The following is a 113,668-nucleotide window of genomic DNA, read 5'->3' on the forward strand; positions in this document are numbered from 1 at the left end:
AGAATCACTTTGAGATGTACAGCATCCCAGTAAGCCTGTACAGCGATCCCCCGCATTCGCAGCCACAACCCTTCTGGTGACACTCTGTACCCCCAGCAGACACTTTCCAACTCACAACCAACAAAGGAGCTTGGGCTGTGCTTTGGCTAAGGTGACTATGGTTTAAAACTCACCCTTCTTTCCCTGAGGTGAGCTGGACTTGCCAGGACACTCTGCTCGGAGTGGGTGTTGGGTGACTGTGGGATGTGGCCCCATGCAGTGGGCCTTGGCTAGTACCTATCCAATATTCTGCCCATAGTCAAACCATGGTTCCCCTTTTGGGGCTCAGAAAATAGGGCCATTTATGTATTAGGTAAAAGACAGACAATTCAAAGTGCCCCAGCATTTGGGGGGTGTTGGGAGGAATCAGGCTGGCACATGGGGTGACACAATGAAGAAGGGTGTGACAAGGACGGGGAGGATGCGTAGGGGGCTTTGTGGGTTGGCTGAGAAGCCACTTTCACCTGGAGGAGTGAGGCTGGCATCTGCAGGTAGTTGCAGGTGAAGGGGGATTGCTTTATGGTGCAAGGGAGTCAGGGGCCCTCTGGAGTATGTGTATTGGTACATTCCTGAGGCATTGAGGGCACTAAGGTCCCATCCCTTCCCCCTGGAATATTCCCTTTACTGCTCATGTAGAGAGACCACCTGAGCTTCCAGGCAGTTTGCCCTGAACTTCTCCCTGGTCCATTACCTTTACTCCTCCTCCTCCTCAGGTTCTAGCACAGGCCAGGCCAGCCCAGGGGGCTAGGAGCTTGCAGGAAATTCATGTGGACCAACCAACCTGGGCAGGGCAGTGGGTTTCTTGCTAGGAGAGGGGACAGCTGGAACCCTGCCTGAGTCCCACCAGATGAGCAGAATTGCTGGGACTCTGTACTCTCTACCGCAAAGTTCCAGGGGTAGAGTCAGCGGAACTGGGAGTCCTCACCTACAAGACAGCCCCCAGGCCGGTTCCAACCCCTCCCCATGTCACACCTTCTCTCACTTCCCCAACATTCTTGCCATGAGTTGTGACTAAGAAACATATATCTTCTGCCCTGTATGTGCCAAATACACACTCAACCCTGAGGACAACTTCAGGCAAGAGAAGGTAGTGAAATCAACTGGAAATGGAAGGATCAGCCTCCAAATAGAAACAGAAAGACAGAGAGTCTGAGGCCCTTGCTAAGATCTCCCCACCCCACCTGTCCTCACCATCCTCCCACTTTCATCACCCAAAATACACACACCTTTCCCATCCGAATCAACATGAGGCATCTTTAAGATAATTCACACCTTCTTGTCCTTTGGGAGTGGGCACCAGAGGAAGGGGACTGCAGACTTCAATGCCATCATTACTGGGTCTGGGCATCAGCATCAGCCCAGTCAATCAGGGGAGAGGGAGGTGGGGGGGCAGGATTGAGCTCCCTCCCAGGCAGCTCCTGCACCCACAGCTTAACAGCGCTGCCCTGCCTCAGCCTCAGAAGTGATAATAACTCTCCACTCAGGCTTAGTTTCCTTCTCCATAAGAAGCCTATTCACATCCATTTACATCTCTGATTCCAAACATTGGTCCCCTTTTGTTTTGCACTTGGGGAATCAGAGACCAAAAGATAACTTGACTTTTTCAAGATCATTCAGCCAGTCGGCAGAGGAGCAGAGACCACAGCCCGGCCCCTAATCCGAGGCCTGATCTGCATCCTATTGTCAGGCCTCAGATATCTATCTGGGCATGACCAGGCTTCTGAGAGACCTCAGACACCCTTTGCTTTTCAGGGAGGGGCAGAAGTCATTTGGCTAGTTAGGGCACAGTGACTTCTGCTGCCCCTCCCTACAAAGGGTGACTGGACACAAGGCCCAGAGCTGAACAGAAGAAACACTGGGGCCAGGCAGAGCTGTGCCGGGCTGATCTCAGACCTCCCTCCATCCTTGGCCCCAAATCTCCCTTCAGGGTGCCCTTTGGCAGCCCCTTTCTAACCTTTAGGGTCATAAAGCATTTCCATGTTCCATAAAGGAGCTGGTGGCTCCTCTGCCCAGGCTGCTGTGCTACGTTCGACACCAAGTGACCCCAGCCACCGTGACTGTGGTTTTCATGGAGGAAACTCCTCTCTTTCACTCTATCTCCTCCTTTGTTCATTTCTTTTAGTTTTCTAGTCTTTTTCCTTTTCTGCTATGTCTATAGCAATTATTCCTTTCCCTACTGTTTGAGAGACATTTGTGTCTCCAGGGCTATAAATGAGGGAAAGAGCAAGGGAATGTTTGGGGAGAGCTTGGAGTCCCTGACCGTGCTCAGGAAATGCCAGGAAGCATCTCTCCTTCCTCTCTCCAGCTCCCTCTCCCTATCACCCTCTCCCCTTCACCCTCCCCACTCCTCCCTCTCCCCTTCCTCCTCTCCCCATGGCCCTCATCCCATGGCCCTCTCCTTGGCTTCTTACTCTTCTCGTTATTGTCTACAGCTCCTGTGACTCTTTGGGGGCCACTGGGACACGGATGCTGGAGGTCATTGCCTCCTGGGTGGCAGACACCTGTCCCCGCGAGTCCCCACTCTCATAGGCACACACCACCATCGCCAACCCTATCCCCACATCTCCATGCCCTCCACATAGAAGGAGGGGGCCTGGTTCTCCTTCCTGGAAGAAGCTGGAGAAGGCAGGCAGGGCAGACCAGTCTCTCCTTCCTCTGACCTCCCCCTTTCTCCTACCCTTGAGAAGCAGCAGGGGCTAAGGCCCACGGTGGAGGGGCTCAGGCCTCCTGGAAGGCAGCAAGAGGGGCTTTGGGTGGGGAGAAAGGGGGAGGTGGGGGACCCAGCTCCCTGGCATCTGTGCCTGGTGGCAGCCGGCCAGGCTGTGGAGGGAAGCGCTGCCTGCGGCTCTCCCAGGGAAATGTGATTTCCCCCTGAGTGAAGCGGACTGTGCAGTGTGGAAATTGGCTCTTTTCTGAGCGAGCTGCGGCTGTTGCTGCGGAGTCGGGGCGGGCCGGCTGGCCTCTGGAGTGAGCCGGGAGCAGCCATGTGCTGAGAACTCATTAGGGATAAATCAAACTAGTAACAGCATGAAGCCAACACCCCCCCACCGCGCCTCCCTCCTCCACCCCTCCGAGACCCCCCCCTTCCCCTCCTCCTCCATGGTCTTCTTCCCTTCAGACTCTACTCTGCCTTCTCCACGGCCAGGGCACCTCCCCCAGGCAAGCCACCCTCCCACCAGTTTCAGGAACCCGAGCTCCTGCCCTGCACGTAACCATGCGGGTGCAGGCTTACCCGCCTACTGCCCAAAAGCCCAGAGCCGCCCCAGTGAGAGACAAGTTCATTTATAAATACTGTCTTTTTGTCTGTTTTATGTTTGTTTGCTTTTTATGGTGGAGATGGGGGCCCTGGTAGCAAGCTTCACTGTCAACCACAGGCCTTGCTGGGAGCACAGATTGGGAACTCACAGTCCAGGCCCTCGCATCCTCCCACCAAGGTCACATCGTTCCCCTGTCCTCACCTCCTAACGGGACGCAGTGGGGAGAACCCCAGCTGTGGGTAACATTGGTAACCTCACGTATATCCATCCCCCTGGGGAGACGGGAGCACCCAGAAGACTTAACTGCAGCAGGAAAGAAATTGTCCTTAAAACAGATGATCTTGGTCAGAATGGAAACTCATTTCCCCACCAAAGGAAAACAAGGAAGAGAAAGAGACAAGGAGGAAGAAAGAAGGGAGGGACAAGGCCTGGTGCAAGGAGCACTTGTGGTCATGAAGACAAAGAAAGTGTTTACCTGCAAAGTGTAGCCATTTCTTCCCTAGAAACTGAGGAAGGGGGAAAGGGTCTGCTCTGTCTATTATTCTAGGGGCTGAACTAGTTGTTGTTATTGAAGTTTGTTAGTGGCTGGGCACGGTGGCTCACGCCTCTAATCCCAGCATTGTGGGAGGCCAAGGTGGGCAGATCACCTAAGGTCAAGTGTTCAAGGCCAGCCTAGCCAACATGGCGAAACCCCTCCTCTACTAAAAATACAAAAAGTAACCGGGCATGGTGGTGCACGCCTGTAATCCCAGCTACTCGGGGGACTGAGGCAGGAGAATGGCTTGAACTCAGGAGGCAGAGGTTGCAGTGAGCCGAGCTCATGCCATTGCATTCCAGCCTGGGCAACAGAGCAAGACCCTGTCTCAAAAAAAATAAAAAATAAAAAAAATAAGGTTTGCTAGTTATCATATAATGATAACATGGACCCTGGTCATTGCCTTTGCTTTCCCCCTGGGAGAGATTGGCTGAGAGGTGTTGCTAAAAAAGCCCCCTGGAATGTAGAGTTGTGACCGGATTTCTGTCCCTTCCCTGATGGTGACCCCAGGAGACTGCTCACTTACCTCAACTGTCAAATGCTTGGCTTGGGCCAGAAAAATGTCCAGCTTAACACAGTGACGCAGTAGTGACCCAGGTCAGTGAAAAGCATTGAGGGCCTCATTTGACTGGTTTAGGTATGAAGCCCTCTTTCTCCCAAATTTCCCCAGTAATTTTCCATCAGGCAAACACCGTATTTCCATATTTGGAATCTGCCCTGTGTTTAGGGTGGGGATGGGGCAGCTTCTAGTGCCCCACCCACCCCAATGGGAGCTTGGGTCCTGACTCAGCTTGCCGAGCTAAAGCCAGGCTTCCAAAAAATTCCAGGATGGGGCAGAAACCAGAGGAGAGCCCGCTAGCCACAGTTAGTATAGGCTGGGGCATGAGGATTCTGCTGTAGCCCTCACATTAGTTGATTCATTCATTCATTCATTCAGAAGCCTTTCATGAACCACCTGCTAGGAACATTTCCCTTTGGTAGGCACCAGGAGAAAATAAGATGAGCCCAAAAAGACTCCCAACTCCTATGGGAAAAAAAAACAGCTTAGAAATGAGACTTGTACAGGACTATAGAGCAAAGTGGGAAAGTGGAGATCAGAAGACAGTCGCATATAAAATACAAAATACTGTTGAGTTTCAGACAATATTTGCAAAGTCCCTCATGGTCATCCCAGGCCTCTATCTGGCATCACTGTCTTCTCCAAGAAGCAGCCATGAGGAACACCAACTGTAAACTCTAACCCTCAAGCCCAAAGTCCTACCTGTCTTCCTGGAAATGTCTGCTCCCCTGGCCTCCTGTGCTTCTGTGACTGGGAAGAGTAAGGAGGTGCTAGGTGAGGAAAAAACAAAATATCATCAGCATCCTTTCCCAAACACCCTCTCACCCCGTTCCAACCACCTTCTTCCAGTCTTGCCCCAAACCTAGCTAACCGGACTGCACGCTTAGGACCAAGGCCTGGGCCTCTCTCCGAAGTACTTCTTTGTTCTTACACCTGGGTGGGGAAGGGGGCAGTGGGTGCCCAGGGCCTGAAGACAGACCACAAGCTGCCCCTCCCTGCACATCTGGCTGGCCATTTCCTTCCCATCTTGATAGCCCTCTGCACGCAAGGTGGGCCAGCCCAGCTCCCCAATCACAGATCAGAGGACTAGAAAAGGGAGAGAAGGGTCCAGGGTGGAGAGAGTGGGAAATGACAAGCAGAGGAAAGGGGAAGGGCAAGGACATCACCTGGCTGTGAGTTCTAGGACGGCTGGGGGAGGTGACAGTGATCCAGGCTTTAGGGACAGGCCTCATCTCTATGATCTCCATGATCTATGCACATTTGCTCAGAGCTCTACTTGGAAGATGGAGGGAGGCGACTTAAGAGGCTGAAACCCAGTGATGGGGGGATGCAGTACCCAAATGTCCCAAGGAAGGGAGGGAAAGTAGAAGAGAGGGAGTCAGAGAAGCGGGGAGCAGGTGCCTCCTCCCAACAGCCAGCCTCAGGAAGGGGATGGGGGTGGGCCCAGACCCAGGCCAAGGCTCAGGGCCCATCTGAGCATGTCGCCTGCTAAGGAGGAGCGAAGGCGGGGGAGGGGAGGGCGGGGAGGTGAATAAATAATAGGAAATAAAACTTCATGAAGCAGAAAATAAAAGGCAGATTATACAGATGTGGCAATTTGAAGGATCATTGCCTCTGTCCTCTTTTTAACTGCTGCATCTGGAGTTTCGAAGCGGCTTATCCTCTCCCTCCCTCTGCCAGGTCCCCGCCTGGCTGGAGGCCCCCACTGGGCCAAGGCACGTGTGGGGACAGCATCTCAAACGCCTCAAATGCCAGTGGCATTTCCTAGCATCACATGTGGCTGCCCACCCTGGGACGGGCTTACAGGTTGGTGGAGACAGTGGGTGAAAGGGTGGGCTGGGTGTTTGGGGTGAACCTCTGGGCAGGTGTGGGTGTGGCTGGGCTTGCGAGGGAGCATGAGCTTGGGTGAGGACCAGGTAGATTGTGGGGAGTGAGCCTGTATGGTCAGGAGTGGGGTAAGGATTTGTCAGGCATGAGGAAGGGGACCCTTGGCAAATAGGGTCTGACTGACTATCAGTGGGAGAATGAGGCCTAAGTCTCTGCAGCTTCCTTCTGCTCTTCATCAAAATTCATTTGTTAAGCCTTAATTTGATACTGTGCCAGGTGCTATATAAACAGACATGGTCCCTGCCCTTAAGGAATTTCCAGCCTAAGACACACACACACTGACATTTTGTTTATTTTATTTTAAATATTAATATATTCCTCACCTTGTTCTGGGGAGGATTTGAGACAGCTCATATGATATGCATGCCATAAATTAGTAAAATACAATAAAAAATAAAGCATCAGACCACAGAAAGTATGTCATGGGTGGTATAGCGGGCCCTAGGTGGCTGCAAAGTTGATCTGGAATTGGCCTTCAGTCCCTTAGTGGTCACGTACATGGCTCTCGTTCACAAGAGGGCAATGTACCAGCTCTTGGGAGAAGCAGCATTTTTCTAGTACTTGGCTCTAAGGAAAATTACCCACCTCGGCCCGGATAAAAGACTAGCATGGATAATGTCCTCAAAAACACTGCAGCAAATTCACGCTCAACTTTCCTGAGCTGTCTCCTGCAGGAGAGCCAAGGTGGGCACCCGAAGTCCCTGCTCAGTGGGAGCGCTGAAACCCACACTCTCTTGAGCAAAGAAATACCGTATGTTTCAATCCTTTTCTTCAGCACTGGGATTTCTTTCAGGTGGGTTTTCGTCCACAGATTAGTCCATGGCCATGACTAGAGGCTCAGAGGAAATACGAATAACTGAAGTTATGATTTCTAGTTGGGTCCGACTCAGAGTCAGGGCAGTGAATGTGTACATGGAGTCGGGGGAAGGCCAGGAGAGGCGGGCAAGACAGTCAGCAACCCTGCACAGGGAAAGCATCTCTTCTCTGTCTGTGTACCTCTTCCTGAACCTGTGTCACACCACAGAGGAGGACAAAGAAATCAGAAAACCAGAGGCTTCTACCCTGATCGTGAGACAAAGGTCCAACCATCCAGCTCAAATCTCTGTACGTACCCTGGTGTGTGATCTTTCAAAGCAGCGGATGAGCTCAAGCCATGACAGAATCACTCACAGAAACGGGGAAGTCAGGAGAGTTTGCAAGACACGACACCAAGTGTGGTCATGCAGGTAATAAGTAACACCCGTACCGTATGGTCATTTGTAATTTCCAGGAAGATGTATTGAGGAGTCATGTATTGTGGACAGTTAGAATCCCAGGTCTGAAATTCAGAACAGAGTTGAGAGTTGAAGGCTCAGATTTAGAGACTTCTTCCAGAAACTGTCTTGAAAGCTCAGTAGTCAGCCAGGTAAGATCTTTGAGGCTACAGAGTTTAGGGGTGGGAAGAGCAAGAGGGAGTAGCAGGAATGACAGAAAAAGAATATGCAAGAAAGTACAAAAAGAACCAGGAGATAGTTTTGGGATGTGCATTCTTTCAACTCTAGATATCGGGCCCTGGGGGAGCAGTGGAAATCAACTCCCATGGGGAGTTTATGTTGCTCTGGAAGCAGAGAGGCAAAAAAGAGATGAAGAGGAGGGGAGAGGAGAGTTACAGAGTTTGATGTGATAGAAGCTGAAGGAGGAAGATTTAGGGAAGGCCTCCTGGAGGAAAGGGCATCTGCATATTAGTTGGTTTTCTCCCCATCATCCGTTCCTCCTAGCCTGTCCTTCTAGTACTCAGAATTTCTCTGCAGCTAATCCCTATGCTCTGAGTGGTACTGGCTTCACTCTCATCCTTTCCAGACTTGGGCTCTGATCACCTTAAACCCCTGCCCCTAGCAACTGTCTCAGATATGGGCACATGGCTCAAGGCAAGCTACTCCAGGAGACTGTATTCCTGGATTGGAGTTGAAGCTTCCAGGAAATAGAGAGTCGTTTTCTGCTAGATATGCACCAAGAAAGGGGATCTTGGGAGCTCCTGGGGCCATCTTGGAAGCATGAGGGTTGCTCCTACTCATAGGTCTGGAAGATGGAGCTCCAGAAGAACAGGAGAGAAAAGGGGCCTTTGATCAGAGTGGAGCCCTAAATGAAGCCTCACCTTACCAGGACACAGATGATTCAATTATTGGAACCATTCAAAGTCCTTTTCTGCTAAAGCTCATGAGCTAAGGTTTGTTACTTGTGGGCCAAGGCATCAGAGACCCAGCATCTATACAGGATGGCATGCTTAAGGGCAGAGCCTAAACCAGAGCCCAGAGGAGGAGAGGAGTGGACGTGGGGTAAGTCTGGTGAGGCTGTGAATTAATAGCTAACCTCATAGGCGTTCCTTCTGTGCTGGGCATTGTTCTGAGATGTTTACGTGCATAATTTCACTTAATCTTCATGAGGACCTTACGACATAAGTAGTGTTATTATCCCCATTTTATAGAGAAACAAACAGAACATAAGAGGCTAACTGGCCATGGTCAGATGACTAGAAAAGCCACAGCTGGACTCAATTCCCAGCAGTCCCACTCAAGGGCCTGGCCACTGGGGCAAGATCAGGCTGAGCTTTGGTGCAGGGTCTGGTAGATGATCATGTGGCTACCAAGGCCAAAGGTCACTGAGAGGTGAGTGGGGAAGAAGGCTGAGAAGGCATTGGAGTTGATGACTGAAGCCATCAATGCCCCTAGGAGGTGGCATTTCAGGCAGAGGCGGGATAGACGCCGATTTGTAAGGTGTGAATTAGAGCCAGGTATGAATGGGAACCTGGTGAGGGCTGGGAACAGCTGTCAAAGCCCACATATCCCGTGAGTTTATCACAGGAAGCAGGGAAGCCAGGCTCAGCTACTGAAAGCAAGGGTGTCTAACACCAGCTTTGAATTTTGCTCACGATGGTGTTTGCAAGGCATGAGAGAATAGGCCCAAAGATCCCCAATGGACCCATGAAGGAGAGAGGTCTGCGGCAGGCAGGAGAAAGGGGCCACTGTGCTGGCTGTGGGGAATGGTTGGGCACAGGCTGGGGAGAGCGCCTCTTCTCTGGAGAAGGGACGATGAAGGGAACAGGTAAAGGTGCAAGCCACGGTTAGCTGGTGGGGGGCATGGGCATCAGAAAAGCTCAAGGTCAGCAGTGTTGGCAGAGGAGCCAGTGGGGAGGACAGAAGCCATTCAGGAAAGCCTGAGGACCTGTGAGCCTGCCTGTGGGGACAGGGAGGAAAGAGGACCTGCTATTTCCGGGTTTTCACAAGGTTCAAGGATATTGTCTTTTTCTTTTTTTTCATATTTATTTTGAAATAATTTCAGATTTACATATAAGTTACACAAATCATGTGCATTTGCAGGCCATATTCTTACCCTACCCATTGGCTTTACTTATTCAAGGTATTTCATCTTCTTTTTTTGTTTGTTTTTTTGTTTTTTTGAGACAGAGTCTTGCTCTGTTGCCCAGGTTGGAGTGCAATGGCGTGACTTCAGCTCACTGCAAACTCCACCTCCTGGGTTCAAGCCATTCTCTTGCCTCAGTCTCCCAAGTAGCTGGGATTATAGGCATACACCACTATGCCCCGCTAATTTTTGTATTTTAGTAGAGACAGGTTTTCTCCATGTTGGCCAGGCTGGTCTCGAACTCCTGACCTCAAGTGATCTGCCTGCCTCAGCCTCCCAAAGTGCCGGCCAGATAAAAGCTCACCTTCTTATAACAAAATCCCTAGGCTGTCCCCCAAGCCCTGAGCCTATCACTCTTCTCTTTAAAAATTGCACTGCACTGGCCTGGCTTGGTGACTCACGCCTGTAATCCCAGCACTTTGGGAGGCCGAGGCGGGTGGATGACTTGAGGTCAGGAGTTCAAGACCAGCCTGACCAACATGGTGAAACCCCATCTCTACTAAAAAGTACAAAATTAGCTGGGCATGGTGGCATAAGTGCTTGTAATCCCAGCTACTTAGAAGGCTGGGGCAGCAAAATCCTTGAACCCAGGAGGCAGAGGTTGCAGTGAGCAGAGATCGCACCATCGCGCTCCAGCCTGGGTGACAGAGAGAGACTCTATATCAGAAAAAAAAAATAGCACTACACATTTACAAAAAGCCACTCTCCTTGGCTGCATTGGAGGCCCTGAATGATCTGGGCTCAGGCCACCCTGATTGATGGCCCTGTTTCCCTCAGCCTCCCTCATCCCGACCGTCCAGTCCCGCTCCTTCCAACTCCAACACATTCCATATGTCTTCATCTCCAGAAGACTCAGAGCCTCCTAAGGAAAAAGGTAGGCCTTAGTGATCTTTTTATCTTCCCTGGTACCTGGCAAGCAACAAACAAATGTCATCAGCAGAAAGCCAGGCTCAGCAGAGATCATGAGAGCCCAGGAAGAGTTCTATCAGGAGTGTCATCCTGGGTCACAGCAGGCCCAGGCCCCTGGAAGCTGAGCTCCCTATATGGGAAAGAAAGAACTAAAGCCAAATGTCCACTGCCCTTCCAGAGCCTGAGCTCCTCACCAAGAACTTCTGTCTATCCCTTCTGCAAAGAGAAGGACCGACCCACTACACAGGTGGGAGAGGAGCGTGGGGTGGGGACAAGGTGAGACATAGGCCTATGGTGGTTTGATCTGTTTCATACCGAGGATGGAGAATGGGGCCCTCTCAGCTTTCACCTTCCTGGACTACCTGAAGCAACCCTGTGGAGAGCTGTAGGCTGTCCCCACGGACTGTGGAGATGTCTTTCTTTCTCTCCATCCCCAGGAAGATGTCAGAGCCCCAACCTTCTCCATGGGAGAGGCATCCCTAGATGGTGGGAGTCCTGGCCTGGGCCACTGTGGGTTTTGCAAAGCTGAAGGCCCTGGTTGTGCGATGGCACAGTGGCACACAAAATAACTTCTGGCTTTCAAGGAGCACAGCTCAGCTCCACAGCAGGCCACCTGCGCAGCCAGAAGCTAGAAAGATGCAAGGCTGCCTCCAAGTGGTCACACGTCATAACTGCAGCCCACAAACCAGACCCTCCAGGCAGAGGTTCCTGGGCAGCATTGACTATGAGAGGCCCGGCAGCCACTGTCATCTGGCTCTGAAGACTCCCTGTGCTCAGGTGAAAGAGAGCCACCAGTTCTACATGAGCAAAGGAGCAGCAAAGTGTCACACACACATGCATTCAAACTTTCACCTTTTATCATGGTTTTAGAAATAAGGATGCAAAGGCCAGGCATAGTGGCTCATGCCTGTAATCCCAACACCTTGGGAGGCCAAAGTGGGCAGACCACCTGAGGTCAGGAGTTCTAGACCAGCCTGGCCAACATGGCAAAAGCCTGTCTCTATTAAAAATGTAAAAATTAGGCCAGGCATGGTGGCTCATGCCTGTAATCCCAGCACTTTGGGAGGCTGAGGTGGGCAGATCACGTGGTCCAGAGTTCAAGACCAGCCTGACCAACATGGTGAAACCCCATCTCTACTAAAAATACAAAAATTACCCAGCAATGGTGGCACATGCCTGTAGTTCCAGCTACTCAGGAGGCTGAGGCAGAAGAATCACTTGAACCCGGGAGACAGAGTCTGCAGTAAGCCAAGATCCCACCACTGCATTCCAGCCTGTACAGCAGAGCAAGACTCTGTCTCAAAAAAGAAAAAAAATACAAAAGTTAGCCGAGCATGTTGGCACATGCCTATAATCCCAGCTACTTGGTAGAACCCAGGAGGTGGAAGCTGTAGTGAGCCGAGATAGCACCATTGCACTTCAGCCTGGGTGACAAGAGTGAAACTTCATCTCAAAAACAAAAAACAAACAGAAAAAGAAAGAATGTTCAGTGAGGTCAAATAACCTATTCAAGGCCATTTAGTTTGTAAGCATCAGTCTTGGACCAAAAGTCATGTCCACCTGATGCTGGGATTCCACCTCAATCAAATGAGACAGTTGAACTCTACTGCAGTAACTGCTACTACACATTAGAGTCACCCAAGGAGCTTTAAACATATTATTTCTCTTTAACATATTTATCTATCTCCCTGACTCAGGCTGGCTGAATCAGCATCCCTGGCTGTGGGGTAGGAATGTGTCTTTTCAGCACACTTCCCCAGCAAGATAAAGTGCATCTGTAAACTGAGAGCTGGAAACCGGTGGACACGATTGTCAACTCGTGGAGTCAGGGACATTTTTAATTTATGTGTAAATCCCCTAGTACTGGCCCGTAGAAAGTGTCCCATATTATTTGCGAAATGAATGAATGAATAAATGGGCAGGTAGGTGAATGAATGATTCTGAGGTCTCCTACAGCTTTGATGGCCTATGACCATGTGACTCCTGCATATGCATGAACACACAGATACAGACACTACACACATGCACAGACACACAGACACACTCGGGGCAAAGAGGGATGAAGCTTGCCACACTGTGGGTGGTCCCAGCTGCCTGACCTCCCTTCCTTGCACACTGACACACCTCCGTCTTTGTTGACCTGTATTTATTGTGCACCCATTGGGTGCATGGCCCAGCCCCAGACACGTCCTCCAAGGGCCAGCCTTAACTGTGGAGGTCCAGGCCCCAGAGCTGGTTACAAGCATGGGAAGGGAGGAGGGTGGCCCAGCAGGAAGGCTGGGGAGGCAGTGCGTCAGCCGCAGGCAGCAGCGGGTAGCAGAGGCCCCCTCTTGGCGGACAGCCTACTTGCACACTTGGCTGAACAGAGACAATGGTGGCTGCTCCCTCTGGCCTAGCCTCCTTCCTACAGGCAGAGCCCAAGTCCATGAATCTCCGGAACCTTCCTCAGAGAACAGGCCAAGCTGGGAGGCAGCCAGAGGGCAGGACAAGGGGATTTCCCAGGGGACAGCAGCAGAGCCCCTCTGAGCTGCCAGAGATGAGGAGGGGGTCCAGGCACCCCACAGGAAAGAAACTTTAAGGCATGTGTAGGAAGGAGCACAGAAGAATCTCTAGTGCCTGGCCTAGGCCTTACCTGGTCTCCAGCCTCTGTCCCATCCCTCACAACTCTCCTAAGCTATGGCCCCTGCCAGGCAGACCCCAAGGGAAACTGTCACCACCCTTTCCAGTGGTCTGAACCTAGAGAACCTCCTTCTCTGCTCTGTTGGAACAAAGGCTCCTTGTTTCCAGGGTTCTCTGGAGAGCTCTGGAGGCCCCACCCCTCCCAGCCCTCACTCATGCCATCAGCTTGCTCTGTTGATTAGCTGTTGGGTGTGTGAGACTCTTTCATCTGCCTCGAAGGAAAGGAAGACATAGGAAAAAGGAGACACAAGGAGACAAAGACATGGGGCCTCACGGCCACCTGGTGACCTTGAAGCCTGCCGAGGTCCCTGCCCAGAAGGGCATCCCCTCAATGGGCAGGACCTTAGTGACCCTGCTCCCTGGGTCGCAGGAGGCAAGTTAGGAATCTCTCAAGAGTCCCTGATTCACTTTCCTGAGGCCTCCCCAGGAAGGTCACCTAATTCCCAGAGCAAGACCATCCTCAGGGCTGTGGCTCCCCTGGCTGGGCTGCCCAGAAGCCTCTGCTGCCCCAAGCTCTCCCCCAGAAGCCAGGGCCACACCATATATGCACTGGTTCTCAAACTAGTGCTGAGGACCCAGCAGGTCTAGGAAATGAGGCCACTCTGGATTCTGGGGCCTGGAAGGTGATGTGGGATGAACTCTGGGAGTAAAGTCAAGTCCTCAACCTGCCTTTCCCTTGGGAGTAGTCAGGGACTGGGGCTGCAGAGGGACTGCCATAGGGTTGGGAGGAGCACAGCACTCTTAGGGAAGCTTCAGTGAGCATGGGAATGAGGGCCACAGGGAAACGAGGTTTGTCCTTCAGCAGGGAAAGGAGGTGCCTCATCCATCATGGTGAACTTATTGAAATAAGTCTCCTCCAGGGAGGTTTATCCCAGGTCTACCCTGGAGCAGGGGCCAGTGTCTCTGAGGTGGCGCTGTCTTCACAGCTGATTGCGGTTCCGCTTGGGGATGATCTTCCGGTAGGTTCTGCGCTCTGAGATGTTGCGCTTCACCTTGGCGGTGGTGGGAGCCTCATCCTGGTGCAGGGACGGGCTCGAGTGGGACTTCTTCAGGCTGAACTTGGGCTCCCGAGTGCCTCCAGCTTCCCTCCCCAGCTGCTCCTCCCACAGGTCCAGGGCATCGGAGGGGCAGTGCAGACGGGCCACCAGCAGCTGCACATAGGTCTCATAGCGGGTTTTCTGCAACACACAAGCCCCACCACCTTAGCACCATCCTGGCTCTAGGTCAGGAGGAAGCTAGAATCATGAGGGACAGCTCACAGGAATATGAAGCTATGGCGATCCAGACCTCTGCAGAAAGGGGGCTGGCCAACAGTGTGTGTTAGTATAATGCTTGGGGAAGCTGACTTTGCAGACCACACCTCTGGATAGTATTATAATGACACATATCAGCCCAGCCCTGTTCTAATAATAGCCAACCCCTTGGAGTGCTGTAACTAACATCTCTATGCCACTTTACATCTTTGAGGCACTGAGAGATGTCTCACCCATGAGATCTTGGCAGCCCTACACACAAACAGCTCACATCTGTACAGCCCTAATTGGGTTTGAATAGCATTATAACAACTGGCATCTGTGGAGCATGATGCTAACTACCCTCATCTGCTTAACACAGTACTCCTAAGGCCCCCGTAGCTAGCATCCTTGGGATATGGTTTGCAGTTTACAAAGTGCTTCCCCACCCTCCATCCCATTGGATCCTCATGCCAGCCCTGGGAGAGGGCACAAATCATTGTGGAAGGGAGGGTTGGTGGCTTGCTAAAGGTAGAGGTTGGGTCCTCACAGCCACACCCTGAGGCCTCTGAGAAGTGGGGAGTTCACAGCCATAGAGACAACCAACAAGCCAAGGGACAGGCTGGGACCTTGCAAGATAGGCAGAGGGCTGCATGAGGGCACAGCGGGGATAGGCAGGAGTCAATGTTGATTCCCACTTCCTGGTCTCTGCCTCTGGGTGGCCTCTGATTCCCTCTATTTTCACATTGCATTCACCTACCCTTTCTGCCCAGTGGGCCCTCACCCTAAGCAGGCACCTGGGACCTCTGAAGCAGGCACCCAGTGTTAAGAGTCCCAGATGCACTGACATGACACCAAAGCAGAATTGGGGAGTGTGGGTGGATAGGTGAGGGTTGGGGGAAACAAAGGGATAAAACATTTCAACATGGGCTGTAGAGCCAATAAAAGTCATTACTGAGGCTGGCCAACATGGCTCATGCCTGTAATCCCAGCACTTTGGGAGGCCGAGGCAGGTGGATCATGAGGTCAGGAGTTCAAGACCAGCATTGCCAAGATGGTGATCTACTAAAAATACAAAAATTAGCCAGGCATGGTGGCAGGCGCCTGTAATCCCAGCTACTTGGGAGGCCAAGGCATGATAATCACTTGAACCCTGGAGGCAGAGGTTGCAGTGAGTCAAGATTGCGCCACTGCACTCTAGCCTGGGTGACAGAGCAGATCTCCATTTAAAAAAAAAAAGTCATTACTGGCCGGGGCAGTGGTTCACACCTGTATATAATCCCAGCACTTTGGGAGGCTGAGGCAGGCAGACCACTCAAGGCCAGGAGTTCAAGAGTAGCCTGGCCAACATGGTAAAACCCTGTCTCTACTAAAAATACAAAAATTGGCAGGTGTGGTGGCTCACACCTGTAATCCCAGCTACTTGAAAGTCCAAGGCAGGAGAATCACTTGAACCTGGGAGACGGAAGTTGCAGTAAGCTGAGATCAAGCCACTGCATTCCAGGCTGGGCAACAGAGTGAGACTTTGTCTCAGGCAAAAAAAAAAAAAAAAAAAGTTCTTAGTTAAGACCATAAATGAGACATTCGGAGCAGCATGTAAATTTACTAGTTTTGGACAAGTAGTTTAATTTCTCTGTGCCTCAGTTCTCTCATCTGTAAAATGGGGAGAACAGTACCTACCCAGAGTTGTTAGATAGATAATTAAATGAGATAATCCATTCAAGGAAGACAAGCTCCCTAAATACTACCTATTAATATTTGGTGGGTATTAGAAGGAACAATTTCAGCTAAAATATAGTTTTTCCTTCAACTTAGGAAAAGCCAAATATACTCTTTAGAGAAAGAAAACTCTAAAATAACGTCTGCTATGAGTGTTAAGCAACTACTATGTGCCCCCCAGACAAGAGGTCAAGGGGCCTAAGCGCACAGGGACACACACTCTCTGCGCACGCCCGTGCAAGCGGGTGCCCACATGGAAACTCATGCCCGTTTGCAGACAGTGCACACGGGCCCCGCCCTTACACAGGCGCCTCTCCCGCCCCCGCGCGGTCAGGTCAGTGACGCCTGCAGGGACCGAGGCAACCACGAGAGGGCGGAGAGGGTCCTGCGCAGCGGCCTTGAGGTGGGCTCGGCCCCTCACCTCGTACTCCAGGTACTCCTTCCGCAGGCGGTACTCCTCCAGCTCGCGGCTGCGGCCCCGCCGCTCCGGTAAGTTCCTCTGCAGATCCAGCAGGTCGTCCGAAGCAGCGTCCAGGCAGTTCTCATGGGATCGATGCTGCTCCTCCTGCGAGCGGCAGGCGGTGAGGGACGCTGTCCCGGGTGTCCCCTCTACAGCTTTCCGGGCCCGGGCGTGCCGTCCTCCTGGTCACCTTAGTTCCCAAGCCAGGTGCGCAGCCCGCCTCCGGCCTCCCCCAGCTAGTCCTGGGGCTCCAGGTGCACACTCCCAATTAGACCGCACCCACCCCTTCCCGGGGGCCGTACCAGGGAGCTCTGGGCGGGGCCCACTGGCAGGATGGGCCGCACGAATCTGCGCTGTGAGCCCACGGCGGCGGGGAAGGGCGGTGCGGAGTGCGTGGCCGCAGCCAGGTTGATACGCGCGATCCAGGAGCTCATCTCCTTGGCAGTGCTGGGGCAAAGGAGATAGTTGATGCCCGGGACACAGAGTTGGTCCTGTTACCGTCCTCCCGCTCCTCCTGTGGGTGCACAGCTGGCCAGCTGCCCAGGACTCAGCCTCCCACAGGCAGAGTCTTGCCACTAGCAGGGTACTTGACCCCTGACCACCGCATTTCTTATCAATAAAGGAAAATCTGGAGGCCGGACACGGTGGCTATGCCTTGGCAGGTGGATAACCTGAGGTCAGGAGATCGAGACCAGCCTGGCCAACATGGTGAAACCCCGTCTCTACTAACAATACACAAATTAGCATGGTGGCATGCGCCTGTAATCAAATGAGAATCACTTGAACCCAGGAGGCAGGGTTGCTGTGAGCCAAGATCACGCCACTGCACTCCAGTCAGGGTGACAGAGAAAGACTCCATCTCAAATAAATAAATAAATAATAAAAATAAAGAGGAAAATCTGGGAAGGCAATAGATTTTATAACAAATGCCAAATATAGTCAATTGTTAGCAACTTCCTGGAATCCTCTGTTCTGAACTGGGAGGCTTGATCCCACTGGCAAGGAAAAGGCATATTGCGCTGGCAAAGTTGGCCAAGGATGGGGAGGAAGCAGACAATGCCCGGGCTTCATCCCTGCTCCCCAGCTCCTCTCCCTGCTGCCACATTCTAAGGATTTCTGATCAGTATGGCCATTCCCACCCGGGCCTCCAGGGGCCCACAGGCCTCAGGTGTCTTCAGGGTCAGGGGAGAGAAGAACTAGGGCAGGGCGAGGCCTTGCCATGGTCTCCCACCCCAGGGACTTACGGTGCCTGGAAGAGGTAGAGGCGCCAGTCAGCAGTGCGCAGCTGGAAGACGTGCGGCTTTTTGGTATAGTGGGTGGCAGGGGTGGCCAGCGAGTGGTGCACCCCCACGGGCTCGTCCACCATCTGCCCCATCAAGCTCTCCCCCTCCAGGCAGTGGTCTTCTCCCTGCCACCAGGCACAGGGGCTCAGAGAAGAGGTTATCATCAGCTGCCCACCCTCCCGACAGTTCTGGGCCTCTCTCAGTCTCTGATTCTGACAGGGGTGTTGGCTCCCTTCCTACCTTCAGGAAGTAGAGAACCATCCCCCGCAGTAAGGTGTGGAACATCTTCCAGCCACGCTTGCCCCATGGCGCTATTCCAGGAACAGAACACAAATGTACATGGGGGTACCCGCATCCAGACACACTCACATATGCACAAGTGTGCATCTGCCCCCCTGCCCTTCACACCAACTCCAGTCTCTCACCAGGATGCACACAAATGCAGAACATACCTACACAAGAAAACACAACCGCCAGTCGCGGTGGCTCTTGCCTGTAATCCCAGCACTTTGGGAGGCTGAGGCAGGTGGATCATGAGGTCAGGAGATCGAGATCATCCTGGCCAACATGGTGAAACCCGTCTCTACTAAGATACAAAGAAATAGCCATGCATGGTGGTGCATGCCTGTACTCCAAGCTACTTGGGAGACTGAGGCAGAGGAATCACTAGAACCGGGAGGGGGAGGTTGCATGAACTGGGATCTCACCACTGCACTCCAGCCTAGTGAAAGAGCAAGACTTCTTCTCAAAAAAAAAAAAAAAAATATCGTAAACAAACATATAGACTCTCTCCACACACGGGCAATCCCGCCTGGAAACAAAACCATAGAACCACTCACATCCAAATGGGGATGTTCATACAGACCATCCTCTCTCCAACTCCAAACACACAGCCACTACCCCAAGTGCAAACACCCAGGCACAAACACAGCTCCACACAGACAGCTTTCTTGTCCCTACAGGATGATCTTGAACTTGCATACCCATCTAGAGGGGCTTGGGGGCTCAGGGCCCAGCCTTGGGGTGTCTTTCCCTGTTAACCCATTCTGAGCACCATCTGTCCCCTTTTCCCCCTACCTCCCCCAACCCTGGTCTTGTGTGGTGAGATCCATTCTAAGCTTAGGCAAAAGGCAGCCCTGGAGCCCCAGCGGCTTCTCACAGCCAATGCTATTTCCCTTCCTGGTCTGCCCACCCTATTCAATCTGTGCTTGCACATTAGTCTGCTGAGATCACCACTCTGTTCATGTTGCTTCCCTAATCAAAAGCCTTCAGCTGCCTGGGGAATGAGGCCCAAACACAGCCCTGGCAATTCTGCCCCAAGTGTACCTCCCTTCCACATACCCCATGTTCTGAGCAAACTCGGCTTGTGTTTTCTCTGTGGGGGATGCTCTCTGCCCAGCTTCCAAATCCAGACCCTCTTCTCCAAAGTTCAGTACAGATACTATCATTTCCCAGAAGGCTTACCTCTCCCTGTCCCCACATCCCACCTCCAAAACAAAACCAAAAACCTTTCTCTCCTCACTTGATTCAGCCCCTAGACACTTAGCTCTTGCTACATTTTTTTCCCAGACATTGACATACTTGTCTAGTCTCTTACCTTACCACTCAGGGGCCAGGAATAACTAGGCCTGTTTTGTCTGGATTCCCCTACCTACCATCTAGTGCCTCATGCAGCAGCCAGCACATAGTCACTGTTCAGCACACACTGAGGAAGGAAGATGGGCTGGCTGCCTGTCCTGGACGAGGGCCATCTCTCTGCACACCTGTGCATGCATCGGCACAAGTCCTTGAGAAGGGCCACTCCTAGCACACCACCCTGTTTGTGGGCAGCAGACACTCACTCTTCTTGCCATCTGCATCGTGATGCATCTTCCGAGCCAGGATGCCCTGTTTGTAGGTGGGCACTGTGGGATCCTGAGCCAGCTGAAGGAAGGGGTTGGTCATCTTGCCAGTAGGCAGGGACAGCCGGGCCTTCTCAGGTTTGGCTGCATCTTCTTCATCCCTGGACATCAGAGAATTGGGCTGGGAGGGCTGACTGTGGAAAGACCACTGGGAGGTATCTGTTGCCTCCCAGAGCCTCAACAAGCTCTCTTTTGCTGGGTAGCCACACCCCAGGAACCCCCAGAAGGAGTTCTCCTTCAGAGCTAACCAATTCCTGGGAACTCTGCCATACCCCACGCCCCACTACTTCTGGCCCTCCAGTATTACTTGGGCTTCTCTATGCTCTCTGCCCAGAGCCCTGCCTCTGGCTTTGCCCCGCTCAGAGGGGAGCACTATCTGAGATTCCCCTAACTCTTGGGTGGGTGACAGAGGGAGAACAGCCCAAAGATAAGGGAGAGGGGTGAGGAGGAGAGGGGAAAGGGGCTCTCACTCACACAGCCCACTCGAGCTTCTCGCTGCGGATAGACCAGTAGAGGGCCTGGAACAGAAGCACACAGGTGGGCAGGGGAGCCTCAGAGCCATGGAGCCTAAACTCTCTGTCTGGCAGAGGTAGGATAGGGACATGTGTACAGCCTGCCTCCTCCACCCCCAATATACCTTCTTCTTTGAATAGGCAAGCATCAGTCCATCCATCCATCCATCCATCCATCTGTCCATCACCCACGCATCCATCCATCACCCACGCATCCATCCATCACCCACGCATCCATCCATCCATCCATCTCTCCATCCATCTGTGCAACAAGTTCTTCTGGAGCATTTCCCAGTGACGGGCACCCTCAGACACCTATGTTGGGTGCTAGAAACATAAAGATGACCAAGGAAGACAAGTCTCTGTCCTGCCCATGCTTTGAGAGGGTTTAACTAGTTCTCTTGGAGGACAAATGAATTACCTACATGCTGTCCTGCTGGGAGGGATCTGATGGAGAAGAAACTGGCTGACCAATCCCCACAATAAATGTGCAGTAAATGAATGAATGAGTGAATGATGCACTAAAAGTTTGAAATAATAACAAATAGTGTTAACGTAGATGTATCTCACTTGCTTTGATAGCCCTTGCAGTGCCTAGCAAGATGTCTGGCACATAGTAGGTGTTCAGTAAATGTTCACAAAATATAGTCATGTACCATATAACAGCATCACAATGGTTCAGTCAAGGATGAATCGCATATATGATGGTGGTCCCATAAGACAGTGGAAGAGCTGTCCTATACAGGTATATCATTTTTAATCTTTTGTATCATATTTTTATTGTACCTTTTCTACGTTCAGATACACAAATACAGCACTGTGTTAGAACTGCCTGCAGTATTAAATACAGCAGCATGCCATACAGGTTTGTAGCCTGGGAGCAATAGGCTATCCCATATAGCCTTGGTGTGCAGTGGGCTATCCATCTAGATTTGTGTAAGTTCACTCTATAATGTTCACACAGTAGTGAAATTGCCCAGCAACGCATTTCTCAGAACATACCTTCATCATTAAGTGATACATGACTGTGATGAAACAGCACATCATTTTAATTGCTTATGACACACATGCTGTGTGCCAAGCACCATGCTGAGCACTTGATGGATTTTATTTCATCTTGATAATGGCATTATAAAGTGGTTAATGCCCTCAGGAGGAACTTGAGTTGGCCAAGAGGGGTAAATTGCCCAAGACTAGAATTCAAACCCAGGAACACAAGGCTCCCAAGTCTAAGCTCCAGAATTTCACCATGTGAATGAAGCTTTGCCCTTCTCAGACTATGACGGGGTAAGAATGACTTGATAACTTAAGAAAATATTATAGGGGTCCCAGTCCCAGAGAGTCTGATTCAGTAGGTCCAGCAGATTTGCATGGCTAACAGATTCCAAGATGCTGCTGATGCTGCCAGCCAGGGACCACTCTTTTACTAGCCCTGCAATAAATAAGCCTTGTCCTCTTGAGGATATTTTGGCAAAGCCAGTCCCAAGCTCAGTGTCTCCCTTGGAACAGAGAATCGAGGCTCCAGGTCCAGGTCCTAAATGGGGCTCCCCAGGTCCTGAGCCCATAAGAAGACCCCATGGTGCATACCTTCAGCAGCTGCTTGGGGAAGTTCCCACCATCCCTCAGGCCATTCAGGTTGGTTATGAATTCCTGGCAGCTCATGCTCTTCCCAATGTTCTGTGGCCATGGAGAGAAGTGGGATGATGACTCGAGCACACATCCCATCCCAATAGAATAACCCCCAAGCCACCCACCATGGAACCCTTTCCAGCTCCCCAGGCCCACGTCCCTTAGGGGTGTTCCCTGCCCAGTCTCAGACCTCTGGTCTCCTCCTCCCCGCACCCCAAGCCACAGCCCCAGCCTCAGTTCCCACAGGGACTCTCTACTGTCTTACCTGTCCGTGCAGGTCCGTGTTAAGGAGCATGATTGCACATGTCAAGGTGTGTACAGAATCTGCCCCAGAGATAGGTGAGTGGAGAGAAAGCTCACTGGAACCAGGGCTCCTGTTTCCTCTGCCCACACTGGGTGGGGTAACCTCAGAACCCCGGGAATGCTTCCATTATCCATAGCCCCCAACACACTCCCACCAGTTCACTGCCACCTACTAAACTCCCAAGCAGACATGGGCACCCCAAATCTCCCTGCCCTGCTGTCAGGGCCAGCCCCTCCCTACCTACTGAGGGGAAGATCCCCGGATTGCAGTGGTGGAAGCGTCTGGAGAACTGGTAGAGGATTCGCTCCCGTTCCTGAGTCTCCCCACTGAGCACCAAGGCCTGGAGGAAGCCCCTGCCAAGGAAGGCCAGGGTCAAGGAAAGAGCCCAGAAGCTTGGGGCCAATCAGATCCCAGCCTCAGGCCAGCACCACTGCCCCATGCCATCCTCCACAGCCTCCCCAGAGAGGGCCCAAAGGCATTACCGGAGGGCTCGGTCCAGGCTCTGGCCTCCAAACTGGAAGAAGGACAGGTACTCCTCAGCCACAGCCCTGCTAAAGTCATTGCTGCAGAAGGAAAAGGGGGATGGAGTCTGCACCAGGGGCCTGGGCTGGGGCCGCAGATGCACACGGGCCTCCAGGACCTGCACACATTATGGGGCCTGATGCTGTGGGGGGCGAGCAAGGGAAGGGCGCAGGCACGCCGGGCCTTGGGTCCCAACAGGACAAGGGGGCAGCCAGGGTTGGTATGCCTTGGTACCCTATTCATCGTAGACAGGGAGAGACCTGTGGAGTCTGGTTGGCAAGGCAGTGAGGCCCAAGGACCAAGGGTGTGAAGAAGAGGTGACATGGTGTGACCATGACTGGCAGGAAGTAGCAGGGACAGTGAGGGTATGGGGGGAAAGTTAGGAGGGAAGATGGGGAGGGAACAGGGCAGGGACGAGAAGGGGAGGGTGGCCAGTGGAGGGAGCCCTTCAGCAGCTCCTCCCTGGCTGCCTCAGCCTCCAGCTTTCCACAGGCTCAAAGCCCCTTACTTCTTCTGCAGGTAGGCAGCCACTTCAGACTTCCGGAAGCCCTCCAGGCGATAGAGGCGGGAGGCCAAGTTCCAGGCTACCTCCTTGTTCCTGATGCCATTAGACAGCCTGTCTCCAGCTGGTGGCCTCTGGCCTTCTTCTGGGTACCATGCTTGGGGCATAGGGCTCACAGGAAGCCTAGAAGAGATCATAGGTGTCATCAGACTCTCACTTGAGGTAGACATGCAGGGGCTCTGGGTAAAGTGTTCTTGCAGGTCAAAACTCAGGGCCTTGAATGGTGGGGCCTGGAGGAGCTGGACCCAGGCCCTCACCCAAGGAAGAGACAGAGTCACAGCCAGACTGACTTAGCCTGGCCTGGGACCAGGAGAGGCCCAAGAGGAAGCTATTCACACGTTTCCAGGTCTGGGGCCCTGCACTTCCTCAGGCATGTTCCAAGCTTATCTCACCTCAGGTGGGGCAGCTGTATCCCTGTAAGGCCCCCAGGGTTGTTTTTTCCAATGCAGCCATCTGGGATCGTCTCCCTCACCCGCGGTCTTGCTATATACCTCCTTGTCCCTTCCCCACCTCCCAACTCTGGCTCTAGCCTCCACTCCTAGATCTGGAGCCAAGAAAGCTGTAAGAATGGGCTGAGAACAGGAAGCTAGGTGGGCCCTAGTAATGGCAGCAGCTGGGGGAGTCCTGGAGGTGGTCCCCACCTAGCAGCCTGGATGACAACAAGACTGGGTGGTGACCTGTGATCCAGCGTGAACAGGCCCAGGCGCCCCCAGCAGACTCAGAACCTCTGAGTCCAGCACTAAGACTCTCAGATGTCCCTCAGTCCAATCGTTACCTGACTCTTCTGTTTCCCCCATAATAGTCAATCAGATGTGGGATATTCTAGTGATTTAAACATTCATTATCCAAGTGACCACAGTTAGGAAGTTGAACCGGTAAGCAGAAGACATCATAATATAAAAACATTCAAGGGGGCTGGGCGCAGTAGTCACACCTGTAATCCCAGCACTTTGGGAGACCAGGAGTTTGAAACCAGCCTGGCCATCATGGCTAAACCCCATATCTACTAAAAATAAAAAAATTAGGCCAGGCATGGTGGCTCACGCCTATAATCCCAGCACTTTGGGAGGCCGAGGCGGGTGGATCATGAGGTCAAGAGATTGAGACCATCCTGGTCTACATGGTGAAACCCTGTCTCTACTGAAAATACAAAATAATTAGCTGGGCATGGTGGTGCGCACCTGTAGTCCCAGCTACTCGAGAGGCTGAGGCAGGAGAATTGCTTGAACCCAGGAGGCAAAGGTTGCAATGAGCCAAGATCACGCCATTGCACTCCAGCCTGGGTAACAAGAGCGAAACTCCATCTAAAAAAATAAAAATAAAATAAACAAAATAAATAAAAAAAAATTAGCCAGGCGTGGTGGCACATGCCTGTAGTCCCAGCTACTTGGGAGGCTAAAACAGAAGAATCGCCAGAACCCGGGAGGCAAAAATTATAGTGAGCTGAGATCGCACCACTGCACTCCAGCCCAGGTGACAGAGCAAGATGTCGTCTCAAAGAAAAAAAAAAAAAGAAAGGAAAATCCCTGATAAACAGACACATAACATTAGGCTTCGCTTAAGCACCCTCTCCACCTAACACAATTGGGTCAGGGTTAACTGGAGGGTGAACCCTATTCCCAGCTCAAGGTCCTTGGGTGATGGTGACAGAATGTCAATCAGTGCCAGAAACCAAAGAACCATCTTCCTTATGCATCTGGAAACTAGGCTGCCCTGTGGAGAAGTTCAGAGGCTTGGTAGCCAGAGTAGTTTCAGCCTCTGAAAACAGAGGGTTCTTCATGCCAAAAATTAAAGTTCACCCAACCCAAAATAGAAGTAAGTAAATCTAACTAAAATGAGAACATATTTTCATAGTAAATAATGAAAAGGTTTAATTGGGGCTTTATCTCGGTAAATTACACTAGACATTATACAAATAAGTTTATTTTAATCTTATATTAAACACAATGCCTAAAATCTAATTTTCCCTGCACAGTTTTCTGGCCGGATAAGACATCTTCCATTCCTGCTTTGATTTTCACAGTAAGATCTTAAAGGCCATTAAAAACAATAGCAGGCTGGGTGCAATGGTTCATGCCTATAATCCCAGCACTTTGGAAGGCTGAGGTGGGAGGACTGCTTGAGCTCAGGAGTTGAAGACCAGCCTTGTGGCCTGGCTGGACAACATAGTGAGACCCCATCTCTAGAAAAAATAAAAATAAGTAAAAATTAGCTGGGTATAGTGGTGCATGCCTGTGGTCCCAGCTACTTGGGAGGCTGAAGTGGGAAAATGATTTGAGCTGGGAGGTTGAGGCTTCAGTGATTCATGATTGTACCTCACACTCCAGCCTGGGCAATAGTGTGAGACCCTGTCTCAAATAATAATAATAATAATAACAACAGCTATTTTGAAATATAATGCACATACCATCCAATTCACTCACCTAAAGTATACAACTTACAGCCAACTGATCTTCAACAAAGCAAACAAAAACATAAAGTGGGGAAAGGACATATTTTTCAACAAATGGTGCTGGGATAATTGGCTAGCCACAGGAAGGAGCATGAAACTGGATCCTCATCTCTCACCTTAAACCAAAATCAACTCAAGATATATTAAGAACTTAAATCTAAGACTTGAAACTAGAAGATAATATTGGGAAAACCCTTTTAGGCATTGGCTTAGGTAAGGATTTCATGACCAAGAACCCAAAAGCAAATGCAATAAAAATGAAGATAAATTGCAAGGACATAATTAAACTGAAGAGCTTTTACATGGCAAAAGGAACAGTCAGCAGAGCAAACAGAAAACCCACAAAGTGAGAGAAAATCTTCACAATCTATACATCTGACAAAGAACTAATATCCAGAATCTACAATGAACCCAAACTAATTAACAAGAAAAAAACAAACAATCCCATCAAAAAGTGGGCTAAGGACATGAATAGACCATTCTTAAAAGAAGATATACAAATGGTCAATGAATATATGAAGAAATGCTCCACACCACTAATGATCAGGAAACTGCAAATCAAAACCACAGTGCTGGCCGGACGCGGTGGCTCATGCCTATAATACCAGCACTTTGGGAGGCCGAGGAGGGTGGATCACGAGGTCAAGAGATCGAGACCATCCTGGTCAACAAGGTGAAACCCCGTATCTACTAAAAATACAAAAATTAGCTGGGCATGGTGGCACTCGCCTGTAGTCCCAGTTACTCGGGAGGCTGAGGCAGGAGAATTGCTTGAACCCAGGAGGCGGAGGTTGCGGTGAGCCGAGATCGCACCATTGCACTCCAGTCTGGGTAACAAGAGCGAAACTCCGTCTCAAAAAAAAAAAAAAAAACCACAGTGCAATACCACCTTACTCCTGTTGGAATGTTTATAATTAAAAAATCAAAAAATAGATGTTGGCATGGATGAGGTCAACAGGGAACACTTCTACACTGCTGGTGGGAATGTAAACTAGTAAAGCCACTATGGAAAACAGTGTAGAGATTTCTTAAAGAGCTAAAAGTAGAACTACTATTTGATCCAGCGATCCCATTACTGGGTATCTACCCAGAGGAAAACAAGTCATTATAAGAAAAAGATACTTGTGCACATGTTTATAGTAGCACAATTCACAACTGCAAAAATGTGGAACCACCCCATATGCCCATTGATCAACCAGTGGATAAAGAAACTGTGGTATATATATACAATTGAATACTACTCAGCCATAAAAAGGAATGAATTAATGGCATTCACAGCAACCTGGATGAGATTGGAGACTACAATTCTAAGTGAAGTCACTCAGGAATGGAAACCCAGACATTATATATTCTCATTCATAAAGGGGAGCTAAGTTATAAGGATGCAAAGACATAAGAATGACACAATGGACTTTGGGGACTCAGGGGAAAGGATGGGAAGGGGGTAAGGGATAAAAAGACTACAAATAGGGTGCAATGTATACTGCTCAGGTGATGGGTGCACCAAAACCTCACAAACTATCATTGAAGAACTTATTCATGTAACCAAACACTACCTGTTCCCCAATAAGCTATGGAAATAAAAATTATAAAAAAGAAAGAAAAGAAAATTCAAGTTAATAAAATAAAATAATAAAGTGGGGTCTGGCGCAGCGGCTCACGCCTGTAATCCCAGCACTTTGAGAGGCCGAGGCAGGTGGATCACCTGAGGTCAGGAGTTCGAGACCAGCCTGACCAACACGGTGAAAGAAAAACTCTCCAAGCATGGTGGCATGTGCTTGTAATCCCAGCTACTCCAGAGGCTGAGGCAGGAGAATCGTTTGAAGCTGGGAGGGGGAGGTTGCAGTGAGCCAAGATCGTGCCATTGCACTCCAGCCTGGGTGACAAGAACCAAACTCCATTTCAAAAAAAAACAAAACAAAAAATAAAATGTACAATTTATGATAATTTATATTTGCTTACTTTTTTTTTCAAAGTACTCCCTCATCTAAGTATTATTTCAGTAACAATGCTAATTGACTAGGTCATTTTTAAAAGCATATTTTAGGGCTTTGTCAGTTGATTATTCAAGTAATTCTCTTTAGATGTGCAATTAGTTCATTATTTTTATTTCCTTCTCTTCCATTGTTCACTGGACAAACTCTTTTGGTTCCTGATTTGTCAGTGGCTTTCCATGTGATTTGTGAAGTTTTTCAGCATCACTTCAACAGAGCTTATGAAATCACATGTTTTTTGACAAGATTTGTAATTAAACTTTTCTGTTAGTTTCTGTTGTGTTTCTCCTGCACTGTGGAGTGTGTATGAGCCTCAAAAGGCAGTGAGAAATCACCAGCAATGCCCTTGACCCATCTGTTAGGTGGAGAGGGTGCTTAAGTGAAGCCAAATGTTATACATCTGTTTATTACGGAACATTTTCATATTATGATTGACTCCTGCTTACCAGGTAAACTTCCTAACTGTGGTGACTTGGATAATGAATGTTTAAATCACTAGAATATCCCACACCTGACTGTAACATAGTCGGGGAAACAGAAGAGTCAGGTAACGATTGGACTGAGGGACATCTGAGAGTCTTAGTGCTGAACTCAGAGGTTCTGAGTCCACTGGGGGCTCCTGGGCCTGTTCACGCTGGATCACAGGTCACCACCCAGTCTTCTTGTCATCCAGGCTGCTAGGTGGGGGAAGGGAGAGGCTGAGGACCACCTCCAGGACTCCCCCAGCTGCTGCCATTACTAGGGCCCACCTAGCTTCCTGTTCTCAGCCCATTCTTACAGCTTTCTTGGCTCCAGATCTAGGAGTGGAGGCTAGAGCCAGAGCTGGGAGGTGGGAAAGGGACAAGGAGGTATAGCAGGACCGCAGGACAGGAAAGGGCGACAATCCCACTTGCCTTGCATTGGTAAAAACAACCCTGGGGGCCACAGAGGGATGCGCCTGCTGCCTGAGGTGAGATAAGCTTGGAACGTGCCTGTGGTTTACCTGAGGAAGCGCAGGGCCCCAGGTCTGGAAACGTTGCATGAATAGCTTCTTCTCGGGCTTCTCCTGGTCCCAGGCCAGGCTGAGTCAGTCTGGCTGCGACTCTGTCTCTTCCCTAGGTGAGGGCCTGGGTCTAGGTCCTCCAGGCCCCACCGTTCAAGGCCCTGAGCTCCGAGCACCCTTGCCACAACTGACCTGCATGGACTGCACCCTTAAGTCCATGACGTGAATCACTGCTGGTTCCTGCTAGTCCCATTAATATGACTCACATTCAGCCAACCAGAGAACAAAACCTCTCTTTCAGTATAGAGATCCCAGGGGCTGATAGTCTTAAGGCTGCATTCTGGGACACGTAGACATCTAGGTTGGTTTCTCAGTTTGCCTATTCCTACTTCTGGTCACAGTTCTGGGGTTACACAATCCTATGTCGGGCCCCAAGATCCATTCCCTTGGTCTCCATCAAACCTCCACTTGATGAGATCCGGGCCACTGCCCCAGGCCTAGGTTCTTTGGTGAATGCCTCCCAGATACATCCTCAAATTCAAAGCAGTCTGTAATCCCCACATCCCAAGCTCTGACCTTGCACTTCCCTAGCCTGCCAAGCGTGGCTCCCGTTTTTATGGGCAGGCACATGCCCCTGCTCAGTTTCCCTGGACATCTCCTCCCCTTCCTCCTCTCCTGGTCTCCAGCTATGGATGCTTCTTTTAAAAGCCCTGCCCCAGCACACTCAGATCTCGCCTCCACGTGCATGACTATCTGCTCTTTCGTTTCTGATGCTTCTGAATCTTATAGTCTTTCTCAAAACTCTTTCCTGGTGCCCACTCATATAATCATTGCTGAATAAATATGGGTATGTTTAATTCCAAGGTGCATTTCTCACACTCCATCCAGACTAGGATATTCTTTTTTTTTTTTTTTTTTTTTGAGACAGAGTCTTACTTTGTCGCCAGGCGCCAGGCTGGAGTACAGTGATGCGATCTCAGCTCACTGCAACCTCCACCTCCCGGGTTCAAGCAATTCTCCTGCCTCAGCCTCCCAGGTAGCTGGGACTACAGGCATGTGCCACTACAACCAGCTAATTTTTTTTTTTTGTATTTTTAGTAGAGACGGGGGTTTCACCATGTTGGCCAGGATGGTCTTGATCTCTTGACCTCGTGATCCACCCGCCTCGGCCTCTCAAAGTGCTGGGATTACAGGCTTGAGCCACCGTGCCCGGCCCCAGGATATTCTTAAATGCATCCATAATTAGGAGCACAAGAGCCTGTCAGTCCAAGACTTACTGTTCTGCAGAAGTCAGGTGAATGTCAGGCTGGACGTTTTCAGTCTCTGCAAGCTGGACTGTTTCTTCACTCTTTACTTCCTCGCCTGGGTTTGGGGCCTCCCTTGCCTCCTCTTTCTTCAAAGAACTTGGCTCTTCCCCATCCGTCTCCAAGAGTGAAGAGTGTGAAGCGTCTAGTGTCCACTTGGGCAAAATCCCTGGGCTGTGGTGCTGAAGCTGCGGACTGCCCTCCTGGGATGATGCAGGGCTGGGCCTGGGGCCAGGGCCTCTGCTCTCAGATTCTGGGCTGCTAGGCTCTGGAGAAGAAGCTGGGCTCCTTGAAGGGCTGGGGGCCAAGGCGCAGGGACCAGATTCCTGGAAGTGCCCAGCCTCCCCGTCACCTGAGGAAGAGCAGGAAGTGAGGCGGGCACAGGGCAGGAGGCAGGAGAACAGCTTGGGCACCACCTCCAGAGGCTCCCTCCCTGGGGCTCCTCCCCTGGAGCCTGGCAGCATGCCCTGTCCCTCCCTCAGGCAGTGACCTCTCCCAGTTGCAGAGGCAACAGACAGCCGGCTCCTGCAACTCCAGCCTCCAGGCAACTAAGGGCTCAGGACCTTTGCTAAACCACAAAGACACAGGGGTAAAAAATAGGTCTTTTGTAGATTTCCTTCATTTACTCTATAAAGAGGCAGGATTTAACCCCAAGTCTGTTTGGCTTAAACATAATACAATGGGACCCATTAATGACAACCATGGATCCAAGAATGATCTTTGTCCCCACTCCAAATTCTAAATCCTCCCAGGACCCAATTTCCCAAACCCCCTTATTAGGGCTTACCTCTGTCCTGGGAGTTAAGAGGCACCTGGGGCCAAAAAGGACCTGCTCTCTGCCAGCCCTCAGGGCTGGGCAGGGCCTGTTGAGAGAGGCAAAGGTGTTCCCATGAGCCCTGGAGATACAGAGAAGCAAATGAGGGGAGAGGCCAGGCAGGGAGAGGGGGAAAAGAGGAGAGGGGAAGGATGCCAAGAGTAGACAGAAGCCCCTCCTTCTTCCTCCCACCCAGGCTGGAGCCTCAGTTCAGGAGAGTCCTGGATGTGAGAAGCCCCACATCCTAGGATTGTTGGTGCTAGGCCCTAGAAATAAATGGGTTCATGTTCCTCCTCCAAAGATGAAGAAAGTGAGGCCCAGAAAGGGGAAGTGACTTGCCCAAGGTTGCACAGGACATGCAGCAGGGCCAAGATCAGATCCGATGCATCCTGATTCCCAGGTCAATGCTTCGTCCACACACGGTGCTGCAGATGGAGCAGGGCCAAGCTGATCTCCCTGAGAAGTCGAGAGAGAGAGAGGAGAGGAGAGATGACCAGAGGAAAATTGCTCCCAGGGCCTTTCTCAAATCCCATGAGGCCTTCTCCCTTCAGTCTGCCCAGATGGCCCTGCCTCAGGTGGTGCCAGCCCAAGGAGGGGCTGTGTTTTAGGGAGGGTGAGAGCCCTAGATACTGGGTTGGGTGGGCTCTGCTTTCCCAGACAGGAGCCAGTGTGCAATTTATAGCACGCCTAGGCTTTCCTCTGAGAAATTAGTGCTTAGAGCAAGGAAGTCCATATCCAGGCGTGGTGGCTCATGCCTGTAATCCCAGCACTCTGGCAGGCCAAGGTGGGTGGTTCACCTGAGGTCAGGAATTTGAGACCAGCCTAGCCAATATGGTGAAATCCCACCTCTACTAAAAATACAAAAATTACCTGGGTGTGGTGGCACGCCTATAATCCTAGCTACTTGGGAACCTGAGGCAGGAGAATAGCTTGAACCCAGGAGGCAGAGGGTGAGCTGAGATTGCACCACTGCGCTCCAGCCTGGGCAACTTAGCAAGACTTCATCTCAAAAATAAAAAAAAAAGGACGTCCTGAGAACATGCACCTCCACAGGCACAGCCCTAACTGTGGTGGAGGGGACTCCCATCAGTGCCCAGGAGCTCCTCTGTTCTTGGGGCTCGGGTGACAGAGCTGCTCTGGGTAACAGCTCTTCATTGTTCTTAGGGAATTGAGAGATTAGAAAATTACAGCCACGCTCTGCCATCTTGAGTCTCCTTATCTCTTAAGGCGAGGCCTCCCTGGGAAAACTGTGCTCCCTATTGTCTTACAGAGCTTGTCCCCATCCTTAGTTGATATTAAGACTCTCTGCCATTGTCATATCGGCCTGATCTATTGACATTGGATGGGGGAAGAATGAAAGATGATGAGCTAAAAGTAACAACATGCTGAAATCTGTCAAGAAGAGAGAGGACAGGACTTTTGAAATAGGCACCACTCTGTTAGGGGCAGAGGTCACCCTTGCAGGCCGAGCTCTGCCCTGTTACAGTTGGGAGTGTCTTGGAGGTGGGAGGGGAAGAATCTGAGATGACCTGGAACATGCTGCAATTGGAGGAGCTGTTTGTTCTCCAAACGTATCTAGACATAGCCCCTTGGAGCTGGTGAGATGGAGACATTTGTGGACTTAATTACCAGCTGACATCATGGCATTGATAAAATGTCCTATCTCATTCTGAAGCCCATACTGGTTATGATTTTCTGCTCTATTACCTTGCTACATACTGATGCAGGTTATTCCAAAAGCTCTTAGCATCAGAAAAGATGTCCTGGGCCTGGTGACCCCGAGGCAGACCCTCCCTTCTGTGTTCCCAGCACAGCCCTAGTTTGTTCCCAAGACTGGGCTTACCTCACTCTCCCCCTGAGCAGGAGGTGCTGCAGGAGCCCCCTCAGCAGCAGCCACTGAGGCCCAGCAGATGGAGTGTGGTTTATAGATGGGCACAGGGAACGGAGGGGTACAATGCCCACTGGTAACAGCGCTGTCCTCCAAATCCGGCTCACTTCCCATCTCCCACAGCACCGTGTCTCCTGGGACAGGAGGCTCCAGGGTGGCTGGACTCTCAGGTCCTGTCCTTACACCTGCATGGCAGTCTGAAGCCCCCCAGGAAAAGCGCTCTCCAGAAGTGCTGTTCTCTGAGCAAGGACTCTCCAGGAAGAGGGGGTTGCTGAAGAACATGCTGTCCTCCTCAGCTCCCCACTGTGGGGAAGAGTCTGGGATTCCCTCTCTCAGCCATGCCTGGCCTTCCCCTTCAGGCTCACTGCTGTCTTCCCCGGAGTCCTCCTCTTCAGGTGGGCTGGAGTGCAAGCCCATGTCCCCGGGGAGGTCCACAGCGGATGAGGGTAGACAGCATCTCAGCCCTGCCTTGAGCCCTTCAGTCTTTTCCAGCTCCTCCTCCAGGTCTAGGACACACATCTGGGCCTGTAGGATGCCTGCCCAGAACACCACCTGCGTGGACGTGCTCCGGTTCTGCTGTGGGCTCCCCAGTAGATGGCTGTTCCCAGGTAAGCCTGGTGAGCCTGGTGATGCTGTGTTCTGCCTGTGCTCCCCCTGGGCAGAGCAGCTCCCCAGGTGCGTGAGCTCCACATCGGAGCCCCAGGGAGGAGCATCTTGTCTGGTAGATTCAGGAGGCTCAGTGGCCCAGGTTTGCTCCCCGCAAGGCTCTGGCAGGTCCTGATGGCCACACGTTTCCCTTGGGCACTCTCCTGGGTGGGGCTGGAGGTTGTCTCCCAGGTAAAGGTCGAGAATTTCCATGGGCTGGGGGTGGTCAGAGAGTCCGTAGTCACCCATTATCCACAGAGCAAACGCTACGCAGGAGTCCCCAGGAGTATCTGCTTTCACAGTCTCACTGTGTGGACTAGGGGGAGCACTGGCCGCTGGGGTAACTGGGAATCCATGTCTACCCTGGAAATGTCCAGAGCAAGAGCAGGTTAGGGAAGGGCGGTCAGCCTTTGGAGGCATGTACCTAGTGTGTTAGATGTGTTTGGAGTCTCTGCCCCATCTATGCCCACTGCTAAGGGACACTGCCCTCCACTCCCCTTCTGGGAGTAAGGGGTGTACCACATACTCCATCTGCCCCCACAATCTCTAAACTTGCACCAGGGCAGCATCTGCCCCAAAGACACCCATCTGTTGGCTGAAGGTAGCCCATGTGGCTTAGCTGAGAATAACCAACTGGCCAAATCAAATCCTTCTCTTGGTATTTGTATTGGAGAGCGTGGAGACCGAGGTGGTTGGCAGCAGGAACAGAAGGCAGAAATGCCTCTAGGTATCAAGGAAGCAGCTGCAAGCCACAAAGGACATGTAAACCAAAGCATGTGGGAGCCACACAGACACAGACTGAGGTGAGGAGCATGAAACAGACTCACGGGAGAAGCAGGCACCCATGACAGTGAGGCCACAGCCTGCCTTATTTCCACTTTCCAAGATTCCTATCCTTGGGCCTACCCTGTTCACGAAGCTGGCTCACAGGATGCTTGGTCCTTGTAAGCTGTTGACAGCTTGGAATTTGGCCCAGGTGGAAGCAGTAAGGGGCTCTCTGCTCAACTCAGCCTAAGCCCTCATAAGGGAGGATGCTTCAGATTCTGCAAATCTGCCCAGAGCTGCCCTGTGCACAGGCCGCACTAACACTCTGGGTGGGCCCTTATCAGATGAGCCCAGGAAGCTCACAGGGTGTTTTCTAGAAGCGTGCGTCTCTATCCCCTGCATGCAGCTCACAGCTTACAAGGCTCTCAGAGCAGCCCCGCTTCCTCAGTGTAGCTGGCTTGTTTAGATCCAGAGCACACTGTGAAGCTTGTAACTGGTTTGTCTCATGGTTCTGGCTCTCCACAAAGTGGAAGTGCAGGGTCAACTACATAGGCCCTTATGGCATGTTGTAAGCACTCCCCTGGCTTCAGCTGTGTTTTTGTTTGTTTGTTTGTTTGTTTGTTTTCCTGAGACAGAGTCTTGCTCTGTCACCCAGGCTGGAGTGCAGCAGCAAGATCTAGGCTTACTACAACCTCTGCCTCCTGGGTTCAAGCAGTTCTCCTGCCTCAGCTTCCTGAGTAGCTGGGATTACAGGCGTCCACCACCACGCCTGGCTAATTTTTTTTTTTTTTTTTTTTTTTTTTTTGTATTTTTAGTAGAGACAGGTTTCACCATGTTGACCAGGCTGGTCTTGAACTCCTGTTCTGAAGTGATCTGCCTGCCTCGGCCTCCCAAAGTGGTGGGATTACAGCCGTGAGCCACTGCACCTGGCAGCTGTCTTTTCTTATTTTCCCTTTGCCTTACTTTCTTTACTCACAGATTTCTTTTTATTTCTCTTTTTTTCATTTTTTTTTTTTTAAGATGGGGTTTCACCATGATGGCCAGGCTGGTCATGAACTCCTGACCTCAGGTGATCCACCCACCTCGGCCTCCCAAAGTGCTAGGATTACAGGCGTGAGCCACCGTGCCCGGCCACTCACAGATTTCTATCTTGAATTCTGTGTGTGTGCTTGTGAGCTGTATTAGAATATTTTGGGGAGCAAGACTATGAACACACATTCTCTCAACTTATAACCATGTGTGACTTCCAGATACCCAAGAACAACAGCCCCTTCCACATGCAGTAAACACCAAACCTGTCCCCCCGACCACTGCCCCAACCTCGCACCTGAAAGATTAGCAGGCCCCTGTGTGTTCCTGTTTCACAATGAGGAAGCCTTAGCCTGAGTCTGGCATAATGACTCACAGCTGGTGACGGTGGTCAGACTCTGACCCCAGACCACCCACATTCCAGTCTGTGGCTCTCTCTGCCATGTCCCAGCTCCAGCACAGAGGGAGTGAGCCCAGACGGCCTCGTCCAGGGCTCCAGACCTCACACTGAGGTCCTGCACAGGCAGGCTGTCGGACAGGAGCTTGACTGGCATGCAGGACCCCAACCAGCACACATAACAAACCCATGGGGATCGACTCCTCCCTGCCCAGCGCTAGAAGACATGGGCTGACTCAATAACCACATGGACCGCAGCTCAAACCCTTGTCCTGCCACACACAGTTGAATGGATAAGCCTGGAAAGTTCCTTAGCGTCTGGGAACCCCACTGCAGAAGGAAGCTGGGGCTAACGGAGGTGATTCGCCCGGCCTTCAGCCCAGGCTTGGCCCACTATTAGACACTCAGTAAGTGATAACCTTCAACGCTCTCTCACCAAGGTCAGGGGGTCCAGCTGTTATTCAAGGTCACCTAGAAAACATCGCTTTGCCCCATGCCTCCTTTCTGGAGGGCACCTGAGAGAAGGAAGGATGACCAGTATGCATTTCAGTTTCTTAACTCACCTTGAAAGTATCCTTTTTCTAAAAATCCCTCCAAAAGAGAATCTCTTTCTGAGTTTTTACCCCTCCCTCTGACCCAACCCCTGCATTCCTGTTTTAGATAACAAGAATCTAGACTTGCTGGACAATGGTCTCAGGATTCTGATGTTTCAGCCCACCCAGAATGGTCCCTGACTGGCCTTCAGGGCACTTCCACCTGTTAGTTATGGCAGCCTCCCCAACAAGCTGACTTCCCAAAAGGAGGGGCACTTTCTTGTGTTTAATCTTGTACTTGGTGCTCTGAATCAAATATACTGGATTTGGTCTTGTCAGAGGCGTTTGAACCAGAGTGACTCCATCTTGAATAGGGGCCTGGTAGAATAAGACTGAGACCTCCTGGGCTGCATTCCCAGGAGGCTGGGCATGCTACGTCACAGGATGACATAAGAGGTCAGCACAAGATACAGGTATCCATTTTTCTTTTTTTTTTTTGACACAGTCACTGTCTCCCAGACTAGAGTGCAATGGCATGATCTCAGTTCACTGCAACCTCTATCTCTCGGGTTCAAGCGATTCTCCTGCCTCAGCCTCCCGAGTAGCTGGGATTACAGGCGCATGCCACCACACATGGCTAACTTTTTTTTGTATTTTTAGTAGAGACGAGGTTTCACCACGTTGGCCAGGGTGGTCTCAAACTCCTGACCTCAGGTGATCTGCCCGCCTCAGCCTCCCAAAGTGCTAGGATTATAGATGTGAGCCACCGCACCCAGCAAGGTACAGGTATCCTTAATCCAGCAGCCCAAGCTCTGGAGTAGCCATTCTTTTATTCCTTTACTTTCCTGATAAACTTGCCCCCATTTTATGGATTCACCTTGAATTCTTTCTTGCACAAGATCCAAGAACCCTCTCTTGGGTCTGGATCAGGACCCCTTTCTGATAACAGTCTCGCCTTTCATTCTTCTCCTATGGATCCAGTCTTCACTCATCATTCTAGGTTCTGTCTCTCCACCCCACACCACTACCTCCAGGTGACAGCCGGAGGGTTTCTATGGTTTACTCCTTAAGTCCCTACCACTATCTGTTCCCCATGCAGCTGCCCGTTGTCCACTCTCAGTGCTCTCTGGGCAAGAGGCCTGAGACGGTTCTACTTCCAAGGCAAAAGGCATGAGGAGCCTCAGGATCTATTGTCTATACTAGGAAAAAACCCTGGACCCCAAATCTCCCTCCCCAGGCCTGCCTGGTGGAGAGCACCTGAGTGTGAGCAAAAACATGACTCATCCCACCACATCCCACGGCAGCCTCCTCAAGAAACCAGACCATGGGGTATAGGAAATGACTAGGAAGACATACTTATTTAGAGATAGAGGGGAAAGCTGGAGAGAAGCACCTGGTTTACACATACCAGAACATGAGACATCCCTAGCTCTATTCAACTGCCTCTCTTCCCAGACCCCAAAGCTCCCCTCCAGGTCTCTGCTAGGGCCTGGTTTTTGGGCCCAGATAGCTCTCCTGCCATGCACAACCCTGATCCCTTCTCCTGTTCTCATTCACCCAACCCCACACGTTGAACCTGAATGAGCGCCAGCCTCATGGCCCTGTGGGCATCAGAGCATTTTGCCAGGATAACGCCAACTCACCTTCTCTCACCATTAGTCAACTCACTTGGTAGGAGAAGTTCCAATGCCAATATGGGAATGGGAGTGGGAATGTGGGGCCGGGCCTGCTGGAAAGGGCATCCTGAATTTTTCATAAGATAAGAGGGAAGCCTGCTTGTCTCTCTTTGCATATATGCACTTGCAAATAGATACATATATGTACATAAAGAAGCTGATGCTAGATATAAATGAGGATTGGACTTGCCTTTCCAGAAGAAACCCAATGTTCCTTGCAGAGTTTTTTCAGAGGAAAAAATAAATAAATACCAGAGGCTGCAGCAGCTTTCCAGAGAGCAAAGAGAAGAGAGCTGATCTCTGGGGCGTGCAGCACCTGAGGAGCCTGGGAGGGATGGGGTGTAAGGAACTGGGCAGTGGAGGGGAGCCCAAGGCAATGGAGACAGGATGGGTGGAGACAGATCAGGTATTCAATGGGGACAAGGCATGTGGTTTTACTGGCTTTGACTTTTTTTTATTTTTTTTGAGACAGCATCTCACTCTGTCACCCAGACTGGAGTGTAGTGGCGCGATCTCAGCTCACTATAACCTCTCTCTCCTGGGTTCAAGTGATTCTCCTGTCTCAGCCTCCAGAGTAGCTGGGATTACAGGCACTCGCCACCATGCCCAGCTAAGTTTTGTATTTTTAGTAAAGACGGGGTTTCACCATATTGGTCAGGCTGGTCTCAAACTTGTGATCTCAGGTGATCCACCCGCCTTGGCCTCCCAAAGTGCTCGGATTGCAGGTGTGAGCCACTGTGCCCCATGGCTATGACTTTTTAAACCAGTTAAATTCAATTTGACTGCACTCCACCCCTCACTTTTACTTTCTGAGCGCAGGTATCCCAGTGTGTAGTTCCCAATGTGTTTACCCATGTGGTTCTACTTTGCCCAGAAGGTGAGCACCAAGACGCCAGGTTCTTTGTGTTTCCTGTTTGTCACTGTGTCTCAGTATGGAGACGTTGAATGGCTCAGTCACTTTATTGACTGATTTGTTAAACCACTCCCACCCGCAAAGCTCTGGGAAGCATACTTTAGTTCGAGTGGATTAGAAACTTAAAGATGCTGGGCGCGGTGGCTCACGCCTATAATCCCAGCTCTTTGGGAGGCCCAGGAGGGTGGATCATGAGGTCAGGAGATCGAGACCATCCTGGTTAACAAGATGAAACCCCGTCTCTACTAAAAATACAAAAATTAGTTGGGCATGGTGGCGCACGCCTGTAGTCCCAGCTACTCGGGAGGCTGAGGCAGGAGAATTGCTTGAACCCAGGAGGTGGAGGTTGCAGTGAGCTGAGACTGTGCCATTGCACTACAGCCTGGGTAACAAGAGCGAAACTCCGTCTCAAAAAACAAAAAACTTAAAGATTAGCATTGACTTGAGAGGTTCAGGCCTGCCTGTGACTTGAGCTGGGGTGTGAACCCAGCTTACAGCCCTCTTAAGCATCACTCTGTCTTCCTGCCCAGTGATCGATTTCCTTGGACATTCCTGAATTCACTCGTGAATTCAGAAGAGTCACTTGAACTCCAGTGCAAGGGCTGAGAGTTGGCGATGTGGAACGTTTATGAAAATAAGAGAGGGGATGGCTAGATGAACGGATAGATGGATGGAGAGATACACTGATGGGATGGATCCTCAGAACTCTCCCTCCACAACAACCAGGCCAGAGGACTGGGGAGACCGAGGCTTGGAGAAGGAGAATTAGCATCATTATAATATGAAGACTTCTTCCTGGGGGCCAGTCTGCCCGTGACCAATCACCTCTTCTTACCATCACCAGGAAGATAGGTCCCTAAAGATCAGCAGCCAAAAATGTCCCTAGGGGTCTTGGCTCCCAGGCAGCAGTCTGAACAGAAAGGAGGACCCATCCAATCATCTTGTTGGTGCTTTCCACTTGTGGAAGGGGCACTGTGTAATTGTATATTTAAAAGATGTCTTCCTTTCTTTAAAATCGTTCTTGCCTGAATATAAAGGTGGGATGACCTAAAAGGTGTGGTCACTTCCTAAGGCCATGAAGGCAGTCCTACTGGTACCCAGGTGAGGTCGGTCTGACTTAGGAAGGATGGAGGATGGAGCTAGCCTTTGATCCCCAAGGTAGAGTGGCATCCCTTAGGCAGAGGCAGGCCAGGAACTGGGGAGCAGGTCTTTTTTTTTTTTCTTTTTTAGGTGGAGTTTCGCTCTTGTTGCCCAGGCTGGAGTGCAACGGCACGATCTCGGCTCAATCTCCGCCTCCCAGGTTTAAGCAATTCTGCCTCGGCCTCCTGAGTAGCTGGGATTACAGGCATGTGCCACCACGCCCAGCTAATTTTGTATTTTTAGTAGAGACAGGGTTCCTCCATGTTGGTCAAGCTAGTCTTAGACTCCTGCTTTGGCCTCCCAAACTGCTAGGATTACAGGCGTGAGCCACCGCACCTGGCTAGAGCCCAGGTCTTACACATCTAAAATATTCTTGGTTTACTTGTGTTTTTCCATCCCTGGTGTTTAGTAAAATCTCTTTTGAAATCTGCTGTCTGTATCATCCCAACCAGCACAAAAGCAGGAGGAAAGGAATCCACTGCAAAAGAATTGCCATGTGCCCCGTCAGGTGAGTTCTGTTACCTCTACATTAAAGTGGCCCTTCGTTTCTTCTGAGCACCGAGGTGGCTCTGACAGTATAAGGACAGTTCAGAGAGTAGGGGACAGGGAGGGAGCGGAGGTGGGGAAGGGAGAGCACCACTCCACTCTGCCACCCCCCAGGCACTCTTCTTGAGCACAACTGACTACAATCCAGGGCATCTTCATCAAGGTAGGGAGGGGGTGTATGTTTCTCATGGAGAATCCTGCAGGGAAGCCTTGTGTCCCTCTTGTGGGAGGTGAAGGACACAGAAAGGGTGGCTGAGGGACTAAAAGATAGAACCTGCCTCACTCCCTGGCTTCAAGGCAATTTCTTTTTGACCCTAGAGGGCAGGAAGGAGCCCACCTGACACCTGCTGCCCAGATTGTACTTTCTAACTGAGTTCGTGTTTCGCCCTCAGCCTGCCATTGCAGCCTTGTGCTCTGGCTGAAGAACTGGGAGATTGGGCACAGAGGCTGGGGTGTGAGCCTGCCCTGAGTAGGAAGGTGACGGCTCTCAGTGTCTACCCCCACTCTGAGGGGAAGACTAGAGCTGAGGAAAAAAGAAAAAAAGAAAAAAGGAAGGTGATAGCCTTGGGTGCCCTGACCGCGCTCCTTGGCCCACTTCAGGGTCATAGTGACAAACACGGAGCCTCACAGACCAGACTCCCATCCTAACTCTACAGCTGAGAAGCCATGTGGCTCTGGGTGAAAAACTCCACCTGCTTCCTTATCTGTAAAATAAGGAACTAAGACCCAGTAAAAGCTACGCTTCACAGGTTTGTTGTAAAGTTGGAATGGGTCTGAGTGCTGGGCCTGGCCCTTGGTGGGTGCTCAGGAAATACCGTGTCCTGCTCAGTTTAACTTTGTTGTTTTGCTGTCCATTTAGAGAAGCCAAAATTAACAAAAACAAACAAATAGCCCTCCCGGGCAGGCTCCACTCTCAACCTCCTCGAGGAGTCAGCCCTGAGCCTTCATCCAGAGGGTGCCTATTTCTGTTTCCCTTTTTGAGCTTCCAGACTCAGCAAGCAAACCCTCCCTCCTTTTACCCTGGAAATGTTTTCCTTCCTATGGAAAAATTGTGATGGCTTCTGGCCTTTCCAGGGACTTAGGAGGTGACCAGTCCTGTCCCTGTGCAGCCCAGGAGGCTGCCAAATTACAGATGTATCGCAGGCAGGAACCATGAGTGGCGCTTTCTGGCCTGAAGCTGCAGGACAGATGCTTCTGTCTGAACCTGGGGCCTGAAGCACCGTGAGAGAAATGACTCGAGAAGGCCCCACATCCTGCCCTCACAGAAAGAGCCATCATGCAAATTAGCATGCGTGAACATACACACACACACACACACACACACACAGAGAGAGAGAGAGAGAGAGAGAGAGGGAGAGAGAGAAGCCAGTGCTACTGAAAGCCTGTGGTGAGGCCAGCTGGGGCTCAGGAAGGGAGCAGAGGATGGGGGTCTGAGATGGGCAGAGAGTATCCAGGGGAGAATGCATGGGGATAGAGGTAGAGACACCCCGGACAGACACTGCCTGGAGAGGACAAAGACCCCCAGAGGGCTAGGGCCAGACTGGGCCTCTCCTCCCTGGGTCGTCTCACCCCACATCCCTCACCCCTTCCTTGGGTCTCTCCTCCTTCCTCAACAAAGAGCTCAGCAGCCCGGGTTCTGACCCTCATGCTAGGTGGTTCCTTGTCCATAGGTGGACAGGGCTGTGTGATGCTCTGGAGTCCCATGAAGCTGGGAGACAGGCCCTCTTGGGGCCCACTTTTTAAAGCTGGGCCAAGGTCTGACGAACAGAGGGGTATTTATTACTAGCTGATGACAGGCCACCCTTCTCTGCATTCTAGCAAAGGATTAACTTCAACTGTGGGACTCTAGGCCCTGGAATAAGGGGAATGGCATTGAGGTGGGTGGGAACTTTGTTCCATGCAGCTCCCTTTACTATGACAATAAGGACTACAGTGGGTCTTAGAGTGTCCCAAACAGGCGCACTTTGAAAGTGCAGTGGTTCCTGTTGCCCACCAGGACAACAGGCCTAAGCCAGAGCTAAACCAGCAAGGAGGGTCCCCTTATGTCTCTTCGAGCCTCTCCGGGATGGTCCCGGAAGGCAAGATGAAGCTGGGAGTCCCCTGATGGCCAAGCTGACTCTGAGCTTCCACGGCAGCCACACCCAGAGCTGCCCCCTCCCCACACCCAGGCCTTCCAGACTCCCTCCCTCCAGAGTCTAGGGTCAGGGATCACTTGGAGCCTTTGGCCACAAAAGCCCCCACTGGGTACTCAGCCAGAGCAGTTACTGGGGACCCAGCGACACACACAAGAGGTTTAGCAAGGAGCTTCCTTCTCCCTTCACTATTCCAGACCTCCAGGGGCTCTGCGCGGAGCCAGGGCAGGGAAACAATGGGTTAGTGGGGCCAGGGCAGGGAATCAGAGAAGGATCAGATGAGAAGGGGTAGGCTGAGGGAGGAGGGGGACAGGATGGAGAGAAGGGAGGGGAAGGAGGGGCCTAGCCTCCTCCAGGCTCGTGGCAGGTGCACCCGGCACTGCAGGAGCCCTCAACTCCCCCTGCCTGCCTGCCCTGGCCCCTGCCACAAGGACCCATAAGTGAGTCTCCGCATTCCCTTCTCCCGCAGGTCCCTCCAGCCCCACCCTAGGCAGACCCACTTAGCTCACCTCCAAAGGACCCAAGAAAGGATGACTTGGCCTGAGCTCCCACGAGCACTTCCTGGCTGCACAGTCGGCCTGCCCAGTGAGTGTGGCTGTGGCAGCTGGAGCTTCCGACTTCCGCTCCTCCTCACCACAACACACACCCCCTCCTGCTCCCCGCCGCCTCCCTGGGGTTCCTGAGCTGCTTGGTACTTCACACTTCCTGCCCACAAGACAAGAGACTCTCCTCCTAGGCCCAGTGCCTCCAGCTCCCTTCCCCATGCCCCTGCTCCCTGGAGGCCCCCACCCTGCACACCAGCCTAGAAAGAACCTGCCATGTTGGAACAGGCCTCTCCCTGCCATGCAAAGGCCTGGGAGAGAGAAAGGGGAAGGGGCCGAGGCCTGGTCAGTAAGCAGGCCCCACCTCCTTCCTCCCCGTGGTTCTGCCCCAGGTTCTCAGCCTTGCCCTGGGTCTAGGTCCCCTGCAGGGCACACAGTGGGAGACAGAAGGGCCCTAAATCAGGCAAATTGTGGTTTCTAACAAACGACATTTCAACTTTTGTATGGCTATGTCTCATGTCACTGGTAGTTATGCAAGTAATACAGTTGCCTTTTTTGTTACAAAGTGTCCCCCAATGGCACCTCAACCCCTTCTCACACCTACTTTATGAAGCATTAATAAACCCATCATACAGATCTGGACCCGGAAGCAAGCTCAGAGACGCGAAGCCACTGCCCAGGGTTGCACAGCTGGAAAGTCACTAAGCGGAAGTTAGAATACAGAGCCTCTGACTATATGAACCAACTGACCTCCATTCCCCTCTGCTGAATTCCCAGCACGTGTCCTCTGGACATAGGCTGCAGTGTCCTCAAGTGTGAGTGAGGCTGGTGGGGAGCTCACTCACCATACCATTCTCCTCCCTCCACACAGTCTACTTCCTCAGCTTCAGTGACCACTGTCTTCTCTGCTGAGGCTCCACCACCCCCACCCTCCCTGAACTCTCATCTTCACGATTCCAGCTGCCCAGGAGACTCCCTTATTTGCATGTCCGCACAGCAGTATGGACCAGCCACCCCAACCCAGAGTTGAGAGGGTCAAGCTCTAGCTCTCCTCCAGCTGCACCCCTCCCCGCAGGATGCAGAGTCCACAGGAACATACCAAGATGCTTTTCCACCACACTCTGGGTTCCCAGATCCTGAGATTCTCTGCTTCCAGGGCCCACGTGGCCCCCTCCCATCGTGGGCACACTGCACCGCTGCCCTGTGCAGCCCGAAACTGGGTGGGGTGCTGGCAAGATTCCTGATAGTGGAGACGGGAGTGGAGAGAGAGCCTGCAGGCAGGTCACCCACCCATGTGCATGTGTGATACAGAGCAGGGTGAGGAAGAGAAGGGGAGCTGGAGCTGCATCATGGGCCAAAGGCTGGGGCGGGCTGTGCTGCGGCAGCAACATTCAGAGGCAGAGAATCCTCCTTCAGACTTGATCATCCAGGCGCTGATCAAAGTGGGAGGTAGGATAATTAGACGCTTTTTTTTTTTGAGACGGAGTCTTGTTGTCACCCAGGCTGGAGTGCAATGGTGAGATCTTGGCTCACTGCCACCTCCGCCTCCCGGGTTCAAGCCATTCTCCTGCCTCAACTTTCGAGTAGCTGGGATTACAGGCATGCATGCGCCACCATGTGCGGCTAATTTTGTATTTTTAGTAGAGACGGGGTTTCTCTATGTTGGTCAGGCTGGTCTCCAACTCCCAACCTCACGTGATCTGCCTGCCTCGTCCTCCCAAAGTGCTGGAATTACAGGCGTGAGCCGCCACGCCTGGCAGGACACATTTTATATGACAGTTTGTGAGCTTCAGTGTTAACTTTCACATACTTGGACTTATCAGATGGGGTCCCCCACTCTCCACTTCCTGGGGCTGGCAAATGTTGGGAGCACACTTATCTCACCAGCACCTCAAACTCAATGTTTATAAGGCAAACCTGGTTCCTTCCTCCTCCAAGCTGGTCTTCCTCCTATATTTCGGCTTTCACAACTCTCTCTCCACCAAGTTGGGTAAGTCAGAAACCTGAAGTCCCCCAGACCTAAATGCAAACCCTCCACTTCGGCCCCCAGCCTCTAGGGGTGCCTCCAGAACATGGCCATGGCTCAAAGCCAGCACCTGCTCTGCGCAGGCTCTATGCTGCAAGCTGCTGACCTATCAGGAATAAAACACTTCACCGCTGCGGAAGCTGAGGCAACTCCATCTTGAAAGCTAACCTGCCACATTGACTTAACTGATTGACCCCAGTTTCAGGGCAGGGCCTCTACGATTTCCAGTTTATCTATTGTTCCCTGTGTAAGAGCGGGTACTTACTGTAAGCCTATAAGTGCTACCCTTAGGTCAAACAACTTGATGGCATCACACTTCAGTTGTCTCACAAATCCCATCTGAACCACCCCTACCCTATGGTATATGAGCCCTGGGTTTGGGTGCTAATGCCAGGATCCACCATCTCATCTCGTCACCGCCTGAGACACCTACATAGCTTCTGTTGGAAGTCCCCTAGCTTTGTCCTCCTCTTTCTTCAACTTCTCAGTTGCCTCAGACTTTGGGACAGCTTTGCATAGGCCTGCCTACTGCGGAACAACTCCTCAGGGAGCTTCCAGTCTAGTGACAGAGAAAGAAAATAAACAAACGGACTCATGAATCAAACGTTATCATAAATTGTGAGGAATGCCTGGGAAGAAGCAGAGAGAAACAAGCGAGGGTGAGTGCAAGGCTATGAGAATTCAGGGAGGCCTCTGAAGTTGCACCATGTCCTGGTGAGGAGGGTCCAGCATGGAAGGGCATTTTCGGCTTCTAATTCCTTCCCTGAGGCAGGAAAGGTCTCCACCTGTCCAGGGAATAGAAAGCAGGCCAATGTGATGCAGCACCAGACCCAGGCGCCCAGGAGGAGTGGGAAAAGATGGGGCCAGAGGGACAGGGCCAGATCCCACAGGCGCCCCAGTGGCAAGACAGGGTGCATTTTTTTTTTTTTTTTTTTTTTTGAGACAGTCTCGCTCTGTCAGCCAGGCTGGAGTGAAGTGGCATGATCTCAGCTCACCGCAACCTCGGCCTCCTGGGTTCAAGCAATTCTGCTGCCTCTGCCTCCTGAGGAGCTGGGATTATAGGCTCCCACCAACATATCCAGCTAATTGTATTTTTAGTAGAGACAAGGTTTCACCACGTTGGCCAGGCTGGTCTCAAACTCCTAACCTCAAGTGATCTTCTCACCTTGGCCTCCCAAAGTGCTGGGATTACCGGCAGGAGCCACCACACCCAGCCCAGGGTGCACTTTCGTTTGTTTGTTTTTGAGATGGAATCTTGCTCTGTCACCCAGACTGGAGTGCAATGGTGAGATCTCGGCTCACTGCAACCTCCGCCTCCTGGGTTTGGTTTAAGCCATTCTCCTGCCTCAGGATCCATAGTAGCTGGGATTACTGAGTATGCCACCACACTCGGCTAGTTTTTGTATTTTTAGTAGAGACTGGTCTCTACTCCTCCAGGCTGGTCTGTAACACCTGACCTCAGGTGATCCTCCCACCCTGGCCTCCCAAAGTGCTGGGATTACAGGAGTGAGCCACCACGCCCAACCCCTAGGGTGCATTTTTAAAGCAGAGAAATGACAGGTTAAGGAGTATTTGTGTATTTTAAGATCACCCATCTGCTATATGGAGAACAGATGGATCTGTCTGCTGTATGGAGAAGAGATGGTAGAGGCTACGTAAGTTCAAGGAGACCAGTCAGGAGGCTCTGTGAGAGTCCAGGCAATGGGGGACAGTGGCTTGGCTGGGGCAGTTATGGCACAGAAGGGAGACACAGGACTGGGAATGCATATGGGGAGATGAGTGTAGAAGCTGCCGCTTCATTATATGCGAGGGGTCAACATGGGAGGGGAAGTCAAAGGCAACTTCCAGATTTTTGGCTCAAGCAGCCGGGTGGGTAGTGATAATGGCATTTGCTGAAATAGGGAAGAAGTGGGAGATAAGGTTTAGGGGAGAAGCTCAGAGTTTAATTTTTAATATTGGATTTTAACTACCTGTAAGATATTTCAAGTAGACAACTGAAAAACGCACCCAGAACCCATCTGAGCTGGGAGAGGGGAGGTGGCGCCACCCAGGATGGGAGAGGACAAGTCTGCAAAGAGGCAGAAAAGGGACTGTCGTGAAGGCGAGAGAAACAAAGGGAGAGCCATGCTGTCACAGAAGACAAGAGGGGGTTACTTCAGACGGAGGAAGTGGTTGGCTTGCTTGATTGCTGCTGAAAAGTCGAGGAAGATAAGAAGCGAAAGTGATCTATATTGAACATGGCCAGAGGTTATGGACAGGTGGGGTTGGCAGCAAATGCTGAGGCAGAAGCCAGGAGACCAAGAGGTGAGGTGTCAACCTCCTCAAGTTGGAGCTCTGCCCCCCGAGTCCAGGCTTCTGGGTGATCCATGGCTTCCTGAGGCTGAAAGGGGAGGCACCAATGATCTTCCCCTTCCCCAAGTCCAGGCCCTGCCCCTCAGCTGAGTTATGAGTTCCTATCATTCCCTTGACCGTGAACTTCTCCAGGGCAAGGACTGGCTCATGTGCTTTACAGCAGAGTGCCTGACTCACAATTGCTCCACAGCCATTTGGTGAATGACTAAAGGCTGCTCAGCCTCTCTTCAAGACCATACTAAGGGGTATGGGACCTGCCTCTCCCTGCTCCTTCTATGCAGTGGGTCTTGCATATGTATGGTGTGTGTGTGTTGGGAGTTCCCTCCCCAGCCTGTCCTCCTCCCTACAGCACAGAGGACACACAACACAGCAGACACACAGCACAGCCAGGCAGCTCTCCTGCCTCCCTCGAGGTAAGCTACTTCCTGTTTGCCTGCACAAGAAGCTGCTCAGCACAAGCAACTTCTCCCAAACTGAGCACAGACTAGGGAGTAGAGCCCACTTTCCAGGAGAGGGGCCCTGGAGATTTCAGCACACAGTCAGCCCCTCCCGGGAGGCAGAAGGGAGAGAGGAGAGAGGCCACCAGTGAAGGAAATGGCACCTAACATAAAGCCCAGGACCCTTTCCTGAGGACCACAATGTGCTGACACTTAACAGACCCTCTCTATACATCATCTCTAGTCCCTAGGGGTCTGGGGTCAGGGTGAGGGGCATTATTATCCCCAGGCCACAGAACAGATGAGGAGACAGAGGGTCAGCCATCACTCGGGCATGCACAGGCAGGAAATGGTAAGGCTAGGATTGGACCTGGGCCTGTAGAACCCTCCAAATGTACTTTCTGCTGGACTCTGTTACCACTGCATGCTGTGGAAATGAAAACCCAGGTGGGGAGCAAGCCTTCTTCCCAACGAGCAGAGCTAGACGGGGTAAGCCTGACTCACATCTCCCAACTGGAAGTTCATGAAAACCCTTGTGCTAACGGAGTTGAAATATTGGCCTGGGCAGGGTAAGAGAGGAAGACTGAAGCATCCAGATTAGTCTCCATAAAAGTCCTATACTTTATTTTTATTTATTTATTTATTTATTTTCAGACGGAGTCTCACTCTGTCTCCCAGGCTAGAGTGCAGTGGCATGATCTCAGCTGCCTGCAACCTCTGCCTCCTGGGCTCAAGCAATTCTCTTGCCTCAGCCTCCTAAGTAGCTGGGATTACAGATTCGTACCACCATGCCCGGCTAATTTTTGTATTTTCAGTAGAGACAAGGCTTCACCATGTTGGTCAGGCTGGTCTCAAACTCCTGAACTCAAGGACCTGCCTTGGCCTCCCATAGTGCTGGGATTATAGGCATAAGCCACCATGCCCAGCCAAAAGTTCTAAACTTTAGAGAAGGCTGAGAGTGTGGTGGCCACGCTCCTTTCTCCAGAAAAGGCCCTGTTCCATCCCAGCTTTCTGACCTCCACATGCCTCAGTCATGGAGAAGGGCAGACAGGACACCTGCCTCCCCATCCATTCCTCTGCCCGGTTAGATGTTTACAGTCCCACTAGCCAGCTCAGCTGTGGTTTCCCAGGATGAGAGCAGGGAGGTAGGGCTGGGCCAGGGCCTCCTGTGACCTTAGAGTGGGAGGGAGAACTCTCCTAGAGTCAGGGAAAAGAGGAAAGGGAGAGCAGCCCAGCCCAGCGCTGACAGCACCAGCCTCTGACCACGTGTGTGTGCCGGTGCTGCCCTGGGCATTCATTCTGGAGAAGGGCAGGGAGTGATTACAAAAGTGAATGACAAGTCTCCAACTCTGCACTTGCTCACCCAATCCCGTATGGGTGCAGTGACCTTGAGAGGCTGTCCTTACCCTGCCTGTGGCCAGTCAAACGGAGCACACCCAGTGTCTGTGGACAGATGGCCAGGGACGGGGCTACCCGAGTCACAGCTCCCTGATTCTCCTCTGCCCCAGCACAAAAGCTTGACCCAGACTTTCAAGGTCCTTATCCTGGGCTCTCTCCCAGTTTTGTGTTTTTTAGATAAGCCCTTTCCCTGCAACCAGCCACTTGTTGTGGGTCTGTCCTTCTCACACGAGCAGTGAGTTGGGGCTGTAGTTATTCATCCTCCATCCCCCAGCCCCCTTGGCACCAGAAGGCACCCACAAAACATCTGCTGAAACACATGTGTGTGCAGTTATGATGGCAAAAATGCTTACGACTTTAATATCCACAATAAGGAATGAGATAAATGAATAGATTACTGGGTAGCCATATAGCTATATGGTGAACCATATACTCTTTAAAGAGTATCTAATGAAATGGAAATACACTCACAGAATTTTGTTAAATAACAAAACTATTTATAATTTCACTATGGTCCCTTTTTTCTTTTTTTTTTTTTTTTTGAGACAAAGTCTTGCTCTGTCGCCCAGGCTGAAGTGCAGTGGCATGATCTCAACTCTCTGCAACCTCCAATTCCTTGGTTCAAGCGATTCTCCTGCCTCAGCCTACTGAGTAGCTGGGATTATAGGGACATGCCACCATGCCTGGCTAATTTTTGTATTTTCAGTAGAGACATGGTTTCACCATGTTAGTCAGGCTGGTTTCCAACTACTGACCTCGTGATCCACCAGCCTCGGCCTCCCAAAGTGCTGGGATTACAGGCAGAAGCCACCATACCCAGCCAGAAACTTCAGTTTTACTTATGTGACTAAAAGCAGCAACTTATGGAAAAATAAGGCTGCCTCAGGACAGATCTACTACCAGAAAGGAGGAGAGGAATAAAACCCATCCCAAATTCCTTCTCCAGGGGAGTTTTAAGGCCCTAAAGGAGACAGAAAGACCACTCCTACCTTGATTAATAAACATTATCACAAACTTTATCTCTCATTTGTTTTCCTAAAAACCCATCTTTCTTAAAGAAACTCATTTTTTCTCCCCATAGAAGCCTGTTTCTGCTCTCTCTCTTTCCCCTACTGAGTTAGGTATATGGCCTTGATCTTTAACCATCTAACAAGCCAGATACTCCCTTTATTGACCTCCTTGTGTATTTCTTCTGTTAATCTAGCTTTTATCAATTTAATTTGCAGGTCCTAGTCCCTAAACCTAAGAAGGAAGAGGAAAAGGGTTCTTTCCTCCCCTACCTAGGGTTAGGATAAACCTAACCTACCCCAAGATTACCTTCTCCATGAACCCACAAATCTGAGGCTGTGTTTGCCTATGTGGATATGTGGTACACGTACTGAACATTAATAGTTAAACATCGCTGGGCACAGTGGCTCATGCCTGTAATCCTAGCACTTTGGGAGGCCGAGGTGGGTGGATCACCTGAGGTCAGGAGTTCAAGACCAGCCTGGCCATCATGGTGAAACCCCATCTTTAAAAAAAAAAAAAAGGAAAAAGTTTTTATTTTTTTATTAAAAATTTATAAATTAAAAAAAATAGTTAAACATCTATTTGAAACTGCATTAGAATAAGATATAGTGCAGCAAAATGTGATTTTATAGATAAGATTGCTTAGGAACACACCAAAATAGAAAACATCTACTTTATGTTGTTTTTTAAGTATGTGTATTCAAAGAAAAATATTAAATATCATTTAATAATATAAATATGAATAAATATTAAAACTCTCATCTCAAAAATTATAGTAGGGATATGTAAATGAGCGGACACCTCGTGCAGCTGGATCTGCCCTGTGCAGCATTTTCTCCTTTGGAGAAAGAACTGAAAGTCTTCCTAATGCTCATTAGTCCTGAGCGACTAATCACTGAATAGAAATTCAGGTGGGTATGATTCGCAGAAAAGCAAAGCTCTGGCATTAAACCTAGAACAAGTATGCTTTGACGAAGTGAAGGAGGAAGATAAACTCAGAGCAGGACATTTCCTGGGCCTCGTAAAGGGTCACATATTCCCCTGGGAAGGCCCACACTTAACCCTGCCTATAGCAACAAAGCCGTGCGTCCCAGTGCCCTCTGCAGCAGTAGGGGCTGACCCACATTCTGTCCATTGTCATCTTCAGAGGAAAAAACGGACCACTGATTTGGCAGCTCCTAGCAGGAAGAGCGCTGGGGCCTCAGAGCTCATGGCCCTGGAGAAGAGCTGGTACACCTAAGTTTCCCGGGGCCATTTCCCTCCTCTCTAACTCAGTACATGTATGCATCCCCCAAGGCCGCACTGGGAGCTCCAGAAAGGCAGAGACTACTCGTTGGGCCTTGTCGTATACACCCAGCTCCCATCCCTTCCCTGCCCAGGCTCCACAGCAGCACAGAGTCCAAACCAAGAGGATAATTTCCTTAGGTTGTCTAGCCAGGAAAGTGCAGAGTTCGAAAGTGCACTTCGTATTCTCGCCTGGCTCATGCTGTCCGTCTACTCCTCCCTGTAAACCTGCCCCAGGCTCTGTTCTGGCTGGGCATCTCTCACCCTCACGTTCTTCTAGGAGGACCTCACCCAGTCCCGCATGTTAACCTCCCACCTACTCACTAAAGGTTCACAATTCCCTCTCTAGCCCAGCCTCTTAATTACCAACAGGAATCTTCTAGCTGGATGTACAGCAGAGCATCAGACTTCGCAGCCTTCTCACAGTTCCAATGTGAAAAAAAAAAATTAGCCGGATGTGCTCACTTGTACCTAGGAGGTGGGGGATGCTTACGGGCATGTGAGAAGGGTGCTTATGGGGGATGCAGTAAGCCAAGATCATTGACAGAGTGAGACTCTGTCTCAAAAACATAGTGCTGATTTTAAAAAGTAAGAAAAATATGATTTATAGCACAAAGCTATTGGGTATTTTTTTTTGTGTGTGTGTGTGTGTGTGTGTGTGTGTGTGTGTGTTTGAGATGGAGTCTCACTCTGTTGCCCAGGCTGGAGTGCAGTGGCGCGATCTGGGCTCACTGTAACCTCTGCCTCCCAGGTTCAAGCGATTCTCCTGCCTCAACCTCCTAAGTAGCTGGGATTACAGGGGCCTGCCACCATGCCCAACTAAGTTTTGTATTTTTTTTTTTTTTTTTTTTTTGAGACGGAGTTTTGCTCTTGTTACCCAGGCTGGAGTGCAATGTCGTGATCTTGGCTCACCGCAACCTCCGCCTCCTGGGTTCAAGCAATTCTCCTGCCTCAGCCTCCCGAGTAGCTGGGACTACAGGCGCGCGCCACCATGCCCAGCTAATTTTTGTACTTTTAGTAGAGACGGGGTTTCACCTTGTTGACCAGGATGGTCTCGATCTCTTGACCTCGTGATCCACCTGCCTGGGCCTCCCAAAGTGCTGGGATTATAGGCGTGAGCCATCGCGCCTGGCCAGTTTTGTATTTTTAGTAGAGACTAGGTTTCACCATATTGGCCAGGTTGGTCTCAAACTCCTGACCTTGTGATCTTCCTGCCTTGGCCTCCCAGAGTCCTAGAATTACAGGTGTGAGCCACCACGCCTGGCCTAAGCGATTGTTTTTAAGTCGGGGTCTCACTCTGTTGCTGAGGCTCTAGTACAGTGATGCTATCATAACTCACTGCAGGCTCAAACTCCTGGGCTCAAGTGATCCTCCTGCCTCAGCCTTGCAAGTAGCTAGGACTATAGGAGTGCACCACCACACCTGGCTCATATTTTTTTATTATTTGCCCTTTTTTTTTGTAGAGAAGAGTCTTGCTATGTTGCCCATGCTGGTCTTGAACTCCTGGTCTCAGTCAGTCCTCCCACCTTAGCCTCCCAAAAGTCTGGAGTTACAGGCATAAGCCACTGTGCCCAGCCCCATAGAGCAATTTATGTAAGGTTAAAATGCATGCATATATCAGTCAACATCATATACCTTTCTTTTTTTCTATATACCGTTCTAAAATACATCCAGATCTAAGGATAAACCTGTCATAAATATGTCAGAGTAGCTGCTGCTCATGAGGGTAGGGTGAGGGGGTAGGTGTGAGGCGAAACCACTGGGACTAGCAATGAGGGATGAAGAGGAAATGATAATTCAATAACAACAACAAAAATCCAATTGAAAACATAGGCCAAGTATATGAACAGCCCTCAGAAATACAAATGGCTTGTAAGTCATGTAACACCACTCACTAGAAAGAAACACCTATTAAAACTATAGCATGATAGCATTTTTTTTTTAATCTGTCAAATTGGCAAGAACAAAAAGTTGATGATACATCAAGTTGGTGGAGCCGAGGGGAAAGCAGCACTCGCCTATGTACAAAGACATGCGTGCCTTCGGAAAGCAGGCTGGCAGCGTTCCGCAAGATCTAAAATATATACGTAACTTTTAAACCACGTTTATGAATTCCTCCTGCTGAAACAGTCACAGAACTGAGAGATTATATAGGTACAGTATGCTTAATGTGTTATCATCTATCACAGCAGACAAACAGAAATGGGGGAAATAACTTATAACCCTCCAGTGTACTGGCTAGATAAATATGGTAACCCATTCAATGAGATACTGTATCATACATGTACTTAAAAAGGATGAAGGCGGGGTGCGGTGGCTCACACCTGCAATCCAAGCACTTTGGGAGGCTGGCCAAGGTGGGAGGATTGCTTGAGGCCAGCAGTTTGAGACCAGCTTGGGCAACATAGTGACACTCCCATCTCTACAAAAAATACAAAATTTAGCCTGGCGTGGTGGCACCTGCCTGTGGTCCCAGCTAATGGCAGGGACGGACAGGTCAGGGCACTGAGGCTGGAGGATCACTTGAGCCCAGGAGGTGGGGCTGTATATGTCTTGAAGTAGAATGATTGTTAAGTATATTGAGTTTTTTAAAAAAGTGCATACCTAAGTATTATTTCCTACTATTTATATTTTAAAAAAGACAAGGAAGGTATACATATATATATATGCTTGTTTACAAATAGAATGTATCTCTCTGAAAGTATTCTCAAGAAATTGCCTCCCATGAGAATTGGAGATCACAGGACAGGAGAGGGAAAGAGATTTTTCACCGTGTACCTTAAGGGTTGCTTGCATTACTTTTTTTTTTTTTTTGAGACAGAGTTTCACTCTTGTTGCCCAGGCTGGAGTGCAGTGGCGCGATCTCAACTCACTGCAACCTCTGCCTCCTGAGTTCAAGCGATTATCCTGCCTCAGCCTCCCGAGTAGCCGGGATTACAGGCGTGCACCACCTCGCCCGGCTAATTTTTTTTTTTTTTTTAAGTAGAAATGGGGTTTCACCATGTTGGCCAGGCTGATCTCAAACTCTTGACGTTGAGTGATCTGCTGACCTTGGCCTCCCAAAGTGCTGCGATTTCTGGCGTGAGCTACCGCGCCCGGCTGGCCATGACTATTTTATAAAGGAACCAATTTCATTTGCCAACTAGAAGCTTCTCCAAAAGTTAGGACAGTCAGAAGTCCATTTTGGTGCACAGAATCTCTTCAAAATTTGGGCCCAAGTTTGGCTCTCTGACATTGTTACAGCATTGCCTGAGCGCACTTGGCTCAAAAATGGCACCACCTGATGGCAAATTCTGATTTTTCTCTTACTACCCATGTAACCTTGGACAACTTTCTTTCTTTTTTTTTCTATTTTTATCCTTTATTCTTTTTTTTTTTTCACTGAAGACTTTGCAATCATTGGACAACTTTCTTACTCTCTCTGGGCCTCAGTTTTCTCATCTGTGAAGATGGATCATAACTGTATAAACTGCATAGACTGGCTGCGAGAATTATTTGTGTTACTGCACACAAAGTACCCAAAGGAGGGCCTGGCCTTTCATGTGTGTTCAATAAATGCTACTGATTATGGTCTCTGGCTGCTTTTTTTTTTTTTTTTTTTTAAGAAAAACCTGCTAATGAGATCATCTAATAGTTTTAAGGATGAAAAAAAAAATAGATTATTGGCATTTTCCCAGAAGGCAAGTTTTTTCTCATCTTCCATTCTGTGGGCATTTATTTTTAATGACAAAAGCCACAATTGCTTTTGCACCAACCTAATACTAAATTTGAAATCCTCAGGGTCTGCTGCCTACTATAATTCTCATTGTGTGAGCCCATCATGTGTTTGTTTTATTATTATTATTATTATTATTATTATTATTATTATTGTTCTTTGAGGCAGGGTCTCACTCTGCCACCCACGCTGGAGTGCAGTGGCACAATCTCTGCTCATCACAACTTCTGCCTCCTGGGTTCAAGCGATTCTCATGCCTCAGCCTCCCTAGTAGCTGATATTATAGGGAAGCACCACTACTCCCAGCTAGTTTTTATATTTTTAGCAGAGATGGGGTTTCACCATGTTGGCCAGGCTGCGCACAATGTTTTGAAGGATGCAGGGTGTGAGTAAGAAAAGCAAATGATACCTCTCGGACCAAAAGACATGCTCTCCATCTCTGTGATCACCTCTTGTCCTGCTTGGCGTAAACCACCAGGCCTGTCCACAAGTTCCTGCCACAGCAGTGAGGGGCACCATCTGCTTTCCTGGATCCCTCTGGTCAAGGCTGAGCCCTACCCCGGTCCTTTAAGGCGAGTCTCTGAGATGCCTACTCCCCACCCCAGAGCCACACTGGCCTCCTTCCTGTTCATCCAGCATGCCCAATATTTTCATGCCACACTCTGGCTTCAGGGCCTTTGTACTTGCTGTTCCCTCTGCCTAGAATGTTCTTCCTCCAGGTAGTCACATGGCCATGTCTCACCTTCATTCAGGTCTCTGCTTAAATTTCATCTTAGCACAGGCTGTCCTAACCACTTTATTGAACACAAGCCCCAATCAACTTCTAACCCCTTAAGCTGCTTTGCTTTTCTTCAGAGCCTTCATCTGACATGACATTAAAATTGTTATGTTGTTTATTGTCTGTTTCTCCTACAAGAAATAAGCTTTGTGAGAGGAAGGGTTGTCTTATTCAGTGGTGTATCCTTCAAACCTGGAATAGTGCCTGGAACATACAGGCCCTCAATAAATGTTTGCTGAATAAATATACAAATGAGTGAGTGAATCAATAGAGCATGTTTTCTGAGAATCTTAATCACTGTCTTAGATTTAAGCCTCCCAATAAGAAACACACTCTTAGAGAGGGGCTACTCACCACTAGTCCATTTCTCACTGATCTCTTATAGGCAGCCTATAATTCTCTGTTGATAGGAACAGAGGGCAGCTCATCCTGTCTCCCTAGATTTTGAGGACCTGAACATGGGACCATTTCCCCACCTAATTTAGAAAGTCTACTTGCTACATTTTCTAGCTAAGGACCAGTTTCTCTTATACATTCACTGTCATGCCCCACATCTGTCTTTTGGGGGATTTTTCAGTTTTGTGTTTTCAGCATTTATTGCTCTCTGAAATAATGTCATTCAACTGCTTACTCGCTTATTTTCTCTCTCCAACTTGTGTGCAAATGAGAGCAGTTGTATTCCCAGTGCCTACATGCCTGATTTGTAGTTGGCACTCAGTAAATACCTGCTAGATGAATGAATGAATGAATGACTCTTTTTCATATGCTTCATACACAGGAAATATCACGTCTGGAAGAAAATAATGAATCATTTGGTGCTGTGCACTGTCTAAACCTGATCTTGATGTGTTGCTTATGTAGAGAGGCTCATGGACATCCAATTCGTTGCTAATTACATTCTATCAGCTCTGGGCCTTGGGAGGGGGCCAAGCCTGAGGCTCAAGGGCAGCTGGGCTGACCTTGCTCAGTCTTCACTTTGACACTGGCCCCCTGACCTAGACATGCAGACCATGCACAGAGGTCTGGTGAGTGCATTGACCAGAACAGCAAGTCCATCCTGCAGCATGGAAAAATCCAGCAAAGAACTCACATTCTTAGCTCCACCATCCTACAGAAAAGATAAGCTAGGCAATTCTAGGACCAAAAGGAAATCTTAGAAGGATATGAGTTTGTCAGCTGAGCAGACACGGTTTACCTTCCCAGAAATCTCTAATACTTTCTTGCTAGACACACCTAGGAGAAGGGCCAACACCCAAGGGGACAGGGAAGAGATGCCTCATCCTCAAGCCCAGTGCCCTCTTGGGGGGAAGCTCCCACCAAGCAGGGGACAACCTGGTCTGGTCATGAGCACCAGAAACCACTGAGCCACAGGGCGATGAGAGATTAGAAGCAAAGCCCTCAGTGTCGCCTGGTTCTGACACTTGGATGACTTTAAGGGCTCCTCCTGCTCGCCAGCGGGGCTTGGAGCCCAGATCCAGCAGCGCAGCTGGAGTAGCCCGCAGCGGGAGAGCACAGGCTGATTCTCTCAGTGATGAGAGCGTCCCCTAGCTGTCCCAGTCTCTGCCACTTGGTTAGGCTGGATTCTCAGGGTCCTCTGCTCGCTCTCAACCCTCTTTCCGGCTCCAGAGACCCTTACCCTCCTCAGCGACAGCCGCTCCGCAGGTGCTCACCGGCTTGGCGAGACCGGTGCGTGGCACACAGTCACTGTTGAGGGCGGCGACGGCGGGAGGTGCCCACGCCCGGCCCAGGCCTCCCCACGATCCCTTACCCATTTCCCGCCTGGCTCCTGCTCCGGCCTCCCGCGGGCCCGAGCCCCCCATGGCCCCGCGCCGAGGGGCCGGCGGTGGGCAGCGAGAGCTGCGGGGCCTCGGCTGCGCGGGGGGCTGGGCCAGTCCAGCTCCGGGCGCTCACAGCAGGGACTCGGTTTCCGGGACTGCAGGCGGGAGGGCGGGTGGCGGCGCAGGGCGGGGAGGGGCGGGCTGAGGCCGGGCCCGGGCTGGGGGGCGAAGCTGTCTGACTGGTCTGACCGCGGCGACGCCGGGCTGGGCCGCCAGGCAGACCGGGTACCTCCAGCACGCCCCGCACGGCTCTGCCTGACCTGTGCGCTAGTGAGCTACGGCCACTCCAAAGCCCTCTGGTTATTTTTCCAGTACCTAAACCGGAAACTGAGGCCTGCCCAGATACGTGTACGCCTTGATAGGGTTTATCTGGAAGCCTTACAAATCCTTTATTCATTTACTATTCATTGGGCACAAGAAAAAGTTTTATTATTTCATCTCCGAATTTCAGTTGTCTGTAACTGTTGACTTACAGTGAACATTCACTAGTTGGTTTAGAGATTGGTGGCACAGAAGCAAATAGCTACGATTTTACACTTAATCTGTTTTAGAGAACTTATGCTTAGAATAGGTTGTCATTGGCGAGAAGCTATTATTTTTCAATATCACCCTTGATGACACTAACTGGTTTCTATTTCTGTAACTATGTAAGGAACCATACAATGAAATTTTGAATTAAATGATTCCATATTTCCTATATATTGTGAACAAAAGTTCTCTAAAAGGAATCTTCCAATGAGCAGTTTGTAAACTGGAGAGACACAACCTTTATTGTAAAACGAAGGTGCCCTTCCAAAGAACAAAGGGAAGGCTCGAGTTTTACAGCAAATGGTCCCGCACAGGTTTCCAATCACGTCCATTTATGCAAATGAAGGCTTGAAATTTGCTTAGTTCTGACTGCTTGACAAGGCTGACTTCTGATTGATCATACATCTGAGCCCCGACTCGTTGATACAGCTGAGCTCTGAATGGCCAAGGCAGGTGAGCTCTGATTGGTTGGTTCAGGTGAGCTCTGAAAGTCCCAAAGACAAAAAGTTGCTGTTTTCCAGAGAGCTCAGAGTAGTGGCCTCTAGTCAGTAAATGACCACTTGGCTCTCTTTTAAATTTAGGCCAATTGGTCCAGTTATTTGACATGTAAAAACGGAAAAATAAAATAAAATAAAACAGATGTAGGCCCAGTTAACCACTCAGGATCCATCTTGAAGAACTGGCTCTTTAAGGTTCACGTTTGTTCACAATATCTAGTGAACATTTTAGCTCCCCTAGGAATTGGGAACCTAGAGAGGTCCATTTCTTGATTTGATGCTGCTAAAATGAAGCTGACCAGGCTCTCTACAAGCAGCAACAACCATGACAACACCTAATATTTATTGAGTGCTAGGCAATAGGCTGTCTTACAACATTCATCCTCACGGCAACCCTACTAGCTAGGAAGTTTTTCACATCATGAGAAAACTGAGGCACGGAGAGCTAAGTAACCTGATCAAGGACACACAGACAGTCAGTCTGGATCCAAAGACCAAGCTCTAAATCAGCACTCCCCAAACTTTTTGGCATCAGGGAGGGACTGGTTTCGTGGAAGACAATTTTTCCATAGATGATGGAGATGGGAGTGGGTGGCATTTCAAGATGATTCAAGCACATTACATTTATTGTGTGCATTTTATTTCTGGAATTGTTACATTGTAATATATAATGAAATGATTATATAACTCACCATAATGTAGAGTTAGTGGAAGCACTGAGCTTGTTTTCCTGAAACTATATAGTCCCATCTGGGGGTGGTAGGAGACAGTGACACATCATCAAGCACTAGATTCACATAAGGATCACACAACCTAGATCCCTCACATGCACAGTACACATTAGTGTTTGCACTCCTATGAGAACCTAATGCTGCAGCTGATCTGACAGGGGGTGGAGCTCAGGTGGAATGCAGGCAATGGGAAGCACCTAGAAATCAGATGAAGCTTTGTTCAAACCACCCCCACTCCCCACAACTGTGCATCCAGTTCCTAACAAGTCACAGACAGGGGACTGGGGACCCTTGCTCTAAATCAATGTGCAACACTGCTTAGACTTCTTCGTTTTTTTGTTTTTTTTTTTTTTGAGACGAAAGTTTGCTCGTTACCCAGACTGGATTGCAATGGAATGGTCTTGGCTCACTGCAACCTCTGCTTCCAAGTTCAAATGATTGTCCCGCCTCAGCCTCCTGAGTAGCTGGCATTACAGGCATGCGCCAACATGCCCAGACGCCCAGTTAATTTTGTATTTTTAGTAGAGACGGAGTTTCTCCATGTTGGTCAGGCTGGTCTCAAACTCCCGACCTCAGGTGATCCGCCTGCGTCTGCCTCCCAAAGTGCTGGGATTACAAGCATGAGCCACTGCGCCCGGCCCCTGCTTAGTCTTTTTAGATATGCCTCTGATGCTAGGCTTAATAATCCTATAATTTATTAATTCATTTGTTCACTCTACAAATATTCACTTCAATATTTACCTACTGTACATATGCTAGGTGCTGGTTAGGCAGTACAGGATAAAACAATGAAACGAACACTCCAAAAGCTTGCGCTAGCAGGGAATATAAGCAGTAGTGTGAAGTACACTGGTAAATTGTAAACTTGGGAGGCAAGAGGGTAACTCAGTGGGATGTCTTTGAGGAGGAAAATCCTGAAAAGGAAGGAGCCACAAAGAACAGAAGCCCAACAACTGCATGCAAACTCCTTAAAATCCTTGGCAGGTTCCTGAATGAACAATGGGTGGAGCAAGAATCTAAATAACCCAGAGGAAAACAGTAACGAGCAGAGATCTCAGCGGTTAGTTGCCTGTCTCTGGGAAAGTTCTACCACCTGAGAGGAACTTGGTTCTATTGGGCTTCCCATTGAAACCCTAGAATGATCACCCCTTAGCAGGAATGACTGCACCCTAGCATTAAGGTATATACCTTAGAATGAGGGACAAAACCAAAAGAAATTCATCCAAACAAAGTGCAAAGTCTCCACAAAACTGATGTGTGTTTTTGATAATTTAACTTACTGTTAGAACAAAACTTGACACTCTTCAAAGGAAAATACAAATAAGAGCATCTATAATATATCAGTCACAGTGTTCATCATATGACAAAAAATATTATTAGACATTCAAAAAAGCAGAAAAATGTGAGCATAGTCAAGAGAAAAAAATCAATTGAAATAGACCCACAGATGACCAAGATATTGGGATCAAAAGATAAGGAATTAAAAACAAAAACTATGATAAATATTGTTTAAAAAACTTACAGGGAAAAATAGTTATGATGGGTAAAGAAATCAGGAATTTCAGGAGAAGTACAATAAACATTTTTTAAATAAAGCACCAAATGGAATATAAATAAATCCACATCAATGAAAATGTTATCTGTATCTTTATTACCCCAGAATGAAGAGACATCCCAACTTTTGCCCTCCAAGGGGAAGCCTAGGCAGGTGTGCCAACAGCTCCTATGTAAGTTCAGGGCCTCCTAATATTAGGGTTCCTTTTTTATAATGTACTTCACCATGTGTTCAGGTAATATATGGAGCTCATCACAACTTCCTGTAGAAAGTGGGCCTCAAGGAGCCTGTGTATTATTTTGTTAGTGCTGTGAGGAATAAATGTCTTCAACCATCTTCTATTAGAATCTATAAAATTGTGATGGAGTATCTAGTTAGATTGCAAGCAGAATAAAAACTCAGACCCTTTCAAGTTACTGACTTAACAGAGATAAAGATAAAACTCTTAAAAGCAACCAAATAAACAAAAACGTTCATTGCATACAGGAATGATGAATAATTTCTCATCAGAAACCATGTAGGCCAGAGGACAAAGTGTTGTTTTGTTTGTTTGTTTGTTTGATTGATATGAAGTCTTGTTCTTTTGCCCAGGCTGGAGTGCAGTGGTGCAGTCTCCACTCACTGCAATCCCTGCCTCCCAGGTTCAAGAGCTTCCCCTGCCTCAGCCTCCCAAGTAGCTGTGATTACAGATGCATACCACCACGCCTGACTAATTTCATTTTTTTAATAGAGATAGGGTTTCACCATGTTGGCAGGCTGCTCTCGAACTCCTGGCCTAAAGTTTATTCAAAGGGATCATAACAAGAATTTCCCAAATCTAGAGAAATAAATCAATATTCAAGTACAACAAGGCTATAGAACAAGCAGAGTCAATCCAAAAAAGACTACCTGAAGGCATTTAATAATCAAACTCTCAAAGGTCAAGGAAAGAATCCTAATGGCGGTAAAAGAAGAGAAACAAGTTACCATACAATGGAGCTCCGATACATCTAGCAGCAGACTTCAGCAGAAACTTTACAGGCCAGGAGAGAGTGGCATGACATATTTAAAGTGCTGAGGGGAAAAAAAACCTTTTAACATGGAATAGTATATCCAGCAAAAATATCTTTCAAACATGAAGGAGAAATAAAGACTTTTTCAGACAAACAAAGTATGAGAGACTTCATCAACACAAGAGTCATCCTACAAGAAATGCTGAAGGGAGTTCTTCAATCTGAAGAAAAGGACATTCATGAGCAATAAGAAATCATCTGAAGGTACAAAATTCAGATAATTACTGGTAATAGTAAGTACACAAAAAAAGTTATAACACTGTAATCAGGTGTGTAAAGTATACATAACCTAGGTAGAAAGATGAAAAGAACTATCCAAAAATAACTACACCAACTTTGAGACAAGATCTCACTCTGTCACCCAGGCTAGGGTGCAGTAGGGCAATCATGGCTCACTGCAGCCTCAGCCTCCCTGGCTCAGGTGATCCTCCCACCTCAGCTTCCTGAGTAACTGGGACCACAGGTGTGTGCCACCATGCCTGGCTAATTTTTGTATTTCCTGTAGAGATGGGGTTTCATCGTGTTACCCAGGCTGGTCAAAAACTCCTGGAACCAAGTGATCTGCGGTCCTTATCCCTGCAAAATGCTGGGATTACAGGCATGAGCCACGGTGCCTGATCTGTAACTTTTCAAGACATAAACAGTACAACAACATATAAATAGAAACACCAAAACGTTAAAAAGTGAGGGGATAAAGTTATAGTGTAGATTTTTTATTAATTTTCTTTTTTCTTGTTTGTTCACCCAATCAGTGTTAAGTTGTCATCAGTTTAAAATAATGAGTTATTGCAGTGAGCCAAGATTGTGCCACTGCACTCCAGCCTGGCTGATAGAGTGAGACTCTGTCTTAGTAAATAAATAAATAAATAAAGACTTGTACAGTATTATTTGCAAGCCTCATGGTAACCTCAAATCAAAAAACCTACAAACGATACATGAAAAATAAAAAGCAAGAAACTAAAACATACACCAGAGAAAATCACCTTCAGTAAAAGGAAGACAGAAATGAAGGAAATAAGGAAGAGACTACCACTAAACAACCATAAAACAAATAACAAAATGGTAGGAGTAAGTCCTTCCTTACCAAAAATAACATTGACTGTAAATAGACTAATTTCTTCAATCAAAAGACATAGATTGGCTGAATGGATTAAAAAAAAAATAAGACCCAATGATCTGTTCCCTATAAGAAACACATTTCAACCTAAAAAGACAAACACAAACTGAAAATAAAGAGGTGATTTTTTTTTGTCTCCATGCCAATGGAAACAAAGAGGAAACAGTTGTAGCTCTACTTACATAAGATAAAATAGATCTCAAGACGAAAGCTATAAGAAGAGACAAAAAAAGGTCATTATACAAGGATAAAAGGTCTACTTTAATAAAAGGATATGACAAGATTAAATATATATTTCCCCAATACTGGAGCACCCAGATATATAAAGCAAATATTAGAGGTAAAGAGGAAGATAGACCCCAGTACAATACAAGCTGGAAACTTCAACACCCCACTTTCAGCATTGGACAGATCATTCAGACAGAAAATCAACAAAGAAACATCAGACTTAATCTGCACTATAGACCAAATGGACCTAATAGATATTTACAGAACATTTCATCCAATAGCTGCAGAATACACATTCTTTTCCTCAGCACATGAATCATTCTCAAGGATGGACCATGTTAGACCACAAAATAAGTCTTAAAACATTTTTAAAAATTAAAATAATATCAAGTATTTTCTCTGACCACAATGGAATAAACTAGGGATCAATAACAAGAGAAACTTTGGAAACTATACAAGCACATGTAAAGATATTCTATGTTCATGGACTGGAAGAATCAATATTGTTAAACTGTTCATAGACTGAAAGAATCAGTATTGTTAAAATGTCCATACTACCCAAAGCCACCTTCAGATTCAATACAATCCCTATCAAAATACCAATGACATTCTTCACAGAAACAAAAAAAGTAATCCTAAAATTTGTATGGAATCACAAAAGACCCAGAATAGCCAAAGCTATCCTATGCAAAAAAGAGGAGGAATCACATTACCTGACTTCAAATTATACTACAGTGCTACAGTAACCAAAGCAGCATGGTACTTGCATAAAAACAGACACATAGACCAATGGGACAGTGCAGAAAACTTACATACACCTATAGTGAACTCATTTTTGACAAAGATGCCAAAAACATATATTGGAGAAAGGACAGTCTCGTCAATAACAGTGCTGGGAAAACTGGGTATCCTTATGCAGAAGAATGAAACTACACCCCATCTCTCACCATATACAAAAATGAAATCAAAGTGGATTAAAGACAAACCTAAGACCTCAAACTATGAAACTACAAGAAAACATTGGGGGAACTCTTCAAGACATTGGACCAGGCAAAGATGTCTTGAGAAACACCCCACAAGCATAGGCAACCAAAGTGAAATGGACAAATAGGATCACATTAGGTTAAAAAGCTTCTGCACAGCAAAGGAAAAAATCCACAAAGTGAAGAGACAATCCAGACAATCCACAGAATGGAAGAAAATATTTATACTCTATCCATCTGACAAGGGATTAATAGCCAGAATACATAAGGGACTTAAACAACTTTACAGGAAAAACTATAATAATTCAATTAAAAATGGGCAAAAGACCTGAACAGACATTTCTCAAAAGACAACATACAAATGGAAAACAGATATATGAAAAGGTGCTCAATATCACCAGATAAATGCAAATCCAAACTACAATAAGCCATCATCTCACCCCAGTTAAAATGACTTTTATCCAAAAGACAAATAATTGTTATTATTTGTAATAACAAATGCTGGTGACAATGTAGAGAAAAGGGAATCCTTGTATACAATTGGTGGGGATGTAAATTAGTACAGCCTCTATGGAGAACATTTGGAGGTTCCTCAAAAAAACTAAAAGTAGAGCTACATATGATCCAGCAATCCCACTGCTGGGTACATACCCAAAAGAAAGGAAATCAGTATAATGAAAAGATATCTGCACTCCCATGTTTATTGTAGCACTCTTCACAATCACCGAGATTTGGAACCAACTTAAGTGTCAATCACCAGATGATTGGATAAAGAAAATGAGGTATATATACCCAATGGAGTACTATTCAGTCAAAAAAAGAATGAGATCCTGCCATTTGCATTAATATGGATGAAACTGGAGGTCATTATGTTAAGTGAAATAATTCAGGCATAGAAAGACAAACTTTGCATGTTTTCATTTACTTGTGGGAGCTAAAAATGAAAACAATTGAACTCACAAAGATGGTAGAATGATGGTTACCAGAGGCTGCAAAACGTAGTGAGGGAGTGAGGAAAAGTGGAGATGGTTAATGGATGCAAAAAATAGTTAGAAGAATAAATAAGACCAAGTATTTGATAACACAACAGGTGACTATAGTCAATAATAATTTAATTGTACATTTTTAAATAAAAGAGTATAATTGGATTATTGTAACACAAAGAATAAATGCTTGAGGGGATGGATATCCCATTTACCCTGATATGATTATTATGTATTGCATGCCCAAATTAAAATATCTCATGTACCCCATAAATACTCACAAAAATTGAAAATAATTTTTAAAAAACTATAAATCAATAAGAAAATGACAAACTCCTCAAAATAATGGCCAAAAGAGTTAAACAGACACTTTGCAATTAAAAAAAAATCACAAATGACCAATAAACACATGAAAAGCTGTTCAATATTTTTAGTACAAATTCAAACCTCAAAGAGATACTACCTCATCTCCAGAAGAATGACTAAAATTTAAAACACTGACAATACCACCAAATATTGATGAGTTGACAAGGACCTGGAGCCACTGGTATTCCTTTTTTTTTGAGACCAAGTCTCACTCTGTAGCCCAGGCTGAAGTGCAATGGAGTGATCTCAGCTCACTGCAACCTCCTCCTCCTGAGTTTCTGCAAATGTCCTGCTTCAGCCTTCCAAATAGCTGGAACTACAGGCACCCACCACCATGTCCAGCTAATTCTTGTATTTAGTAGAGAGGGTTTTTCCATGTTGGCCAGGCTGGTCTTGAACTCTGGACATCAGGTGATCTGCTCGCCTTGGCCTCCCACAGTGCTGGAATTACAGGTGTGTGCCACTGTGCCTGGCCACCACTGGTACCCGTTTTTTGTTTGTTTGCTTGTTTGTTTGTTTGTTTTTTGAGGTGGAGTCTCACTCTGTCACCTAGGCTGGAGTGCAGTGGCGCAATCTCGGCTCACTGCAGCCTCCGCCTCCCAAGTTCAAGCCATTCTCCTGGCCCTACCTTCCAAGTACCTGGGACTACAGGCGCCCATCATCATGCCCAGCTAATTTTTGTATTTTTAGTAGAGACAGGATTTCACCATTTTGGCCAGTCTGGTCTCAAACTCCTGACCATGTGATCCACCCACCTCAGCCTCTGAAGTGCTGGGATTACAGGCGTGAGCCACCACGCCTGGCCTGCCACTGGTACTCTTATACCTTGCTGATGGGAGTGTAAAACCATGCAACAACTTTGGAAAACAAATTAGCAATTTCTTGTAAATTGACCTACCTTTTGACCTAGACCTTTCACTCATAGGCATTTACTCAAATCAAGAGAGTTGAAAACAAATGTCCACAAAAAGAATGGCATAAAAGAAGAGCTGCTTTATCCGTCATAGACAAAAACTGGAAACATCACAGAAGTCCATGGATAATATGTTATGATTTATTCATAAGTTGGAATAGTATTCAACAATAGAAAGGAACAATCTGTTGATTTCTCACAACATGGTTTAATTTCAAAAACATTATGTTGAGAGGAAGAAGTCAAGTAAAAGAATATATACTGTATGATTCCATTTATATGAAGTTCAAAACAGGACACAACCAACCTACGGGATAAAAGTCAGTCTGGTTTTTGGAATTTTCAGCGTTTTTGTAAAATAAAAAATTAAAAAAGAACAGTGGATACCTCTTGAGTGGAAGGAATTGATTAGAAAGGGACATAAATGAATTTTCAGGAGTTATGGAAATGTTTTAGATTTTCATTGGGTTGGTGGTTAAATGAATGCATATACATGTCAAAATTCACGCAACTGAGTATTTAAAATCTGTACACGGGGAATGTCAGGGTGTAGTGAGGGGTTTACGGGTGAGCTAAGTCAGGACCAGGACATTCAGATGACCCATGGACTGGAGACATCTGGTGATACTTGGGTTATAACTTTATTCAAGCAGTTTTATGAGCTTTACCCAGAGCACTTTTGCATGTTATTTAATAGTGACAATAACCCTGAGAAGTATTATGATCTTGGTTTTCTTTCTTTTTTGTTTGTTTTAGAGACAGGGTCTCGCTCTGTCACCCAGGCTGGAGTGCAGTGGCATAATCATGGCTCACGGCAGCCAGGCCTCCAGGGTTCAAGTGATCCTCCTGCCTCAGCCTCCCACACCTGGCTAATTTTGTAAAATTTTCTTGTAGAGATGGGAGGTTTTGCTCCATTGACCAGGCTGATTTTGAACTCCTGGCATAAATCAATCCTTCTGCCTCAGCCTCCCAAACTGCTGGGATTGTAGGCATGAGCCACTGCACCCAGCCTTGATTTTCTAAATGAATGAAATGAGCTTCACAAAGCTTCAGGAGCTTGTTCATAATCACCTGACTATTAAATGATGTAGCTGGACCTCATCCCTGAGAATTATGATTTCAAACTGGAGACTCTTGTCCCTTTCCACTTTCAAATGGCCTGTCTGAACATCAGCTCTGTCTGGAGCTGGCCTCCTTCCCCTCTGCTCCCTGCAGCGCAGTCTTCCTAATTGAGTTTCTCAGAAGGGGTGTGGGGGAGGCATACTTTCAGCAGGAGGTTTGCCCTGGTCTGAAAGGGGTACATGTTCTGTTGAAGAGTTTGATATTAAAGGTAACTGTAATTTTAGATTCCTGCCTTTCCGAAGTGGATGGGCTCTGTGTTTAGCAGAGAACTTTGGTCTGTGTTTGGAGAGGCAAAGGTAAGTCCTGGATGCACTTGGAGGGGCAGGAGGTCAGGATAAGTGAGATCCTCCACAGAAGACAGCAGCAGAACTGCGGGCTTAGGCCAGGCGCGGTGGCTCTGTAATCCTAGCACTTTGGGAGGCTGAGGCAGGCGGATCACCTGAGGTCAGGAGTTCAAGACCAGCCTGATCAACATGGAGAAACCTCGTCTCTACTAAAAAAACAAAAATTAGCCGGGTATGTTGGCACATGCCTGTAATCCAGCTACTGGGGAGGCTGAGGCAGGAGAATCTCTTCAACCTGGAAGGCAGAGGTTGCACACCATTGCACTCCAGCGTGGACAGCAAGAGTGAAACTCCATCTCAAAAAAAAAAAAAAAAAAATCAGAACTGCAGGCACATCCTGCCCTATGGGGTGGTGAGGCTGGGGAGTGTTGACAGTGCCATCTCATGGCTCTGCTATGAGCCTTTATTCACTATTTCGAACGTTATTCATTCTTCCCAGTTAATTCCACCCCACCTGCCTCTATGAGGTTTTGTGGCTCTCACAGTGAGAAGGAGCATGGGGACTTGCAGGCTTTCTTCACACAGCATGGGTGAACATAGAGACACCAGTTTGTACCCTGGAGTCCTGTTATTCTACCTCAAGGGAAGGAATTATTATTTTCCCAATTTACCCCACAATACACACAAAAAAGACACAACTGGGAATATAAATTAACTATGTAAAACTGCTAATGACACGTGTATATTTGAGTTGGTTTCCATTCACGGCTGAGCACTGTAGGGAGTGCTCTGTGGGTGGTCTCCTGCACCTGGAGATGAACGATAGTAGGGGCTCGATGAAGAAGATTGTTGAATTAATAAGCAGGAACTAGTGTGGATGGAAGTGTCCTTATCTTAATGGAGCTTAAACGGTAGTAGGAAAAAATCTTAAATAAGCACACAAACACATAACATGGTAGCAAGTAATCATTCTTAGGAAGAAAAAGAAAGCAAAGTACAGAAGCAGTAAGCAAAGGAGGTCCAGGTGGCTTTCAGGAGTCACATGCTCTTTTAGATAAGGTGGTCAAAAAAGACCCCTCTGATAAGGTACCATGGGTGCAGAGGCCTCAATGCAGAAGAAGAAACAGCCAGGTGGATCTCTAGGGTAGAGAATTCTAAGACAGAAGAATAAATGGGAAGTGCATATTAAACTAATCTACTTCATAAAGAACTAAAAGGAGAGCTACCATTAGATCCAGCAATCCCACTACTGGGAAAATAAGTCATACGAAAAAGATACTTGCACACACATGTTTATAGCAGCACAATTCACAATTGCAAAATTGTAGAACCAACCCAAATGCCATCAGTCAATGAGTGGATAAAGAAACTGTGACATATATATATCATTATATGTATACACACACATAAAGAAAGAATATAGATACATATATGATGGAATACTACTCAGCCATAAAAAGGAATTAATTAACAGCGTTCGCAGTGACCTGAATGAGATTGGAGACTATTATTCTAAGTGAAGTAACTCAGGAATGGAAAACCAAGCATCACATGTTCTCACTGACATGTGGGAACTAAGCTATGAGGACGCAAAGGCATAAGAATGTTACAGTGGACTTTGGGGACCTGGGGAGAAGGGTGGGAGAGGGGCAAGGGATAAAAGACCACAAATAGGGTGCAGTGTATCTGATTGGGTGATGGGTGCACCAGGATCTCACAAATCTCCACTAAATAACTTACTTATGTAACCAAATACCACCTCCAAAATCTATGGAAAAATAAATAAATAAATAAAATAAATAAATGAATATACTTCAGAATATGTTGGCAATGAGTTTTCACCTGTTTCAGATAAGGGCCCAGGTGCTCTAGGGAGTGCAAACAGCAAAACACTGAGTCTTTACCTTAAGATGCTGAGGGGATGGTTAAAACATGCACATCTGGAAAGACCCCATAGGTGCCATGCAGGTCAGGGGTCTGGGCCACAGGTCCTCATGGAGTTTAGAAGAGAGGGTTATTGAGGGCCGATATGGACAGTCCTCAACGTCTTCATGGAACAAATTGTCCAAGAGCCTCACTTTGAGGAGATTTTTGTAGGAACTAGGAGGCGCAGATGAGGAGAGAGAGCACTTAGAAGTGGAGCATGGGGGCCAGGCAGGGTGGGGCAAACCTGTAATCCCAGCACTTTGGGAGGCCAAGGTGGGCAGGTCATGAGATCAGGAGTTCAAGACCAGCCTGGCCAACATAGCGAAACCCCATCTCTACTAAAAATACAAAAAATTAGCCAGGCATGGTGGTGAACACCCGTAATCCCTGCTACTTTGGAGGCTGAGGCAGGAGAATCACTTGAACCTGGGAGGTGGAGGTTGCAGTGAGTAGAGATCATGCCACTACACTCCAGCCTGGGTGACAGTGCAAGACTTCATCTCAAAAAAAAAAGAAGTGTCGCATGGGGTGGCGAAAGGACAAACTTCAGAATGTCCAAGGCCTGTTTATAACTTAGGACAGACTAGAATCCTTACCATTGCTGAACAGACAGTCCAGCAAGATCTAGCCCCAGGCTAACTCTCTCTAGCTCCCTTTGCTCCAACCACAGGCCTGCATTCAAAGAAAACTAAACTTCCACGACTTATAAGATATACTGCCAAGGAGGGTAGGAGAAGGTGTCAGTGTGACTCCCTTGTGGCCTAAGGAGGATGTATCTTGACTCTACACACAGACATACTGATCTCTTGGCAGGAAGCCCCTTGGAGTGGAGGTGGAGCACTCAGGTGGGGCAGCTTGAGGTCATTGGTCACTAAGATCTTTCCTCTGCTCTGACGCCAAGCGAGTCAAGTTTTCTGAGTCATCGGACTGTGTCAACTGTCCTGGGGAAGAATGCAGGCATAGCGGGCCCCCAAACAGATTCATTCCCCACTGTAGTGAGTGCCTGGGTATTTTATCTATCTCTTTTGAGAGTTCTGTCCACTACCCACCAACACAAAAAAGTACACATTTATCTTGTAGGCACACTGTTGAGTTTCCTGTGCTGAGTTCTAGCATGTGAGTGTGTGTTCCCAAGGGCAAGGAGGGAAGTGTTAATTCCACATACCAGTCAATCATACAGGTAAAAGGTGCTCAGCAAACAACAGGATGACAGGAAGTAGACTTTAAAGCAGGCACAGAAGACTTAGAATTTCTCAGGTCCCACCCCTTTGGAGATTAGACATTGGCAATAGGGAACATTTATTGGATACTTGTCAGGGGTCAGGCCCCACCTCGGCTTGATTGATAGGTGAATGAAAATAAACTTTTCCTTAGAGTGAAACTCCTAGAGAGTCTTGAAAAACTAGAGCTTCACTAATTTGAGAGCATGAACCAAACTGATTATTTGCCTTGTCAAGGTTCTTTCCAGGCCAAGTGTGGTGGCTCACATGATAATCCTAGCACTTTGGGAGGCTGAGGCAGACTGATCGCTTGAGTCCAGGAGTTCGACACCAGCCTGTGCAAAATGGTGAAACCCCGATTCTATTTTAAAAATATATATATATTCTTTCCAGAGCAGTGAGGTGTGTATAAAATGCTGACCCCTGGTGGACATTTCCTGAACTACTCTTCTACCTCCACGTGAAGGCGACTCAAGAGGCGAGATATCAAAGCTAATCTTCCCTCTTTTTAAGCTTGCTCAGATTTAAGGCTAAGAACCCAATAGATTAGTTTCATTAGCTCCAGAAACTTTTATGAGAGAACTGGGCTTAATATCAAGCATGTTGAGATTTACTGTTGTGGCTTAGGGATTTCATAGTTATGTGAAGAGAAAGCGCAAAATTATTTGGTTTCCCCAAGATTTGCAAGAATTTTACCCCAGTTTGACACTCCCCTCTTGTAGCCCAATTTGTGTCCCCCTAAAAGTGAAGCTTGAAATGTATTTTGGCCAGGCGCGGTGGCTTATGCCTGTAATCCCTGCACTTTGGGAGTCTGAGGTGGGTGGATCACCTGAGGTCAGGAATTCGAGACCAGCCTGGCCAACATGGCGAAACCCATCTCTACTAAAAATACAAAAAATTAGCTGAGCGTGGTGGTGGGCACCTGTAATCCCAGCTACTTGGGAGGCTGAGGTAGGAGAATTGCTCGAACCTGGGAGGCAGAGGTTGCAGTAAGCCAAGATCACACCATTGCACTCTAGCCTGGGCAACAGAGAGAGACTCTGTCTCAAAAACAAAAAAAAAAAAAGGAAGGAAAGAAAGAGAAGGAAGGAAGGAAGGAAGGGAGGGAGGGAGGGAGGGAGGGAGGAAAGAAAGGGAGAGAGAAAGAAAAAGGAAGGAAGGAAAGAAAAAGAAAGAAAGAAAGAAAGAAAGAAAGAAAGAAAGAAAGAAAGAAAGAAAGAAAGAAAGAAAGAAAGAAAGAGAAAGAAAGAAAGAAAGGTGTTTTAGCCAGCCTGTAATTGAGAAAATAGAAATCTGCTACCTTCAACCCAAATTAACGTATAGTCAAAATGTACGGCTGATGCAGTAACGAGCCTTTCTCTGAAATTAAAGACTGTCTCCGTCCTTTGTATTGACAGACACTGCCAAGGTCAGGCAGGAGAGCTGGGAGGACTTGACCTCAGGGTCCCTGATTCAGTAGCCATGTGGTCCAGAGGGCCTCAGCTAATGTCTTTGTCCCACCCCCAGATCAAATCAATCAGAATCTCTGGATGGAGGAGGTCGAGCATTTTTTTTTAAAAAAAAAAGCTCCTAAAATCAGCCTAATGAGGACACATATCTAGTTCAATTCCATCCTTTTATAAAACTTGAGACCTTAGGGAGGGGAGGTCCCTTGACATACAGCTTCCCAGCAACTTTATAGGAAAACTGACTCAACTATGGAAGACTTGAATTCAGCCTTGAATTTTCAAATAGTTGTCCTTGAATCTGTAGTGTTGTAGTTGGTCAGGCCCAGAAGTGACAGAAGAAGCCATATTCCTCTTAAGAATTGCTTGTCTTCCCTCTCTGTGCTTTTCTCTCCCATCTCAGCCCCTCCACCTCCTGGTCACCTGTGCACCGCCTCCTAATTGAACAAAAGCCTCGCTTAAACATGAACCCAGGACTGGCTTTCCTAATCCACGGCCCCTGCCTTGTGCTGTATAAATGAGTAAAGATGGCCTCTGTGTGCTGGCCCCTTGATTCTTAATTTCTTCACTGCAGGCTGAGACTAGACCTGAAATATCCCACCAAGCCAAACTCAAATGTTTGCACATCCATTTGTTTTAAACATAGCCCAAACAAGCCTATTTTAAGCCATTTAGAACCTTCCTGCTCTGCATACTCCATGAAGCTGTACCCAATATCTGCTGGCCAAGGATAAGCCTCAAGCAGAAGGGCCCCAAGCCACTGCAGCCCACAGGAGCTCTCTGATCCACAGATTCCCTGCCGTGCTGCTGGGTAACTTCTGGCCATGTAAGCCACCTTTCCAATTCTCTTCTTTCCTGGGAGTCCTCTTGCCCTCCTTCCCTTCTGGGTAAGGACCTCATCTCCACACTGTAGCCTCCTTGACGGACTCCTGTTGTGAAGGAACTTCTCCAGTGCAAACCTGTTAAATCATCACCCAGAAAGCCTGTGTGTGCCACCGCCACCTCGTGGTCATATCTTTTTCCTTAACTCCCAAATCTCTGGAAAATCCTTCACTCTGGGCCCTTCCCCTCTTCTAGGCTTCCTTCAAAAAATTCCGAGTCCCTAATCTTCTCAAATTTGCTGGCCAGTCTAATAAATTAATCTCTATTGATATATCAGTGGTTAAGTCATTTGTTTACCAAATATTCACTGAGCACCCAGTATATTGCAAGCACTGGCCTTGGCACTTGAGATGCACTATAGAACAAAGCAGACAAAAACACCTGCACAGGCTGAGCTGACATTCTAGCAGCATCATGATGGTTTAAAGTTTTTCTTCTAAGGAATATTTTACAGAATACTTAAAACGAAAGTTTAAAAATGTGGTTTTACTATTTGTTTGAGATAGGGTGTCGCCCTGTCACCCAGGCTGGGGTGCAGTGGCACGATCTTGGCTCACCACAACTGTCACCTCCCAGGTCTGAGTGATTTGTATGCCTCAGCCTCTTGAGTAGCAACAATTACAGGTGTGTACCACCACGCCCAGCTAATTTTTTTGTATTTTCAGTAGAGACAGGGTTTTGCCATGTTGGTCAGGCTGGTCTTGAACTCCTGGCCTCAAGTACTCTGCCCACCTCAGCCTCCCAGAGCTCTGGGATTACAGGTATGAGCCCCCATGGCCGGCTAGGAAGTGTTAAGAAGGGAGTGTTTGGTGTCATCAATGGGCTAGTGGGATGGAGAGTAAGGACATGGGCTAGGTTTACAGTTAGGAGAACCCCTTTAAGCTAGTGCATATGCCGAAGGTTATGCACTGTGTGACTGATGCATTTTGACACAGTGCTTCTCAAATTTAACGTGCCTGGGAGATCTGGTTAAGATGATGACCCTAAATCAGTAAGTCAAGCCTGAGATCTGAGAATTTGCACTTTAACTCTAGAAGCATGCTGATGCTGCTGATGCATGAACCACACTTGGACAAACAAGGCTCTAAAGCAGATCCCTTTGAGCACTGACTCTTTTAGGACTAATGATAATAATATATGCTACTCACCACAGAAAACTATTGCAAAGATTAAGTAACTTTGCAATAACTCAACATTCTCTATTATTTGCATTTTGTGATGAGAAAACTAAAGCTCCCAGGTGTTGACTAGCTTGTTTATGAGCACACATTGCAAACAGGAAAGTCAGAGTGTGACTGCAGAGTCCCAGAGTTCACCCATGTGACTGTTTTGCTGCCTTGCCTGTTTCTAACCTGTAGCTTGCTGCTTGACCTAGTTTGCATAAAGAGTCTTAGTCTCTGGTTTTACCTTCTGTAACATGAAGGGAGGCTGCATATAGAGCCTCACAAATGTTAGCTGCTATTGTTTTCATTAAGCCTTGATGAATTTTCTGCCTTGAACCTCCTCCTTTTACCAGGATTAAAAATATACCAACCACACACGCCCTTTTATCATTCACACAGCACTTCACATATGTCATTACATTCCATCCCTGTATTTATTGTCCATGTGAGGCAAGTGTGGCTATACTCTTTTTTTTTTTTTTTTTTTTTTTTGAGACGGAGTCTTGCTCTGTCACCCAGGCTGGAGTGCAGTGGCGCCATCTCAGCTCACTGCAACCTCCGCCTCCTGGGTTCAAGTGATTCTCCAGCCTCAGCCTCCCGAGTAGCTGGGACTACAGGTGCAGGCCACCATGCCCAGCTAATTTTTGTATTTTTAGTAGAGACAGGATTTTGCAATATTGGCCAGGCTGGTCTCAAACTCCTAACCTCAGGTGATCTACCTAACTCAGCCTCCCAAAGTACTGAGATTACAGGTGTGAGCCACCATGCCCAGCTGGCTACTCCCATTTTATACACAAGGAAGAGAAAGCTCAGAGATGTTGCATGACCTCATCAGCTGATCTGGAGAAGACCTTAAACATTTTCTCCAATTCGTTTCCTTTTAGCCTGCTTAGCTTAGTTTGCTTTTAGCAATGAAGTCTCCTTTTCAGCCAAAGTCCCATAGGAAGTCCAGGTTGCAAAGCAGAGAAAAGCAGAGGGCTCTGTTGGGAACAGGGCTCAAGGGATGAATCCTGGTCCATCTAGCCTCTGTAGGGCTTCCCATTTCCAGAGCCCTCAGAGAGAAGGGTCCAAGGAGCTCTGTTTGGAAAGTCCGCATCCAAGTCAACACTCCCCTTGGACAAGTGAGGAACAGCCCCCAAAAAATGAGGTGACTTAGCCAAAATCAGACAGTAGGTACATGGTCCCGCTTAGGCCTGCCTCTTGGACTCCAGAGACCAAGCCCAGAATCCAAAATAAATAACGTGGGCAGGAAAAAGGACCACAATTCTCACTTGCCTGACTGTTCACTGAGGTATGTTTGATAAGTGGTCACTCACGGTCTTGCACTCCCACCTATGGGGCCAAATTCAATACTCCACTCACTAATCTCATAATCTTCCAGATGCTCCTTTCCTTACACCCTGATTGAGGGGGGGAGGGCAAGTCTTTTTATTTCCTAGATATTGTGAAATAAATATACATACAAAAAACTGCCTAACTACATCTATGCCAAGAAATAGAATGTTGTCTGGACCCTAAAAGCCTCCAGGTGCTCCTGCCTGCCACTCTGTCTCCAAGGGGCCAAGCTTCACCAGACCTTCAGAGAGAGCATGACCTTACTTCTCTCTGCATCGCCTGTTTCCACATCCCTCCACACGACAGCTCCACATTGCCTGTTTTGAACCTTATAGAAATGGAATCATACTCTATGCATGCTTTTGTGATTCTCATACCCACATTATGTTTGTAAGATTCATCTGTTTTGTGAGGTGCAGCTGGCTGTAATTCATTCATTTTTTTCTGCAAGGAGCATTGTGTTGTGTGCAGATATGTGATGTACAAATTCATTCTTCTGTGATGGGTGCTTGGGTTGTTTCCAGTAGAGGCTATTGTGAACAATGCTGCTCCACATCTTTTTTGCAGGGAGATTTGCTCTCATGTTATCCAGGGAGAGTGAGAGTAAAGGAAGGAAAGAGCTCTCAGAGAAGAGGCAGCCAGGCCCCCGCCTCTGGGGTGAGAAAGACAGGTTGGTCTTTCAATTTCCCCAGCACTCTACACCCCAAGCCTGTCAAGGCCAAGGACATAGTCAACAATATAGGCATTTCCAAGGTTTTATTGTAAAACAGAGCTGAAGTCACAGGGAGTAGGAAAGTTTGCACCTAACGTATACAGCACTCATTCGCATATACAGCACTAATTCGCTGAGTACCTGCCAAGAGCGAGGCTAGGTACTCGGCCCTGAAGGGAACTGAGACACATACGAGTCATGCTCCCTGCTCTGCAGAGCTCCCACCCTAGTGAGGAAGACAGGCAGAGCCACGGCCATCTTTCATACAAGTCTCCGCGTGCCAGAAGCTCTACAATGTCAAGGAGCAATGCATTCTTTCCAGCAGAGGAAGGAACTCCTCGGAGCCGCATTTGCTCAGAGCCTTTGGAGTTGATAGGAGGTAAAGTACTGCGGGCAGCCGTAAAAAATCTGGAGTGGAGACGGAGCTCGGAGCCTGGGCAGCAGTGCCTGGACAGAGGAGTCCAGATTCTGGAAGTGTTTTAAAAGGCAAAAAAATACACATATATATGGGACCAACATGGTACCGTAACTTATAATTTTTACAAGTTTGGACATTACAAAAAGATGAATAAAAGGGAAAAGCTACCATCTACTTTTACCATCATTTCACATATGCAGGAACATTTTAAGCTCTCAGCCTCTCCCAGAAAGAACATCGTCTCCAAATGAAGGGCTCTCCTTCACGTGGACTAAAAAAAATCATGAAATCCTTAATTTTCATTTTCCACAAACCCTTAAAAAACCTTCCTCATGGACTGGCATTTGTTTGTAAAATAGGGTGTTGGAGCCATTTGATGGGGGGTCAGCAAGTGGCCTGATTGATCTGGGGCATGGGTATGTAGAGTGAGGGAGGAGGAGGCTGTGGGGAGAGGAGAGCAGAGGGAGTCCAGGCTGGGCGTGTGGTTGGGGTTTGATCCTGGACGCAGAGGTGACATGAAAGGGCTTTGTGCAGGGGCTGCTGTGCTCTGATTCACACTTTGGAAAGACTATTCTGGAAGCAGCATGGAGGCTGGTCAGTTGAAGAGGCTGGAGGCAGAGTCCTGTGACTGAACTCTGGTGCCTCCTTCTCAGGGTCCACCCTGCAATGGCCGCTCCTCAGTGCCCCCTCAGCCGGGAACCCTGGGGCAGGGGGACTGGCAGTTCCTGCAGTCCTTGCCATGCTAGGATGGGAACAGGCAGGTCTGGGCAGTACTATTCATCCTCCTGGAAGTAGAATTTGGTGACCATGATGCCCTTGTCAGGCGTATTGGTAAGGCTGACGGGCTGGTCGGCATCCATCGCCGTGCAGAGGAACCAGCCCCGGCAGGCAGCAGACTCGAAACTGGTGGTAGGGCCGCTGTCTGAGCGGATGAAGGTGAAACGCTCATCCTGCTTTTTGTTCTTGCTTAGGTCAGTGATGTCAACTGCCTAGAAATCAAAAGATGGGCAGGTGAGACCTAGGAAGTCCTGTGCTGCCTCCCTCTCCACCCACACCATGACATGGCCCTCTGCACAGCCCAGAGTTAGTACTGGGGAAAGGCTGTACCCTAAAAGCCCCCAGGTGCTCCTGCCTGCCACTTTGTGGGACCCTGAGGCCTAGGTTTCTCAGGACAGCAAAGACACAAAGAGGCTGTCCCACTGTCGCACTTTGACTTGGGAAATCTAGCCACTCCGGCCTCGGAGCAGTAAGTCTGGTAAATATACGGCACCGTCAGCAGAAGCCAAGGCCTGGAGAGTTGGTGTTCTGCCAGGGTTTGAGCCTCTGAGGCGATGGGATGGTGGTGCGTAACCTGCAATGTCCTAGCCATCCCCGCTCCTCACAGAACAGGCAGTCACCCTCCACAATAGTGTTCCTGTCTACTGGCGAGGAATGTGACAGTGCCACAGTATGGCCACTCATGTTGAGGTTAAAGTTGCATCCAGCGAGCCCCTGAGACAAAGCCATCTTTTCCCAGGGCTTGATGTTATGTTGTATTTAAACCCATTAACATAACATGAGATCAAGGAGCACAGGGCCCTGGGTGGGGCACCAACTAATCAATGTGATTGGAAGAGAAAGGTCCTGAGGATGGGCTTTGCTAGAAGAGGGCAGGTCCAAGTGGGTTAGGGGCCCTTGAGCAAGGGAGTAGCACAGAGATTCAGGTCCTGTGGTAGACCGTTACAGTGGTGGCTCCCAGTGACCGTGCCACCTGGTGTTCACATGCTTATGTAGTCCCTCTCACAAGAGGCTAGACTTAGCCACATGACTGGCTTTGGCCAATAGGATGATGCAAGCAGAAGTTTAACAAGCGCCTGCACATTGAGGCTTGTCTTTTTGGAATAATCCCTTTTGGAAGTCAGCCGCCATGCTATAAGGAAGCCCAAGTTGACTCTTGAACACTGAGAGATCACATGGAAAGAGATCCTGGAGAAGGAGATACCGTTTTCAATGTCCATTGCAAGCCAAGCTCTCTGCTGAATGCAGCTGCCAAAGTGACCCCAGCATGTTCCACCACACAGAACAGAATCACCCAGCTAATCCTGGTCAACCCATAGAATCATAAGAACAAACTGGTTGTTTTAAGCCATTGTATTTTGGGATGATTTGATATCCAAAACAGGTTTTTACCTCCAGCTGGAGTCTGGTCTCATCACCAGTCTTGACACAGGACAGGCACATCTTCCCTCCATGGATTCCCAAGAACAGAGCATGAGGCTCAATGGGTACCACATCTATCTTTTCTGAGGAAGAACAGAGGGAGGGTCAGGTTAATAGAAGAGGAGGCAGCAACAGTGAAGAGACCCTGGGTGTTTTTCTGTCTCCCCTGTTCCCCCAAAACTAAAATCCCAAGGTTAGAAGGGTAGAGAGCCCTCATCTTCCTGGTCTGCATCTAAACAGAAGATTAAACCAAGCACACTATCCAGTTACTTCTAGAGGCCTGAGTCTCCTAGATTTTGTTCCATGTCATTTCCATCCTTCCCTCACTTTCCCCAGGATACCTGTGCTCCAGGTCAATAGGTGTGCTGCCAAGGGGCAGGGTAAATGGCACAAGGCCATGAGTGGGGCTCCACAAGAGCCTGGGGGTCTCTGAACCTCTTCTTTCCCTAAGAGGCCTCCATGCTCTCATGTAGCATTAAAAATCTCAGCTTTGCCGGGCACGGTTGCTCACGTCTGTAATCCCAGCACTTTGGGAGCCCGAGGCGGGTGGATCACGAGGTCAAGAGATCGAGACCATCCTGGTCAACATGGTGAAACCCCGTCTCTACTAAAAATACAAAAAAATTAGCTGGGCATGGTGGCGCGTGCCTGTAATCCCAGCTACTCAGGAGGCTGAGGCAGGAGAATTGCCTGAACCCAGGAGGCGGAGGTTGCAGTGAGCCGAGATCGTGCCATTGCACTCTAGCCTGGGTAACAAGAGCGAAATTCCATCTCAAAAAAAAAAAAAAAAAAAAAAAACTCAGCCTCCCCATGCTTCAGTGTGTTCATTAGGAGAACTACCAAGACAGGTACCACTTTCAGAGTGAGGCAGGGGAGGCAGAACAAGGGAAGAGGGAAGGTGGGCAGTGGAGGTAATGCCATCCTACAACACCAAACAGGAGTGAAAACATCCTAGAAGGCTGGAGCTAAAAAAATCGCACATCCTGTTGTCCCACTGGCATCATTCCACTAAAGGGAAAACTGAGGAACAGAGTGGGTGAAGCTTCTCAAAGTTCATCCAGCTTGTTTAAAGCATGAACCAGAATATGGCAGAGTATGGTATCCAGGAATAGGAGACATAGTCCAGCCTTATACGTGGTGGATTAATTTGGGATTGGGTTAGTGTTTGAACAACATAGGAACATGGAAGCTTTCATAGGCACCGGAGGAAGGGAAGGGTCAACCTTGCCTTCTGGTATTTGCCCTTCCCAGCTGTGGCCCTAGGACCACTGTGCCTATATGCATTGACCCCTGACCTAGACTCTACCTCTCCACGTCCTCTTCAGGCTGCCCTCATGTATGCCCATTAGTGGCCAGGCCCTCCTAGCTTCAAACTTGAGTACAAAGACCCAGCAAGGATTAGGACGTTGCACCTAGGGTCTGTGGAGGCAGGCCGTACTGCTGCAGACCGAGGGGCAAGGCGACCCGATGACCACACACATTGGCTTTCCTGGCAACCACTCACCTTCTAAATAGACATTCGGTCCTTGCAAGTATCCAGCAACTAGTTGGTTGTTCCTCAGGTAGAAGGTCTTCTGGTTAATATCCCAGATTCTGAAAAGGCACAGGACTCCACTGCAGTGCACAGCCGCCATGTGCCCAGTCTTGAACTTAGCACCTTCCTGTGTCCCCCAGAACTTGCCAAATTTGCATCTAACTCTTCCAGGGGTATGGTATTTTAGTATACCCATGGCATGCACAGATGAGAAGACTAAGGCTGGCATTGGTTAAGAGGCAGACCCAACCCTCTCAGCTGGTGAGCAGTGAGAACGTATTCGACTCCCCTCCTCACTTGCTTCCCATCTTCGATTCCCAGGGCAGGCACTTCCGTTTCAACAAAGCATGCTGTAGAGCAGCAACTTCCAAAAGAACTTTCTGGGATGCAAAATGTTCTATAGCTGCACTGCCCAATAGGGTGGCGACTAGCCACGTGTGGCTATTGAGCTCTTGATATGGATAGTGTGAACAAGGGTCTGGATTTTAAATTTTCTTCTATTTTCACTCATTTAAGTGTAAATTTAAATAGCCACCTGAGACTAGTGGCTACCACAGCACCTAGTTAGAAGTTTCCAGAGACAGAGCACCTTGCAGCTAACTCGCTCTGAGTCTTAGAGCAGGAGAGTCTGTCCCTAGAGCCTTTCCTCCATTAGGTGGTAAACTGCTCGGGGTCCTGCAGGGGCAGCTGCCCTTGGGAACAAGCCGGCTTCCTCTCTAGCTCAGTCGGTGACCTGTTTCTGGGTCCCAATCCTTTCTTCTTGGTAAAGGGCCTCTCTGGTTGAGAGCAGGGCTCAAACCTGTGAGATACAGTAAACAGAGCCCCAGCCAGCATGACCTGGGACCTGCGCCTCATCTCCTCACCTGTGAAGTGTGGCTAACTGCACCCACATCATCAAGTGGCTCTGAGGAGCCCGTGTGCTGGTTGAGAGGTGGCTGCGCAAACCAAAGTGCTTTGCATATGTGAGCATTGGCCTGTTTATGATTATCCTAATTTCTAGATTTAGCCTCAGTCTGGAAGGATTAAACACTGCCTCCTGGGGCCTCCAAGGGGATCTCCTGGAGTTTCTAGCTGATCAGAGCTGGCAGAGGCAACCCGGGGAAGCAGACAGTACCCATGTGTGGAAGGGAGAGGACTGTCACTCATACACCCGTAGAGCCCAACCTGCAGCCTCAGCCCAGACAAACATAAAAATCAAAAGGGGAGAAAAAGTCACCCCAACATGATTTCACTGCTGGAATGTCACATGGCAGAGGACACGCATAGCAGCCCTGTCGTTTCTATCAGCATCACCTCTTTTCAATAGTGATGATCTCACAAAGCCCCAATTCCATTTTCAAATCACAGTGGTTTTTAGGCTCTTTACAATGCGCAGAATACTGTAATGCTATTATCTGTGCATCTAATTTTCACGACAACCCTGTAAGGCACACAGGGAGTCATTGTGAATCTCATGTCACAGATGGAGAAACCAAGGCCCCCAGAGAGTGGGACCTTCCAACATGTCAGTGCAGACAGGCATTGCTCACATCAGTCTGAGCCTTTGGGCTGTGCCCTGCCCCTGATGCCCCTCTCTGCTTCTCTGGCAGCACATTCAGCCAGGCCTAAATCCCAGCCTCACTCCTTGGCATGCATTTATTACTAATTGAGTTGCTGAGTCTCTGGGAAAGTAAGCCAGCCCTCCGGTCTGGGATATTTTGAAATACAAGTCCTGAAGCCCATGCATGCAACAGCCTTTTTCTTGAATAACTGACATCCTCTCCAGCCCAAATTCTGTTCTCAGGCCCTACAGGGCCTGGCAGCCCAAGACAGCTGTGATGTGTTTCCAGTCTCGAGCTGATCCACCCTCACTTCCTCCTCCTCCGGGTAGCCTTACCTGAAGGCTTGCATCTTGCAGGGTCTTTTCCCACAGGGGCGGCTGACTGTTTCTGAATGGAACAGGAAGAGGAGGAGAGAGATTAGGTGACTGCGGAGGCCCCTGCAGATTTCCATTCTGTGACAGCAGCAAGGCAGTGGACTGCCATTGTGGGCCCGGAGTTGCGGTTTATAAAGAAATAGTCACTCACCCAAGCTAGGCGACTGCCACCCTGTCGCACTCTGAGAAGCGGAAATACCCTCCTCAAATTTCCAAAAAGAGAAACCCTGCTGTTGTCACTTTCAACCCCGCTAAGTGTCGCAATGGAGTGTTGTAACTGATTCCCTCCCCTTTTTCCCCTGTGCAATTTCCCCAAAATTGAGATTTCTATTTCCCCTTCATTGAGCTCCTGGGAAGAAGAGCACAGTGAAAACCAGACCCCCTACTGTGCCTGACAGGTACCCAGAGTCTGTTTGTTGACTTTTTAAAAAACAGATTTGCGCAGAAAGGTCCCTTTTTCATAATAAAGTGGTAGGGATCCCCACACATGGGGCAGTCTTTTGCTACTTTGTGTTCTTTGAAGGGTGGACAGCCTTGGACCTTGGACCATAGATTGGCAAACATTAAAGGATGAGATAGTAAATATTTTGGGTTTTGTGGGTCACAATCACTCAGCTCAGCTTCCTGTTTCACAAAAAGACATTGGCAATGCATAAATCAATAAGCCTAGCTGTGTTCCAATACAACTTTATTTGCAAAAGCAGGGGATGGACCAAATTTGGCCTGAGTCTGCTGACCCCTGCTGTAAAGTGAGTCCTTCCCGAGAGGTGCTTTGAAACAAACTCTTTTCCCATTATCTTACATCTTTAAAGTTATGGTCGGGACGATGGCATAACCTCAGCACTTGGACAGGAATGGGTCTAAATTCAACTTCTGCCACTTGCCATGTGCCACCCATGTGACCTCGAACAAGTGATTTCATTAGTTGGGGCTCTCTCTCTTTGCTCTCAGAATGAGGGTGATCGTATCTTCTTCACAGATGGAAGGAAGGAAGGAATAGAGGGAGGGAGAGAGAGAGGAAATAGGTATAGGGAGGAAGAGGAGCACTTCTTGTCCATAGTGGGCTCTGATACACATTAACTTCCTTCCTTACGATTTTTTTTTTTTTTTGAGACGGAGTTCTGCTCTATCACCCAGGCTGGAGTGCAGTGGTGTGATCTTGGCTTACTGCAACCTCCGCCTCCCAGGTTCAAGCAATTCTCCTGCCTCAGCCTCCCGAGTAGCTGGGACTACAGGCACATGCCACCACGCCCGGCTAATCTTTTGTATTTTTACAAGAGACAGGGTTTCACCATATTGGCCAGGCTGGTCTTGAACTCTCCTGACCTCATGATCCATCCTCCTTGGCCTCCCAAAGTTCTGGGATTACAGGCGTGAGCCACCGTGACCAGCTCCTTCCTTACCATATTCTAGACAGTTAGGAAAAAGGTAAGCATGCTCCCATTTTACGTGCAGGAAAAGGTTGAAGAGAGTTTCTGCATGATCTACAGGATCAACAGTGCCAGTGCAGAAACACAGGTTGTAGTGTTTTAGAGCTAGACGGGAACTTGGCAATCATCCCGTCCAAACCTGGCATTGTTTTCAAGAAGACTCAGAAATATTTAGACAAAAAAGTGATCTGTCCAAGGTCACACAGCTTGCTGATGGCAAAGGTATGCAGAGAAATTCAGGCCTTCTAACCTCTAGCCCTCGCACTTGATTATTAACAAATGCTTCAGAAATGTTAAACCCTGATATTCAACACACTCTGGAAGTGGCAAATAAGTAGACAGGTTCATATATATCACCTCCTGCAGCTAGTCCTCACAAAAACAAACGAACGAACCAATGAAATGCTTCCTTGGCCTGAAAGGAAGACACTATTTCTCTAACATGTTTCAGAAAGGATAGGTGAGCTAAGCGCGGTGGCTTATGCTGGTAATCCCAGCACTTTGGGAGGCCACAGTGGGTGGATCATCTGAGGTCAGGAGTTCAAGACCAGCCTGGCCAACATGGTGAAACCCTGTCTCTACTAAAAATATAAAAATTAGCCAGGTATGATAGTGTGCACCTGTACTCCCAGCTACTTGGGAGCTACTTGGGAGACTGAGGCAGGAGACTCACTTGAAACCAGGAGGTGGAGGTTACAGTGAGCCAAGATCATGCCACTGCACTCCAGTCTGGGTGACAGAGTAAGACTCCGTCTCCAAAAAAAGAAAAAAAAGTATGAGTTACTCACTCAAGGTCACAGCTTGGGAGGACGGTACAGGAACACAGACAAAATGTCAAAATATTTACTGCTACAGCAGTTGATTTTGATGAGTCTGACTTTATTTTCAACCAACAAATCAGAATCTCTCTTTCAACCAAGAAATCTTTCAATCAACTAATCAGAATCAGACAGCTTGTGTCCAAAGTGTTAATCCTTCAAAGGAGGAAAGCTATGAATGAATTTCCCAAAAGTTTAAAGAGTTTATCCTTCAGAGGAAATAGAACATTTCTGCAAAAAAGTGTGTCACCTCCCTGGATGATGGGTTTGACAGGCAAAATGGCATGTTTGTATTCCTGTACTGTCCTCACAAGCTGTGTGACCTTGGGTGAGTCACCCATCCTTTTTGAAACACATTCAAGAAATACTGTCTTCCTTTGAGAGCCAAGGAAGCATTTCATTGGTTCGTTCGTTTGTTTTTGTGAGGACTAGCTGAAGCAGGTGATGCATATGAACCTGTCTACTTATTGCCACTTCCAGAGTGTGTTGAATATCAGGGTTTAACATTTCTGAAGCATTTGTTAATAATCGAGTGTACCACTTTATCATCACACCCTCTGAAAGAGAAGACAGCTAGCACCCAGCTCGCGTAGGTTCTCTCCTATTTGTCTTTCTTCAGCCCTCCTGAAGTGGAAAACCATATTTCTGTCAAAAGTGCCCTTACAGATTGCAGAAGAGAAGGGTGAAGAGTTCCATCCTGGCCGCTGCCCTCAGTCGAGGTTTCAAGTAAAAAGTCCCACCCACACCTTGGTTCCTGGGTAAATGTTTCTCTGACCCCAGTCTGAATTCGGAGACAGAGTATTCTCCTGGAGAAAAGCTGCTCTGGGATCCTGGAACCTCCCTGCTCTGTGTCATTTCCCCACTGTGTCCTGAGAAGTGTCCCAGCATGTCCTTTCTCGATATGTAGGCGGTGAGGGTCGGGGTGGTCCCTGGTGCAGGAGTTATGGAGTCTAGGTCTGAATCCTCCTGTGTCATTTCCAAGCTGGGCCACCCCCAACAATGTGCAGAGCGTGTCTTGGTCTCAGTTTCATTATCTGATAGAGCTAATAATAGAAGCCACATCAGCGGCTGCTATAAGGATTGAATGAAATGCTGCACGTGATGAATCATGCCCCGATCTGGCACTCGGGAATACTCACACAGTGGCTTTTGCGTATGCTTCTTTACGCAGGTAAAGTGGGAGAGATCAGGCACAATGCCCCAGTCCGTTGCCCCTGCCCTGCACTCCCAGACTTCCTGCTCTGTATCCTGACTCACCCTCCTTTCCCAGTCCAGTCTCAAGCCTGCTCTGACTCCAAAGGAGGGGGCTGTTAATCACTGTGGCTTAGGGAGAGGAAGAAAGGGAACAGGGGAAGCTCTCTCTTTCTCTCTCCTCACGCTTCTGGCCACAAGTCCACTCTTGGTTCCGTCTTATCTCACCCAAACAGTTGGCGTCCTTATGATTTCTGCCCACAGGAAATTTCTGACTAAGCTTATTCTCAGTTCTGGGTCCTCAGCCCCGCATTGCCCCAATTCTGCTTCCTGGATGAAGCTTTAAGACCACAGCACATAAAGGACTCTGTTTTCCTGATCAGCACCCACAGCTTTCCTGGGAGCTCCTGGTCATCACAATCACATCTAGTGCCTTCTACGTGCTGAGCACTGTGCTACCAGACACTACTGTGTGAGGTAGTGTCTAACAGGAGTGTCTAAGCCCCATGTAAAGGGGTTTTGGTGAAGTAGAGAGATAGAGAAACCAGGCTGCCCATGTCTTAGGAAGGACACTGCTCTGCTATAAGGAGACATATCTTGTGTTGATGCCTATAAAGGTTTAGCACAGCCGTCCACATGGGAAGTGTTCAATAGATGTTGGCTATTTCTCAATGTTGGTTAATTGCATCTTTCAGTTCTAGGATTTCAATTTGGTTCCTTTTTTGTATAGTTTTTAGTTCTCTGCCAAAAATTCCAATCTTGTGTTTTAAATTTTTAAGCATATTTCCATAGCTCTTTTAAAGGCTGCCCCTGATTCAAATCCATGATTTGAATCCCTGCTGGCTCTCCTTCTATTGCCTATTTCTCCCTAATACATGGGCCATCTTGCATGTGCCTGATTCTGTTTTATGGACTGCTAAATACTATATATTAAACACTGTAGAAGTCATTCAAAGCCCTGGGTGATTGTTATCTGTATCCTGAAATGGTTCACTTTTGCTCCCGCTGGACAGGTAGGCCAGGAGCCTTTCAACAGCAGGTAACCTCTACCCTACCAGGACTTGAGATCATTCAGAGGCGGGTTTCGGTACCTGCGAAGGCTGACCCAGATCTCCAAACTGACTGGGGATTATCAGGGACCCTCACTGTATGTAGGATATAAGGTACAAATTTTATCTCCCCCACCAAATTCCATGAATGCTGAAAAGCTCAGCTGCCGTTTCTGAAACCAATAAATGCCCCCTGGAGTAAAGGGTCCCAGTGCTGGGCTCCATCTCACTGGGTTTAGGCAGTTCCTCACAGCTTTGGCCATTCTCTGATGCCTCCAAAGGGATCTTTTGGAAATATGTTTTGTCTAGCTTTTCTAGTTAATCACAGCAGGAGAGTTGGTTGTAAATAACCTAGGTCAGAGGTATCTGACATAATCTACTTTTTGAAAGTCTTATTGGCCAGGCGAGATGGCTCACACCTTTAATCCTAGCACTTGGGGAGGCTGAGGTAGGCGGATCACCTGAGGTAAGGAGTTCGAGACCAGCCTGGCCAAAGTGATGAAACCTCATCTCTACTAAAAATACAAAAATTAGTCAGGCATGGTGGCGCGCCCCTATAATCTCAGCTACTCGGGAGGCTGAGGCAGGAGGATCACTTGAACCCAGGTGACAGACGTTGCAGTGAGCTGAGAGTGTACCATTGCACTCCAGCTTGGATGAAAGAGCGAAACTCTGTCTCAAAAAAAAAGTCTTATTATTCAGGATGGCTGGAGTTTGAGTGCCATTTAGAGGTAGGGGTAGGAAAAATTATTTGAAAAGTTGGGTGAGATCCAGAGAAGGAATGGCCTTTAATGCCACCCCAGTGAGCTGGAAACTTATTTTTTAAAAGATTGAAGAAGAGGGTAATGTTGTCAGCCGTGTTTTATTAAGATCGTGTTGGAGACAGTGGAAAGATGGAGTAAACTTGGATGGGGTCATTGAGCCTGAAGGCGGGGCAGTGGTGTGCTGGTAAATGTTTAACAATTGGATCTACAAACAAAGTTTCCATTTGCCAATTTCCATGACTTAATACCCTCACCATCGATAATTTCAAGCTATTGACATGATATCACCGAACGGGGAGTTGGGGAGACATATACACAACTGGATCCTCCTGGCTGCAGCACCCTATATAGGCAGGGAGATTCAGTCCTTCTAAGGGGAAATTGCCTCCACATTTCTCAGCTCCAACCTCCCTCCTTCTCAGCCTAAATGGTTCCCCCCACAAGTTCCATCCCCCTTGCAGAAAACAATCCTTACTGACAAATCCAGTTTGTCGGGAAGCTTTAACAAATCTCAATACAAACATTTTCATCTGGGCCTTCTGGAGCTGCATTTGTGTCACCCAAGCTCTATTTGTAAAATGTTGGCATCCAGCTTTGGGTGGACAGATGTGCACCCTGCCTTGTAAGAGCTTCATCTCATATTTAATGGCTTCAGCCAACATTTGAATCCTGAGTGTCACAGCACACACCATACAATATGGGCAATATTGCTGTCCAAACTTTGTAAACTTTTGCTAAGATAAGCTACAAAGACTCCAGTTGCTCTTTCCGAGTCATGGGTAAATATTTTCATACAAAGAAGAGAAAGAAGCTCAAGAAATACAAACCCCCAGGGTATAATCTGATGTCTTCTTTTTGTCAGTCCCCACTGACCCAGCCCTGTCAAGTAGCTGAGTTAATTTTAACCAAATCCGGCAACTTATTAGAAGCTCCCTATGGCAGCAGGTCTAGTTTGGAGATATCTGTCCCCCTGAGCACCTCTACCCACCAAGCTGCAGTCCCCAGGCTTGCTGCTATCAGTGACCACCTCTGCTCTCCTGGTTGATGAAGGGCATCAGGATATGCTGTATAATCCAACTGTTATCCACACGAAGCTACTCTTCTCTCAGATCTAGGTGGTTAACTTACTGTGAATCCTTTCTGAGGTTCAGAGCCTTCCAAGACGATTTTTGCCCCAGCAGTTTATGGGTTAGCTATGGATCTGCACTGAAACTCATTACTTATGCAGTTATCTTGTGTTTTCAGAGTTACATGTTTTCTCTTGCCTTCTTGGTCTCGATGATTAATTTTATAATCCCCCTGCAGGTGGGAGGAAAGGGAGAAGAACAGATGCCTTGGGGAAGGGGACAACTGCGCTGCTCACCTGTTGTGTTGTAGGCTGTGTGTTACACTTTCACACAGATCCCCTTGTGTCCACATAACAGCTGTGCAAAGTGGACAGACATATTGACACCCACTTTCAAAATAGGTATAAATTCATAGTCACTTTATAGAAGAACTCAAGTTTCAGGCTACTCTGTCTATGGAGTGGTCACTCTCTTTTTTTTTTTTTTTTTTTTTTTGAGACAGAGTCTCACTCCGTCACCAGGTGCCAGGCTGGAGTGCAATGGTGTGAACTCAGCTCACTGCAACCTCTGCCTCCCAGGTTCAAGCAATTCTCCTGCCTCAGCCTCCAGAGTAGCTGGGACTACAGGTGTGCACCACCACGCCCAGCTAATTTTTTTGTATTTTCAGTAGAGACGGGGTTTCACCATGTTGGCCAGGATGGTCTTGATCTCTTGACCTCATGATCCACCCACCGCAACCTCCCAAAGTGCTGGGATTACAGGCATGAGCCACTGCACCTGGCCTGGTCACTCTCTTATTCCTTTATTTTCTCAATAAACTTACTTTCACTTTGCAAAAAAAAAAAAGAAGAAGAAGAAGAAGAACTCAAGGCTCAGAAAGATTAACTCACTTGCCCCAGATCCTGGCCAGGCCCAGTTTTGTTATTTCTTGCCACACTGCAATCCTGCTAAAGAGGCCACTGACTTTTTTTCTGTATGCTTCACTGCATGGTTAACAGAAGCAAGAATTATATTTGTTCCTGTGGTGTTTCTTTTAGGCTGAACTCACATCTCATAGAGTAACTATTTAGTTCATAATTGCTTGAAAATTGGGGAAGGATTTTTGGTAATAAGGAAAGAAATGATTTTAAACCCTCACATAGGTTACAGGGCAAGCTCTTTACCTGGTTATCGACTACAGTGACCAATTACCTTGATTTGTCCAGGATTTTCTTGACTTTATTACTGAAAGTTCTACACCTTGGCAAACCCCTCAGTCTCTGAAAAACTGAGATAATTGGAATATTCTAAACTATGAACCCTTAAAGGGCACTGGCACCTCTGGTGGCTGCTGCTTTAAATTGCAGGCACAGTTAATTATAATTGCACCCTGCCCGTGTAGTCTGTTTTCATTTATTTATTTATTTATTTATTTATTGAGATGGAGTTTCACTCTTGCTGCCCAAGCTAGAGTGCAGTGGCACAAACTCATCTCACCACAACCTCCACCTCCAGTTCAAGCAATTCTCCTGCCTCAGCCTCCTGAGTAGCTGAGATCACAGGTGTGCACCACCACACCCAGCTAATTTTGCATTTTTAGTAGAGATGGGGTTTCTCAATGTTGATCAGGCTGGTCTCGAACTCCCAACCTCATGTGATCTGCCCGCCTTGACCTCCCAAAGTGATAGAATTACATGCGTGAGCCACCGCACCCAGCCTGTAGTCTGTTTTTATTGGCAGAGATGTGATCCATTTTATTAGACAACAGATACATACATACATACATACATACATACATAGAGCAATCACACAGGGGTATTCAAAAACCTTAGTGAGCCTGCCACTCAGGAAAATAGACCATAGCAGATATAATAGTAATCAATCATTTTCATTCTGATCAAGTTAATTTTTAATTAAACCATTCATCTTTAATTTCCTTCAACTACATGATCAAGATATTGTTCATATCTAGTAGCCTAAAATTGCTTTCAAACTTGGATCCTAAAAAGGATTTACCCTTTTAATCAGCACTGTCTTCACCTTCCCCTTCTCCTCCACCTCCTTCTTCATACGAGTCAGCTGTAAGCTAAGTGGTGGGACCCCATTGTGTAGAGAGAAAGCAGAGGTCAAGAGAAATGAATGGCTAGTTCAAGGTAACACAAAGTGTATGCTCATGGTTCCATCTCTATCCTTTACCCTCTGTTCTCACCCTTCCAGGTTCTAGTCAGTGTATACATCCCCCTAACTTTTCTCTTCTTGGTACCCTGTTCTGTGCTTGGCAAACATTCATACCTCCCATACTCCTAGCCTTAGATGGAGAACATGGCTCCTCTGTCCAGGGAACATGGTGTCTTCACTAAGCTCACTTGTACTTGTTTCCCAAATTCAATCTAATTCAAGTTCACACACACTTATTTAGCACCTATTGTATGTCAGTTCAAAATGTTTTGGGATGAATCTTTTTTTTTTAGAGAACAGGGTCTTGCTATATTGCACAGGCAGGTCTCAAACTCCTGGGCTCAAGCTATCCTCCCACTTCTGCCTCCCTAAGAGCTGGGATTACAGGCTTGAGCCACAGCACCCGGCCGGAATGAACGATATTTAAGCATAGGGATTTATTTCTTCACAATATATCACTATCTGGTTCTAAGAGTGGTTCCAGCATCCCACTTTATACATTTGAAAAACATGTAAGACCATGGGCTAACATTGTAGCACAACCCACCATGGACCATTGTACCCACTGGGGGACAGGGGAGGATCTGCTGCCCCCGGAATAACTGCTTGTGGTTGACAAAGCAGTTCCTCACTCCATGATTTCATTCAGTCTCTGTGCCTCCATATCATAGTGTAGTGGTTTGAAGACAGACTGTCTGCAGTCAACCCACCTCCTCTTCTTATACTAGCTGTCCGGCCTTGGGGAAATTACCTAATCTCTCTATATCCATTTCCTCTTCTGAAAATGTGAGCAATAATAGTCCTTCCTCACAGGGTTATTGAGAGTGTTCCATGGGATAAACCATGTAAAGAGTTCAGCGTGACGCCTAGCTTGTAGTAAGCACAATGGAATGTCTGTGAAGACACATTAAGAGCTAACATTTCCATTGTGCTTACTACAAGCTAAGAGTTTTCCAGCTTCCTTTAGACCTCCTCTTAACACCCAGAAAGGAGAATAAGGAGAGTAAGATCCAGAAGGAAAATGGTCGGCTCATTAGGGAAATTTTTTTTTTTTTTTTTGAGACAGAGTCTCACTTTGTTGCCCAGACTGGAGTGTAGTGGCATGATCTTGGTTCACTGCAACCTCCACCTCCCAGATTCCAGCAAATCTCCTGTCTCAGTCACCCAAGTAGCTGGGATTACAGGTGTACACCACCACGTGTAGCCAATTTTTATATTTTTAATAGAGACAAGGTTTCACCATGTTGGCCAGGCTGGTCTTGAACTCCTGACCTCAAGTGATCCACTCACCTCAGCCTCCCAAAGTGTTGGGATTACAGGCGTGAGCCACCATGGCTGGCCTCAGGGGCCAATTTTAAATTAGAAACTTAAAATTAGAGTCTACAGACCAATGATCCTGAGAATTTATTTCTTTGCCCCACACAAATCCTAACCAGAGGTTGCAAACTGGAAGCTTATAAATTAAATATTTTATCTGCTTGTTTTATTGTTTTATTTAGTCAGAATACTATACATAATGAAATCAGAATATCTGACTCTTCTGGAAAAGTGAGAAGTTCTGGCCACCTGGGCCTGCATTCTCTGGTGACAACCATCTGGTGGAACTGACGAGTGCCAAGCCCTTAATTCTCCACATTCCCCACCCTTCCCTATCAATCAACCCTCAGACGTTGTGGCTCACTGCCATATTCTATTAGTATTTCTCATTGAGCTCATGCTGTTCTTTCTCTAATTCAACAGAGCTGTTTCACCAATGTCCCTATTCTATCAACAGTGGAAAATGACTCACAGACTCCGAGGACTCCATGACTTTTGTCACAGCAGTTAGACCTCTCTGTTCACTTCTGTTTACCTGCTGGCCCAGCAGGCACTAGGATTGCAGCCCCTGTCTCAGGCATGATTCCCATGGATGCCTCCCTGTGCCCTGGTGCCCCAGACAGGCCTGGAGCTCCATACACCTAACATTTTCCTGGACGTTTGCTCATCAGAGCCTGAAAGCATTTGGTAGACACCAGTGGTAGACATTTTCCTCTCTCATTTCTCAGTTGGAAACATAAGAGTGGAAGGAGCTTACCTAAAGCCATGGGGAGGGCCTGATAGGACACGAGGTCTTCCGAGGTCTTCCAGACTCTGGCTCTAGACAGAGCTGCTGCTCATAAAGTAGCATCCAGGCAGCACCTGGGCCACAGCCCCTCCCAGGGTGGAGCTGCTCCTCCTTCCAGAGCACCTCAGGAGGAACCCAGCCTCCCCTCCCACACCCTCACAAAGGGCTGGCCAGCCCGAGGAGATGGGCTGGCTGATGGCTGACCTGATGCCAAGCAGGCCCAGTTTCCAGAAGGGTGACTCAGGCTAGCAGAAACCAAACTGGTTCTTATCTGCGCAAGATGAGAGGTCACATGTAGAGAACTGAGCTGGGTCTTCGTGCTTACCCCAACCCTGACTACTGCCAGCTCATGCTTGTGTACACACATTCATTCAAAATGTATGTATTGGCTTAATCCTGTGTGCTAAGCACTCTTTCAGGCATTGGGAACAAGCCAGACAAGGTCCCCAGTGCTCTAACAGAGGAAAACAGACAAGAAACAAGTTACCAAATAAAATAACCTCAAGGGTGTATGTGCTATACGGATAATCAAAACAATATATGCTTTTGAGGGACCTAGAAGTGGGTGGCTATTTTAGGGAAAGTGGCCAGGGAAGCCCTCTCTGAGAGGGTGACATTGGAATGTCAAGGCAGGGGAAGTTTATTCCAGGTGGAGGGAACAGCAAGGGCAAACGTCCTTGGGTGGAGACCCTTGTGGTTTGTTTAAGCACCATGTGGAAGCCATAGCTTAGGGAATAACAGGGTCCATTCCTGCTTCCAGTTACCCACATGCCCTATACCTGGCCTCTGCCGTGACATTGTCCACAAGGCCAGATACTCTCTCCCTGCTTTCTCTAGAAGCACCTGATGTTCTGAACACTCCTCCTCCTTTTTGCCATTGAGAACTACCCTGCTGTAGCTTCATGTCTCTGTATTCTTCAATCAAGGAGCAGACAACTCACAAATGCTTAAAGCCATCCAGGTTGACGGGGAGCAGTGGCAAGAGACCTCTGGGCAGGTTGAAGACCTGGATCTAGTCCCAGGTCTGCAGCCAACCAGTTATGTGCGTCTGAGCACACCACTTCTGCCCTCCAGGCCTCATTTTGACAGCTGCAAAATGGACCTGACACTCCCTGTCCTGTCTTAAACTTGGGGCTCACCAGAAGGGTGAAAAATACGCGGACTATAAAATGCTCTATAAATCACATGCATTTACACAGGGCCTTGCTGCAGGTAATGCCTTCATACACAGAAGAAAGACAGAGGAAGGAGCAGGCCAGTCTACTGGCCGCCACCAATCCCGCCACCTTCACACTGCCCCTCCTGACAGGGAAGAAGACTCTCACTTGGAGAAGTGCTCATAACTCATGAACTTCTCAGCAGGGATCTGGTGAGGTCCTTCAATTTCCTTTAACCCTGCAGAGACCTGGACTTATTCCCAGGGTCTCTTCATTCAACTCACAGGGCCTGAATGGGACTGGGAGGTCCAGGGAGCTGGTGACAGGAAAGCCCCCCCACCCACCCCGCCTGGGTGCTCCTGACCACAGGGACTTCCCATGGGGCCTTCACTTCCTGCTCTCTTCCGCCTTGGCTCACCAAGATGTAATGCCAAGGTCGCTAAGGCTTGGCTGGAAATTTTCGAAGCAACTTTTGTAGAGAAATGCCTGCTAGCTAAAGAATCAGAAACTAGATTTGTAAACCTGGAAACTTTGTCAACATCAACTTTGTAAACCTAGAAAGTTGGGCATTGGGGCAGACTGGGAACCTGCCAGGATAGTCTGTTGTGTCATCATGGTGTTATACTTTTCTGTTACGACAACAGGAGGAGGACACAGTAAGGTGGGCTCTGGTGGCCAGAGGTTCAAATCCCAGCCTCATGAACTATAGCTGTGGGATCCTGGGTCACATCTATAAAATGAGGGTAAGACTCTTGCCCACTTCACAAGGTGGTTGTTCACAACAACTGTAAAGTGCTTGGTATGTGGTGAGAATTATTTAAGTATTAGCCATTGCTATCAGAGGAAATAGGTTGGATTTCTTCCCTGGGGAGCTAGGGGCCTGGCTACTGCAGGGTGAGTCACAATAGAAAAAACTAGGCTTCCAGTCAGGGCCAGGGATTACAAGCTGATCAGCACGTAAGACTGGGGGCTCCCTTGTGGTCCCAACACTGGGCACATCCAGGGTAAAGGGACAGTTTAAGGGCTTCTATAGCCCCCCAGTGCCTAGCCCACTCCAGAATGCTTCTTTGCAGGCCTGCCTACCTCTCCTCTAAGGCTATGAAGCTCTGAGGGATCAGGGCCTTAGCCTAGGGTACTCAGTGCATCTGAGAAGCCTGGAGCCCAACATCCCAGATATGGAGAACACTGGGAGAGCTGGCATTTGGGAACCTTAGAATTCTGAGTGACTGGGGACCCTTGATCATGGTGAGGGGGCTTCTGAAGAACCCTGAGGACCCACATCCCCAGTGATGGTGACTGGCCACTTGCTCTAGCACTAGCCAGCCAGCCTGAGGCATAGGGAAGGAAGAGGGTAGGGGGAGGGTAGAAAAAAGGGAGGCTTCAGGAATGGAGGAGCAAGATACTGAGGTTTAATGTTATTAGAACCCCTCTCTTGGATTAAGACAGTCCAAGGAGAAGCCCTCCGGCAGGAGAAACCCCAAGGCTCCCAAAGGAAGTCCTACTATGGGAATATAAATCTAGACCACAAACCAGGCTCAGCAGCAGGGGGGCCCTGGGTGCTGTGGGAAGACTGAGAGTTTGGGTGAATCCCTTCATTGCAGCCAGGGGAGAGGTGCATCCTGCATCCTGCATCCTGCTAGCTTATACACATGAAGTCAGAGCAACGGATTTGAGGTGTGAAAAGACATGGAATAAGCTTTACAATTCTGATGACTGTAAACACTTGAGTTGTTTGCCAGGGTTGTAAATAAATCCTTAGGTTTCTGTAGAGTTCATAAGAATCTGCTCAGTCTGGCTCTAGGGTCAGCTTGTGAAACAACCCCCCTTGTTCTCTGAACTCCAGCCACACCATCCTTTTGGTTCCTAAAATTCACTTCTTTCTCTCACCTCAGGACCCTGACACAGGCTCATCCTCTGCATGGAACACCCTCCCTCCCCTGCTCCATTGACTAGTTACCTATCCTCACCCTTAAGACCTCAGCTTAGACTCTGCATTTATGTGATCCTTTGTGTAATATCTGTCTCCCAGGGCAGATCACAGCAAGCACCATGTCTATTTTGTCTACTATTATATCTCCAGCACATAGCCCAGGATTTGGCCCATAGAGAAATAAATAGGAAACTACCACTCATATTCTCATTCTCTCTGTCTCTCTCTCTCTCTCTGACACTCTCTCTCTCTCTTACACACACACACACAGACTCATATGTCACCATAGATAAATGAGACTCCTGATCATAACTTTGTAAGAGTCACACATTGAATCTTGCAAGTTCACATCAATTGTGGTCAAGATACGTAGACTCTTCTTAACCTGTAATCCACTCTTCTGGGAATTACCTTCATCACCACCACCACAACTCACAGAGCCAGTTGAGTATACATGTACCTGACCTTGTCCCCAGGCCATGACTCACTGGACTTACGGTGGACAGCTGCTTCAAACTAATCCAGTACAAGGAATAAGAAACTGGAACTGGAGCTCACAGGGGCCAGGCAGCGGGTAACTGCTCTCCAACTGAGGACTCCTAAATGCATAAGCCTCAGGGTGGTCGCCTTCCGCAGGTACACAGAGAAGCAGAGAAGACCATTCGGCAGAGAGAGAAGAGCAAAGCAAACAGATAGAGACAGGAATGATAACATAGTGTCCTTGGGTAGAGAGACAATTACTACTGCCTTAACTTCTCATAACTTTCCTGTTCCCAGTTACTGCCTCTCAGAAGGTCTGGCTGCACTTCCTGTCATGAATCACGAACTCCCCATTACAGCCAAAGCCAGCTCAAGCACGTCTGCCTCCTGCAACCAAAGCCTTACTTAAATAATTCCGCAAGAGCCAACAAGCAACCCATAAGGGAACTGAGGAGTCAATAAAAATGAAAACAGACGGAATGAATCCAGTAAGGAACACATTGAAAAATGCTTGGCTATATCAGCATAGTGCATCCACAGCCACAAAGCTCACGGTCGTGAGTCCATTGGTTCAGTAATGCATGTGCAAGGTTTTGTCTGCCCAGCACCTGGCCTCATGTTGCTGAGCAGCACCTTCTTTTCTCACTCCAACCATTTTTAAACCACTTTATTGAGGTACAATTGACATATAAAAAGCTGAATGTGTTTAATGTTTACATCGCAATTACTTTGGGGATAAGTATACTCCCACGAAACCATCACCACCATCAAGGCCATAAACATATCCATCACCTTCCAGAATGTCCTCCTGCCCCTTCATTATTACCATTGTTATTATTGGTAAGAGCACGTAACATAAGATACACCTTCTTAGCAATTTTAAGTATACAATACAGTATTGTTACTTATAGGTACTATGTGAAATATTAGTAGTAAACCTCCAGAACTTATTTATCTTGTATAACTGAAACTTTGCACCCTTTAACTATCACCTCTTCATTTCCGCTTTTCTCTTGCCCCTGACAATCAGTATTCTACTCTCTTCTTTAAGTTTGACTGTTTTAGATTCCACATACAAGTGAGCTCCTGCAGAAAACATCTTTTTGTGTCTGTCTTATTTCATTCAGTGTAATTGCCTCCAGGTCCATCCATGTTGTCACAAACGTCAGGATTTCTTTCCTTTTTAAGGCTGCATAATATTCCAGTGTATGTATATACCACAACTTCTTTCTCCTTTCATCCACCAGTTGACATTTAGGTTCTTTCCATGTCTTGGCTATGTGAACAAAGTTGCAAACTCCAACCATCTTACCCCACCCTCAGCTACCGTACATCATGTACATGACCCAATTCAGACCAGTACGAATCTTCCTGATATTATTCAAGCTGAAACTGAAGGAAGAGATGCAGTTCCTCTTCCTCTTATGCTGCAAAACACAAGGTGCTAGGGCCATCAGCTAGATCAAGGTGGGGTTTTGTCGCTTGCAACAACAACCAACAACCATAACAAACGAGTCCTTCCTAATGTGTGTTTGCCTCTTGAATATTTACTCCCAACCACTGTGTGCCAGGTGCAATATTAGATTGTGAGGATCCCAAGGTCAACAAGGTAGGTGCGTATTTGTCTTCATAGAATTCATAGTCTTCACACTTCCAGAAAGCCACATCACAGCATAATATATGCAACGATGAAGGAGGTACGGGGTTTTGTGGGAGCACAGAGGAGGAACACTCCACTTAAGCTTGGGTCTGGGGTCAGAGGAGGAAGAAGGAGGAAGAGGCAGGATGAGAAGCCCCAAAATAAGAGAAAGTATGGATGGGGAATTCAGGCAATTATAAGTGAGTCACAGAGCTAAACTGTAACATTCAAGGGGAAAAGCAAGGGGAGCAGCTTACAGGGCGAGGGGACCTCCGGCCTCCACACTCACATCCCTTCACCGTATCAAGGGCCTCAGACTTGGGGCAAAGTTGGGGGCTCCAGAACTCCTAGCAGGGGAAGCTTGGCATGGCAATCTGGTTGGAAGTGGGGGACAAGCTACCAACTCTTTAATTTGCATTTTCCTCCTTATATTTTATGCTGGTTTGGAGGAAGGGGGGTTGGAGAGCTGATGATAATTATACGGTCCTACATCCAGAAAAACAACTCTAGCCAAAGAATATCTCTGTTGATTGTTGTATGTAACACTGTGGCTAGGCCCTCGGAAGCTCTGCCTCAAATGTTGGTCACTAAAACTAGCTTCCTTTTCTGAGGCCAGGGGCTTTCACAGGGAAGGTAGAAGCATTCAAACCATGGGATTTTCCTGGAGAGACTGGCCTACAAACCTCTGTGCTCAGTAACGGGAATGAGCTATCAACCTGCGGTCTCTTACAAAGGATTGCAACATTGGCAAAAGGAGGCTGTGCCTAGTCACACAACAACCCAAAGTCTGGAGCTGCCTCATACCTAAAGCTGTCTCATATGGCTGAGTTTCAGAGCTGGGGGATAAGACCATGAACTTATACTTCAGGAGGGCCTGTTTGTCTTATTCTGTTGTAAAAACAGGATGCACATCTAACCCAGACTTATTTGCCTCTGCAAATAAGGGGTCTGACTGATACAGGATGGTTTTTGTGTATGCATATGAAACCTAGCATGCGACAGAGGTTAGCATGTGAGGCATTTAATGGCTGGGTCCTCACCTGTGTGAGTGTAAAGGAAGGACTGAATGGAAAGAAGCATTGAGCTGCAATGAAGTCATAATGCAGGCCTCAGTCCATTCAGACCTCAGGAGGTGAGGTGGCCCTGGCAAGGGAGCCAGGCCTTTATATACCCACGTTGAGCAGTCATTAGATGCAGGCTTCACCTGGGGAAACAATGTGACCTCTTGAGCTATGGGCCATTCTCATGGGTAGGGGTGGGGATGGGAATCTAGGCAGTGCACTACAGCACCCACTACAGTAACAATGACAGCTGTCATGCCATCATGTGATCTATCTCACTGCATTTTTACAACAGTATTCAGAATATGTTATTATTATCTTCATTTTACAGATGAACAAACTGAGGCACAGAGCTGTGTGACTCTGAGCCATTTGGCCACCGTAGTGCTTTCTCCATGAATAAACACTAGTTACATAGTCAGGAAACGCCAGTTCAGCAAATCTTAACTTCTCATATACCCATCACTGTCCCCTAAACAAATCTTTCAACCTTTTTGAGATTCAGTTTTCCCAGCTTTAAAATGAGGATTATAATGCTTGACCTACCTTTTACTTCTCTAACAGAATTGCTGCCAAGATCAATTCAAAACAAGCCCTTATATATGAGTGTGTGCTTGGTGAACTGCTAATTCCTAGACAAACGTAAGAAAGAATGCTTATTACACATAAAGAGGCAGTATGTGGTCAAACAGAGGGCAGTGTAGGACCTCTCCAAAACCTCTATGGATAATCAGGATGCTAAGCCTTTTGGTTACTCTAAGTAGCAGAGACCAAACGTAAACATTTCCATTTGATGAATGGAGACAGAAGTAAGTATCAGGGAAGTTGGTAGGCATAACTCAGTCCAGAAATTAGTTCTTGGGATCCATGTACAAACACATGGACTTAGTATGGCTCTGATGACACCATGAAAACCAGAGGCAGCCCACCCAAGAGGATATGGACTCCCACAGTGGGATAGGAAGGAGGTAATATTTGTTAAACACCCACATGTGCCAGGCATCATGCCAGGTGCTTTATATAGGTTGTGTTTTTATCCCTTTAAGAATCACAGGCACTTTCCCATTGGCAAAGGTTCAAAGAGAAGGAGTAGTAGTAACTTGCTAAGGAGCAGCATCTGGCTTTCTTCAGCACACCTGATTATCTCCTTGCCAGGTGAGGGCCCTGCTCCAATGAGTCAGGAGTCATAATTGAGGGAGCACTGGGAGCTATAGGGGCTGGCCAGCATTGGAACCTGCTTCTACCCAATAGTTCAAACTGTGTGAGAGGTGAATGTCTTTGTCTCTTGCAGCAAAACCTACCTCTTTAATTTTGGGATGGTCCAAGAACCTGATGTGGTTGATCAGAGAAAGTTGCAATCTTGGAAAGCCCACAGCACAGAAAAAAAGCTTCTGTGAGAAAAAAGGGGCACCGAGAAGGAACATTCTCATAAACCCCAGAATGACAGTGGTTTCCTCAAAGGCTACAGAGCAAGACCTGGGATTTGTGTGTTGGCACTACTGCCAGACCAAAACAGGACTGTGTGTGCATGTGTACGTGTGCATGTGTGTGACTGTTGCACATGTGTGTGAGTGTGATTGACGTGGAGTCAGATATACGATGGGGCCTCTTGTTTCATCTGCAACCAGAGAAGCCTCCATCTATATCCATCCAAACACATTTTGAAGGTGACTGTGATCCTTTGGTAAAGGCACACCACTTCTCATCCTGATTGATAATGTGAAATAGGTCTCCAGGTGAGGTGTGAGGATCAATGAGCAGGAAGCAGAGTCCAGAAGAAACCAAGGCATGGCCCAAACCTTTTTCTCTATGGGGAAATTTCCCCATCTGTAAAATGGGGATGAAGACAGCACCTTGGTAATATGGGCAGAGTTTGTAGTAGGACAATGTAAATATGGTAAGTGCATGTCAGCTGATAGCCATGGCTCTTCCAAAATTTTATTTATGCTGAGGTTTTCTTTGTTTGTTTGTTCGTTTTGTTTTGTTTTTTTTAGTCATACAAGTTTAGAAGTGTCATACATTTGTTGAGAATTAAATGCTTCACCACTATGTTGGAACTTTCCCCCTTCCTGTGTTTTCTCAGTGAAATTCTGCTCTGACACAAAAGGGTGACCCCAGCTCTCTTCTAGTTAGTGTGTCTGTGTTCTTCCATACCTTTACTTTCAACTTGTCTGTGTTTAATATTTTGGAAATATGTCTTGGAAATAGCATTGTCAGATTTTAAAATCTAATCTGATTATACGTCTTTCAACTAGTAAGTTTAGTTCATTTTCACTTGTTATAATCTTTAGTGTATTCAGACTCGTTTTGCTATCTTAATTTTTAATTTTATTTTAGCCCCTTTTCAATGCTTCCTTTTTCTTCTTCTTCTTTTTTTCCTCTCACATTATTCTTTGTTTTGGGTGGGGATGTTTGTGGTTGCTATTGTTCTCTTATTCCATCCCCCTTCCCATACTGATTTAGAAGTTACATACTCTGCTTCTCTTCTGTTAGTGGTTACTATTAAACTTTTTTTCATGACTATTTGACTCTTCAGGGTCTCAAATTAATAAATATCTAACACCCCTACCCAGAAACATATGATTTATGAGTATTTTTAACTTTCATCATCTCCCTCTCAACTTATATGCTTAACATTTTAATTTGTCTTGACATTTCAGTTCTGCCTCTTTTCTAACCTCACATTTAGACTTATTTTTCAGATGAGATTTGTTTAGATTATTCTACGTGTTTACTGATTTCTTCCTCACCAATTTTACTGATATGCAAGGTCCACTGTGGTAAGTAGAATAAATGCCCCTACCCCACCACCCATGATACCCACATCCTATTATTCCCTTGGGCCTGTGACTATGTTAGGTTACATGGTGAAAAAGAAATTAAGGTTACAGATGGAATTGAGGTTGCTAATCATCTGACCTTAAAATAAGGAGATTACCTTGGATTATTTAGGTGGACCCAATTTAATCACAAGGATACTTAAAAGTACAGGAAAGAGGCAGAAGAGGTCAGAGTGATAACATGAGAAAAGGACTCAACTGCCACTGTTAGCTTTGAAGATGTAAGAAGAAGCCCACCAGCTAAGGAATGCAAATGCCTCTAGAAGTTAGAAAAACGTGATCTCCAGAGCCTACAGTGGACCTGTCAATACCTTGATTTTAGCCCAGTAAGACTTTTTTTTTTTTAAGACAGGTTTTCACCATGTTGGTCAGGCTAGTCTTGAACTCCCAACCTCAGGTGATCCACCTACCTTGGCCTCCAAAGTGCTTGGATTACAGGCGTAAGCCACCACGCCTGGCCTAGCCCAGTAAGAATTCTAACTAGAAATCAGGAGATCAAATTTCTGACCTACAGAACTGGAAGATAATTTTGTGTTGTTTAAATGTTTAAAGCTACTGGTTTGTTGTAATTTGTTATAGCAACTAATAGCAAGCTAATATACCTCCCTTTAGGGATCATTTTTCTTCCTTTTGAAACATGCTTAGATATTCTTATTGGTTATAACAAAACTAAAGAATAAATGCTTGAGGTGATTACCCCCCTCCAATTTATTTTTTTAAAAAGAAACATCCTTACATATTCATTTAGGAAGTAATCTCATTCATTGTTTATCTGAAATTGCCTTTATAGTGTATTTCTTGAAAGATTTGTTTTGGTTTGTTTGTAAGACAGAGTCTTGCTCAGTTGCCCAGGCTGGAGCACAGTGGTGCGATCTCAGCTCACTGCAACCTCCACCTTTTGGGTTCAAGTGATTCTCCTCCCTCAGCCTCCCAAGTAGCTGGGATTACAGGCACATGCCATCACACATGGCTATTTTGGGGTTTTTTTTTGTATTTTTAGTAGAGATGGAGTGGTTTCATCATGTTGGCCAGGTTGGTCTTCAACTCCTGACCTCAAGTGATCCACCATCCTAAGCCTCCCAAAGTGCTAGGATTACAGGCATGAGTCATCACACCTGGCTGAAAGATATTTTTGATAGGTACACAATTTTATGTTAATGGTTTTTCTCTCATCATTTTTAAGATGACATTCAACTGTCTCCTTGCTTACATTGTTGCTGAGAAGTCAGCTGTCATTCTACTTGTGAAATAATATCTTTAGCTTTGGTGATTTACAGATTCATTACAATGTATCTATGGAGAATTTTTCTTCATTTATCCTTTGTAAAAGCTGTGTTTCTGAGATCTCTGGATTCATTTATTTATTTATCAGTTCTGGAATAGTCTCAGACATTAACTCTTCAATATTGTCGCTCTCTCTCTACTTTCACCTTAAGGGGCTGTGATTAGATGTGTATCAGGTCTTCTCATACTATCCTCACAGGGTCTTAACATATCTGTCATATACTGAATTGCCCTATTTCATCATTTCGCATTCTATGCAATATTTTTTGAACTCCTTCAGCACAATAGTTTTCTTTAATTATATTCATTTTCCTGTTTAAACCTATTGACTTGAGTTTTTACTTCAACAACTATATATATTATTTCTAAAAGCTCAATTTAATTATTTCTCATATATCCCAGTTCATTTGTTATTATTCTTGCTTCTTGCTCACTTTTTTTTTTTTTTTTTTTTTTTTTTTTTTGAGAAGGAGTCCTGCTCTGTCACTCAGGCTGGAGTTCAGTGGCACGATCTTAGCTCACTGCAACCTCTGCCTCCCAGGTTCAAGCAATTCTCTTGCCTCAGCCTCCTGATAGCTGGGATTACAGGCACACGCCATCATGCTAAGATAATTTTTGTATTTTTATTAGAGGCTGGTCTCGAACTCCTGACCTCATGATCCACCCACCTCGGACTCCCAAAGTGCTAGGATTACAGGCATGAGCTACTACACCTGTCTCTTGCCCACTTTTTAATTTGACTTTTTTTCTTTATATCTTTCAAACATAATTATATTAAATTCTGAATCTGGTAAGTCTGGTTTCTGAGGGCCTCAGTCTGCTATTTTTGTTTTAGACTCTGAGGTTTCCATATCACTGGGACCATTTCATGCCTGTAGTTGGAGGTTTGAGCAGTGAGATCAAATTCCTACCTAGTACTCTAAAGCCCACTTAGTGATAACCTCAAAACTCTCAAAAAAAAAAAAAAAAAAGGAAAAAGAGGCCACATTAAATTATTTATAATATTGACATTCTAACACAAAATTCAACAATTTAACTCTGTGCTAAGACAGGTAATCATAAGCAATAGTTAAACATTTTGGTTAAAGCAGTTATAGATTATTAGTTATTATAGATTATTTCAACATGTTTCTTAACCTGAGAATGTTTTGTGGATATACTCCAAGGAGTCTATCAACTCACCTAAATTTTATGTACTAAGTCAGGTTCATTTTGGGGATAAGAATGCATAACTCAATGTAATTTATAATCTCAAAGGTCAAGAATTACTGCCTGGGAAAAGCTTCAAAAATAAAAGTAAGTTATTATTTTGTATCTTTATTCACTATCCCTTTGCTGTTCTTGTTCCTTATTCATGTTTAGCCTCTAAGAAAGAACCTTTGCTTATTTTATCACATGTAATTTTGAAGTGATACAAATTGGAAAGAAAAATATTAAAATTCCGGTAAAGAAGTGAGCAAAAGAAATTGTGCAAAACAGTAGAATTTAGACAGAAAATACTTAACTTTCACCAATAACAAAGGAATAATAGTTAAAATAAGGCATTAACAACTAATGAATTTTTTTTTATTGCATTTTAGGTTTTGGGGTACATGTGAAAATCATGCAAGGTTGTTGCATAGGTGCATACGTGGCAGTGTGATTTGCTGCCTTCCTCCCCTTCACCTATATCTGGCATTTCTCCCCATGCTATCCCTTCCCAACTCCCCACCCCCCTCTGTCCCCCCACTCCCCCCCCAACAGACCCCAGTATATAGTGCTCCCCTCCCTGTGTCCATGTGTTCTCATTGTTCAACACCCACCTATGAGTGAGAACATGTGGTGTTTGATTTTGTGTTCTTGTGTCAGTTTGCTGAGAATGATGTTTTCCAGGTTCATCCACGTCCCTACAAAGGACGCGAACTCATCGTTTTTGATGGCTGCATAATATTCCATGGTGTATATGTGCCACATTTTTCCTGTCCAGTCTATCATCGATGGGCATTTGGGTTGGTTCCATGTCTTTGCTACTGTAAACTGTGCTGCAATGAACATTCGTGTGCATGTGTCCTTATAGTAGAACGATTTATAATCCTTTGGATATATACCCAGTAATGGGATTGCTGGGTCAAATGGAATTTCTATTTCTAGGTCCTTGAGGAATCGCCACACTGTTTTCCACAATGGTTGAACTAATTTACACTCCCACCAACAGTGTAAAAGTGTTCCTATTTCTCCACATCCTCTCCAGCATCTGTTGTCTCCAGATTTTTTAATGATCGTCATTCTAACTGGCGTGAGATGGTATCTCAATGTAGTTTTGATTTGCATTTCTCTGATGACCAGTGATGATGAGCATTTTTTCATATGCTTGTTGGCCTCATGCATGTCTTCTTTTGTAAAGTACCTGTTCATATCTTTCGCCCATTTTTGAATGGGCTTGTTTGTTTTTTTCTTGTAAATCTGTTTTAGCTCGTTGTAAATTCTGGATATCAGCCCTTTGTCAGACGGGTGGGCTGCAAAAATTTTTTCCCATTCTGTTGGTTACCGATTCACTCTATTGACTGTTTCTTTCACCATGCAGAAGCTGTGGAGTTTGATCAGGTCCCATTTGTCTATTTTGGCTTTTGTTGCCAATGTTTTTGGTGTTTTGGTCATAAAGTCCTTGCCTACGCCTATGTCCTGAATGGTTTTGCCTAGGTTTTCTTCTAGGGTTTTTATGGTGTTAGGTCTTATGTTTAAGTCTTTAATCCATCTGGAGTCAATTTTAGTGCAAGGTGTCAGGAAGGGGTCCAGTTTCTGCTTTCTGCATATGGCTAGCCAGTTTTCCCAATACCACTTATTGAACAGGGATTCCTTTCCCCATTGCTTGTTTTTGTTGGGTTTGTCAAAGATCGGGTGGTTGTAGATATGTTGTGTCGCCTCCGACGCCTCTGTTCTGTTCCATTGGTCTGTATCTCTGTTTTGGTACCAGTACCATGTTGTTTTGATTACTGTAGCCTTGTAGTAGAGTTTGATGTCTGGTAGTGTGATGCCTCCCGCTTTGTTCTTTTTGCTTAGAATTGACTTGGCTATGTGGGCTCTCTTTTGGTTCCATATGAAGTTTAAGGTGGTTTTTTCCAGTTCTGTGAAGAAGGTCATTGGTAGCTTGATGGGGATAGCGTTGAATCTGTAAATTACTTTGGGCAGTATGGCCATTTTCACGATATTGATTCTTCCTAACCATGAACATGGAATGTTTCTCCATCTGTTTGTGTCCTCTCTTATTTCGTTGAGCAGTGGTTTGTAGTTCTCCTTGAAGAGGTCCTTTATGTTCCTTGTTAGTTGTATTCCTAGATATTTTATTCTCTTTGTAGCAATTGTGAGTGGCAGTTCGTTCTTGATTTGGCTCTTTAAGTCTGTTATTGGTGTATAGAAATGCTTGTGATTTTTACACATTGATTTTGTATCCTGAGACTTTGCTGAAGTTGCTTATCAGTTTCAGGAGATTTTGGGCTGAGATGATGGGGTCTTCTAGATATACAATCATGTCGTCTGCAAATAGAGACAATTTGACTTCCTCCTTTCCTAATTGAATACCCTTTATTTCCTTTTCTTGCCTGATTGCTCTGGCTAGAATTTCCAGTACTATATTGAATAGGAGTGGTGAGAGAGGGCATCCTTGTCTAGTGCCAGATTTCAAAGGGAATGCTTCCAGTTTTTGCCCATTCAGTATGATATTGGCTGTCAGTTTGTCATAAATAGCTTTTATTATTTTGAGATACATTCCGTCGATACCTAGTTTATTGAGAGTTTTTAGCATAAAGGGCTGTTGAATTTTGTCGAAGGCCTTCTCTGCATCAATTGAGATAATCGTGGTTTTTGTCTTTGGTTCTGTTTATGTGGTGAATTACATTTATAGACTTGCGTATATTGAACCATCCTTGCATCCCCGGGATGAATCCTACTTGATCATGGTGGATAAGCTTTTTGATGTGCTGTTGCAATCGGCTTGCCAGTATTTTATTGAAGATTTTTGCATCTATGTTCATCATGGATATTGGCCTGTAATTTTCTTTTCTTGTTGAGTCTCTGCCGGGTTTTGGTATTAGGATGATGTTGGTCTACAACTAATGAATTAGCAGAAAATAGGAAAAGCCCATTTTCCAACATTGGTGAGATTGCCATGAAATGGGATGCCAGCAATAGGCTCTCATTCTAACTCTTCCAGAAGGTGATTGAGTGACATGTATCAAAAGTCATGAAAATGTTACTAATCTTTGATCAATTAGTCTCATTTCCAGGAACATTACAGTATAAAATAATTCAAAGAATAAAAACCTCAAGATTATTTCAACATCATTAAAAATAGCAAAACATTAGTGGTAACCTCAATGTGCAAAGAAGGAAAATCAACTAATAATGCTACATTTGTAGACAATTATCAGCTGTTTGGAAAGCTTAATTTTGAATATGGGTAGTAAACATGAAAAGTGCCTGTAACACACTGTTAATGTCATCTCACCCACCTGGGGGATCAAAAAGGGGAAGGAGATTCCTGAGCTGCACAGTTCTCAGAAGAGATGGAAGTAGGATGTAAATTTCTCCCAGTTTAAAAAAGTTCTGAGCAGATGGTTGTGCCTCATGATTGGATGACCATATCGTTTGGGTGGCAAACTGTGAGGCCTGTAACTACATATATAGAGTTTCAAGTCTCACCAAAAATTTATCTTGATACATCTATAATGTGAGTGACATAATGACTACTGAGCAGGATGACAAGTAAGCTCAAACATTTGTGTTGTCATGAGAGATGATATATATGCAGCATGGTCCTAGTATTCAGCTGGAAATGTTAGGGTTCACAGAAACTTCAGTCATCAACTGTGCCACCAGCAGCCCCTGACGTCATAAACTCCTGACTCATCGTGTTCATCAGCCTAGTACTCATTCTTTCCAAACATGTTTACCATCTTCATGCCTTTCTGTATGTTCTCCCTCTACCCACAATGCACTTCTAGCCAGGAACTCACCCACCCCTGAGCCCAGCTGCCAGGCCACCTCCTCTGAAAAGTCTCCTCCATGCATTCTCAATTGGTGTTACAACTTCCTTGCAGGGTTCCCACTTCTTTGTTTTTATTTTTACATTTCTACACTGTGTTTTGGTAATTTGTGATTCCATCTGTTTTCCCACTAGGACTGGGAGTTTCTCAAAATCAGAACTATGTTTAATTCACGGCAAAACAAATCAGATGTGGATTTGGAGTTGTATAAACCTGGTTTTAAATTTCAGCCGGACCACTTACTAGCTACATGACCTTGGCCAAGTAACTGGGCCTTTCTGACCTTCTGTTTCTTCATCAGTATAGTGGGAATCAAAAAGAACCTGTTTCATAAAGCTCTTTGGCACATGCTAAGTGCCCAGTAAATGTTAGCCATGTACCCAGGCTTGTGGGCCACTGGGGTAGACCAAGACCAAAGCCTCTTGACTCCTCGCTCAGCACCATACATGCAAACTAAAAGGAGGTGTCAAAATCCCAAACACCCCAGCTACTTGAATCAACAAGACTCCAACTCCAAGTCATCAGTTACTTTTCTGTCTCCTGGGAGCACCCAGACACTGCGGAAATCCCTTTGCATACCTTTTGCCCCCACTGTGAGAAGGGCCAGGAATAGACACTGTGGGGGCAGGAGGAGTCAGATATTCTACCCTCTACATGGCCTTTCATCCCTCCCTCCACTGGGCCAACAGACAGTGAGTCACTGCTAACATCCCCCAGAACACCCACTGGTCTTAGAGCTGGTGACTTCATGCTGTGAAGAAATTTTCCTCTGAGAAGCATCTCCTCCAGGTTATCAAAGATTCACTCCTCTCCAAGTACCATTGCCCTGAACTTTATTTACCTCTAACCTGCTGACCCTGACAGTACCTCTGCCTCACTTTGTGTGTTACTGAGAAGACTCCAGATTTTTCCCAGGAACTCTCTAGACTTCCTTCCTCAGTGCTTCAGTAGAACCATAGTACCATGTAATGATGAAAATCATTCCGTCTAGTCTTAGTCACATCTCTTAACCCCTGGTCACTTACATGGGACACTTAACTGAGAAAATTTGGTTTAAGAAAAAAGAAAAAACACCCCTGGATGCCGCAAAAATTGAATAACTTGGTGAAAGAACCAAAAATCTTTTAGGTATACTCAACACACATTGAATATTACCTACTTCTCTCCCTTTCAAAATATTGTTGTTCCTTCTTTTTTTCTCTTTAAAGCTCCAGCTTTTGATGGACAGTTCCCCAATAATATGCATATGATACCCAGAATGTCCCAAACAGAATCCATCACCTTGCCACTGCACCCTCTGCTTTCCCCAACCATCTTTCTTCTGACGGCTGTATTTCTGTTGATGGTACAACCCTTCTTGTATTTGTTTCCCATTGCTGCTATAACAAATTATCACAAATTTAGTGCCTTAAAACACGAATTTATCCTCTTACAGTTCTGTAGGTCAGAAGTCTGAAAGAGGGGATACTAGGCTCAAATCAATGTGTCAGCACTGCTGTGGTCTTTCTGGACTCTAGGGGAGAATCCATTTCCTCATTGTTGTCAGCTGCTAGAGGCAACACATTTCTCATGGCCACATCACTCCACTAGAACCTCTCCTCTTTTTTTTTGAGATGGAGTCTTGCTCTGTTGCCCACAGCTGGAATGCAGTGGTGCAATCTGGGCTCACTGCAACCTCTGCCTCCCAGGTTCAAGTGGTTCTCCTGCGTCAGCCTCCCAAGTAGCGGGGATTACAGGCACCTGTCACCAGGCCTGGCTAATTTTTGTATTTTTAGTAGAGACAGGGTTTCACCATGTTAGCCAGGCTTGTCTCGAACTCCCAACCCCGTGATCAGCTCACCTCAGCTTCCCAAAGTGCTGGGATTACAGCATAAACCACTGTGCCAGACCCAACCTCTCCTTTTATCAGCACATCTTTGCAATATAATTTCCTGTGTCCCTGTTTGGAGAACCCTTGCCATCACATTGGACACACCTGGATAATCCAGGAGAGTCTTTCTATCTTGAGATCCTTAGTTAATCCCATCCGCAAAATCCTTTTTTCTATGTTAGGTAACACTTGGATTGATTATAGACATTAGGACATGGATGTCTTTGGGGGCCATAATATTACCTACCTCACTTCTCCCGGACTCCCAGCCCTATGACATCAGGACCACCTGTGACTCCTCCACCTCCATTCCGATCCCATCTCTACTCACAGGATGTAGTGATAGCACCAGGTCATGTGCCCACTCTGATCTACTGATACAGGCTGCCTGAACTATGATGCTGAGGACTGTGAGGTTGTGTCTTTGATTCCAAGAAAGTATTGTCTGATCAAGTAGTATGTCTGCTGTAGGTGTGGGATGTCAGGTCAGCAGGAATACTTTGCACCTCCATCCCAGCTCCTCCTGGGCCTGACTTCTCCTTCCCATGCCCACAGGCTTCCCCCTCCCCCAATTAGAACTGCTTGTCCAAACCATTGCAATAGGTCTGTGTGGACTGGATCCCTCCACAATCGAAGTCCTAAACCCCAATGTGGCTATATTGAAGATAGAGCCTATAGGAAAGTAATTAAGGTTAAATAAGGGTGAGACCCTGACACAAAAGAATTGGTGTCCTTATAAGAGGAGGTAGAGACACCAGAGAGCTCTCGCTGTTTCTGTGCCTGCACAGACACCAAAGAAACACCACACTGAGAAGGTAGCTGTCTACCAGCTGGCAAGTGGGTGACCTGAGACTTGATCACAGCCTCCAGAACTGGGAGCAAATACATTTCTGTTGGTAAAGCCACCCAGCCTGTGGTATTTTGTTATGACAGTCTGAGGTGACTAAGACAAGCTCCTTAAGACTAAAAATCTCTCAGCAAACTGACACAAGAACAGAAAACCAAGCACTGAATGTTCTCACTCATAGCAGGTGTTGAACAATGAGAACGCATAGGCACAGGGAGGGGAGCATCACACACTGGGGTCTGTTGGGGGTGAGGGCTAGGAGAGGGACAGCGGCGGGTGCGGGGGGAGGTTGGGGAGGGATAACACCGGGAGAAATGCCTGATGAGGTGACAGGGGGATGGAGACAGCAAACCACCATGGCATGTGTGTACCTATGCAGCAATCCTGCAAGATCTGCACATGTACCCCAGAACTTAAAGTAAAATTAAAAAAAAAAAAAGAGTTAAAATCTCTCTTCCCAGCTCTAATCTGCCTTCTATACTATTTCCAGATCTTTCAGAGCAGTGGTTTCTACATGTTGGTCCTTAGACCAGTGCCAGTTTTAATAATGAGCCAAATGAAATGAGAAAATCATATGTTAGGGTGCTATTGTTAACTCTTTCCTCTCGAGAAGGGCAGTCCTTTCTTCTGAGATCATGCTCATTGAGTGGAGAGGAAATGTAAATGGCCTTTCTTTTATGAAATAGGGGTTATAGTAGGTGCAACTTGTTATTTTTACTAATGTTCTTGTAAAAATTAAAAGTTATTTTCCCAAATTTTTAGAAAGATTACTGGTATGAGATATTAAAATATCTGTGAATGCCAGTTTTACATCACAGCTCTAATCACATCAGGCCTCCTGCTCCCAATCTTGAAATGTGAATATCTCTTCCCATAAGTGGAAGGAAACCCCCTGGCTACCTCAACCCCTACTCCCCACCCCAACCTCGTCCACCAGGGAGGACAAAGGTTGACCAGCGAAGACAACTTTAAGACTCTTATCAGTCTGGAGATGGCACCAGAAGCATTTACATTAACAAGCTTTACAAACTTTACCTGACATTTCGCCTTTCCACAAGTCACTACTATTAGAGACTCAGAGTCCTTTTTAATTCTCTTGTCATGTCTCTAAAATGATACTGTTCTTTGCTGAAGATGCTATATAAGCTGGAATTCAAAGCCACCTCTTTAAGAGCTACTTATTCTCTGGGTTTCTCCCATGTATATATGCAATACACATGTTATTCTGCTTGTTTTTCTCTTATTAATCTGCCCATTCCAACTAAGAACTTATGAGAACAGAGAAAAAATATTTTTCCTCTCCTACAAAGTTTTCCTGATCACCCAGCCACTGACAGTCTTCTCCTCCTCACAGGTCATTTGGATCTTCTTTGTGGCATTTAAATCTTGGCGTGTTTGAGCTTGTTAGATACCTTCTGCTAAGAAGGAGCATGAATATGTGGTGATTACAAACATGGCTTTGTGAGAACAGTCTAAATTTGATTCTTGTCGGCACTGCTTACTAACTGGGATAAACTCCTTAACCTCCGTGAGCCTCAGTTTCTTCATCTGTGTGATGGGGTGATTGAAGTGCCTCTAGGTGGAGCGCCATAGGAAGCACAGTGGCACAGTGCCTGCAAAGGAAACCATTAGGCCAACCTTATCGCTGTGAGGACCACAGCTCATCCTTCTGTGTCTCCTTCAGGGGCCAGTGCTTGGCCTGACAGACTCCTGTCCTCATCTCGTCATTTGCTGCTTCTCTTGTGACTAGCGCAAGGCTCAACTGGTACCTGTTGGCCTGAACATGAATGTGCCCGACTTCAAAATAATCTCCAGTTTTTCAGCTTTTAAGAAGGAAGAGGAAGCTGAGGAAAAATGGCAGATAGGAGGCAG

General features: G+C 47.3%; 2 protein-coding genes across 7 annotated transcripts; both read right to left on the reverse strand.

The window, feature by feature from the left end:
* Positions 1-12,407: 12,407 nt before the first annotated feature.
* Positions 12,408-57,928, reverse strand: PSD4 (pleckstrin and Sec7 domain containing 4). Of its 5 annotated transcripts, none has more exons than XM_012438962.2 (17): positions 57,910-57,928; positions 32,778-33,830; positions 31,274-31,390; positions 30,908-31,016; positions 30,094-30,472; positions 23,335-23,511; positions 22,787-22,867; positions 22,545-22,657; positions 22,266-22,324; positions 21,959-22,048; positions 20,334-20,377; positions 19,800-19,960; positions 18,199-18,269; positions 17,920-18,083; positions 16,978-17,122; positions 16,637-16,780; positions 12,408-14,442 (listed from the first exon to the last, which is right to left on the reverse strand). In XM_012438962.2, the coding sequence occupies exons 2-17, from the start codon at positions 33,714-33,716 to the stop codon at positions 14,185-14,187; spliced, it is 3,051 nt and encodes a 1,016-aa protein (XP_012294385.2). In that variant the 5' UTR covers positions 33,717-33,830; positions 57,910-57,928; the 3' UTR covers positions 12,408-14,184. The 5 variants fall into 5 exon arrangements, with proteins under 5 accessions (XP_012294385.2, XP_012294386.2, XP_012294387.2 ...); XM_012438963.3 differs by lacking the exon at positions 57,910-57,928 and adding an exon at positions 57,778-57,796; XM_012438964.2 differs by lacking the exon at positions 57,910-57,928 and adding an exon at positions 43,108-43,282 and having other exon boundaries at positions 30,908-30,983.
* Positions 57,929-77,050: 19,122 nt separating this feature from the next.
* Positions 77,051-83,332, reverse strand: IL1RN (interleukin 1 receptor antagonist). Of its 2 annotated transcripts, XM_012438973.2 has the most exons (5): positions 83,239-83,332; positions 83,049-83,100; positions 81,143-81,231; positions 79,609-79,721; positions 77,051-78,428 (listed from the first exon to the last, which is right to left on the reverse strand). In XM_012438973.2, exons 2-5 carry the CDS (start codon positions 83,060-83,062, stop codon positions 78,213-78,215), a joined length of 432 nt encoding a protein of 143 aa, XP_012294396.1. In that variant the 5' UTR covers positions 83,063-83,100; positions 83,239-83,332; the 3' UTR covers positions 77,051-78,212. The 2 variants fall into 2 exon arrangements, with proteins under 2 accessions (XP_012294396.1, XP_012294395.1); XM_012438972.2 differs by lacking the exon at positions 83,239-83,332 and having other exon boundaries at positions 83,049-83,222.
* Between the last annotated feature and the right edge of the window lie 30,336 nt (positions 83,333-113,668).

Source organism: Aotus nancymaae, unplaced genomic scaffold (genome assembly GCF_030222135.1).
Source record: "Aotus nancymaae isolate 86718 unplaced genomic scaffold, 86718_ANA_hifiasm-v0.15.2.pri h1tg000017l, whole genome shotgun sequence".
NCBI lineage: Eukaryota > Metazoa > Chordata > Mammalia > Primates > Aotidae > Aotus > Aotus nancymaae.

Coding starts and splice junctions, on each gene's coding strand:
- PSD4 (XM_012438962.2), bottom strand. CDS start 33,716: ATGGGTGACTACGGACTCTCTGACCACCCCCAGCCCATGGAAATTCTC. Junction 17,123..17,919: donor CTCTACCTCTTCCAGGCACC/GTAAGTCCCTGG, acceptor CCTTTGCCCCAG/CACTGCCAAGGAGATGAGCT. Junction 16,781..16,977: donor GCCCCGCCCAGAGCTCCCTG/GTACGGCCCCCG, acceptor TGCCGCTCGCAG/GAGGAGCAGCATCGATCCCA.
- IL1RN (XM_012438972.2), bottom strand. CDS start 83,164: ATGGAAATCTGCAGGGGCCTCCGCAGTCACCTAATCTCTCTCCTCCTC. Junction 81,232..83,048: donor TGCAAGATGCAAGCCTTCAG/GTAAGGCTACCC, acceptor GTGCCTTTTCAG/AATCTGGGATATTAACCAGA. Junction 78,429..79,608: donor AGACCAGACTCCAGCTGGAG/GTAAAAACCTGT, acceptor TTTGATTTCTAG/GCAGTTGACATCACTGACCT.